Genomic DNA, 144179 nt, shown 5'->3' with positions numbered 1-144179 from the left:
AACAAACATCGTTTCATCCGTTAACATCGTTTCATCTGTTAACAAACATCGTTTCATCCCTGAACAAACATCGTTTCATCTGTTAACAAACATCGTTTCATCCGTTAACATCGTTTCATCCGTTAACATCGTTTCATCTGTTAACAAACATCGTTTCATCTGTTAACAAACATCGTTTCATCCGTTAACATCGTTTCATCCGTTAACATCGTTTCATCTGTTAACAAACATCGTTTCATCTGTTAACAAACATCGTTTCATCCGTTAACAAACATCGTTTCATCCGTTAAACGTCGTTTCATCTGTTAACAAACATCGTTTCATCCGTTAACATCGTTTCATCCGTTAACATCGTTTCATCTGTTAACAAACATCGTTTCATCTGTTAACAAACATCGTTTTATCCGTTAACAAACATCGTTTCATCCGTTAAACGTCGTTTCATCTGTTAACAAACATCGTTTCATCCGTTAACAAACGTTGTTTCATCCGCTAAACGTCGTTTCATCAGTTAAACGTCGTTTCATCCGTTAAACGTCGTTTCACCCGTTAAACGTCGTTTCATCCCTGAACAAACGTCGTTTCATCCCTGAACAAACGTCGTTTCATCCGTTAAACATCGTTTCATCCCTGAACAAACATCGTTTCACCCGTTAAACGTCGTTTCATCCCTGAACAAACATCGTTTCATCTGTTAACAAACATCGTTTCATCCCTGAACAAACATCGTTTCATCTGTTAACAAACATCGTTTCATCTGTTAACAAACATCGTTTCATCTGTTAAACATCGTTTCATCTGTTAAACGTCGTTTCACCCGTTAAACGTCGTTTCACCCGTTAAACGTCGTTTCATCCGTTAAACGTCGTTTCATCCCTGAACAAACGTCGTTTCATCCCTGAACAAACGTCGTTTCATCCGTTAAACATCGTTTCATCTGTTAACAAACATCGTTTCATCCGTTAACATCGTTTCATCTGTTAACAAACATCGTTTCATCCGTTAAACGTCGTTTCATCCGTTAACAAACGTCGTTTCATCCGCTAAACGTCGTTTCATCCGCTAAACGTCGTTTCATCAGTTAAACGTCGTTTCATCCGTTAAACATCGTTTCACCCGTTAAACGTCGTTTCATCCCTGAACAAACGTCGTTTCATCCCTGAACAAACGTCGTTTCATCCGTTAAACATCGTTTCATCCCTGAACAAACATCGTTTCATCCCTGAACAAACATCGTTTCATCCCTGAACAAACATCGTTTCATCCGTTAACATCGTTTCATCTGTTAACAAACATCGTTTCATCCGTTAACAAACATCGTTTCATCTGTTAACAAACATCGTTTCATCCCTGAACAAACATCGTTTCATCCGTTAACATCGTTTCATCTGTTAACAAACATCGTTTCATCCGTTAACATCGTTTCATCTGTTAACAAACATCGTTTCATCCGTTAACAAACATCGTTTCATCTGTTAACAAACATCGTTTCATCCGTTAACAAACATCGTTTCATCCGTTAACATCGTTTCATCTGTTAACAAACATCGTTTCATCCGTTAACATCGTTTCATCTGTTAACAAACATCGTTTCATCCGTTAACAAACATCGTTTCATCCGTTAACATCGTTTCATCTGTTAACAAACATCGTTTCATCCGTTAACATCGTTTCATCTGTTAACAAACATCGTTTCATCCCTGAACAAACATCGTTTCATCTGTTAACAAACATCGTTTCATCCGTTAACATCGTTTCATCCGTTAACATCGTTTCATCTGTTAACAAACATCGTTTCATCTGTTAACAAACATCGTTTCATCCGTTAACATCGTTTCATCCGTTAACATCGTTTCATCTGTTAACAAACATCGTTTCATCTGTTAACAAACATCGTTTCATCCGTTAAACGTCGTTTCATCTGTTAACAAACATCGTTTCATCCGTTAACATCGTTTCATCCGTTAACATCGTTTCATCTGTTAACAAACATCGTTTCATCTGTTAACAAACATCGTTTTATCCGTTAACAAACATCGTTTCATCCGTTAAACGTCGTTTCATCTGTTAACAAACATCGTTTCATCCGTTAACAAACGTTGTTTCATCCGCTAAACGTCGTTTCATCAGTTAAACGTCGTTTCATCCGTTAAACGTCGTTTCACCCGTTAAACGTCGTTTCATCCCTGAACAAACGTCGTTTCATCCCTGAACAAACGTCGTTTCATCCGTTAAACATCGTTTCATCCCTGAACAAACATCGTTTCACCCGTTAAACGTCGTTTCATCCCTGAACAAACATCGTTTCATCTGTTAACAAACATCGTTTCATCCCTGAACAAACATCGTTTCATCTGTTAACAAACATCGTTTCATCTGTTAAACATCGTTTCATCTGTTAAACGTCGTTTCACCCGTTAAACGTCGTTTCATCCGTTAAACGTCGTTTCATCCCTGAACAAACGTCGTTTCATCCCTGAACAAACGTCGTTTCATCCGTTAAACATCGTTTCATCCCTGAACAAACATCGTTTCATCCGTTAAACGTCGTTTCATCCGTTAAACGTCGTTTCATCCCTGAACAAACGTCGTTTCATCCGTTAACAAACATCGTTTCATCCGTTAACATCGTTTCATCCGTTAACAAACATCGTTTCATCTGTTAAACATCGTTTCATCTGTTAAACGTCGTTTCACCCGTTAAACGTCGTTTCATCCGTTAAACGTCGTTTCATCCCTGAACAAACGTCGTTTCATCCCTGAACAAACGTCGTTTCATCCGTTAAACATCGTTTCATCCCTGAACAAACATCGTTTCATCCGTTAAACGTCGTTTCATCCGTTAAACGTCGTTTCATCCCTGAACAAACGTCGTTTCATCCGTTAACAAACATCGTTTCATCCGTTAACATCGTTTCATCTGTTAACAAACATCGTTTCATCTGTTAACAAACATCGTTTCATCTGTTAACAAACATCGTTTCATCCGTTAACAAACATCGTTTCATCCGTTAACAAACATCGTTTCATCCGTTAACAAACATCGTTTCATCTGTTAACAAACATCGTTTCATCTGTTAACAAACATCGTTTCATCCGTTAACATCGTTTCATCTGTTAACAAACATCGTTTCATACGTTAAACGTCGTTTCATCCGTTAACAAACGTCGTTTCATCCGCTAAACGTCGTTTCATCCGCTAAACGTCGTTTCATCAGTTAAACGTCGTTTCATCCGTTAAACATCGTTTCACCCGTTAAACGTCGTTTCATCCCTGAACAAACGTCGTTTCATCCCTGAACAAACGTCGTTTCATCCGTTAAACATCGTTTCATCCCTGAACAAACATCGTTTCATCCCTGAACAAACATCGTTTCATCCGTTAACATCGTTTCATCTGTTAACAAACATCGTTTCATCCGTTAACAAACATCGTTTCATCTGTTAACAAACATCGTTTCATCCCTGAACAAACATCGTTTCATCCGTTAACATCGTTTCATCTGTTAACAAACATCGTTTCATCCGTTAACATCGTTTCATCTGTTAACAAACATCGTTTCATCCGTTAACAAACATCGTTTCATCTGTTAACAAACATCGTTTCATCCGTTAACAAACATCGTTTCATCCGTTAACATCGTTTCATCTGTTAACAAACATCGTTTCATCCGTTAACATCGTTTCATCTGTTAACAAACATCGTTTCATCCGTTAACAAACATCGTTTCATCCGTTAACATCGTTTCATCTGTTAACAAACATCGTTTCATCCGTTAACATCGTTTCATCTGTTAACAAACATCGTTTCATCCCTGAACAAACATCGTTTCATCTGTTAACAAACATCGTTTCATCCGTTAACATCGTTTCATCTGTTAACAAACATCGTTTCATCCCTGAACAAACATCGTTTCATCTGTTAACAAACATCGTTTCATCCGTTAACATCGTTTCATCCGTTAACATCGTTTCATCTGTTAACAAACATCGTTTCATCTGTTAACAAACATCGTTTCATCCGTTAACATCGTTTCATCCGTTAACATCGTTTCATCTGTTAACAAACATCGTTTCATCTGTTAACAAACATCGTTTTATCCGTTAACAAACATCGTTTCATCCGTTAAACGTCGTTTCATCTGTTAACAAACATCGTTTCATCCGTTAACAAACGTTGTTTCATCCGCTAAACGTCGTTTCATCAGTTAAACGTCGTTTCATCCGTTAAACGTCGTTTCACCCGTTAAACGTCGTTTCATCCCTGAACAAACGTCGTTTCATCCCTGAACAAACGTCGTTTCATCCGTTAAACATCGTTTCATCCCTGAACAAACATCGTTTCACCCGTTAAACGTCGTTTCATCCCTGAACAAACATCGTTTCATCTGTTAACAAACATCGTTTCATCTGTTAACAAACATCGTTTCATCCCTGAACAAACATCGTTTCATCTGTTAACAAACATCGTTTCATCTGTTAACAAACATCGTTTCATCTGTTAAACATCGTTTCATCTGTTAAACGTCGTTTCACCCGTTAAACGTCGTTTCATCCCTGAACAAACGTCGTTTCATCCGTTAAACATCGTTTCATCCCTGAACAAACATCGTTTCATCCGTTAAACGTCGTTTCATCCGTTAAACGTCGTTTCATCCGTTAAACGTCGTTTCATCCCTGAACAAACATCGTTTCATCCGTTAAACGTCGTTTCATCCCTGAACAAACATCGTTTCATCCGTTAAACGTCGTTTCATCCGTTAACAAACATCGTTTCACCCGTTAAACATCGTTTCACTCGTTAACAAACATCCTTTCATCCGTTAACATCGTTTCATCCCTGAACAAACATCGTTTCATCCGTTAAACATCGTTTCATCCCTGAACAAACATCGTTTCATCCCTGAACAAACATCGTTACATCTGTTAACAAACATCGTTTCATCCCTGAACAAACATCGTTACATCTGTTAACAAACATCGTTTCATCCGTTAACAAACATCGTTTCATCCGTTAACATCGTTTCATCTGTTAACAAACATCGTTTCATCCGTTAACATCGTTTCATCTGTTAACAAACATCGTTTCATCTGTTAACAAACATCGTTTCATCCGTTAACATCGTTTCATCCGTTAACATCGTTTCATCTGTTAACAAACATCGTTTCATCCGTTAACATCGTTTCATCCGTTAACATCGTTTCATCTGTTAACAAACATCGTTTCATCCGTTAAACGTCGTTTCATCCGTTAAACATCGTTTCACCCGTTAAACGTCGTTTCATCCCTGAACAAACGTCGTTTCATCCCTGAACAAACGTCGTTTCATCCGTTAAACATCGTTTCATCCCTGAACACACATCGTTTCATCCCTGAACAAACATCGTTTCATCCCTGAACAAACGTCGTTTCATCCCTGAACAAACGTCGTTTCATCCGTTAAACATCGTTTCATCCCTGAACAAACATCGTTTCACCCGTTAAACGTCGTTTCATCCCTGAACAAACATCGTTTCATCTGTTAACAAACATCGTTTCATCCCTGAACAAACATCGTTTCATCTGTTAACAAACATCGTTTCATCTGTTAACAAACATCGTTTCATCTGTTAAACATCGTTTCATCTGTTAAACGTCGTTTCACCCGTTAAACGTCGTTTCATCCGTTAAACGTCGTTTCATCCCTGAACAAACGTCGTTTCATCCCTGAACAAACGTCGTTTCATCCGTTAAACATCGTTTCATCCCTGAACAAACATCGTTTCATCCGTTAAACGTCGTTTCATCCGTTAAACGTCGTTTCATCCCTGAACAAACGTCGTTTCATCCGTTAACAAACATCGTTTCATCCGTTAACATCGTTTCATCCGTTAACAAACATCGTTTCATCTGTTAAACATCGTTTCATCTGTTAAACGTCGTTTCACCCGTTAAACGTCGTTTCATCCGTTAAACGTCGTTTCATCCCTGAACAAACGTCGTTTCATCCCTGAACAAACGTCGTTTCATCCGTTAAACATCGTTTCATCCCTGAACAAACATCGTTTCATCCGTTAAACGTCGTTTCATCCGTTAAACGTCGTTTCATCCCTGAACAAACGTCGTTTCATCCGTTAACAAACATCGTTTCATCCGTTAACATCGTTTCATCTGTTAACAAACATCGTTTCATCTGTTAACAAACATCGTTTCATCTGTTAACAAACATCGTTTCATCCGTTAACAAACATCGTTTCATCCGTTAACAAACATCGTTTCATCCGTTAACAAACATCGTTTCATCTGTTAACAAACATCGTTTCATCTGTTAACAAACATCGTTTCATCCGTTAACATCGTTTCATCTGTTAACAAACATCGTTTCATCCGTTAAACGTCGTTTCATCCGTTAACAAACGTCGTTTCATCCGCTAAACGTCGTTTCATCCGCTAAACGTCGTTTCATCAGTTAAACGTCGTTTCATCCGTTAAACATCGTTTCACCCGTTAAACGTCGTTTCATCCCTGAACAAACGTCGTTTCATCCCTGAACAAACGTCGTTTCATCCGTTAAACATCGTTTCATCCCTGAACAAACATCGTTTCATCCCTGAACAAACATCGTTTCATCCGTTAACATCGTTTCATCTGTTAACAAACATCGTTTCATCCGTTAACAAACATCGTTTCATCTGTTAACAAACATCGTTTCATCCCTGAACAAACATCGTTTCATCCGTTAACATCGTTTCATCTGTTAACAAACATCGTTTCATCCGTTAACATCGTTTCATCTGTTAACAAACATCGTTTCATCCGTTAACAAACATCGTTTCATCTGTTAACAAACATCGTTTCATCCGTTAACAAACATCGTTTCATCCGTTAACATCGTTTCATCTGTTAACAAACATCGTTTCATCCGTTAACATCGTTTCATCTGTTAACAAACATCGTTTCATCCGTTAACAAACATCGTTTCATCCGTTAACATCGTTTCATCTGTTAACAAACATCGTTTCATCCGTTAACATCGTTTCATCTGTTAACAAACATCGTTTCATCCGTTAACATCGTTTCATCCGTTAACAAACATCGTTTCATCTGTTAACAAACATCGTTTCATCCGTTAACATCGTTTCATCCGTTAACATCGTTTCATCTGTTAACAAACATCGTTTCATCTGTTAACAAACATCGTTTTATCCGTTAACAAACATCGTTTCATCCGTTAAACGTCGTTTCATCTGTTAACAAACATCGTTTCATCCGTTAACAAACGTTGTTTCATCCGCTAAACGTCGTTTCATCAGTTAAACGTCGTTTCATCCGTTAAACGTCGTTTCATCCCTGAACAAACGTCGTTTCATCCCTGAACAAACGTCGTTTCATCCGTTAAACATCGTTTCATCCCTGAACAAACATCGTTTCACCCGTTAAACGTCGTTTCATCCCTGAACAAACATCGTTTCATCTGTTAACAAACATCGTTTCATCTGTTAACAAACATCGTTTCATCCCTGAACAAACATCGTTTCATCTGTTAACAAACATCGTTTCATCTGTTAACAAACATCGTTTCATCTGTTAAACATCGTTTCATCTGTTAAACGTCGTTTCACCCGTTAAACGTCGTTTCATCCGTTAAACGTCGTTTCATCCCTGAACAAACGTCGTTTCATCCGTTAAACATCGTTTCATCCCTGAACAAACATCGTTTCATCCGTTAAACGTCGTTTCATCCGTTAAACGTCGTTTCATCCCTGAACAAACATCGTTTCATCCGTTAAACGTCGTTTCATCCCTGAACAAACATCGTTTCATCCGTTAACAAACATCGTTTCACCCGTTAAACATCGTTTCACTCGTTAACAAACATCCTTTCATCCGTTAACATCGTTTCATCCCTGAACAAACATCGTTTCATCCGTTAAACATCGTTTCATCCCTGAACAAACATCGTTTCATCCCTGAACAAACATCGTTACATCTGTTAACAAACACCGTTTCATCCCTGAACAAACATCGTTACATCTGTTAACAAACATCGTTTCATCCGTTAACAAACATCGTTTCATCCGTTAACATCGTTTCATCTGTTAACAAACATCGTTTCATCCGTTAACATCGTTTCATCTGTTAACAAACATCGTTTCATCTGTTAACAAACATCGTTTCATCCGTTAACATCGTTTCATCCGTTAACATCGTTTCATCTGTTAACAAACATCGTTTCATCTGTTAACAAACATCGTTTCATCCGTTAACATCGTTTCATCCGTTAACATCGTTTCATCCGTTAACATCGTTTCATCTGTTAACAAACATCGTTTCATCCGTTAAACGTCGTTTCATCCGTTAAACATCGTTTCACCCGTTAAACGTCGTTTCATCCCTGAACAAACGTCGTTTCATCCCTGAACAAACGTCGTTTCATCCGTTAAACATCGTTTCATCCCTGAACAAACATCGTTTCATCCCTGAACAAACATCGTTTCATCCGTTAACATCGTTTCATCTGTTAACAAACATCGTTTCATCCGTTAACATCGTTTCATCTGTTAACAAACATCGTTTCATCCGTTAACAAACATCGTTTCATCTGTTAACAAACATCGTTTCATCCCTGAACAAACATCGTTTCATCCGTTAACATCGTTTCATCTGTTAACAAACATCGTTTCATCCGTTAACATCGTTTCATCTGTTAACAAACATCGTTTCATCCGTTAACATCGTTTCATCTGTTAACAAACATCGTTTCATCTGTTAACAAACATCGTTTCATCCGTTAACATCGTTTCATCCGTTAACATCGTTTCATCTGTTAACAAACATCGTTTCATCTGTTAACAAACATCGTTTCATCCGTTAACATCGTTTCATCCGTTAACATCGTTTCATCTGTTAACAAACATCGTTTCATCCGTTAAACGTCGTTTCATCCATTAACAAACGTCGTTTCATCCGCTAAACGTCGTTTCATCCGCTAAACGTCGTTTCATCAGTTAAACGTCGTTTCATCCGTTAAAAGTCGTTTCATCCCTGAACAAACGTCGTTTCATCCCTGAACAAACGTCGTTTCATCCGTTAAACATCGTTTCATCCCTGAACAAACATCGTTTCATCCCTGAACAAACATCGTTTCATCCGTTAACATCGTTTCATCTGTTAACAAACATCGTTTCATCCGTTAACATCGTTTCATCTGTTAACAAACATCGTTTCATCCGTTAACAAACATCGTTTCATCTGTTAACAAACATCGTTTCATCCCTGAACAAACATCGTTTCATCCGTTAACATCGTTTCATCTGTTAACAAACATCGTTTCATCCGTTAACATCGTTTCATCTGTTAACAAACATCGTTTCATCCCTGAACAAACATCGTTTCATCTGTTAACATCGTTTCATCTGTTAACAAACATCGTTTCATCCGTTAACAAACATCGTTTCATCCGTTAACAAACATCGTTTCATCCGTTAACAAACATCGTTTCATCCGTTAACATCGTTTCATCTGTTAACAAACATCGTTTCATCCGTTAACAAACATCGTTTCATCCGTTAACATCGTTTCATCTGTTAACAAACATCGTTTCATCCGTTAACAAACATCGTTTCATCTGTTAACAAACATCGTTTCATCCGTTAACAAACATCGTTTCATCCGTTAACATCGTTTCATCTGTTAACAAACATCGTTTCATCCGTTAACATCGTTTCATCTGTTAACAAACATCGTTTCATCCGTTAACAAACATCGTTTCATCTGTTAACAAACATCGTTTCATCTGTTAACAAACATCGTTTCATCCGTTAACATCGTTTCATCTGTTAACAAACATCGTTTCATCCGTTAAACGTCGTTTCATCCGTTAACAAACGTCGTTTCATCCGCTAAACGTCGTTTCATCCGCTAAACGTCGTTTCATCAGTTAAACGTCGTTTCATCCGTTAAACATCGTTTCACCCGTTAAACGTCGTTTCATCCCTGAACAAACGTCGTTTCATCCCTGAACAAACGTCGTTTCATCCGTTAAACATCGTTTCATCCCTGAACAAACATCGTTTCATCCCTGAACAAACATCGTTTCATCCGTTAACATCGTTTCATCTGTTAACAAACATCGTTTCATCCGTTAACAAACATCGTTTCATCTGTTAACAAACATCGTTTCATCCCTGAACAAACATCGTTTCATCCGTTAACATCGTTTCATCTGTTAACAAACATCGTTTCATCCGTTAACATCGTTTCATCTGTTAACAAACATCGTTTCATCCGTTAACAAACATCGTTTCATCTGTTAACAAACATCGTTTCATCCGTTAACAAACATCGTTTCATCCGTTAACATCGTTTCATCTGTTAACAAACATCGTTTCATCCGTTAACATCGTTTCATCTGTTAACAAACATCGTTTCATCCGTTAACAAACATCGTTTCATCCGTTAACATCGTTTCATCTGTTAACAAACATCGTTTCATCCGTTAACATCGTTTCATCTGTTAACAAACATCGTTTCATCTGTTAACAAACATCGTTTCATCTGTTAACAAACATCGTTTCATCCGTTAACATCGTTTCATCCGTTAACATCGTTTCATCTGTTAACAAACATCGTTTCATCCGTTAACATCGTTTCATCCGTTAACAAACATCGTTTCATCTGTTAACAAACATCGTTTCATCCGTTAACATCGTTTCATCCGTTAACATCGTTTCATCTGTTAACAAACATCGTTTCATCTGTTAACAAACATCGTTTTATCCGTTAACAAACATCGTTTCATCCGTTAAACGTCGTTTCATCTGTTAACAAACATCGTTTCATCCGTTAACAAACGTTGTTTCATCCGCTAAACGTCGTTTCATCAGTTAAACGTCGTTTCATCCGTTAAACGTCGTTTCACCCGTTAAACGTCGTTTCATCCCTGAACAAACGTCGTTTCATCCCTGAACAAACGTCGTTTCATCCGTTAAACATCGTTTCATCCCTGAACAAACATCGTTTCACCCGTTAAACGTCGTTTCATCCCTGAACAAACATCGTTTCATCTGTTAACAAACATCGTTTCATCTGTTAACAAACATCGTTTCATCCCTGAACAAACATCGTTTCATCTGTTAACAAACATCGTTTCATCTGTTAACAAACATCGTTTCATCTGTTAAACATCGTTTCATCTGTTAAACGTCGTTTCACCCGTTAAACGTCGTTTCATCCGTTAAACGTCGTTTCATCCCTGAACAAACGTCGTTTCATCCGTTAAACATCGTTTCATCCCTGAACAAACATCGTTTCATCCGTTAAACGTCGTTTCATCCGTTAAACGTCGTTTCATCCCTGAACAAACATCGTTTCATCCGTTAAACGTCGTTTCATCCCTGAACAAACATCGTTTCATCCGTTAACAAACATCGTTTCACCCGTTAAACATCGTTTCACTCGTTAACAAACATCCTTTCATCCGTTAACATCGTTTCATCCCTGAACAAACATCGTTTCATCCGTTAAACATCGTTTCATCCCTGAACAAACATCGTTTCATCCCTGAACAAACATCGTTACATCTGTTAACAAACATCGTTTCATCCCTGAACAAACATCGTTACATCTGTTAACAAACATCGTTTCATCCGTTAACAAACATCGTTTCATCCGTTAACATCGTTTCATCTGTTAACAAACATCGTTTCATCCGTTAACATCGTTTCATCTGTTAACAAACATCGTTTCATCTGTTAACAAACATCGTTTCATCCGTTAACATCGTTTCATCCGTTAACATCGTTTCATCTGTTAACAAACATCGTTTCATCTGTTAACAAACATCGTTTCATCCGTTAACATCGTTTCATCCGTTAACATCGTTTCATCTGTTAACAAACATCGTTTCATCCGTTAAACGTCGTTTCATCCGTTAAACATCGTTTCACCCGTTAAACGTCGTTTCATCCCTGAACAAACGTCGTTTCATCCCTGAACAAACGTCGTTTCATCCGTTAAACATCGTTTCATCCCTGAACAAACATCGTTTCATCCCTGAACAAACATCGTTTCATCCGTTAACATCGTTTCATCTGTTAACAAACATCGTTTCATCCGTTAACATCGTTTCATCTGTTAACAAACATCGTTTCATCCGTTAACATCGTTTCATCTGTTAACAAACATCGTTTCATCTGTTAACAAACATCGTTTCATCCGTTAACATCGTTTCATCCGTTAACATCGTTTCATCTGTTAACAAACATCGTTTCATCTGTTAACAAACATCGTTTCATCCGTTAACATCGTTTCATCCGTTAACATCGTTTCATCTGTTAACAAACATCGTTTCATCCGTTAAACGTCGTTTCATCCATTAACAAACGTCGTTTCATCCGCTAAACGTCGTTTCATCCGCTAAACGTCGTTTCATCAGTTAAACGTCGTTTCATCCGTTAAACGTCGTTTCATCCCTGAACAAACGTCGTTTCATCCCTGAACAAACGTCGTTTCATCCGTTAAACATCGTTTCATCCCTGAACAAACATCGTTTCATCCCTGAACAAACATCGTTTCATCCGTTAACATCGTTTCATCTGTTAACAAACATCGTTTCATCCGTTAACATCGTTTCATCTGTTAACAAACATCGTTTCATCCGTTAACAAACATCGTTTCATCTGTTAACAAACATCGTTTCATCCCTGAACAAACATCGTTTCATCCGTTAACATCGTTTCATCTGTTAACAAACATCGTTTCATCCGTTAACATCGTTTCATCTGTTAACAAACATCGTTTCATCCCTGAACAAACATCGTTTCATCTGTTAACATCGTTTCATCTGTTAACAAACATCGTTTCATCCGTTAACAAACATCGTTTCATCCGTTAACAAACATCGTTTCATCCGTTAACAAACATCGTTTCATCCGTTAACATCGTTTCATCTGTTAACAAACATCGTTTCATCCGTTAACAAACATCGTTTCATCCGTTAACATCGTTTCATCTGTTAACAAACATCGTTTCATCCGTTAACAAACATCGTTTCATCTGTTAACAAACATCGTTTCATCCGTTAACAAACATCGTTTCATCCGTTAACATCGTTTCATCTGTTAACAAACATCGTTTCATCCGTTAACATCGTTTCATCTGTTAACAAACATCGTTTCATCCGTTAACAAACATCGTTTCATCCGTTAACATCGTTTCATCTGTTAACAAACATCGTTTCATCCGTTAACATCGTTTCATCTGTTAACAAACATCGTTTCATCCCTGAACAAACATCGTTTCATCTGTTAACAAACATCGTTTAATCCGTTAACATCGTTTCATCCGTTAACATCGTTTCATCTGTTAACAAACATCGTTTCATCCGTTAACATCGTTTCATCTGTTAACAAACATCGTTTCATCTGTTAACAAACATCGTTTCATCCGTTAACAAACATCGTTTCATCTGTTAACAAACATCGTTTCATCCGTTAACAAACATCGTTTCATCCGTTAACATCGTTTCATCTGTTAACAAACATCGTTTCATCCGTTAACATCGTTTCATCTGTTAACAAACATCGTTTCATCCGTTAACAAACATCGTTTCATCCGTTAACATCGTTTCATCTGTTAACAAACATCGTTTCATCCGTTAACATCGTTTCATCTGTTAACAAACATCGTTTCATCCGTTAACATCGTTTCATCCGTTAACAAACATCGTTTCATCTGTTAACAAACATCGTTTCATCCGTTAACATCGTTTCATCCGTTAACATCGTTTCATCTGTTAACAAACATCGTTTCATCTGTTAACAAACATCGTTTTATCCGTTAACAAACATCGTTTCATCCGTTAAACGTCGTTTCATCTGTTAACAAACATCGTTTCATCCGTTAACAAACGTTGTTTCATCCGCTAAACGTCGTTTCATCAGTTAAACGTCGTTTCATCCGTTAAACGTCGTTTCACCCGTTAAACGTCGTTTCATCCCTGAACAAACGTCGTTTCATCCCTGAACAAACGTCGTTTCATCCGTTAAACATCGTTTCATCCCTGAACAAACATCGTTTCACCCGTTAAACGTCGTTTCATCCCTGAACAAACATCGTTTCATCTGTTAACAAACATCGTTTCATCTGTTAACAAACATCGTTTCATCCCTGAACAAACATCGTTTCATCTGTTAACAAACATCGTTTCATCTGTTAACAAACATCGTTTCATCTGTTAAACATCGTTTCATCTGTTAAACGTCGTTTCACCCGTTAAACGTCGTTTCATCCGTTAAACGTCGTTTCATCCCTGAACAAACGTCGTTTCATCCGTTAAACATCGTTTCATCCCTGAACAAACATCGTTTCATCCGTTAAACGTCGTTTCATCCGTTAAACGTCGTTTCATCCCTGAACAAACATCGTTTCATCCGTTAAACGTCGTTTCATCCCTGAACAAACATCGTTTCATCCGTTAACAAACATCGTTTCACCCGTTAAACATCGTTTCACTCGTTAACAAACATCCTTTCATCCGTTAACATCGTTTCATCCCTGAACAAACATCGTTTCATCCGTTAAACATCGTTTCATCCCTGAACAAACATCGTTACATCTGTTAACAAACATCGTTTCATCCCTGAACAAACATCGTTACATCTGTTAACAAACATCGTTTCATCCGTTAACAAACATCGTTTCATCCGTTAACATCGTTTCATCTGTTAACAAACATCGTTTCATCCGTTAACATCGTTTCATCTGTTAACAAACATCGTTTCATCTGTTAACAAACATCGTTTCATCCGTTAACATCGTTTCATCCGTTAACATCGTTTCATCTGTTAACAAACATCGTTTCATCTGTTAACAAACATCGTTTCATCCGTTAACATCGTTTCATCCGTTAACATCGTTTCATCTGTTAACAAACATCGTTTCATCCGTTAAACGTCGTTTCATCCGTTAAACATCGTTTCATCCCTGAACAAACGTCGTTTCATCCCTGAACAAACGTCGTTTCATCCGTTAAACATCGTTTCATCCCTGAACAAACATCGTTTCATCCCTGAACAAACATCGTTTCATCCGTTAACATCGTTTCATCTGTTAACAAACATCGTTTCATCCGTTAACATCGTTTCATCTGTTAACAAACATCGTTTCATCCGTTAACATCGTTTCATCTGTTAACAAACATCGTTTCATCTGTTAACAAACATCGTTTCATCCGTTAACATCGTTTCATCCGTTAACATCGTTTCATCTGTTAACAAACATCGTTTCATCTGTTAACAAACATCGTTTCATCCGTTAACATCGTTTCATCCGTTAACATCGTTTCATCTGTTAACAAACATCGTTTCATCCGTTAAACGTCGTTTCATCCATTAACAAACGTCGTTTCATCCGCTAAACGTCGTTTCATCCGCTAAACGTCGTTTCATCAGTTAAACGTCGTTTCATCCGTTAAACGTCGTTTCATCCCTGAACAAACGTCGTTTCATCCCTGAACAAACGTCGTTTCATCCGTTAAACATCGTTTCATCCCTGAACAAACATCGTTTCATCCCTGAACAAACATCGTTTCATCCGTTAACATCGTTTCATCTGTTAACAAACATCGTTTCATCCGTTAACATCGTTTCATCTGTTAACAAACATCGTTTCATCCGTTAACAAACATCGTTTCATCTGTTAACAAACATCGTTTCATCCCTGAACAAACATCGTTTCATCCGTTAACATCGTTTCATCTGTTAACAAACATCGTTTCATCCGTTAACATCGTTTCATCTGTTAACAAACATCGTTTCATCCCTGAACAAACATCGTTTCATCTGTTAACATCGTTTCATCTGTTAACAAACATCGTTTCATCCGTTAACAAACATCGTTTCATCCGTTAACAAACATCGTTTCATCTGTTAACAAACATCGTTTCATCCGTTAACAAACATCGTTTCATCCGTTAACATCGTTTCATCTGTTAACAAACATCGTTTCATCCGTTAACAAACATCGTTTCATCTGTTAACAAACATCGTTTCATCCGTTAACAAACATCGTTTCATCCGTTAACATCGTTTCATCTGTTAACAAACATCGTTTCATCCGTTAACATCGTTTCATCTGTTAACAAACATCGTTTCATCCGTTAACAAACATCGTTTCATCCGTTAACATCGTTTCATCTGTTAACAAACATCGTTTCATCCGTTAACATCGTTTCATCTGTTAACAAACATCGTTTCATCCCTGAACAAACATCGTTTCATCTGTTAACAAACATCGTTTAATCCGTTAACATCGTTTCATCCGTTAACATCGTTTCATCTGTTAAACATCGTTTCATCTGTTAACAAACATCGTTTCATCCGTTAACATCGTTTCATCCGTTAACATCGTTTCATCTGTTAACAAACATCGTTTCATCTGTTAACAAACATCGTTTCATCTGTTAACAAACATCGTTTCATCTGTTAACAAACATCGTTTCATCCGTTAACAAACATCGTTTCATCCGTTAAACGTCGTTTCATCTGTTAACAAACATCGTTTCATCCGTTAACATCGTTTCATCCGTTAACATCGTTTCATCCGTTAACAAACATCGTTTCATCTGTTAACAAACATCGTTTTATCCGTTAACAAACATCGTTTCATCCGTTAAACGTCGTTTCATCTGTTAACAAACATCGTTTCATCCGTTAACAAACGTTGTTTCATCCGCTAAACGTCGTTTCATCAGTTAAAGGTCGTTTCATCCGTTAAACGTCGTTTCACCCGTTAAACGTCGTTTCATCCCTGAACAAACGTCGTTTCATCCCTGAACAAACGTCGTTTCATCCGTTAAACATCGTTTCATCCGTTAAACATCGTTTCATCCCTGAACAAACATCGTTTCACCCGTTAAACGTCGTTTCATCCCTGAACAAACATCGTTTCATCTGTTAACAAACATCGTTTCATCTGTTAACAAACATCGTTTCATCCCTGAACAAACATCGTTTCATCTGTTAACAAACATCGTTTCATCTGTTAACAAACATCGTTTCATCTGTTAAACATCGTTTCATCTGTTAAACGTCGTTTCACCCGTTAAACGTCGTTTCATCCGTTAAACGTCGTTTCATCTGTTAACAAACATCGTTTCATCTGTTAACAAACATCGTTTCATCTGTTAAACATCGTTTCATCTGTTAAACGTCGTTTCACCCGTTAAACGTCGTTTCATCCGTTAAACGTCGTTTCATCCCTGAACAAACGTCGTTTCATCCCTGAACAAACATCGTTTCATCCGTTAAACATCGTTTCATCCCTGAACAAACATCGTTTCATCCGTTAAACGTCGTTTCATCCCTGAACAAACATCGTTTCATCCGTTAAACGTCGTTTCATCCCTGAACAAACATCGTTTCATCCGTTAAACGTCGTTTCATCCGTTAACAAACATCGTTTCACCCGTTAAACATCGTTTCACCCGTTAACAAACATCCTTTCATCCGTTAAACGTCGTTTCATCCGTTAACAAACATCGTTTCACCCGTTAAACATCGTTTCACCCGTTAACAAACATCGTTTCATCCCTGAACAAACATCGTTTCATCCGTTAAACATCGTTTCATCCCTGAACAAACATCGTTTCATCCCTGAACAAACATCGTTACATCTGTTAACAAACATCGTTAACAAACATCGTTTCATCCGTTAACAAACATTGTTTCATCCATTAACAAACATCGTTTCATCCGTTAAACATTGTTTCATCCCTGAACAAACATCGTTTCATCCGTTAAACATTGTTTCATCCGCTAACAAACATCGTTTCATCCGTTAACAAACATCGTTTCATCCGTTAAACATCGTTTCATCCCTGAACAAACATCGTTTCACCCGTTAAACATCGTTTCATCTGTTAACAAACATCGTTTCATCCCTGAACAAACATCGTTTCATCTGTTAACAAACATCGTTTCATCCCTGAACAAACATCGTTTCATCTGTTAAACATCGTTTCATCTGTTAAACGTCGTTTCACCCGTTAAACGTCGTTTCATCCGTTAAACGTCGTTTCATCCCTGAACAAACGTCGTTTCATCCGTTAAACATCGTTTCATCCCTGAACAAACATCGTTTCATCCGTTAAACGTCGTTTCATCCGTTAAACATCGTTTCATCCCTGAACAAACATCGTTTCATCCGTTAAACGTCGTTTCATCCGTTAAACGTCGTTTCATCCGTTAAACATCGTTTCATCCCTGAACAAACATCGTTTCATCCGTTAAACGTCGTTTCATCCGTTAAACGTCGTTTCATCCGTTAAACGTCGTTTCATCCGTTAAACATCGTTTCATCCCTGAACAAACATCGTTTCATCCGTTAAACGTCGTTTCATCCGTTAAACATCGTTTCATCCCTGAACAAACATCGTTTCATCCGTTAAACGTCGTTTCATCCCTGAACAAACATCGTTTCATCCGTTAAACGTCGTTTCATCCGTTAACAAACATCGTTTCACCCGTTAAACATCGTTTCACTCGTTAACAAACATCCTTTCATCCGTTAACATCGTTTCATCCCTGAACAAACATCGTTTCATCCGTTAAACATCGTTTCATCCCTGAACAAACATCGTTTCATCCCTGAACAAACATCGTTTCATCCCTGAACAAACATCGTTACATCTGTTAACAAACATCGTTAACAAACATCGTTTCATCCGTTAACAAACATCGTTTCATCCGTTAAACATTGTTTCATCCCTGAACAAACATCGTTTCATCCGTTAAACATCGTTTCATCCGTTAACAAACATCGTTAACAAACATCGTTTCATCCCTGAACAAACATCGTTTCATCTGTTAACAAACATCGTTTCATCCGTTAACAAACATCGTTAACAAACATCGTTTCATCCGTTAACAAACATCGTTTCATCCGTTAACAAACATCGTTTCATCCATTAACAAACATCGTTTCATCCGTTAAACATTGTTTCATCCGCTAACAAACATCGTTTCATCCGTTAAACATCGTTTCATCTGTTAACAAACATCGTTTCATCCGTTAAACATCGTTTCATCTGTTAACAAACATCGTTTCATCCGTTAACAAACATCATTTCATCCGTTAACAAACATCGTTTCATCCATTAACAAACATCGTTTCATCCGTTAACAAACATCGTTTCATCCGCTAACAAACATCGTTAACAAACATCGTTTCATCCGTTAACATCGTTTCATCCGTTAACAAACATCGTTTCATCCGTGAAACATCGTTTCATCCGTTAACAAACATCGTTTCATCCGTTAACAAACATCATTTCATCCGTTAAACATTGTTTCATCCGCTAACAAACATCGTTTCATCTGTTAAACATCGTTTCATCCCTGAACAAACATCGTTTCATCTGTTAACAAACATCGTTTCATCTGTTAACAAACATCGTTTCATCTGTTAACAAACATTGTTTCATCCGTTAACAAACATCGTTTCATCCGTTAAACATCGTTTCATCCCTGAACAAACATCGTTTCATCTGTTAACAAACATCGTTTCATCTGTTAACAAACATCGTTTCATCCGTTAACAAACATCGTTTCATCCGTTAAACATCGTTTCATCCCTGAACAAACATCGTTTCATCCGTTAAACATCGTTTCATCCCTGAACAAACATCGTTTCATCTGTTAACAAACATCGTTTCATCTGTTAACAAACATCGTTTCATCTGTTAACAAACATCGTTTCATCTGTTAACAAACATCGTTTCACCCGTTAAACGTCGTTTCATCCGTTAAACGTCGTTTCATCCCTGAACAAACGTCGTTTCATCCCTGAACAAACATCGTTTCATCCGTTAAACATCGTTTCATCCCTGAACAAACATCGTTTCATCCGTTAAACGTCGTTTCATCCGTTAAACGTCGTTTCATCCCTGAACAAACATCGTTTCATCCGTTAAACGTCGTTTCATCCCTGAACAAACATCGTTTCATCCGTTAAACGTCGTTTCATCCCTGAACAAACATCGTTTCATCCGTTAAACGTCGTTTCATCCCTGAACAAACATCGTTTCATCCGTTAAACGTCGTTTCATCCGTTAACAAACATCGTTTCACCCGTTAAACATCGTTTCACCCGTTAACAAACATCGTTTCATCCGTTAACATCGTTTCATCCCTGAACAAACATCGTTTCATCCGTTAAACATCGTTTCATCCCTGAACAAACATCGTTTCATCCCTGAACAAACATCGTTACATCTGTTAACAAACATCGTTACATCTGTTAACAAACATCGTTAACAAACATCGTTTCATCCGTTAACAAACATTGTTTCATCCATTAACAAACATCGTTTCATCCGTTAAACATTGTTTCATCCCTGAACAAACATCGTTTCATCCGCTAACAAACATCGTTTCATCCGTTAACAAACATCGTTAACAAACATCGTTTCATCCGTTAAACATCGTTTCATCCCTGAACAAACATCGTTTCACCCGTTAAACATCGTTTCATCTGTTAACAAACATCGTTTCATCCCTGAACAAACATCGTTTCATCTGTTAACAAACATCGTTTCATCCCTGAACAAACATCGTTTCATCTGTTAAACATCGTTTCATCTGTTAAACGTCGTTTCACCCGTTAAACGTCGTTTCATCCGTTAAACGTCGTTTCATCCGTTAAACGTCGTTTCATCCCTGAACAAACGTCGTTTCATCCGTTAAACATCGTTTCATCCCTGAACAAACATCGTTTCATCCGTTAAACGTCGTTTCATCCGTTAAACATCGTTTCATCCCTGAACAAACATCGTTTCATCCGTTAAACGTCGTTTCATCCGTTAAACGTCGTTTCATCCCTGAACAAACATCGTTTCATCCGTTAAACGTCGTTTCATCCCTGAACAAACATCGTTTCATCCGTTAAACGTCGTTTCATCCGTTAACAAACATCGTTTCACCCGTTAAACATCGTTTCACTCGTTAACAAACATCCTTTCATCCGTTAACATCGTTTCATCCCTGAACAAACATCGTTTCATCCGTTAAACATCGTTTCATCCCTGAACAAACATCGTTTCATCCCTGAACAAACATCGTTAACAAACATCGTTTCATCCGTTAACAAACATTGTTTCATCCATTAACAAACATCGTTTCATCCGTTAAACATTGTTTCATCCCTGAACAAACATCGTTTCATCCGTTAAACATCGTTTCATCCGTTAACAAACATCGTTAACAAACATCGTTTCATCCCTGAACAAACATCGTTTCATCTGTTAACAAACATCGTTTCATCCGTTAACAAACATCGTTAACAAACATCGTTAACAAACATCGTTTCATCCGTTAACAAACATCGTTTCATCCCTGAACAAACATTGTTTCATCCATTAACAAACATCGTTTCATCCGTTAAACATTGTTTCATCTGTTAACAAACATCGTTTCATCCGTTAAACATCGTTTCATCTGTTAACAAACATCGTTTCATCCGTTAAACATCGTTTCATCTGTTAACAAACATCGTTTCATCCGTTAACAAACATCATTTCATCCGTTAACAAACATCGTTTCATCCATTAACAAACATCGTTTCATCTGTTAAACTTTGTTTCATCCCTGAACAAACATCGTTTCATCCGTTAACAAACATCGTTTCATCCGCTAACAAACATCGTTAACAAACATCGTTTCATCCGTTAACAAACATCGTTTCATCCGTTAACAAACATCGTTTCATCCGTTAAACATTGTTTCATCCGCTAACAAACATCGTTAACAAACATCATTTCATCCGTTAACAAACATCGTTAACAAACATCATTTCATCCGTTAACAAACATCGTTTCATCCGTTAACAAACATCGTTTCATCCGTTAACAAACATCGTTAACAAACATCATTTCATCCGTTAACAAACATCGTTTCATCTGTTAAACATCGTTTCATCCCTGAACAAACATCGTTTCATCTGTTAACAAACATCGTTTCATCCGTTAAACATCGTTTCATCCCTGAACAAACATCGTTTCGTTAACACAGTTTTGGATAAACTGGAGATCCTCTGAGCATCTCTTCCTCTCAGACTCTTCTGGACTGAATCACCTGTTGGATAAAGCATCAGCGTTACTCGCCCTAAGTCGCCTCTGTCCCGACCTCTTTTTGGAATAGATTACAGCTGTGAAATGTAAAACTGCTCAAAGCTAAATTTAGAGCCTGAGCATCTGAACTGTTGCAGAATGATTCGGTAATTGAGCTGCAGTTGGTGCCTCTGTGTGAATTAAAAAGCTTTCAGCAGCAGGAATGAGCTGTTGGGGGAGTTGATGAGGAGTAAACAGAAGCTTCTGTGTGTTATTGTGACTGCAGCCAGGAGGAGGAGGAGGAAGAGGAGGAGGACTCATTACAGTCTGTGCAGGCCTGAAATTATCTGTCCTCAGTCTCAGAGGAGCCTTAAAGATGCAGTCATTACGCCGCTGCTGCTTCCTGATGTTAGCACGGCAGATGTTAGTACGGCAGAGTCTTCCTGATGTTAGCACAGCAGATGTTAGCACAGCAGAGTCTTCCTGATGTTAGCACGGCAGATGTTAGCACAGCAGAGTCTTCCTGATGTTAGCACAGCAGATGTTAGCACGGCAGAGTCTTCCTGATGTTAGCACGGCAGATGTTAGCACGGCAGAGTCCTCCTGATGTTAGCACGGCAGAGTCTTCCTGATGTTAGCACAGCAGAGTCTTCCTGATGTTAGCACAGCAGAGTCTTGCTGATGTTAGCACAGCAGAGTCCTCCTGATGTTAGCACAGCAGAGTCTTCCTGATGTTAGCACGGCAGATGTTAGCACGGCAGAGTCTTCCTGATGTTAGCACGGCAGATGTTAGCACGGCAGAGTCCTCCTGATGTTAGCACGGCAGAGTCTTCCTGATGTTAGCACGGCAGATGTTAGCACGGCAGAGTCCTCCTGATGTTAGCACGGCAGAGTCTTCCTGATGTTAGCACAGCAGAGTCTTCCTGATGTTAGCACAGCAGATGTTAGCACAGCAGAGTCTTCCTGATGTTAGCACAGCAGAGTCTTCCTGATGTTAGCACAGCAGATGTTAGCACGGCAGAGTCTTCCTGATGTTAGCACAGCAGATGTTAGCACAGCAGAGTCTTCCTGATGTTAGCACAGCAGATGTTAGCACAGCAGAGTCTTCCTGATGTTAGCACAGCAGATGTTAGCACGGCAGAGTCTTCCTGATGTTAGCACAGCAGAGTCTTCCTGATGTTAGCACAGCAGATGTTAGCACAGCAGATGTTAGCACAGCAGAGTCTTCCTGATGTTAGCACAGCAGATGTTAGCACAGCAGAGTCTTCCTGATGTTAGCACAGCAGATGTTAGCACAGCAGAGTCTTCCTGCTTCCCTCTGATTGGCTGTTCAGACTCTTGTTGGATCCTTTCTGCTGCAGCTTGTTGGCGGTCATCAGTCAGACCTTCTGAATCAGGAAGTGAGTCGGACAGTCGTGCTGACAGCACGAGCTGAAAGCGCTGATTATAGGCTGACTCATTAACCCGGGTGGGCGAGGAGCCGCACAAACACTCATTACAGCTTAAAGAGCTGCAGACTCAGAAGCTCCTGGATCAGCTGTTCCACACCTGAGAGGTCAGAGGTCGCAGGGTTCTTTAAAGGGACAGTTCGCCTCTTTTAACATGAAGCTGTGTAACATCCCATATCAGCAGCATCATTTCTGAACATCTTCTTACCCCCTGCTGCGTCCTGTGAGCAGAGTTCCAGCCTCGTTTTGGTGTTGATGAAGGTAGTCCGGCTAGTTGGCTGGGGTTTAAAAAATAAAGCGTTTTGCTTCTCAGAACAATATGCGTTCAACAGAGTAATACATTTGCATCACAAAATGGTTCTCCAGGAAGTCATGTGACGGCAGCTAAAGGAAACGGGTTTCAGATGTTTGGAGGCAGAGCCATGACCCGAGAAGCACCACACCTGCGACATTTTCAGGTTTCCTGTCCAGAGCTTTTATTTGTTGAGAACAGGGGGCCTCAAAGAGCCTGAGGGGTCCTCAAAGGGCCTCGGAGGGCCTTGGAGGGGGCCTAAAAGGGCTTCAAAGGGCCACAGAGGGCCTCAAAGAGGCAGAGGGGGCCACAGAGGCCCTGAGGGGGCCTAAAAGGGCTTCAAAGGGCCTCAGGGGGCCACAGGGCACCACAGAGGGGGCCACAGAGGCCCTGAGGGGGCCTAAAAGGGCTTCAAAGGGCCTCAGGGGGCCACAGGGCACCACAGAGGGGGCCACAGAGGCCCTGAGGGGGACTCAGAGGGCCTCGTACGGCCTTGGAGGGGGCCTTGGAGGGCCTCAGAGTCTGTTTAATGTGTTGATAATGGGTTACAGATGCAGTCAGAAAACGGTTTCATGGTTATGTTTTGGGTCGGTATTCAGCTGGGACGTTGGGCTCAGGGTAACTGCTGGACGTCGGGGTCAGGGTAACTGCCGGACAGGGTAACTGCTGGACGTTGGGGTCAGGGTAACTGCTGGACGTTGGGCTCAGGGTAACTGCCGGACGTCGGGCTCAGGGTAACTGCCGGACAGGGTAACTGCTGGACGTTGGGGTCAGGGTAACTGCTGGAGGTTGGGCTCAGGGTAACTGCCGGACGTCGGGGTCAGGGTAACTGCCGGACGTCGGGGTCAGGGTAACTGCCGGACGTCGGGGTCAGGGTAACTGCCGGACGTTGGGCTCAGGGTAACTGCTGGATGTTGGGCTCAGGGTAACTGCTGGACGTGATGCTCATAATGAACGTGTGTTTGTCCTGGAAGCTAAACGCTGTTTGCTCTTCTTCTTCAGGTCCATCCTGAACGTGATGAAGACGAGGACGAGGCGAGCGCACGTTGAAGCGTGAATGCTGGGCCGAGGTCGTCTCAACCTGATGAACTCGTCTCAGATTGTCCTTTGGAGCCGTTTTGGGATAAATAAATATTCCTTTTTTTAACTTTTCTCTGGAATGTGGACCTAAAGCTCCTCTGACTCGGAGCTGCTGGAAGGTAAAACCAGAGATTTAAACTCCTGGAGTATTATTGAAAACGTGCACTAAATCAGCCTCAAAGGGCTCTATATCCAGGAGAGGTTCAGCAGCAGGTGTTCCTCAGGGCCTCCTGCTGGGCCCCCCTTCGGGCTTCTCTTTGCGTCCCCTCGGCCGGAGGAAATGGATCCGTCTTCTTGGGTTCCAGAGCGGACGGCGGGAAGCTGATCCCTGCAGGGAGCGCGGCCGAGACACCGACGACCGGAGAGGAGGGATATGTCGTGGAAGAGGAACTACTTTGCGTCGGGCGGAGGCGGCGGCGGGATGCAGGGAATCCTGACGCCTCGCACCATGACGTCCATCGCTCCCAGCAAAGGGCTGAGCAACGAGCCGGGTCAGAACAGCTGCTTCCTGAACAGCGCCCTGCAGGTAAACACCAAGGTTTACGTCCTGTTTTCCTTTTACGGTATAAACCTGTTAAATCAGACACACCTGGTGAGGAGGAAGTGGGTGGGTTTCTGTTTTTACTGATTAAAAGGTCTCATTAACGCTCCAGAACACGCTCAGAGGGTGTAACTTTGGCCTTCACCTGCGTGTTGTTTGGTTTTATAACATATAGCTCCACATCTGTTTGATAACCCGTAAAAAGCACAAAAAGACAGTTTAATCCAGCTGTTATTACAAAGGGAGTGAAATGATGGTGATGGATGACGGCTCCAGCAGCAATGTTTGGCCTCAGTTTGCTTCTCCGTTCTGTCGGGCTGTCGGATACCCGAGGCAGTTCCCCTCCCGATCAGCAGGCGGCGCTACGCTAGACGACCCAATCTCTTACGCCTGTGGTGAAAGTGGTTGATTGGTGGTTCACCTTCCGGCTCCGTTCCTCCTCACAGTGAACGATGGCGACCGACAGAGAAAGACTGTTGTTGGAGTTGGAGCTTGTTGATGTTGAAATGCAAATAATTCTGACCAAATGTTGCCCGGCACGCAGTAAACTCTTTCAGAAATGGCGGCGTTGTTGTTCTGAGAGGAAGGAGCTAAACCGGGAAAGTGATTCAGGAAATGATGCTGTTAGCCGACCAATCACAGCCCTTGCGGTCTCTGCTAGTCTCCGTCTCCTCGACGGATAGACGGAGAGCGTCTCCGGGAGGGTCTCCAGGCGACCATAAATCAGGCTTTAGGGTTTTTTCACCTGATGACTGTTTCAGCTGCATGTGTCGGCTGAGTCGGGGCGAGTTCGGTACCTGGAAAACACAATAAACGGTCTTAGATAAATAAGGGCGAAAGTGGGGGGGCCGCATGGCTGTTTGCCCCAGGCCCCAGAATGACTGGATCCGCCCCCGTTAGTTTAAGACGCCCCGGGCCCCAAAATGACTGGATCCGCCCCCGTTAGTTGAAGACGCCCCGGGCCCCAAAATGCCTGGATCCGCCCCCGTTAGTTGAAGACGCCCCGGGCCCCAAAATGCCTGGATCCGCCCCCGTTAGTTGAAGACGCCCCGGGCCCCAAAATGCCTGGATCCGCCCCCGTCAGTTGAAGACGCCCCGGGCCCCAAAATGCCTGGATCCGCCCCTGTTAGTTGAAGACGCCCTGGGCCCCAGAATAACTGGATCCGCCCCTGTTAGTTGAAGAGAATCATGAGGACTTTCAGGTTTTAAACTTTAAACACAGATCAGAGGTGATGTAGCGGGGATGGAAACCGCTTCTCGTGTGCGTCCATCAGACTGAAGGTCGTTCGGGCCCCCGCCGCCGTCAGCGGTAAACAACGCCATCCGTCACGCCCACGCAGCCACCGGTGTGAGGCTGTAATGAGCGCGTGCAGCCCGGCCTCCCAGACTGCTCGCCGGTGACTCATCGGTGATGAGGGGGTGGAGGACTGTCTGCCTCCGCCCGCCGTCAGAGCGAGCTGAGTTAGAGCGCTGATTAGAGGCTGACTCATTAACCCGGGTGGGCGAGGAGCCGCGCAAACACTCATTACGGCTTAAAGAGCTGCAGACTCAGCAGCTCCTGGATCAGCTGTTCCACACCTGAGAGGTCAGAGGTCGCTGGAGGAACAGGCTGCACACCTTTCCAGCTTAGATCCACGTAGATTAAAGTGCAGCTTCTTAATTATTTCCATCACTCAGTTTGGAGTTCTTTATTTCAAACGTGTGATTAAAAACCAGAAATAAGAGACCACCAGAACAGTTTCTGCTCCTTTAAATACCAGCTGCTGAGCTGCATGAAGAAGTGATGTTAAACTCAACTGAACTAAACAACATATTTAAATCAAATCTATTTATATATAGCACATTTCATTTACAAACAATTCAAAGTGCTTCATATAAAATAAAAGCATTGCAGCAGGGAGTGGAAGAAGCATTAAAATACATAAAAGGATATAAAGAGAAACAAATAAAATCATTTAAAAACAAGCAACAGTCTGGATAAGTTCAGATATCGTGCAGATTTCATGCATAGACACATGAGAACAGAAATGTTTTTAACCTGGATTTAATTTAATTTAAATGTCTCCATTTGGTAAAAGTTTACAGACGCTCGCTGCTTCCACACAGAAACAAACGGCTCCGTAGTTATTATTCAGTTCTTTAACCCAGAAGAATAGGCTCTTTAAAGGGACAGTTCGCCTCTTTAAAGGACAGTTGGCCTCTTCTGACATGAAGCTGTGTAACATCCCATATCAGCAGCATCATTTCTGAACATCTTCTTACCCCCTGCTGCGTCCTGTGAGCAGAGTTCCAGCCTCGTTTTGGTGTTGATGAAGGTAGTCCGGCTAGTTGGCTGGGGTTTAAAAAATAAAGCGTTTTACTTCTCAGAACAATATGCGTTCAACAGAGTAATACATTTGCATCACAAAATGGTTCTCCAGGAAAAAGTCAGAGCTCACAATCGCTTGGCCCTATTTTCTCTCCCTTCGTATCACGGATGCGGGATCAAAAAGGTGTTAAGAAAAACTGAGATTTATTCACAAAAACATGACTATGGAAAAACAAAAGAAAAGATTAAGCATGTCATGGAATAAATACTTAACTTGAACAAGATGTAGCGTGGCATGAGGGGGTGAAAATCAGGAGTCGTGGTAGGTAGGTGTGTAGGGAAGAATATCACAAACTGAAAGGGGAGACTGGAAACTAAATAGGGAACTGGGAGTGATTAGTGAGTGAGTGCAGCTGATGGGGGAAACTCAGGTGAAGTGAGTGCAGCTAACGAACTGAGTGAGTGACAAAAAACAATGGAAAGACCTAACTAAACGTGAACTCAAAAACCAAGACATAAAACAACCGAGAGCACAAAACTAAATGCAGGACATGAACTGAAAACCAAAACATGATGAAACATAAAACTAAAAACATGGGGAAGGTCCCGTGGGCGTGACACTAGGAGCATATATCAGGGCGTCTGAGGTGTAAAACTCCTTCTTCCTGTTCCTGGGAGCATATATCAGGGCGTCTGAAGTGTAAAACTCCTTCTTCCTGTTCCTGGGAGCATATATCAGGGCGTCTGAAGTGTAAAACTCCTTCTTCCTGTTCCTGGGAGCATATATCAGGGCGTCTGAGGTGTAAAACTCCTTCTTCCTGTTCCTGGGAGCATATATCAGGGCGTCTGAGGTGTAAAACTCCTTCTTCCTGTTCCTGGGAGCATATATCAGGGCGTCTGAGGTGTAAAACTCCTTCTTCCTGTTCCTGGGAGCATATATCAGGGCATCTGAGGTGTAAAACTCCTTCTTCCTGTTCCTGGGAGCATATATCAGGGCGTCTGAGGTGTAAAACTCCTTCTTCCTGTTCCTGGGAGCATATATCAGGGCGTCTGAGGTGTAAAACTCCTTCTTCCTGTTCCTGGGAGCATATATCAGGGCGTCTGAGGTGTAAAACTCCTTCTTCCTGTTCCTGGGAGCATATATCAGGGCGTCTGAGGTGTAAAACTCCTTCTTCCTGTTCCTGGGAGCATATATCAGGGCGTCTGAGGTGTAAAACTCCTTCTTCCTGTTCCTGGGAGCATATATCAGGGCGTCTGAGGTGTAAAACTCCTTCTTCCTGTTCCTAGGAGCATATATCAGGGCGTCTGAGGTGTAAAACTCCTCCTTCCTGTTCCTGGGAGCATATATCAGGGCGTCTGAGGTGTAAAACTCCTCCTTCCTGTTCCTGGGAGCATATATCAGGACGTCTGAGGTGTAAAACTCCTTCTTCCTGTTCCTGGGAGCATATATCAGGGCGTCTGAGGTGTAAAACTCCTTCTTCCTGTTCCTGGGAGCATATATCGGGGCGTCTGAGGTGTAAAACTCCTTCTTCCTGTTCCTGGGAGCATATATCAGGGCGTCTGAGGTGTAAAACTCCTTCTTCCTGTTCCTGGGAGCATATATCGGGGCGTCTGAGGTGTAAAACTCCTTCTTCCTGTTCCTGGGAGCATATATCGGGGCGTCTGAGGTGTAAAACTCCTTCTTCCTGTTCCTGGGAGCATATATCAGGGCGTCTGAGGTGTAAAACTCCTTCTTCCTGTTCCTGGGAGCATATATCAGGGCGTCTGAGGTGTAAAACTCCTTCTTCCTGTTCCTGGGAGCATATATCAGGGCGTCTGAGGTGTAAAACTCCTTCTTCCTGTTCCTGGGAGCATATATCAGGGCGTCTGAGGTGTAAAACTCCTTCTTCCTGTTCCTGGGAGCATATATCAGGGCGTCTGAGGTGTAAAACTCCTTCTTCCTGTTCCTGGGAGCATATATCAGGGCGTCTGAGGTGTAAAACTCCTTCTTCCTGTTCCTAGGAGCATATATCAGGGCGTCTGAGGTGTAAAACTCCTTCTTCCTGTTCCTGGGAGCATATATCAGGGCGTCTGAGGTGTAAAACTCCTTCTTCCTGTTCCTGGGAGCATATATCAGGGCGTCTGAGGTGTAAAACTCCTTCTTCCTGTTCCTAGGAGCATATATCGGGGCGTCTGAGGTGTAAAACTCCTTCTTCCTGTTCCTGGGAGCATATATCAGGGCGTCTGAGGTGTAAAACTCCTTCTTCCTGTTCCTGGGAGCATATATCAGGGCGTCTGAGGTGTAAAACTCCTTCCTGTTCCTGGGAGCATATATCAGGGCGTCTGAGGTGTAAAACTCCTTCTTCCTGTTCCTGGGAGCATATATCGGGGCGTCTGAGGTGTAAAACTCCTTCCTGTTCCTGGGAGCATATATCAGGGCGTCTGAGGTGTAAAACTCCTTCTTCCTGTTCCTGGGAGCGTATATCAGGGCGTCTGAGGTGTAAAACTCCTTCTTCCTGTTCCTGGGAGCGTATATCAGGGCGTCTGAGGTGTAAAACTCCTTCCTGTTCCTGGGAGCATATATCAGGGCGTCTGAGGTGTAAAACTCCTTCTTCCTGTTCCTGGGAGCATATATCAGGGCGTCTGAGGTGTAAAACTCCTTCTTCCTGTTCCTGGGAGCGTATATCGGGGCGTCTGAGGTGTAAAACTCCTTCTTCCTGTTCCTGGGAGCATATATCAGGGCGTCTGAGGTGTAAAACTCCTTCTTCCTGTTCCTGGGAGCATATATCAGGGCGTCTGAGGTGTAAAACTCCTTCTTCCTGTTCCTGGGAGCATATATCAGGGCGTCTGAGGTGTAAAACTCCTTCTTCCTGTTCCTGGGAGCATATATCAGGGCGTCTGAGGTGTAAAACTCCTTCTTCCTGTTCCTTTAGAACATTTAAAGACACTTTAGAACATTTAAGGACACATTTAAAGACACTTTAAAGACACTTTAGAACATTTAAGGACACATTTAAAGACACTTTAAAGACACTTTAGAACATTAAAGGACACATTAGAACATTTAAGGACACATTTAAGGACACTTTAGAACATTTAAAGACCCTTTAGAACATTTAAGGACACATTTAAAGACACATTTAAAGACACTTTAAAGACACTTTAGAATATTTAAAGACCCTTTAGAACATTTAAGGACACTTTAGAACATTTAAGGACCCTTTAGAACATTTAAGGACACATTAAAGACCCTTTAGAACATTTAAGGACACATTTAAAGACACTTTAAAGACACTTTAGAACATTTAAGGACACATTAGAACATTTAAGGACACATTAGAACATTTAAGGACACATTTAAGGACACTTTAGAACATTTAAAGACCCTTTAGAACATTTAAGGACACAATAAAGACCCTTTAGAACATTTAAGGACACATTTAAAGACACTTTAAAGACCCTTTAGAACATTTAAGGACACATTTAAAGACACTTTAAAGACACTTTAGAACATTTAAGGACACATTTAAAGACACTTTAAAGACCCTTTAGAACATTTAAGGACACATTAGAACATTTAAGGACACATTTAAGGACACTTTAGAACATTTAAAGACACTTTAGAACTTTTAAAGACCCTTTAGAACATTTAAGGACACATTTAAGGACACTTTAGAACTTTTAAAGACCCTTTAGAACATTTAAGGACACATTTAAGGACACTTTAGAACATTTAAGGACACTTTAGAACATTTAAGGACACTTTAGAACATTTAAGGACACTTTAGAACATTTAAAGACCCTTTAGAACATTTAAGGACACTTTAGAACATTTAAGGACACATTTAAAGACACATTTAAAGACACTTTAAAAACACTTTAGAATATTTAAAGACCCTTTAGAACATTTAAGGACACTTTAGAACATTTAAGGACACATTAAAGACCCTTTAGAACATTTAAGGACACATTTAAAGACACATTAAAGACCCTTTAGAACATTTAAGGACACATTTAAAGACACTTTAAAGACCCTTTAGAACATTTAAGGACACATTTAAAGACACTTTAAAGACACTTTAGAACATTTAAGGACACATTTAAAGACACTTTAAAGACCCTTTAGAACATTTAAGGACACATTAGAACATTTAAGGACACATTTAAGGACACTTTAGAACATTTAAAGACACTTTAGAACTTTTAAAGACCCTTTAGAACATTTAAGGACACTTTAGAACATTTAAGGACACATTTAAAGACACTTTAAAGACCCTTTAGAACATTTAAGGACACATTAGAACATTTAAGGACACATTTAAGGACACTTTAGAACATTTAAAGACACTTTAGAACTTTTAAAGACCCTTTAGAACATTTAAGGACACTTTAGAACATTTAAGGACACATTTAAAGACACTTTAAAGACCCTTTAGAACATTTGAGGACACATTTAAGGACACTTTAGAACTTTTAAAGACACTTTGGAACATTTAAAGATACTTTAGAACATTTAAGGACACATTTAAGGACACATTTAAGGACACTTTAGAACATTTAAAGACACTTTAGAACATTTAAGGACCCTTTAGAACATTTAAGGACACATTTAAGGATACTTTAGAACATTTAAGGACACATTTAAGAACACTTTAGAACATTTAAAGACACTTTAGAACTTTTAAAGACACTTTAGAACATTTAAGGACACATTTAAGGACACTTTAGAACATTTAAGGACACATTAGAACATTTAAGGACACTTTAGAACATTTAAAGACCCTTTAGAACATTTAAGGACACTTTAGAACATTTAAGGACACATTTAAAGACACTTTAAAAACACTTTAGAATATTTAAAGACCCTTTAGGATATTTAAGGACACTTTAGAACATTTAAGGACCCTTTAGAACATTTAAAGACACTTTAGAACATTTAAGGACACATTAAAGACCCTTTAGAACATTTAAGGACACATTTAAAGACACTTTAAAGACACTTTAGAACATTTAAGGACACATTTAAAGACACTTTAAAGACCCTTTAGAACATTTAAGGACACTTTAGAACATTTAAAGACACTTTAGAACTTTTAAAGACCCTTTAGAACATTTAAGGACACTTTAGAACATTTAAGGACACATTTAAAGACACTTTAAAGACCCTTTAGAACATTTAAGGACACTTTAGAACATTTAAAGACACTTTAGAACGTTTAAAGACCCTTTAGAACATTTAAGGACACTTTAGAACATTTAAGGACACATTTAAAGACACTTTAAAGACCCTTTAGAACATTTAAGGACACATTTAAAGACACTTTAAAGACCCTTTAGAACATTTAAGGACACATTTAAAGACACTTTAAAGACCCTTTAGAACATTTAAGGACACATTTAAAGACACTTTAAAGACACTTTAGAACATTTAAGGACACATTTAAAGACACTTTAAAGACCCTTTATAACATTTAAGGACACATTAGAACATTTAAGGACACATTTAAGGACACTTTAGAACATTTAAAGACACTTTAGAACTTTTAAAGACCCTTTAGAACATTTAAGGACACTTTAGAACATTTAAGGACACATTTAAAGACACTTTAAAGACCCTTTATAACATTTAAGGACACATTAGAACATTTAAGGACACATTTAAGGACACTTTAGAACTTTTAAAGACACTTTAGAACATTTAAAGATACTTTAGAACATTTAAGGACACATTTAAGGACACATTTAAGGACACTTTAGAACATTTAAAGACACTTTAGAACATTTAAGGACCCTTTAGAACATTTAAGGACACATTTAAGGATACTTTAGAACATTTAAGGACACATTTAAGAACACTTTAGAACATTTAAAGACACTTTAGAACTTTTAAAGACACTTTAGAACATTTAATGACCCTTTAGAACATTTAAGGACACATTTAAGGACACTTTAGAACATTTAAGGACACTTTAGAACATTTAAGGACACATTAGAACATTTAAGGACACTTTAGAACATTTAAAGACCCTTTAGAACATTCAAGGACACTTTAGAACATTTAAGGACACATTTAAAGACACATTTAAAGACACTTTAAAAACACTTTAGAATATTTAAAGACCCTTTAGAACATTTAAGGACACTTTAGAACATTTAAGGACCCTTTAGAACATTTAAAGACACTTTAGAACATTTAAGGACACATTAAAGACCCTTTAGAACATTTAAGGACACATTTAAAGACACTTTAAAGACACTTTAGAACATTTAAGGACACATTAGAACATTTAAGGACACATTTAAAGACACTTTAAAGACCCTTTAGAACATTTAAGGACACATTTAAGGACACTTTAGAACTTTTAAAGACACTTTAGAACATTTAAAGATACTTTAGAACATTTAAGGACACATTTAAGGACACATTTAAGGACACTTTAGAACATTTAAAGACACTTTAGAACATTTAAGGACCCTTTAGAACATTTAAGGACACATTTAAGGATACTTTAGAACATTTAAGGACACATTTAAGAACACTTTAGAACATTTAAAGACACTTTAGAACTTTTAAAGACACTTTAGAACATTTAAGGACACTTTAGAACTTTTAAAGACACTTTAGAACATTTAAGGACACTTTAGAACATTTAAAGACCCTTTAGAACATATAAGGACACATTAGAACATTTAAGGACACATTTAAAGACACTTTAAAGACCCTTTAGAACATTTAAGGACACTTTAGAACATTTAAGGACACATTTAAAGACACTTTAAAGACCCTTTAGAACATTTAAGGACACTTTAGAACATTTAAGGACACATTTAAAGACACATTAAAGACACTTTAGAATATTTAAAGACCCTTTAGAACATTTAAGGACACTTTAGAACATTTAAGGACCCTTTAGAACATTTAAAGACACTTTAGAACATTTAAGGACACATTAAAGACCCGTTAGAACATTTAAGGACACATTTAAAGACACTTTAAAGACCCTTTAGAACATTTAAGGACACATTAGAACATTTAAGGACACATTTAAGGACACTTTGGAACATTTAAGGACACATTTAAGGACACTTTAGAACTTTTAAAGACACTTTAGAACATTTAAGGACACTTTAAAGACCCTTTAGAACATTTAAGGACACATTTAAAGACACTTTAAAGACCCTTTAGAACATTTAAGGACACATTAGAACATTTAAGGACACATTTAAGGACACTTTGGAACATTTAAGGACACATTTAAGGACACTTTAGAACTTTTAAAGACACTTTAGAACATTTAAGGACACTTTAGAACATTTAAGGACACATTTAAAGACACTTTAAAGACCCTTTAGAACATTTAAGGACACATTTAAGGACACTTTAGAACATTTAAAGACACTTTAGAACTTTTAAAGACACTTTAGAACATTTAAGAACACATTTAAGGACACTTTAGAACATTTAAGGACACATTTAAGGACACTTTAGAACATTTAAAGACACTTTAGAACATTTAAGGACACATTTAAGGATACTTTAGAACATTTAAGGACACATTTAAGAACACTTTAGAACATTTAAGGACACTTTAGAACATTTAAAGACCCTTTAGAACATTTAAGGACACATTAGAACATTTAAAGACACTTTAGAACATTTAAGGACACATTTAAAGACACTTTAAAGACCCTTTAGAACATTTAACGGACACTTTAGAACATTTAAGGACACATTTAAAGACACTTTAAAGACACTTTAGAATATTTAAAGACCCTTTAGAACTTTTAAAGACACTTTAGAACATTTAAGGACACTTTAGAACATTTAAAGACCCTTTAGAACATATAAGGACACATTAGAACATTTAAAGACCCTTTAGAACATTTAAGGACACATTTAAAGACACTTTAAAGACACTTTAGAATATTTAAAGACCCTTTAGAACATTTAAGGACACTTTAGAACATTTAAGGACCCTTTAGAACATTTAAAGACACTTTAGAACATTTAAAGACACTTTAGAACATTTAAGGACACATTTAAGGACACTTTAGAACATTTAAAGACACTTTAGAACATTTAAAGACACTTTAGAACATTTAAGGACACTTTAGAACATTTAAGGACACATTTAAAGACACTTTAAAGAACATTTAAGGACACATTTAAGGACACTTTAGAACATTTAAAGACACTTTAGAACATTTAAAGACACTTTAGAACATTTAAGGACACTTTAGAACATTTAAGGACACATTTAAAGACACTTTAAAGAACATTTAAGGACACATTTAAGGACACTTTAGAACATTTAAAGACACTTTAGAACATTTAAAGACACTTTAGAATATTTAAGGACCCTTTAGAACATTTAAAGACACTTTAGAACATTTAAGGACACTTTAGAACATTTAAAGACACTTTAGAACATTTAAGGACACATTAGAACATTTAAAGACACTTTAGAACATTTAAGGACACATTTAAAGACACTTTAAAGAACATTTAAGGACACATTTAAAGACACTTTAAAGACACTTTAGAATATTTAAAGACCCTTTAGAACGTGTTTAACAGGAGATTTTCCAACTCTTTGTACCTCTGGAGTTCAGACCCAGAGACCAACCCTCGGTGGAGCGGTTCTCTGGATGCAGAACATGACGTTCTGCTTCTGTTACCGCGGCGGAAGCCAAACGCCTCCCGCGGCGTCCTGCGGGATGATTCCTGCTCTGAGCTGAAGCTCTTTACCTGAACATATTGGAGCCGGTGGGGGGGGCAGGAAGGAGGAAGAAGCAGGGCTGACGCTGCAGTTTGTTCAGTTCACTGAGCAGCAGTCACACCTCGCAGCGTCTGTCGCCATCGTTCATGTTTTATCTTATTTATCTTATTTATCTGATTTATCTGATTTATCCGAGGCGGCTGCAGCCCTCAGAGTGTAACTGATGCTGCTGCTGCTCATGTTTTATTCATGCAGCACGAAACACGAATAAAAGAAGCTTCCTGCGACGCAAAGCCAGAACCAGCTGGAAAATCTGTGATTTCTGGAGTCTTTCTTTAACACCAAAAACTTTCAGTGAAGTTTTAAACTTTAACTTTTTAAACTTTAACTTTTAAATGAGGAAAGTTAAGCAGCTCTGCATCACCCCCCCCTCCCCGGCCATCCGTTCTGCCTCGCCGCTCTTCTTTGGCGCCACGGAAACGAGACGTGGACGCGGTGATTCAGAGCGCCGTGGCCTCATAAATAAAGTGATGAGGAAATTCCTCCGTCTGGATTCCTGCTGCTCGGCAGGAGAGGAGACCCCCGCCGAGCAGCAGGAGCCACCTGAGGCCTGAACCGAACGCTTTCTGACCGCCGAGGATGCTGGGAAACCTCCGGTCGCCACGGCAACCCAGCCTCTATCAGGCTCCGGCTGACGATGGAGGGGCGGGTTTATTGTTTTAGATGAATCCCGAAGCAGTTTGAACACAAGTAAACCTGCAGTCTGAGAGCAAAGTGCTCTGCCGGGGAACATCCAGATGTTTTACAGATGTTGGACGTGATGGAGCTCGGTAATCAGAGCTTTAAATGTGAGGAGAACCGACTCTAACAGGGAGCCACTGAAGAGAAGCTGAACTTTATCGACTCTCTGCAGACTTTGGTCCAAAGTTCCTTCCACTTGTAGCATCCAGATGTTTTACAGATGTTAGACGTGATGATGACTAGGGGTGGGAATTGATTTTTACGATTCCAATTCCATTTTTAATTCTGCTTAACGATTCGGTTCTTTGTCGGTTCCCTTATCGATTCTCATTTGGAGAAAAAGCACAACAAACCGGTCGATCAGCATCAACTTTGTTTAGTTTAGAAGTAACACGAGTCATGACCTCACAAACCCAACAACGGTGAGGTCCACATTGGTCTATCCTGGCCTGGGTAATTTAACTCTTCCTGCTCTGGTGAAAGGAGAAGCTGGAGGTAGAGGTGAACTGGGGGTAGTACCACCAGCCTCTGGCTCTGAGCCAGTCAGGCTCTGTCTCTCATGATTTCATCTAAATGTAATGCCTGAGAAGGCATTCATTTAACCTTAACCGTTACTAACAGCAGCTTTTACAATCAGGCAAATGGTGCTAACATGATAGGCAGTGTTTGTTAGTTAGTTACCTGCAGTGTTAGCCGAGGACATGCTAACGTTGCTAACGTTGCTGGGTTCAGATTCACCAACGTTAGTCCGGAGCAGATCGAAAACGCGACATTCATTCATAGTTATTGCATGTTGGTAGTATTTCCTCCCTTTGGTGAAATATTCACTTTGCAAGTTGCCCTGTTGTCGTCTTTTTTAGGGATGTGTAACCAAACTTTCGAGCGTTTGTACCGCTTGGGCGCCATGTTTACTGTTGACTGCTGGCTGCACTGGACTCGCCACGCAACGCTGCGTATGTTAATTATATCAAAGGAAAGATTTCTAAGACAACAGCAATTCTGTACAAATCAAGAAACATATTAAAGGCCTGACTTATTATTTACTAACTTCCTTACACATCATGCTGTGCAGACTCCGCCCATAAAGCTGAACATTGACCGGTTTATGGTCCAGGCATCGACCTTTTAGCATGTTTAAGATCAGCTTCTGATTTATTCGTTTAGCTCTAATTAAACTTCTGAGCTCTCCAATAAAGTCAAAAGAATAATGAAGCAAAAATCATAAATAAACACAAAATCCTTCACAGATTATAAATACTTGTAGCCCTCAAAAATTGCTTCAGAAACCGTCCTTTTGGAAACCAAAAATATTCTACAGTTTCTTCCATTCATATTTACATCCTTCCATAATGAAAGCCCATCAACAGATATACATCAACTTTCATTTCTTTTTTGGCCTTTGGTGCAGTAAATTTGTCATCTTAAATTATACTTTGTTTCTTGAGATGAGAAAAACTTTGATTTAGCTGGATACATTATTTGCATTATTTTGTAATACACCAGATCATTGAATTGTGATGTCATAAACAGTGTGTGGGGGGGGGTGCACAGTAACCGACCTTATTAATAATCCGTACGGCTCGTTTCTGTAAAACTGTTGTTGTTTTATATGTTCGAGCCCCAGACTTCCACACAGCATGATGTGTAAGGAAGTTAGTAAATAATAAGTCAGGCCTTTAATATGTTTCTTGATTTGTACAGAATTGCTGTTTTCTTAGAAATCTTTCCTTTGATATAATTAACATATGGTTTCCATGTTAATTTGTGGCCTTCTGGGGGGCTGATGGAGCATCGTTGGGCACTTTGAGCTGAAATGTTTTGTTTTCCTGCAGCTGCACACAGTAAAGCAGATGTTACAGATGCTAAAGATGTTTAAAGGGTGGAACTCTGGTTTAAACCTGCTTTAAAAGCTGGTTTAAAAGCTGGTTTAAAAGCTGATTTAAACCTGATTTAAACCTGGTTTAAAAGCTGATTTAAACCTGGTTTAAAGCTGGTTTAAAAGCTGTTTCTGCTGTTTCTGCTGTTTCTGAGCAGGATGCCTAAACCTTCTGCCCCCCCTCTCAGGTCCTCTGGCACCTGGACATCTTCCGCCGCAGCTTCAGGCAGCTGACCTCCCATAAGTGCATGGAGGACTCGTGCATCTTCTGCGCCCTAAAGGTGAGAACCGGCTCGGACCGGCTCGGCCCGTCTCAGACCGTCTCGGACCGTCTCGGCCCGGCTCGGCCCGGCTCGGCCCGGCTCGGACCGACTCGGACCGGCTCGGACCGTCTCGGACCGTCTCGGACCGTCTCGGCCCGTCTCGGACCGGCTCGGACCGGCTCGGACCGGCTCGGACCGGCTCGGACCGGCTCGGACCGTCTCAGACCGGCTCGGACCGGCTCGGCCCGGCTCGGACCCCCCTGTTGCCCCCCTGCCGCCCCGGCCTCACTCTGTGTGTCCCTCCTCAGAGCATCTTCGCGCAGTTCCAGTACAGCAGTGAGAAGGTGCTGCCGTCCGACGCCCTGCGCAGCGCCCTCGCCAAAACCTTCCAGGACGAGCAGCGCTTCCAGCTGGGCATCATGGACGACGCCGCCGAGTGCTTCGTAAGGGCGCACAATTCAATTCAATTCATTTCAATTCATTTTTACTTATAAAGCCCCAAATACAACAAATGTCATCTCAAGGCACTTAAATAATAAAGTCCAATTCAAGCCAATTGGAGTTCAATTCATTGTAATTATAATTATTTATAAAATAATCCAATTCATTCTAATTATAATTATTTAAAAAATAATCCAATTCACTGTAATTATAATTATTTATAAAATAATCAATTCATTGTAAATATAATTATTTATAAAATAATCCAATTCATTGTAATTATGATTATTTATAAAATAATCCAATTCATTGTAATTATGATTATTTAAAAAAAATCCAATTCATTGTAATTACAATTATTTATAAAATAATCCAATTCACTGTAATTATAATTATTTATAAAATAATCCAATTCATTGTAATTATAATTATTTATAAAATAATCCAATTAATTCTAATTATAATTATTTATAAAATAATCCAATTCATTCTAATTATAATTATTTATAAAATAATCCAATTCACTGTAATTATAATTATTTATAAAATAATCCAATTCATTCTAATTATAATTATTTAAAAAATAATCCAATTCATTCTAATTATAATTATTTAAAAAATAATCCAATTCACTGTAATTATAATTATTTATAAAATAATCAATTCATTGTAAATATAATTATTTATAAAATAATCCAATTCACTGTAATTATAATTATTTATAAAATAATCCAATTCATTCTAATTATAATTATTTAAAAAATAATCCAATTCATTCTAATTATAATTATTTAAAAAATAATCCAATTCACTGTAATTATAATTATTTATAAAATAATCAATTCATTGTAAATATAATTATTTATAAAATAATCCAATTCATTGTAATTATGATTATTTATAAAATAATCCAATTCATTGTAATTATGATTATTTAAAAAAAATCCAATTCATTGTAATTATGATTATTTATAAAATAATCCAATTCATTGTAATTATAATTATTTATAAAATAATCCAATTCATTGTAATTATAATTATTTATAAAATAATCCAATTCATTGTAATTATAATTATTTAAAAAATAATCCAATTCACTGTAATTATAATTATTTATAAAATAATCAAATTCATTGTAATTATAATTATTTATAAAATAATCCAATTCATTGTAATTATAATTATTTATAAAATAATCCAATTCATTGTAATTATAATTATTTATAAAATAATCCAATTCACTGTAATTATAATTATTTAAAAAATAATCCAATTCATTCTAATTATAATTATTTATAAAATAATCCAATTCATTCTAATTATAATTATTTATAAAATAATCCAATTCATTCTAATTATAATTATTTATAAAATAATCCAATTCATTCATATAGAGCCACTTCAAAAACAGTTTCCCAGCTAAGGAAACCAACAGATTGCAGCGGATGTGGGTCCTCACCTGTGCTCTGTGTCTCTGCAGGAAAACCTGCTGATGAGGATCCACTTCCACATCGCAGACGAGTCCAAAGAGGACGTCTGCACGGCCCGACACTGCATCCCCCACCAGAAGTTCGCCATGACGCTGTACGAGCAGGTGAGGCGCCAAAGATCCCGTCCGCCCCCGAGGTGCCCGAAACTGTGAGAATGTTTCAGTTTGGAGGCTGAAAGCGTGTGATTATACGTCTGTTGGACACTAAATACAGCAGTTATTCCTCATGTTTTATGGTCTTTACCCAGAAGTCTTTACCCAGGACGTGCGTGAGCCCTGCTGTCTCTGATTGGTTGTTGCAGATCCCAGCTGAAGCACCAGGGGGCGCCAGAGGACTCTGATTCCTCTCAGATTCATGAGTAAAGCCCTCAGAAAGCTCTTAGTTCAGCTTTGTTTATCTTTGTGTGTGTCGCAGTGTGTTTGCAGCAGCTGTGGAGCGTCTTCAGACCCGCTGCCCTTCATCCAGATGGTGCACTACATCTCCACCACCTCCCTCTGGTGAGTGTGTGCAGCTCCGTCTGTGGAAGGCCTCTGAGGCTGTGTTCGAAACTGCATACTGCATACTACAGACTGCATACTACATACTACAGACTACATACTGCATACTACATACTGCATAAAACAGACTGCATACTACAGACTGCATACTACATACTACATACTGCATACTACATACTGCATACTACAGACTGCATACTACATACTACATACTGCATACTACATACTGCATACTACATACTACATACTGCATACTACATACTGCATACTACAGACTGCATACTACATACTACATACTGCATACTACAGACTGCATACTACATACTACATACTGCATACTACATACTGCATACTACAGACTGCATACTACATACTGCATACTACATACTGCATACTACAGACTGCATACTACATACTACATACTACATACTGCATACTACATACTACATACTACATACTACAGACTGCATACTACATACTACATACTGCATACTACAGACTGCATACTGCATACTACAGACTGCATACTACAGACTGCATACTGCATACTGCATACTGCATACTACAGACTGCATACTGCATACTACAGACTGCATACTACATACTACAGACTGCATACTACATACTGCATACTGCATACTGCATACTACATACTGCATACTACATACTACATACTGCATACTACATACTACATACTGCATACTACAGACTGCATACTGCATACTACAGACTGCATACTACATACTGCATACTGCATACTACAGACTGCATACTGCATACTACAGACTGCATACTACATACTACAGACTACATACTACAGACTACATACTGCATACTACATACTGCATACTACAGACTACATACTACATACTACATACTGCATACTGCATACTACATACTGCATACTACAGACTGCATACTGCATACTACATACTACATACTGCATACTACATACTACATACTGCATACTACAGACTGCATACTACATACTACATACTGCATACTACAGACTGCATACTGCATACTACAGACTGCATACTACATACTGCATACTGCATACTACAGACTGCATACTGCATACTACAGACTGCATACTACATACTGCATACTGCATACTACAGACTGCATACTGCATACTACAGACTGCATACTACATACTACATACTGCATACTACAGACTGCATACTACATACTACATGCTACAGACTACATACTACAGACTACATACTGCATACTGCATACTACATACTACAGACTGCATACTACATACTACAGACTACATACTACATACTACATACTACAGACTGCATACTACATACTACATACTACAGACTACATACTGCATACTGCATACTACATACTACATACTACATACTGCATACTACAGACTGCATACTACATACTACAGACTGCATACTGCATACTACATACTATATACTACAGACTGCATACTACATACTACATACTACAGACTACATACTACAGACTACATACTGCATACTGCATACTACATACTACATACTACATACTGCATACTACAGACTGCATACTACATACTACATACTACATACTACAGACTGCATACTACATACTACATACTACAGACTGCATACTACATACTACATACTACATACTACAGACTGCATACTGCATACTACATACTACATACTATATACTACAGACTGCATACTACATACTACATACTACAGACTACATACTACAGACTACATACTGCATACTGCATACTACATACTACATACTGCATACTACAGACTGCATACTACATACTACATACTACATACTACATACTGCATACTACATACTACATACTACAGACTACATACTACAGACTACATACTGCATACTGCATACTACATACTACATACTACATACTGCATACTACAGACTGCATACTACATACTACATACTACATACTACATACTACAGACTGAATACTACATACTACATACTGCATACTACAGACTGCATACTACATACTACAGACTGCATACTGCATACTACATACTGCATACTACAGACTGCATACTACATACTACAGACTGCATACTACATACTACATACTACATACTGCATACTACAGACTGCATACTACATACTACAGACTGCATACTACAGACTGCATACTGCATACTACATACTGCATACTACAGACTGCATACTACATACTGCATACTGCATACTACAGACTGCATACTACATACTGCATACTGCATACTACAGACTGCATACTGCATACTACAGACTGCATACTACAGACTGCATACTGCATACTACATACTGCATACTACAGACTGCATACTGCATACTACATACTGCATACTACAGACTGCATACTGCATACTACAGACTGCATACTACATACTGCATACTGCATACTACAGACTGCATACTACAGACTGCATACTACATACTACATACTGCATACTACAGACTGCATACTACATACTGCATACTACAGACTACATACTACAGACTGCATACTGCATACTGCATACTACATACTACATACTACAGACTGCATACTACATACTACAGACTACATACTACATACTACAGACTGCATACTACATACTGCATACTACATACTACAGACTACATACTGCATACTGCATACTACATACTACATACTACATACTGCATACTACAGACTGCATACTACATACTACATACTACATACTACAGACTGCATACTGCATACTACATACTACATACTACAGACTGCATACTGCATACTACATACTACAGACTACATACTACAGACTGCATACTGCATACTGCATACTACATACTACATACTGCATACTACAGACTGCATACTACATACTACATACTACATACTACAGACTGCATACTACATACTACATACTACAGACTGCATACTACATACTACATACTACAGACTGCATACTGCATACTACAGACTGCATACTACATACTACATACTACAGACTACATACTACAGACTACATACTGCATACTGCATACTACATACTACATACTGCATACTACAGACTGCATACTACATACTACATACTACATACTACAGACTGCATACTACATACTACAGACTACATACTGCATACTGCATACTGCATACTACATACTACATACTGCATACTACAGACTGCATACTACATACTACATACTACATACTACATACTACAGACTGAATACTACATACTGCATACTACAGACTGCATACTACATACTACATACTACAGACTGCATACTGCATACTACATACTGCATACTACAGACTGCATACTACATACTACAGACTGCATACTGCATACTACATACTGCATACTACAGACTGCATACTACATACTACAGACTGCATACTGCATACTACATACTGCATACTACAGACTGCATACTACATACTACAGACTGCATACTGCATACTACATACTGCATACTACATACTGCATACTACATACTACAGACTGCATACTACATACTACGTGCTGCATACTACATACTGCATACTGCATACTACGTACTGCATACTGCATACTACAGACTGCATACTGCATACTACATACTACATACTGCATACTACAGACTGCATACTGCATACTACAGACTGCATACTGCATACTACAGACTGCATACTGCATACTACAGACTGCATACTACATACTACATACTGCATACTACATACTACATACTGCATACTACATACTGCATACTACAGACTGCATACTGCATACTACAGACTGCATACTGCATACTACAGACTGCATACTACAGACTGCATACTACATACTGCATACTACAGACTGCATACTGCATACTACAGACTGCATACTACATACTACATACTGCTTACTGCATACTACAGACTGCATACTACATACTGCATACTGCATACTACAGACTGCATACTACATACTGCATACTGCATACTACAGACTGCATACTACATACTGCATACTGCATACTACAGACTGCATACTACATACTACAGACTACATACTACATACTACATACTGCATACTACAGACTGCATACTGCATACTACAGACTGCATACTACAGACTGCATACTGCATACTATATACTACATACTGCATACTGCATACTACATACTGCATACTGCATACTACATACTACATACTGCATACTGCATACTACAGACTGCATACTGCATACTACAGACTGCATACTACATACTGCATACTGCATACTACAGACTGCATACTACAGACTGCATACTGCATACTACAGACTGCATACTGCATACTGCATACTGCATACTACATACTACATACTGCATACTGCATACTACATACTACAGACTTCATACTGCATACTACATACTGCATACTGCATACTACATACTACAGACTGCATACTGCATACTGCATACTGCATACTACAGACTGCATACTACAGACTGCATACTGCATACTACAGACTGCATACTGCATACTGCATACTGCATACTACATACTACAGACTGCATACTACATACTACATACTGCATACTACAGACTGCATACTACGGACTGCATACTACAGACTGCATACTACATACTGCATACTGCATACTATATACTACATACTGCATACTACATACTACAGACTGCATACTGCATACTGCATACTACATACTACAGACTGCATACTACAGACTACATACTGCATACTGCATACTACATACTGCATACTACGGACTGCATACTACAGACTGCATACTACATACTGCATACTGCATACTACAGACTACATACTGCATACTGCATACTGCATACTTCATACTGCATACTACATACTGCATACTGCATACTGCATACTTCATACTGCATACTGCATACTGCATACTTCATACTGCATACTGCATACTGCATACTTACATACTGCATACTGCATACTACATACTGCATACTACATACTACATACTGCATACTACACACTTCATACTGCATACTGCATACTTGCATACTTACATACTGCATACTTCATACTGCATACTTCATACTGCATACTGCATACTTACATACTGCATACTTCATATTGCATACTGCATACTGCATACTACATACTGCATACTACATACTGCATACTGCATACTGCATACTACATACTGCATACTTCATATTGCATACTGCATACTGCATACTTGCATACTGCATACTACATACTGCATACTACATACTATATACTTCATACTGCATACTTCATACTGCATACTGCATACTTACATACTGCATACTGCATACTACATACTGCATACTAAATACTGCATACTGCATACTTACATACTGCATACTTCATACCACATACCGCATACTGCATACTTACATACTTAAATACTGCATACTGCATACTTCATACCGCATACCGCATACTGCATACTACATACTACATACTGCATACTACATACTACATACTGCATACTGCATACTACTCGATCAGACAGTATGCAGAGCGTTTACCCACAATGCATTTCGCTCCTGCCCGAGCCGAAATCAGCCGGCCTGAAGCTGATTTCCCTTAAGCTCTAAACTCTGTAAACTTTAGCAACATTTGAAACATTTTCAGGTGAGAAAGTAGTCGTTTAGATCCCCAACGTGTTGAAAACCTGACAAAATACCGGCTGTTTACAATTTTGTTCCCACGAATTCGGCGCTACTAAAGCTAGCCGCAGTGAGCAACGCACTTCCGGTTATTTTCACAAAATAAAATACCCGTTGCCTTTTATCATAGGGAAAGCCATTACCATACAGTTGGTGCTTTTGTTTTGAAAACAGGAAGTGAACCTACCCTCGTTGCAGCTAGCTTGAAACTGCCGTTTTGACAGGAAATGACGATCGGCGACGTCACGTTACGTTGCATCTTGGGTAGTTTGAGTATGAGTAGTAACCTCATGATGCATACCCAACATTTAGGAGAATCTAGTATGCATCTGGAACCTTCATCAGTTGAGGTCATGAGTTAATGAGGCAGCTGCGTCTGGCCTCACTGTTCACATACTTCCTGTTTACCTCGCCAGTTACCGGATGCTTCCACTAAGGGGCACAGCAGATGACTCAGCCTGAGATATATCCGACCCTGGTTATTAGACTCTACAAGCTTGTCTTTAAAACCTCCCGCCATGGTTGCCACTGCCATTGACCCTGTGACCATGTGACCCTACATGGCCCAACACTGCCCCCTAACGCTCACCTGAATATTGCAGCTCGTAAACGTGCCCCACCTGCCCATGATAAACGTTCTCATCTGTAAATAAGAGCGAGTATTATCCGGGCATGAGGATGAAGCTCAGGCAGCGACTTAAAGAGACAAGAAGATCTGAGCAAAACGCTCAAATACGCCGACTGACCATAAATAAACAACGTTTTAACTCCTGATGAAAGTAAACATTAGTTCTAATCAGTTCTACCAATTCAGCCAGAATCAATTATATTCAAGATTCAGGCTACGGCTACACGAAAACGTTTTTCACTGTAAACGATACTTTTTCTTATCGTTTGGCTGTCGCGGCCACACGGAGCCGGCGTTCCCACTACCCCAAAACGATAGTTTTTGAGAACGGGTTCCAGAGTGGGAAGATCTGAGAACGGCGTTGTTTCGTTTCCATTGTTACAGCCAAAACGGATTCGTTTACATCTGCGTCACAGCCACATGGCCAACGCAGTGACGTATACACATCCGTCAGTGACCAGAACAAAAAGCGGCTTCCACACAGCCCGATCTAGTAGTAATAGAGAATCTGTGGCTTCCATTCAAAATCCGGAAGAAGACGACAACACAACAAAGACAGACAGCGATCATCATGGACCACAACATTGATAGCAGCACTGCTGCAGACACTGCTAACTACAGCGGCGTTGTTGAAGGAACAACGTGAGCTTCGCTGGTAGAAGTAGGGGCGTACACGCATGCGCATTGCTTCTTCTATTGTTCTGGTGTAACCGGTGGGGGTGGCTTACAGCGCACCTAGAGGTGTTTCGTGTGTACTGCATCGTTTCATCGTTTTCATCTGGACCTGAGTCTTTACAGCAGCGTTCCCGTGTGGTTCGTTTCGTTTTCGTGTAGCCGTAGCCTCAATCAACCTGGCAATAAATCCTGAAATGATGAAAGTATAAAGAAGAATTAAGAGATTTATTTACACTCTTCCTCCTCTTCCTCCTCTTCCTCAGCAACCAGGCGGTGAAGATGTTGGAGTCCAGGGAGAAGGCGACTCCCAGCATGTTCGGGGAGCTGCTACGAAACGCCAGCATGGGAGACCTTCGCAGCTGCCCCGTAAGACCGCGTCAGACACCCGATCCAAGCGTTTAACGGCCTCAGGCCTTCTCTGTAACGGCCTCAGGCCTTATCTCTAACTTCTCTGTAACGGCCTCAGGCCTTATCTCTAACTTCTCTGTAACTTCTCTGTAACTTCTCTGTAACAGCTTCTCTGTAACTTCTGCCTCCTCTTCCTCAGAGTCGCTGTGGCCAGCAGCTCCGCATTGCTCGCGTCCTGCTCAACAGCCCGGAGATCATCACCATCGGCCTGGTCTGGGACTCGGATCACTCCGACCTGGCCGAGGACGTCATCCACACGCTGGGAACCTGCCTGCGCCTCGGGGACGTAAGGCCGACGCCCACAGATAAACCCCAGTGTCATCGGCGAAGAGGCGGAGCCTCACCCTGTGTCTGTGTCTGCAGCTGTTTTACAGGGTGACCGAGGAGAAGGCCCGGCAGGCGGAGCTCTACCTGGTCGGCATGGTGTGTTACTACGGGAAACACTACTCCACCTTCTTCTTCCAGACCAAGATCCGGAGGTGGATGTACTTCGATGACGCACACGTGAAGGAGGTGCGTTCATAGCGTGCACCTGTGTGTCCCTGAGCGTTTAACGTTTAACATCGTAACTAATAATGTTTCTCAGTATGAGACCAGTTCTAAAAAACAGAGCCCAGGTCAGAATTTAAATCATTTTGATCCTCGGATGTCTGACTGCAGAACACCTGAAACACCTCAGGAATTAGACTGAAACACCTCAGGAATTAGACTGAAACACCTCAGGAATTAGACTGAAACACCTCAGGAATTAGACTGAAACACCTCAGGAATTAGACTGAAACACCTCAGGAATTAGACTGAAACACCTCAGGAATTAGACTGAAACACCTCAGGAATTAGACTGAAATATCTCAGGAATTAGACTGAAACACCTCAGGAATTAGACTGAAATATCTCAGGAATTAGTCTGAAACACCTCAGGAATTAGACTGAAATATCTCAGGAATTAGTCTGAAACACCTCAGGAATTAGTCTGAAACACCTCAGGAATTAGACTGAAACACCTCAGGAATTAGACTGATCCACAGGAGCTAATGTGGCTGAATTCCGCCTGGTTCCTTTATGAGGTCAGAGTCAGGGTGACCTTAGAGTAACTCTAACTCTAACCTCAGTTCTGTTAATAAACAGATATTTAATCAAATCAGTGAAACTGAAGGTCTGTGTTTTTAGAGATAAAATCATCATCATCAGTAAACTTTATGACAGATTAAGAGTTTAATAAAAAAACGTCTTTAAAACAAGCAGAAATGAATGAAAATAGTTGTTTTATTATTATTAAAGAGTTATTAATTGATTTGAGGCAGATTTCCCTGCGGGACACCCGAGCCCTTCAGTCTCAAGAAGCGTGTCGCTCAACGCCGCGTTCCTATTGGTTGGTTGATAAATGTAGGTCATATTTATTGATCTGATCGGCTCTTCTTCTGCAGCTGTGGTTTGGAGGTTTGGCGCCACCTGCTGTTTATCACTCTGAAACCACAACAATTAAACCGTGTTTCACCCCAAAATAAACATGAATAAAGTTATCCGATGATGCTCTGCGCGATCTGTCCACATCGGATAAACATCTGGATGAGACGTGAAACAGAAGAACAGATCGTCCTCCTCTCCCTGCGTCGCTGCTGCTCTCTAATAACTGCTGGAATGAGATGCGTCGCTCCCTCTGTGCTGGTTGTGAAAACAAGGATTTCCCTCCATTGTTCGACGGTGCAGCTGGACGGCAGCGAGGGCGCGGCCACAGCGCACGCACGCACACACTTTGCCCACGCTGCAGACTTTCCTTCTGTCTCTTTCCCTGTTAAACAAACAGCCGCATTTTTTTCGTGGTGGGACGGTCGGCGTGTCGGGGCGTCCTGTCGGATCCGTTTGGACATCGAAGGAAGGGTCAGCGTAACAAACGGGAGGTTTTCTTACTGAGGCGAAGGGAAAAGACGGACGGCGGACAGGAAGAAACGGGGTGGGACGGGCTGGATGCTTCCCATGAACTGATGATAAAGTTTGGTCTGAGGTTTGTACACGAAGGCTGCGACCAGTCGACCCGACGAAGAGCCGATCCTTCACTCTGCAGCTGAAGGGAACCCTAACCCTACTCTTACCCTAACCCTTACCCTTACCCTGCCCTAACCCTACCCTGACCCTAACCCTAACCCTTACCCTTACCCTTACCCTAACCCTACTCTTACCCTAACCCTACCCTTACCCTAACCCTTACCCTAACCCTACCCTGACCCTAACCCTACTCTTACCCTAACCCTACCCTTACCCTAACCCTACTCTTACCCTAACCCTAACCCTAACCCTACTCTTACCCTAACCCTACCCTGACCCTAACCCTACCCTTACCCTAACCCTAACCCTACTCTTACCCTAACCCTACCCTAACCCTAACCCTACCCTTACCCTAACCCTTACCCTAACCCTACCCTGACCCTAACCCTACTCTTACCCTAACCCTACCCTTACCCTAACCCTACTCTTACCCTAACCCTAACCCTAACCCTACTCTTACCCTAACCCTACCCTGACCCTAACCCTACCCTTACCCTAACCCTAACCCTACTCTTACCCTAACCCTACCCTAACCCTAACCCTACTCTTACCCTAACCCTAACCCTACCCTGACCCCTACCCATCATTCTGCCCTAAACCTAACATCACAGGGAGTGGTGGCCCTAACCCTACTCTTACCCTAACCCTACCCTGACCCTAACCCTACCCTTACCCTAACCCTACTTTTACCCTAACCCTAACCTTACCCTAACCCTTACCCTAACCCTACTCTTACCCTAACCCTACCCTGACCCTAACCCTACCCTTACCCTAACCCTAACCCTACTCTTACCCTAACCCTACCCTAACCCTAACCCTACTCTTACCCTAACCCTAACCCTACCCTGACCCCTACCCATCATTCTGCCCTAAACCTAACATCACAGGGAGTGGTGGCCCTAACCCTACTCTTACCCTAACCCTACCCTGACCCTAACCCTACCCTTACCCTAACCCTACTCTTACCCTAACCCTACCCTGACCCTTACCCTTACCCTAACCCTAACCCTAACCCTACTCTTACCCTAACCCTAACCCTACCCTGACCCCTACCCATCATTCTGCCCTAAACCTAACATCACAGGGAGTGGTGGCCCTAACCCTAACCCTGTCCCTAACCCCACAGGGATTAGTGGCCCTAACCCTAATTGGGACTAAAAACCATTAATAAATTAATAAGTTAAAAATTTATATTTTTACATTAATCAAAAACAGTGCTTAAAACAATTCAATTGAATAAAAATAATAATTGATGGGTTAAACCTCAGTTATTAACTATTAATGGGTTAAAAAACAAAAAAATTAAAAAACAAAACAATTAAATTGATTAAAAACAATAATTGATGGGTTAAACCTCAGTTATTAACAATTAATGGGTTTAAAAACAATTAATGGGTTAAAAAGTGGAATTAAAATACATTATAAATTAAAGGACAGTCTACTGAATACAAATGTATTTAAAATACATTTTTTCTAAAAACCATAAATGGTGCAAAACAGGGGTTTAAAATTCATTTTATTCGTCCCTTTGTGTGTTTGAAGCCTTTTCCCGCCCAAAAAAAAGGGGCAGGGTATAAAAGGAGGAGAACAGGACATCTCCTTCATTCTGCTCTGGTCTTCGAAGGGGAAACATCTCCCAGCCACAACAGAACAAAAACTTTTTTTCGTGCCTTGCCTGAAGAAGATCAAAAAAAGATCGAAACGTCGCGACAGGCACATTTTTATTTTACTTTTCAAAAAATTAAAAAACAAAAACAATAAAAAAATTGAAAACACAAAAAAACAAGAACGTTTAAAAAAACAACACATTTTTGTTGAAAATTAGTTTGTTTCCCAGTTTGGAAACCCTCCCTTGTTTGTAAAGGGTCATTTTATTTTCGTTTAAAAATAATTCATTGTTTCCCAGTTTGGAAACCCTCCCTTAGTTGTTTGTTTAATTTAATTTAAAAACAAAATAAATTATTCAAAAAACAACAACAAAAAAACAAACATGGATAATTGGACAGTAGTCCACTACGGCAGGAGAAGCCAGCGTCCTCATCAACCACCACGGGACCAGGGTTGCGAGAGATTTGATGGGTGGCTGGCCCGTGCACTTCCTTCTTCCTTCGGGAAGGGGGACCATTTTCCTCGCCCTAACCCTACCCTGACCCTAACCCTAACCCTTACACTAACCCTAACCCTGACCCTAACCCTTACCCCCCTAACCCTAACCCTTACCCTGACCATAACCCTACCCTTACACTAACCCTAACCCTTACCCTGACCCTAACCCTTACCCCCCTAACCCTACCCTGACCCTAACCCTAACCCTACCCCTACCCTGACCCTAACCATACCCTTACCCTTACCCTAACCCTACCCTGACCCTAACCCTTACCCTAACCCTACCCTAACCCTAACCCTAACCTGACCCTAACCCTTACCCTAACCCTACCCCTACCCTGACCCTAACCATACCCTTACCCTAACCCTTACCCTAACCCTACCCTGACCCTTACCCTTACCCTAACCCTAACCTGACCCTAACCCTAACCCTTACCCTAACCCTACCCTGACCCTAACCCTAACCCTTACCCTAACCCTAACCCTACCCTGACCCTAACCCTAACCCTACCCTGACCCTAACCCTACCCTGACCCTACCCTGACCCTAACCCTAACCCTAACCCTTACCCTTCAGTCAGAGGCGGTTAGATTGGAAAGGTTGAGGAGATGTGAGTTTACAGCCATGAACAGATGGTTTCTAAGCTGTCAAAGATCCTCTGAGCCCAACATGTCCTTCATTTCATCACTTACTGATAAACGTGAATCATGGCTAGTTTTCCAGTGTTTGAATATGTGAATAATTTATGAATTTTCTGTCTACACAGTGAAAAGTTTGAAAAATGGTCGTTTTCCTGACATTTCATGGAGTAAAAATGAATAAATTGTGACCACATTATGTTGGGATTAGCCACATTTAAACAGGCCTCTGCTGGTTGGTCTGTGCTTGAAGCTCGGAGCCAGAACCCTCTTTGCATTGAAAGCGAGGGCCCCGGGGCCCTGAAGCCCACCCACAATGCATGCTGACTCTGACTGAGCTCGGTTTAATCTGGGTCAGATCTGAAGGTGTAAAAAGGTCTAATAAGGTCTAAGGTCTAAGCTCTAATCTCAGATGTTTAACTTGAAGTCTTTCTCACCGTCTCAGCTGACAGATCAGATCAGGTGGACTTTATGGATCCCAAACAGGGAAAGTTTCAGTGAAGCAGCAGCAGAAAAGGGCAGGAAACCCGGGACAGAACGTCCTTTCTGCAGTTCTCCTGCTGTAACCCGGGACAGAACGTCCTTTCTGCGGTTCTCCTGCTGTAACCCGGGACAGAACGTCCTTTCTGCGGCTCTCCTGCTGTAACCCGGGACAGAACGTCCTTTCTGAGGTTCTCCTGCTGTAACCCGGGACAGAACGTCCTTTCTGCGGTTCTCCTGCTGTAACCCGGGACAGAACGTCCTTTCTGCGGTTCTCCTGCTGTAACCCGGGACAGAACGTCCTTTCTGCGGTTCTCCTGCTGTAACCCGGGACAGAACGTCCTTTCTGCGGTTCTTCTGCTGTAACCCGGGACAGAACGTCCTTTCTGAGGTTCTCCTGCTGTAACCCGGGACAGAACGTCCTTTCTGCGGTTCTTCTGCTGTAACCCGGGACAGAACGTCCTTTCTGCGGTTCTCCTGCTGTAACCCGGGACAGAACGTCCTTTCTGCGGTTCTCCTGCTGTAACCCGGGACAGAACGTCCTTTCTGCGGCTCTCCTGCTGTAACCCGGGACAGAACGTCCTTTCTGAGGTTCTCCTGCTGTAACCCGGGACAGAACGTCCTTTCTGCGGTTCTCCTGCTGTAACCCGGGACAGAACGTCCTTTCTGCGGTTCTCCTGCTGTAACCCGGGACAGAACGTCCTTTCTGCGGTTCTCCTGCTGTAACCCGGGACAGAACGTCCTTTCTGCGGTTCTTCTGCTGTAACCCGGGACAGAACGTCCTTTCTGAGGTTCTCCTGCTGTAACCCGGGACAGAACGTCCTTTCTGAGGTTCTCCTGCTGTAACCCGGGACAGAACGTCCTTTCTGAGGTTCTCCTGCTGTAACCCGGGACAGAACGTCCTTTCTGAGGTTCTCCTGCTGTAACCCGGGACAGAACGTCCTTTCTGCGGCTCTCCTGCTGTAACCCGGGACAGAACGTCCTTTCTGCGGCTCTCCTGCTGTAACCCGGGACAGAACGTCCTTTCTGCGGCTCTCCTGCTGTAACCCGGGACAGAACGTCCTTTCTGAGGTTCTCCTGCTGTAACCCGGGACAGAACGTCCTTTCTGCGGTTCTCCTGCTGTAACCCGGGACAGAACGTCCTTTCTGCGGTTCTCCTGCTGTAACCCGGGACAGAACGTCCTTTCTGCGGTTCTCCTGCTGTAACAAGGGACAGAACGTCCTTTCTGCGGTTCTTCTGCTGTAACCCGGGACAGAACGTCCTTTCTGCGGTTCTCCTGCTGTAACCCGGGACAGAACGTCCTTTCTGAGGTTCTCCTGCTGTAACCCGGGACAGAACGTCCTTTCTGAGGTTCTCCTGCTGTAACCCGGGACAGAACGTCCTTTCTGAGGTTCTCCTGCTGTAACCCGGGACAGAACGTCCTTTCTGCGGTTCTCCTGCTGTAACCCGGGACAGAACGTCCTTTCTGAGGTTCTCCTGCTGTAACCCGGGACAGAACGTCCTTTCTGAGGTTCTCCTGCTGTAACCCGGGACAGAACGTCCTTTCTGCGGTTCTCCTGCTGTAACCCGGGACAGAACGTCCTTTCTGAGGTTCTCCTGCTGTAACCCGGGACAGAACGTCCTTTCTGCGGTTCTCCTGCTGTAACCCGGGACAGAACGTCCTTTCTGCGGTTCTCCTGCTGTAACCCGGGACAGAACGTCCTTTCTGAGGTTCTCCTGCTGTAACCCGGGACAGAACGTCCTTTCTGAGGTTCTCCTGCTGTAACCCGGGACAGAACGTCCTTTCTGCGGTTCTCCTGCTGTAACCGGGGACAGAACGTCCTTTCTGAGGTTCTCCTGCTGTAACCCGGGACAGAACGTCCTTTCTGCGGTTCTCCTGCTGTAACCCGGGACAGAACGTCCTTTCTGAGGTTCTCCTGCTGTAACCCGGGACAGAACGTCCTTTCTGCGGTTCTCCTGCTGTAACCGGGGACAGAACGTCCTTTCTGAGGTTCTCCTGCTGTAACCCGGGACAGAACGTCCTTTCTGCGGTTCTCCTGCTGTAACCCGGGACAGAACGTCCTTTCTGCGGTTCTTCTGCTGTAACCCGGGACAGAACGTCCTTTCTGCGGTTCTGCTGCTGTAACCCGGGACAGAACGTCCTTTCTGCGGTTCTGCTGCTGTAACCCGGGACAGAACGTCCTTTCTGAGGTTCTCCTGCTGTAACCCGGGACAGAACGTCCTTTCTGCGGCTCTCCTGCTGTAACCCGGGACAGAACGTCCTTTCTGCGGTTCTCCTGCTGTAACCCGGGACAGAACGTCCTTTCTGCGGTTCTGCTGCTGTAACCCGGGACAGAACGTCCTTTCTGCGGTTCTTCTGCTGTAACCCGGGACAGAACGTCCTTTCTGCGGTTCTGCTGCTGTAACCCGGGACAGAACGTCCTTTCTGCGGTTCTTCTGCTGTAACCCGGGACAGAACGTCCTTTCTGCGGTTCTGCTGCTGTAACCCGGGACAGAACGTCCTTTCTGCGGTTCTTCTGCTGTAACCCGGGACAGAACGTCCTTTCTGCGGTTCTGCTGCTGTAACCCGGGACAGAACGTCCTTTCTGCGGCTCTCCTGCTGTAACCCGGGACAGAACGTCCTTTCTGAGGTTCTCCTGCTGTAACCCGGGACAGAACGTCCTTTCTGCGGCTCTCCTGCTGTAACCTGGGACAGAACGTCCTTTCTGCGGTTCTTCTGCTGTAACCCGGGACAGAACGTCCTTTCTGCGGTTCTTCTGCTGTAACCCGGGACAGAACGTCCTTTCTGCGGTTCTCCTGCTGTAACCCGGGACAGAACGTCCTTTCTGCGGTTCTGCTGCTGTAACCCGGGACAGAACGTCCTTTCTGCGGTTCTTCTGCTGTAACCCGGGACAGAACGTCCTTTCTGCGGTTCTCCTGCTGTAACCCGGGACAGAACGTCCTTTCTGCGGTTCTGCTGCTGTAACCCGGGACAGAACGTCCTTTCTGCGGTTCTTCTGCTGTAACCCGGGACAGAACGTCCTTTCTGCGGTTCTCCTGCTGTAACCCGGGACAGAACGTCCTTTCTGCGGTTCTCCTGCTGTAACCCGGGACAGAACGTCCTTTCTGCGGTTCTTCTGCTGTAACCCGGGACAGAACGTCCTTTCTGCGGTTCTTCTGCTGTAACCCGGGACAGAACGTCCTTTCTGCGGTTCTTCTGCTGTAACCTGGGACAGAACGTCCTTTCTGCGGTTCTTCTGCTGTAACCCGGGACAGAACGTCCTTTCTGCGGTTCTGCTGCTGTAACCCGGGACAGAACGTCCTTTCTGCGGTTCTTCTGCTGTAACCCGGGACAGAACGTCCTTTCTGCGGTTCTGCTGCTGTAACCCGGGACAGAACGTCCTTTCTGCGGTTCTGCTGCTGTAACCCGGGACAGAACGTCCTTTCTGTGTTTGAACCCGGGGTCAATCAATCAATCTTTATTTATATAGCGCATTTCATACCACAGGGTCCCCCCAAAGATGCAGGAGCTCTCTGAACGCTGTGTTTGTGGTTCTCCTTCTGTAACCCAGGAGTTTGAACCCGGGGTTCCCCCCAAAGATGCAGGAGCTCTCAGTCCGAGGCTGAACGCTGTTCTTGTGGTTCTCCTGCAGATCGGCCCAAAGTGGAAGGACGTGGTGTCCCGCTGCATCAAAGGTCACTACCAGCCTCTGCTGCTGCTGTACGCCGACCCGCGGGGCTCGCCGGTGTCGGTGCAGGACCTGCCGCCGCGCCTCGACCTCCACCACCTGAGCAAGGCGTGCTACGACAGCGAGGACTCGGGTAACTACAACACAGCTAGGAGTCGTAGTAGTAGCACAGCAGCAAACGCTCAGGTAACTCCACCAGGACCAGCGGTTTTAGTTTTACTGACAGACGAGACTGAGGGCGCAGCTAACAGCTGGAGGAGCAGTTCTGTTGTTTCTGTTTGTAGGCGTGCGTCAGCACTGACCACGCCCCCTCCCCCCCCCCCCCACAGGCCGCGAGCCGTCCATCTCCAGCGACACTCGCACTGACTCTTCCACGGAGAGCTACTCGGGCCGGCAGCCCTCCCACCCGCACCATGAGTCCCTGGCCAGTCACTACTCGTCCGACTCCCAGGGAACCGTCATCTGCACCGACCGGCCCGACGGACCCCTGCACGCCTCGCTCTGCAGCCTGGAATCCATAGGTACCAGTTTCTGAATTCCATAGGTACCAGTTTCTGAATTCCATAGGTACCAGTTTCTGAATTCCATAGGTAACAGTTTCTGAATTCCATAGGTAACAGTTTCTGAATTCCATAGGTACCAGTTTCTGAATTCCATAGCTACCAGTTTCTGAGTTCCATAGGTACCAGTTTCTGAATTCCATAGGTAACAGTTTCTGAATTCCATAGGTACCAGTTTCTGAATTCCATAGCTACCAGTTTCTGAGTTCCATAGGTAACATTTTCTGAATTCCATAGGTACCAGTTTCTGAATTCCATAGCTACCAGTTTCTGAGTTCCATAGGTACCAGTTTCTGAATTCCATAGGTACCAGTTTCTGAATTCCATAGCTACCAGTTTCTGAGTTCCATAGGTACCAGTTTCTGAATTCCATAGGTAACAGTTTCTGAATTCCATAGGTACCAGTTTCTGAATTCCATAGCTACCAGTTTCTGAGTTCCATAGGTAACAGTTTCTGAATTCCATAGGTACCAGTTTCTGAATTCCATAGCTACCAGTTTCTGAGTTCCATAGGTACCAGTTTCTTAATTCCATAGGCATCAGTTTCTGAATTCCATAGGTACCAGTTTCTGAATGCCATAGGCATCAGTTTCTGAATTCCATAGGTAACAGTTTCTGAATTCCATAGGTACCAGTTTCTGAATTCCATAGGTACCAGTTTCTGAATTCCATAGGTACCAGTTTCTGAATGCCATAGGCATCAGTTTCTGAATTCCATAGGTACCAGTTTCTGAATTCCATAGGTACCAGTTTCTGAATTCCATAGGTACCAGTTTCTGAATTCCATAGGTGACAGTTTCTGAATTCCATAGGTACCAGTTTCTGAATTCCATAGGCATCAGTTTCTGAATTCCTATAACTACCAGTTTCTGAATTCTATAGGTAACAGTTTCTGAATTCCATAGGTACCAGTTTCTGAATGCCATAGCTACCAGTTTCTGAATTCCATAGGTACCAGTTTCTGAATTCCATAGCTACCAGTTTCTGAGTTCCATAGGTACCAGTTTCTGAATTCCATAGGTAACAGTTTCTGAATTCCATAGGTACCAGTTTCTGAATTCCATAGCTACCAGTTTCTGAGTTCCATAGGTAACAGTTTCTGAGTTCCATAGGTACCAGTTTCTGAATTCCATAGGTAACAGTTTCTGAGTTCCATAGGTAACAGTTTCTGAATTCCATAGCTACCAGTTTCTGAGTTCCATAGGTACCAGTTTCTGAATTCCATAGGTACCAGTTTCTGAATTCCATAGGTACCAGTTTCTGAATTCCATAGCTACCAGTTTCTGAGTTCCATAGGTAACAATTTCTGAATTCCATAGGTACCAGTTTCTGAATTCCATAGCTACCAGTTTCTGAGTTCCATAGGTACCAGTTTCTGAATTCCATAGGTACCAGTTTCTGAATTCCATAGCTACCAGTTTCTGAGTTCCATAGGTACCAGTTTCTGAATTCCATAGGTACCAGTTTCTGAATTCCATAGGTACCAGTTTCTGAATGCCATAGGCATCAGTTTCTGAATTCCATAGGTACCAGTTTCTGAATTCCATAGGTACCAGTTTCTGAATTCCATAGGTACCAGTTTCTGAATTCCATAGGTACCAGTTTCTGAATTCCATAGGTAACAGTTTCTGAATTCCATAGGTACCAGTTTCTGAATTCCATAGGTACCAGTTTCTTAATTCCATAGGCATCAGTTTCTGAATTCCATAGGTACCAGTTTCTGAATGCCATAGGCATCAGTTTCTGAATTCCATAGGTACCAGTTTCTGAATTCCATAGGTACCAGTTTCTGAATTCCATAGGTACCAGTTTCTGAATTCCATAGGTACCAGTTTCTGAATTCCATAGGCATCAGTTTCTGAATTCCATAGGTACCAGTTTCTGAATTCCATAGGCATCAGTTTCTGAATTCCTATAACTACCAGTTTCTGAATTCTATAGGTAACAGTTTCTGAATTCCATAGGTACCAGTTTCTGAATGCCATAGCTACCAGTTTCTGAATTCCATAGGTACCAGTTTCTGAATTCCATAGCTACCAGTTTCTGAGTTCCATAGGTACCAGTTTCTGAATTCCATAGGTAACAGTTTCTGAATTCCATAGGTACCAGTTTCTGAATTCCATAGCTACCAGTTTCTGAGTTCCATAGGTAACAGTTTCTGAATTCCATAGGTACCAGTTTCTGAATTCCATAGCTACCAGTTTCTGAGTTCCATAGGTACCAGTTTCTGAATTCCATAGGTACCAGTTTCTGAATTCCATAGCTACCAGTTTCTGAGTTCCATAGGTACCAGTTTCTGAATTCCATAGGTAACAGTTTCTGAATTCCATAGGTACCAGTTTCTGAATTCCATAGCTACCAGTTTCTGAGTTCCATAGGTAACAGTTTCTGAATTCCATAGGTACCAGTTTCTGAATTCCATAGCTACCAGTTTTTGAGTTCCATAGGTACCAGTTTCTTAATTCCATAGGCATCAGTTTCTGAATTCCATAGGTACCAGTTTCTGAATTCCATAGGTACCAGTTTCTGAATTCCATAGGTACCAGTTTCTGAATTCCATAGGTACCAGTTTCTGAATTCCATAGGCATCAGTTTCTGAATTCCATAGGCATCAGTTTCTGAATTCCTATAACTACCAGTTTCTGAATTCCATAGGTACCAGTTTCTGAATTCCATAGGCATCAGTTTCTGAATTCCTATAACTACCAGTTTCTGAATTCTATAGGTAACAGTTTCTGAATTCCATAGGTACCAGTTTCTGAATGCCATAGCTACCAGTTTCTGAATTCCATAGGTACCAGTTTTATTATTTGGGTTGAATCGGGCTTCCAGTGGAGCTCTGACCACCTGAGAAGCTGAGAAAGTGTTTCTGAACCTGGAGACCAGCAGGTGTGACCCAAAGGAAACACTTCTGCTCACCAGAACTGTTCGAAACCGCATACTATAAAAAAAAAACCTTTCATTCTTTCACATTTGTCACATGTCACTCTGTAGCCAATCACATTCTGCCTCCCCTCATCCTCCTGTCAGCTGCTGTATGACCTCACTGCTAACATCTGCTGCCATGCTTCTCGTTGCTAAGGCCACGTGACGGACATCGAGCAGCACCGGTCTCTGAGGAAGGGAGGCGGGGCCGGGGATAGGAGGCGGAGCTCTAGCCGCCATCGGCGATCTAAACCTGACAACGAAGCCTCGTCGGCTGGTTACCACAGTGAGGGTAGGCGGGGCTTGGGTCGGTTCTGAGGAAAGAATCAGCAGCATTTAGATACTCATTTATTATTTTTATTTTATTAAGTTATTAAAAGCTGATTCATTTTGATAATGACGTTAAAAACAGGAAACTGGTTAGTTGGTTTATACACATAAATATATATTTCAGACATAAACAGGAACATTAAACAAAAGGCGAAAAAGGCGCCGAACAGCGCCACCTGCTGTGTGGACGCTGAACCGCTCTGTGTTTATCTGCCTCGGATGAGTCGGTTAGTTCAGTGTTTCCTCCCCGTGTTGGCGGCGTTCCGCCTCCTGGTGGCGGCAGAAAGGCGTTACAGGTGAGGCTGACGTCTTGGTTATTAAAGAAAACCACCCTAACTGACACATTAACACTATAAAACCAGCTGTTATCTCAATATAATGATGTTATAAAGAAATATTCACTCATATAAACTATTCTGATGCACCAAGAGATTATAAAGATGAAAAACCTAATGAAGCTTGTTTCCCCGTTAAGATCAAAGTGTTATCAGATCATCTCTTATAGCTTCATTAGAGTTAATGACAGAAAATCTTCAGCTCTTCGTCTGAATTATTGCTTTTGACTTCAGTATTTTCCTTTAAAAACGGGATTGTTCGGGTCTCTTTAAGAGATGACATCATCAAACAGGACTGAGCTGGAACCCATGGATGTATTATATTAACGGATACTGGACCACAAAATGGCCGACGTTGATTACAACAGAGTTGCTCGCCTGGCGCACACGCCGAAAACGTTCCTGACTTCCGGGTTTACTTCCACGTTATGGGACCCATAGAGCATGCGCAGTAGAGTCACCACCCATGATGCTTTGGGGCGATGAGGACGTGCACGTACGTACACATCACAGTGCACGTGCACAGCTGTGATGTCACGCTGGGGAAAACAGACTTTTCTGGCCGTGAGAAAACTTTTTGACGGATAAAAAGACTTAAAAATATATAATTCAAAGGTTAGTAAATAACAGTAAATTATTATTACAGCTGTTAACCGTAAAAAACAGCTGGAGGCGTCCTGGCAACGGATTTACAGGCGTCTCTGTTACTGTTGTTTACTTCTGTGGGAAAAAGGCTTTTTGGGCCTTTTGGTTGCAATACCACGAGTGGCCACCAGGGGAAACATGGGCTGAGAGGCGGCGCCGGGACGGAGACACCAGAACAACAGCAGCTGTTATTTTAGCGTGTTGTCATGGAAACGAAGCGTCCAGTCCAGCGTCCACACAGCAGTAAACATCTGTTATTCATCCCTCATCCTGTTTCATCTCATTTCTCTCTCCTGGCCTCCACCTTTGCTCCTCCACCTTTGCTCCTCCACCTTTGCTCCTCCACCCTCTCTCCTGGCCTCCACCTTTGCTCCTCCACCCTCATCCTTCTTGTCCTTCTCCACCCTTGCTCCTCCACCTTTGCTCCACCTCTCATCCTTCTTTATCCTTCTCCACCCTCCCTCTCTCCTGGCCTCCACCTTTGCTCCTCCACCCTCTCTCCTGGCCTCCACCTTTGCTCCTCCACCTTTGCTCCTCCACCCTCATCTTTCTTGTCCTTCTCCACCCTTGCTCATCCACCCTTGCTCCACCTCTCATCCTTCTTGTCCTTCTCCACCCTCTCTCCTGGCCTCCACCCTTGCTCCTCCACCTTTGCTCCTCCACCCTCTCTCCTGGCCTCCACCTTTGCTCCTCCACCATTTGCTCCTCCACCCTCTCTCCTGGCCTCCACCTTTGCTCCTCCACCCTCATCCTTCTTGTCCTTCTCCACCCTTGCTCCTCCACCTTTGCTCCACCTCTCATCCTTCTTTATCCTTCTCCACCCTCCCTCTCTCCTGGCCTCCACCTTTGCTCCTCCACCCTCTCTCCTGGCCTCCACCTTTGCTCCTCCACCATTTGCTCCTCCACCCTCTCTCCTGGCCTCCACCTTTGCTCCTCCACCCTCATCCTTCTTGTCCTTCTCCACCCTTGCTCCTCCACCCTTGCTCCACCTCTCATCCTTCTTTATCCTTCTCCACCCTCCCTCTCTCCTGGCCTCCACCCTTGCTCCACCTCTCATCCTTCTTTATCCTTCTCCACCCTCCCTCTCTCCTGGCCTCCACCCTTGCTCCACCTCTCATCCTTCTTTATCCTTCTCCACCCTCCCTCTCTCCTGGCCTCCACCCTTGCTCCACCTCTCATCCTTCTTTATCCTTCTCCACCCTCCCTCTCTCCTGGGGTCCACCTTTGCTCCTCCACCCTTGCTCCACCTCTCATCCTTCTTGTCCTTCTCCACCCTCTCTCCTGGCCTCCACCCTTGCTCCTCCACCTTTGCTCCACCTCTCATCCTTCTTGTCCTTCTCCACCCAGGAGAGACGCTGAAGGAGCAGCAGGCTCCCCGTCACCTCCCCAAACCTCCATCCTCCTCATCCTCCACCAGTCGCCTCAGAGACCTGAAGGAGACCATGAGCCACATCATCCACAGCCGAGCCCTCTCCTCCACCTCCTCCACCTCCTCCTCCACCCTGCCCGCCGCCGTCCTCTCCTCTGAGACCTCCTCCACCAACGCTGCTCTGTGCTCCTCCTCCTCCGGTAAACCTCAGGACTGGGAGGCCGACAGCACCGGCAGCGAGTCCAAGTCCAGCTCCGCCGGGGCGGCGGCGGGGCGGTACCGTCCGGCCTGGAGGCCGCGCAGAGAGGCGCTCAACATCGACACCATCTTCACCCGCGAACGGCGCCGGCAGGCGGGCTACAGCCCCCTGGGAGGCCCCTGGCCTGACCACGGCGGAGCCTCTGAAGGAGCCCGGGAGGAGGCGGCGTCCGCCGGGCCGGGCTCCGCCTGGACTCTGCCCTCCGCCTCTGGCAGAGGAAACGAGAGCTTGGACCTTCCTCCTCCTCCTCCTCCTCCCAGGCTGATCCAGAGGATGGAGAGCGGCTACGAGAGCAGCGAGAGGAACAGCAGCAGCCCGGTCAGCCTGGACCTGAACCTGGGAGACAGGTGAGCCTCTTAGAGCCTCTTCTCAGTGTCTGTCAAGGCCTCAGTAGGCTTCTCCGTCGCTATCCGTCAATCCGACTCCGTGGATTATGTACTATATATATTATAAGTATTATATACTATATTAGTATATAATTATTAGTATATGTGAGATACCATGATTCCACCTTAAATCCTCCCAATATAATGTGAGATCACATGATTCCGCCTTAAATCCTCCCAATATAATGTGAGATCCCATGATTCCACCTTAAATCCTCCCAATATAATGTGAGATCCCATGATTCCGCCTTAAATCCTCCACTAATAATGTGAGATCCCATGATTCCGCCTTAAATCCTCACAATATAATGTGAGATCCCATGATTCCGCCTTAAATCCTCCCAATATAATGTGAGATCCCATTATTCCGCCTTAAATCCTCCCATAATAATGTGAGATCACATGATTCCACCTTAAATCCTCCCAATATAATGTGAGATCCCATGATTCCACCTTAAATCCTCCCATAATAATGTGAGATCCCATGATTCCACCTTAAATCCTCCCAATATAATGTGAGATCACATGATTCCGCCTTAAATCCTCCCAATATAATGTGAGATCACATGATTCCGCCTTAAATCCTCCCAATATAATGTGAGATCACATGATTCCGCCTTAAATCCTCCCAATATAATGTGAGATCACATGATTCCGCCTTAAATCCTCCACTAATAATGTGAGATCCCATGATTCCGCCTTAAATCCTCACAATATAATGTGAGATCCCATGATTCCGCCTTAAATCCTCCCAATATAATGTGAGATCCCATTATTCCGCCTTAAATCCTCCCATAATAATGTGAGATCACATGATTCCACCTTAAATCCTCCCAATATAATGTGAGATCCCATGATTCCACCTTAAATCCTCCCATAATAATGTGAGATCCCATGATTCCACCTTAAATCCTCCCAATATAATGTGAGATCACATGATTCCACCTTAAATCCTCCCATAATAATGTGAGATCACATGATTCCACCTTAAATCCTCCCAATATAATGTGAGATCACATGATTCCGCCTTAAATCCTCCCAATATAATGTGAGATCACATGATTCCGCCTTAAATCCTCCCAATATAATGTGAGATCACATGATTCCGCCTTAAATCCTGCCAATATAATGTGAGATCCCATGATTCCACCTTCTCACATTAGCCCCGCCCCTGACAGTAAGCTCACATTAGCCCCGCCCCTGACAGTAAGCTCACATTAGCCCCGCCCCCTCTGCCACAGTTCCTCCTTTTCTCTGCACTAACAGCTGATCTGAGCTGGATTTAATCAGCTGTGTGCGCCTCTTCTCCTCAGAGAGTCCATCGTGAAGAAGCCGCCGTCCTCCTCGGGGCCGGCGTGGAGGAACCTCCGGTCCAAGAGCAGCGGATCCCTGCTGCAGGACCTCAGCTCCTCCAGCAGGGGGAGCCTCGGTACGTCCTACTAACTTTCTGAGTTAGTATGCGAGTTTGAGTAAGCAGAAGTTCCCGGATGCATACTAGATTCTCCTAAATGTTGGGTATGCATCATGAGGTTACTACTCATACTCAAACTACCCAAGATGCAACGTAACGTGACGTCGCCGATCGTCATTTCCTGTCAAAACGGCAGTTTCAAGCTAGCTACAACGAGGGTAGGTTCACTTCCTGTTTTCAAAACAAAAGCACCAATTGTATGGTAATGGCTTTCCCTATGATAAAAGGCAACGGGTATTTTATTTTGTGAAAATAACAGGAAGTGCGTTAGCTCACTGCGGCTAGCTTTAGTAGCGCCGAATTCATGGGAACAAAATTGTAAACAGCCGGTATTTTGTCAGGTTTTCAACACGTTGGGGATCTAAACGACTACTTTCTCTCCTGAAAATGTTTCAAATGTTGCTAAAGTTTACAGAGTTTAGAGCTTAAGGGAAATCAGCTTCAGGCCGGCTGATTTCGGCTCGGGCAGGAGCGAAATGCATTGTGGGTAAACGCTCTGCATGCTGTCTGATCGATGAGTATGCAGTATGGATGTATGTAGTATTTAGTATGCAGTACGCAGTACGCGGTATGCGGTACGCAGTACGTAATACGCGGTACGCAGTATGCTGTACGCAGTATGCTGTACGCAGTATGCTGTACGCAGTATGCGGTACGCAGTATGCTGTACGCGGTATGCGGTACGCAGTATGCTGTACGCGGTATGCAGTACGCAGTATGCGGTACGCAGTATGTAGTACGCGGTATGTAGTATGCAGTATGTAGTATGCGGTACGCGGTATGTAGTATGTAGTACGCGGTATGTAGTATGAGGTACGCGATATGTAGTACGCGGTATGTAGTATGCGGTACGCAGTATGCAGTACGCGGTATGTAGTATGCGGTACGCAGTATGCAGTACGCGGTATGTAGTATGCGGTACGCGGTATGCGGTACGCGGTATGCAGTACGCGGTATGCAGTATGCGGTACGCGGTATGTAGTACGCGGTACGCAGTATGCAGTACGCGGTATGCAGTACGCGGTACGCAGTATGTAGTATGCGGTACGCGGTATGTAGTATGCAGTATGCAGTATGTAGTACGCGGTATGCAGTATGCAGTATGCAGTACGCGGTATGCAGTATGCGGTACGCAGTATGTAGTATGCGGTACGCAGTATGTAGTATGCAGTACGCAGTATGTAGTACGCAGTATGCAGTATGCAGTATGTAGTACACAGTATGTAGTATGCAGTACGCGGTATGTAGTACGCAGTATGTAGTACGCAGTACGCGGTATGTAGTACACAGTATGTAGTATGCAGTATGCGGTATGTAGTACGAGGTATGTAGTACGCAGTATGCGGTATGTAGTACACAGTATGTAGTATGCAGTACGCAGTATGTAGTACGCAGTATGTAGTACGCAGTATGCGGTATGTAGTACACAGTATGTAGTATGCAGTACGCAGTATGTAGTACGCAGTATGCGGTATGTAGTACACAGTATGTAGTATGCAGTATGCGGTATGTAGTACGAGGTATGCAGTATGCAGTACGCGGTATGTAGTATGCAGTATGTAGTATGCAGTACGCGGTATGTAGTATGCAGTACGCGGTATGTAGCATGCGGTATGCAGTATGTAGTACGAGGTATGCAGTATGCGGTACGCAGTATGTAATATGCAGTATGTAGTATGTAGTATGCAGTATGCAGTATGTAGTATGAGGTACGCAGTATGTAGTACGCAGTATGTAGTATGTAGTATGCAGTACGCGGTATGTAGTATGTAGTACGCAGTACGCAGTATGTAGTATGCAGTACGCAGTATGTAGTATGCAGTATGCAGTATGTAGTATGAGGTACGCGGTATGTAGTACGCAGTATGTAGTATATAGTATGCGGTACGCGGTATGTAGTATGTAGTATGCGGTACGCAGTATGTAGTATGTAGTATGCAGTACGCAGTATGTAGTATGCAGTATGCAGTATGTAGTATGAGGTACGCGGTATGTAGTACGCAGTATGTAGTATGTAGTATGCAGTACGCGGTATATAGTATGTAGTATGCAGTACGCGGTATGTAGTATGTAGTATGCGGTATGTAGTATGTAGTATGCAGTACGCGGTATGTAGTATGCGGTATGTAGTATGTAGTATGCAGTACGCGGTATGTAGTATGTGGTATGTAGTATGCGGTTTCGAACACAGCCTCTGGCTCATTGAAAACCTGACAAAATACCGGCTATTTACAATTTTTGTTCCCACAAATTCGGCGCTACTAAAGCTAGCCGCAGTGAGCGACGCACTTCCGGTTATTTTCACAAAATAAAATACCCGTTGCCTTTTATCACAGGGAAAGCCATTACCATACAATTGGTGCTTTTGTTTTGAAAACAGGAAGTGAACCTACCCTCGTTGTAGCTAGCTTGAAACTGCCGTTTTGACAGGAAATGACGATATGCGACGTCACGTTACGTTGCATCTTGGGTAGTTTGAGTATGAGTAGTAACCTCATGATGCATACCCAACATTTAGGAGAATCTAGGATGCATCCGGGAACTTAAATAAAGTCAAAGTTAGTAGGAGTAGTGGGAGTAGTAGGCGGTTTCGAACACAGCCAGAGTCTCAAACCTGAATCCCACGGGTCTGAACTTCCTCTTCAGAAGCTTTTTTCTGCTCAGTTTGCTGTTAAACCTTTAACTGCATCATTCCTGCTGTAATTCGTGGTGTTTGGGCCGTGCTGCAGCGCCCCCTGCAGGCCGCAGCGAGCTGGACGAGCTGCAGGAGGAGGTGCTGAAGAGGGCGAGAGAGGAGGAGCAGCAGCGGCGGCAGGAGAAGGAGCGCGAGGCGGCGCTCGGCTTCAACCCGAGACCCAGCAAGTACCTGGACCTGGACCAGCTGCAGATCCAAGGTGAGCACACACACGTGCACACACACACGTGCACACACTCACTCTGCAGCAACAGACACCAAGAGGTGTCGCTGCTACCTGAAGGTTACCGCTACTCTGCAACCAGGAAAGTGGAGAAGAAGACAAAGAGCAGGAACACTGTCATCAATGATGCTGCTGCTTAGTGAAAAAGGCGACAAAAGAGAAAGATTCCTGACATAACAGCTGATGAGCTGCAGAAGTCACCATTATAGTCTGATATATAGTACTTAGAATATAACTGTAGGACTTTTAAGTGTATTGTGTTACCTTCAGAGATGGGAGCAAGTCAAACATGTACAAGTCTCAAGTAATTTTTTCTTGGTCAAGTCAAAGTCAGCTCACCTTGTTATTGCAATTTTACCTGCAGAATCTGATCTTAATAAAGTGAAAACACAAAGATATAAGTAACTGTCAGTAAACATCATTGGCCAATGTGTCCAACCTGTCCACCCCATATCATATCAAGCTAACGTTAGCTAACTACAGACTAATTTGACGAGCACTTACTGGTCAGAACGGATCTTCTAATGACGAACAAAGTTGGAAGTTATGCTAGATGCTTAACACTCAAGTCATTCAAGTCATCGTGTCTCAAGTCAAGTGCCGAGTCTTTAACTTCCAAGTCCGAGTCGAGTCTCAAGTCTTTTATTTTTTTGTCAAGTCACAAGTCATCAAAACAGCGACTCGAGTCCAAGTCACAGCGACTTGAGTCCCCATCTCTGGTTACCTTTTCTTTGTTTGGTATGAAATAATGTGCTTCAATGGACACACTTATTATCGTCACCTTTCAGGATGCAACAACAATAATAATAATAATAATAATAGATCGGTTTTTATGTAACGCTAATTCTCAACGCCGCTTCCAGTGAGTGAAACAACAGCAAATTCCTGACGACGTCATTTATTTATAAATAATTGCACAAAGTGTGAGCCTGTTTTCCAGTTGGTCCGTCCGGTTTGTCGTTGTCAGCGCGCGCAGAGTTACAAAAATCGCCTGATGCACGACAACGCGCTGCGCCGCCTTTCCAAGGCAAAGCGCCAATTCTTCTCGGGTCGGCTGTAAATCCAGCTTAAATCTGCAGATTGTTTCTGTCCACCTTTAGTTCTGAGAGACTCTGCCTCTCTAAGGTGCTCTTTTTACACCCAGTTATGCCGCTGACCTGCTGCTAATTAACCTGACTGATTCCAAAATGTTCATAAATTATGTTGCTAATATGGGATGTCAAACAGCTTCATGTCAAAAGGCGAACTGTCCCTTTAACCTGACTGTTTCCAGCTTTTTCCTTTTGATAACATTTACTTTTCCAACGTTTTGTTGCCAACTTTTATGAGACGTGTTGATTCCTGAGAGCTGATTTAAATGTGTGTGTGTGTGTGTGTGTGTGTGTGTTCTTACACTTACTGTTGAGTGGGGACCAGGTCCAGTTTTTAACCAACAGAGTGAGGACATTTTACATAGTGAGGACATATGGGCCGGTCCTCACTTTGTTTATAGGTTATATAATTTTAACCTCCTCTAATTTTCTCAGTAGGACCTCAGAATGTCGTGAGTGTCAATTTTTCACCCCTAAAGTTTAACACAGATTAAAATATTTTTCTGAATCTCAAAATCTGAAGCAGTGTATCGGAACACTACGCCACCGAGTGTCTGGAATGAGACTTTGTTTGTTTCTAAGTGAGCTAGAAATACTGGTCCTCACTTTGTGAGTGGTTTCACCCGGTCCTTACTCAGCACATAGTGCGAGTGTGTGTGTGTGTGTGTGTGTGTGTGTGTGTGTGTGTGTGTGTGTGTGTGTGTGTGTGTGTTGAACAGCAGGAATGTTTTTCATTGATCTGCTGAAAAGGCTCAAACCATCACACAAAAGAAAGAATGAATCCGCAGAAACGCAGCTGCTGTCGAGTTTAAGAGTTTAATGTGTGTGTGTGTGTGTGTGTGTGTGTGTGTGTGTGTGTGCGCACGTGCGTGTCTAACCTGCAGGTAAAGGCGACAGCTTCGACAGGTGTGTGTCGGAGGCGGAGCTCCTGCTGGATCAGTCGGTGCGTCTGGAGCAGGCGGGCGAAGTCGCTGCTGCTCTGTCGGCCGTCAACGAAGCCGTCTGTAAGCTCCTCCCACTGCCTCTGGCCCCGCCCCTGCCGCTGTGTGGTCACACATCAAGCCGGCGTCGTGGAACTCGCCTCTCTGAACACGGCGCCGGCTTGATGTGTGAAACGACACGCTGATGCAGCACCGAACCACCTGTTTCCTTTGGTGCCTGTAAGGCGAAACTCGGGTGAAAGAAGCTCCAAACACCCGAGCTGCTGATTGGCTGCTGATGGAAACTGAGTTTTATTCTAACTTATTGATCATCGTTCACCTGATGAGCCCCGAAATAAGTCTGGAGCTGAATTTCATTCAAACTCGCTTTAACTCGTCTCCGCGGCCTTATAAACTTTATCCTTTGGACCAGAAGCAGCACCTTTAACTTTCAGTTTTTGTTTGAATTGTGTTGATTTCCCATTATTTCAGAATATAATTTGACCATTTGTCCCACACGGCGCCTCATGTCATCATGTGATGAAGTTTGATTTCCTGTTTGCATGAAATCATCATAACAAGTTATTTTTCTGCATCTTTCTTTTCATTTGTGTCCGTTCATTCTTTCCTTTGTTTTCTTTTTCCTTTCTGTTGTTTTTTTGTTGTTGACACGGGACCCCCCCCCCCCCCTCACCCACGCTGCAGCCAAACTGCGGCCGGTGGCGGCTGAGGGCGGAGCTAATAATCACAGCCGACAGCAGCGCTGCATGAGGAGAGCTCGCAGCCTGCAGCAACGCATGCAGCAGCAGCAGCGGGAGGAGGAACAGCTGCAGGAACAGCTGCAGGAACAGCCCAGGTACCTGCAGGCCAATCACAAGTCAGGGAGCTGCAGTCTTCTCAGCCAATCAGGGAGCTGCAGGTGCAGCGCACATCTGATGATGCTGAGTGAACGTGTATGAAATGCACTTAAACAGTCAGCTAACAGGAAGTGTTTGTCCATTAGCTCATGCAGCTAACAGGAAGTGTTTGTCCATTAGCTCATGCAGCTAACGGGAAGCGTTTGTCCGTTAGCTCATGCAGCTAACGGGAAGCGTTTGTCCGTTAGCTCATGCAGCTAACGGGAAGCGTTTGGCCGTTAGCTCATGCAGCTAACGGGAAGCGTTTGGCCGTTAGCTCATGCAGCTAACGGGAAGCGTTTGGCCGTTAGCGCATGCAGCTAACGGGAAGCGTTTGGCCGTTAGCTCATGCAGCTAACGGGAAGCGTTTGTCCATTAGCTCATGCAGCTAACGGGAAGCGTTTGGCCGTTAGCGCATGCAGCTAACGGGAAGCGTTTGTCCATTAGCTCATGCAGCTAACGGGAAGCGTTTGTCCGTTAGCTCATGCAGCTAACGGGAAGCGTTTGTCCGTTAGCTCATGCAGCTAACGGGAAGCGTTTGTCCGTTAGCTCATGCAGCTAACGGGAAGCGTTTGGCCGTTAGCTCATGCAGCTAACGGGAAGCGTTTGGCCGTTAGCGCATGCAGCTAACGGGAAGCGTTTGGCCGTTAGCGCATGCAGCTAACGGGAAGCGTTTGGCCGTTAGCGCATGCAGCTAACGGGAAGCGTTTGGCCGTTAGCGCATGCAGCTAACGGGAAGCGTTTGGCCGTTAGCGCATGCAGCTAACGGGAAGCGTTTGGCCGTTAGCGCATGCAGCTAACGGGAAGCGTTTGGCCGTTAGCGCATGCAGCTAACGGGAAGCGTTTGGCCGTTAGCTCATGCAGCTAACAGGAAGCGTTTGGCCGTTAGCTCGTGATAAATTTAGTTTCCTTTAATAAATGTTTAGTTTCCTTTACCTTTAATAAATGTTTAGTTTCCTTTAATAAATGTTTAGTTTTCTTTAATAAATGTTTAGTTTCCTTTAATAAATGAAGTTCTGATGGCGAGTGGAACCCTGCGAAGCGAAGCGATGCTCCATGGCGCCATGACGCTGCAGACTGAAAACATGTTTGAACCTCTCCGTCTCCGTCTCTCCGCAGTGAAAAGCCTCTCCCGCTCAGAGTACTTCTGACACACATTCAGGACGACCAATCGGCTGACGGTCAGGATCAACAGGCCCCGCCTCCCGCCCCCTGCCTTGTTAAGCCCCTCCCTCCCAAAGCGAGCTTGGCGTCTGACCCCGCCCCCAGCGCTGCGACCTCCTCGGCTTCTCTCGGGGAGGACGGCAGGAAACCCCTTTGTAACTCCGTGTCCCTCCCTGCTCTGTGCGTGGACGTCTCCCCGGGAGATTTGGCTCCGCCCCCTCCACCCGAGGAGGCGGAGCTCTCTGTCCAGTGGACCAGAACGCCGCCCGTCTCCATCCCAGCCGCGCCGCGTTCCCGAAGCCCCTCACCGTGTCACCTGATGGTCGAACAGGAGCCATTTTACACCGGACACCCCCAGGCCACGCCCCCTGCGCATAGCCCCGCCCCGCGACTAGCCCCGCCCCCTCCCACCTACCCAATCAGGAGCTGGTCCTGCTTAAACCCAGACCAGCCGGATGTGGACTCCCCCGATCCGTCTCTCTGCTCGCCCTTTTACTCGCCCCCAGACTCCCCCTCCGGCGCTCCTGTGGCGAGCCGACCCGCTCAGACCGCCCCGGCGCCGCCCGGCCGAGACTACAGGGCGGCGCTGCCGGTGGAGCGCTGGGCAGAAAACGTCAACAGATACTACGGCTCCCAGAGTGCAACGGGAGGGGGGGCGGCGCCGGGGGAGGAGCTGTCCGAGCTGGAGACGCTGTACCAGGCCAGTCTGCTGGCTCCCAGCATGCACCGGGGCAACCGTGGAGTCAGTCCGCAGCCAGCTGGCGGCAAACCAGGTGAGAACAGCCGGTTCAGAGACTCCGCCCACTTCAGTACGGAGCACCGAAACTGCCAAAATCTGAAATGAATACACAAACTCATAAACAGCCAAAAACACAAGTTTATATGATGATAAATAAATAAAAATAAATAAATGTTTCTGCTTTGATTTTAAAATGTCACAATTTTATTTCTTATTTTAACTGGAATACATTTAATTTCTTTCTTTGTGTTTATTTCTACCTCAAAATTATTTATTTTCTTTATTTCAATTCATGCATTTAGTTTAATTTTTAGTTTTTTTTACTAATCTGTCATTTCCCTTTTTATCATGATCAAATAAATACGTGAGAACGCAACTGAAGTAAATTAATTTATTTTATTTATAAAGTTAACTAAAAATTGTTTTGTGAAATCAAAATAAAAAGAAGAAAATGTTAAAAAAGATAAAATGTTTCCATTATATTCAATTAATTTGTGTTTATTTTTAGTCACATTTAGGCACTTTCAGTCCTCCGTACTTATTGTACTTCTTTTCGCTGTGTTCAAACCTCTGAAACTGAAACACTTACTATGATTCTGTCTGTTTGAGGGGAAAGTTCAGATTCCAGAACCAAACTCTGAGTCCGTTTGGTTCTGGTTCTCAGTTTACTTTGGATGAGACATTGATGGGAGTTTTAGGAACATCTGGAGATCCTTCTTTACTTTCCGTGTTCGCCTCTTTAAATGTGACATAGGGCCGAACACAGAACCCTGTGGAACACCTACGATACAAACTTTAATCCGCTTTGTGTCGTCGGTTATAAAAGTGAACGATATCATCGCTGTGTGCAGGTGTGAGGAGGATGCCTGCAGGACCCGGACGGTCCAAAACACCGACCGCAGAGATCGAGAGATTTGCCTACAGAGCTGCGGTCACACCTGAGCAGAAGGTACGAGCTGTAAAGTTAGCTGTTGTTGCTCCAACATGAGAGTTCTGACATCACCTGAGGACGAGCAGAACATGATGAAGAAAAGAAAAACGTGACCTTCTCTTTCTCCGCAGCCGCCGCCGCCCGCTGAGGACGAGAGCTACAGCGCCGAAAACCTGCGACGCCTCGCTCGCAGTCTGAGTGGAACCAGCATCGGGTCGCGACCGCCCAACCCGGCACACAGCTGCGTAAGTTTAAAACGTTTAATGAGAGTCGATGAGGACAGAAATCATGAAAATCCTCAGATTTGGAGCACATTCACCTTTTTCCCTGTTACCTTCGTCTTGAATTCGAGTTGGAGTCCGTCACTGCTGATGAGAAAGCATTGTTTGGTAGCATCTGCTTCTAGCTTACAGCGACATGCTAAACTGTTTCCCTCAGCTGTTGATGGCAGCTAACGGAGGTAAACGCGGCTAACGCAGGTAAACGCAGCTAATGCAGGTAAACAGCTAACGCAGGTAAAGGCAGCTAACGCAGGTAAAGGCAGCTAACGCCGGTAAACGCAGCTAACGGAGGTAAACAGCTAACGCAGGTAAACAGCTAACGCATGTAAACGCAGCTAACGGAGCTAAACGCAGCTAACGGCGGTAAACGCAGCTAACGGAGGTAAACGCAGCTAACGGCGGTAAACGCAGCTAACGGAGGTAAACAGCTAACGGAGGTAAACAGCTAACGGAGGTAAATGCAGCTAACGGAGGTAAATGCAGCTAACGGAGGTAAACGCAGCTAACGGAGGTAAACCCAGCTAACGGAGGTAAACGCAGCTAACAGAGGTAAACCCAGCTAAAGGAGGTAAACGCAGCTAACGGAGGTAAACAGCTAACGGAGGTAAATGCAGCTAACGGAGGTAAATGCAGCTAACGGAGGTAAACGCAGCTAACAGAGGTAAACCCAGCTAACGGAGGTAAACGCAGCTAACGGAGGTAAACCCAGCTAAAGGAGGTAAACGCAGCTAACGGAGGTAAACGCAGCTAACGGAGGTAAACGCAGCTAACGGAAGTAAACGCAGCTAACGCAGGTAAACGCAGCTAACGGAGGTAAACGCAGCTAACGCAGGTAAACGCAGCTAACGGAAGTAAACGCAGCTAACGCAGGTAAACGCAGCTAACGGAGGTAAACGCAGCTAACGGAAGTAAACGCAGCTAACGGAAGTAAACGCAGCTAACGCAGGTAAACGCAGCTAACGGAGGTAAACGCAGCTAACGCAGGTAAACGCAGCTAACGGAGGTAAACGCAGGTAAACGCAGCTAACGGCGGTAAACGCAGCTAACGGAGGTAAACGCAGCTAACGGAGGTAAACGGAGGTAAACGCAGGTAAACGCAGCTAACGGCGGTAAACGCAGCTAACGGAGGTAAACGCAGCTAACGGAGGTAAACGCAGCTAACAGAGGTAAACGCAGCTAACGGAGGTAAACGCAGCTAACGGAGGTAAACGCAGCTAACGGAGGTAAACGCAGCTAACGGAGGTAAACGCAGCTAACGCAGCTAACGGAGCTAACGGAGCAGTTCATCGCCCTGTTCGCTCGCCGCTGATCTGAACAGCTGAGCTGATGTTTTACCTGTCTGAGTTCAGGAAGCTACGGTGGCCCAGAGGCTTTAAAGGGGCTCATTTAGAAACACAACCAGCATGTTTCCACCACATCTTTCTGTGATTTTGTTGTTTTCAGTTTGCCTTCATCATGCTAACTGGTTTTACTCTTTTACTCCATTCTTTGTCATCTTTCCATCACTCCATCCTGAAGGACCCCCCCGTGTCCAGGCCCCCCCTCAGACACTCGGACCTCCACTCCTCCTCCTCCTCCCTTCTCCTCCGTCGCCCCAGCACCTCCTCCCTGCACCTCCCGTCCTCCTTCACCGCAGATCACTCCTCCCACCGACACCACGGCCCCCCCATGCAGACATCACGGCCCCCGGGCTCAGGCCCCGCCTCCTGGGGACACTCAGGTAACCTGCTGGCCCCTCACCTCACCTCACCTCCACCTTCACCCTCACCTCCGCTCCTTCGGGGTGTCGGGGAGTCCTTCATTAGCCTCACATCACTTTTACTTTGGTTTCACATCAGAAAGATTCAGAGTTCTTTGGTCCCAGGTGTTTATTTATTTACTCTTTATTTACTCTTTATTTATTCTTTATTTACTCTTTATTTAAGCTGACGGGAAAATAGCTTTTTCTGAGCTTTAGAGCTAATAGTTGGGTGTCTTAAGTCCAGCCTCCTCCACCTGTAGCTCCACCTAACTTCAGCTTCAGATGATGCTGCGTCCACTGAACCTCAGAAATGGGAAGTTGGAACTCTTCTGCTCATGTTTTTTTTACTTTATTTCAACATCAAATCAAATTTATGTATAAAAGCACTTTGAAAACAACCACAGCTGAGATCCAAACCTTCTAAAAGTAGAAAGCCAAGGTAAAGTCCATTTCAGCTGGTGGAAATATGATGCTGTTCAGTACGATGGACTTCAGAGTCAAACAGTGGGCAGGACCAGGAGCTAAAATACATGATGTAACAAACCAGGACCAGGTGTCTACAAACAGGAAACTACACACAGAAAACTGCATGTGAAAGACCAAATTCTGCTAAAGATTCTCCTTCTTTTCTAAGAAGCACAAACCTACAAACAAGAGTAAGAGCAAAAAAACATTAAAAAGTCCAAAGTAAAAGAATAAAAACCGGCCGTAAAGGCTCCATTTCCCTCATTAAGCTCCACCGGCTGAAAGCAGGTTCAGTAATAATGAAGGATGGTGAATAATAAATGAGCTGATGCAGCTCTGTGATTAATGCTGAACATCCAGACAGCAGGATTTATTCATCCCAATATAACTCCGGTTATATTAGCAGGGATGGAATGATTAATTATGGAACAGGCGGGGAAAAAAAGGGAATAAAAGTTCAGCACATACGACCTCCGACAGCCTGGGACTCCCAGGAGGTTCCAGGAGGTTCCAGGAGGTTCCAGGAAGGTTCCAGGAGGTTCCAGGAGGTTCCAGGAAGGTTCCAGGAGGTTCCAGGAGGTTCCAGATAAACGCTGTAAGAGACGTTAAAGTCTACGAGAGGAAGCAGAAGAACGAGTCGAGCTGAAAACGTCTTTGGAAGACGAGCTGTTCAGGTTTTATTTAAAAAGAAAAGGAAAAATGATCCATTAAAAGATCAATAAATTCAGAATAAATTCAGTTCAGCATGTTTTAATGTTCTTCGGTTTGTAACATCAGTTCTTACTGTAACTCTGAGCTCTCAGCTTAGTTACTGCCTGCTCTGTTGACCTGACCTCTGACCTCTGCTCCCCCCCCAGGAGTGCCCCCCCACCACCCGTTCCTGCTGGCGTCCGACAGGACTCCGCCCCTCTCGGGCCTTCACAGCGTGGCGCTGAGCTACGGAACTCTTCCTCGGGCTCCTCGCCGCCCCCCGGCTCCCTCTGACTCCTCCCTCTGGGGCGGCGCCGCCCCCCCGCCGGGGCCTCAGAGTCTCTACGCCACCCTGCTCCACCCTCGCCGCCCCGCCCGCACCAACGGCCACGCCCGGCCGGCTGATGTCGGCGGGAGCCTCGGCTACGCTCCGCCCCCCGTCAGGGCGCCGGCCGACGCCCGCCCGCGGCGCCTGGACGTCCCCCCCGAGAGCGACTGGCGCCGTGAGGCCGACTACAGGACGCTGCGCTCCGCTCGCCACCCGCCGCCCCCCCAGCGGAGCCGGCGCGGCCCCCCGCTGTGCCAGCTGTGCCAGCAGCGTCCCGCCGAGCCGCCGCGCCCCTACTGCCCGTCCTGCACCGCCTACGTGGCGCGCTTCCGCCCGGCGCCGTGAACCATCCGGGGGCTCAGAGCCGCCGTCACGTGCAGCGAGGGAAGGTTCTGGTTCTGGTTCTGGTTCTGGTTCTAGTCCTGGTTCTAGTTCTAGTCCTGGTTCTGATCCTGGTTCTGGAACCTTCCTTTAACTTCACAGTGATGATGACGGAGGATGATGTCACGCTACTGCGGCGGAGACGGATGACATCATAAGATCAGCTGATTCCAACGCGTTTGGACACGAAACGAACAGACGAAAAACACCAGAGCAGCAGAAGAAGAAGAAGAAGAAGAAGAAGACGAGCTGTGTTTTCATCAGTTTTCATCATTCATGAGTCAGAAATCTTTGAGGAATTAGTTCAGATTCAGATAATTAAAACTATTCCTCGTTAATTATTCCTTATTTTCATCATCAGAGGTCAAAGAAAACGTTCAAATTTCTTCACTTTTCTGTGAAAATTTACGTTTTGAACGTTAAATAAATCCAGAAACTGAAGCACACGGGACATTTTCAGGCTGTTTATGAGCTTTGGTGTTGAATCAGGACGGAATAATCAGCTGTATTCAGTGTAAACTGAAGCTGGAACTACTTTAATTTAGAGAATACTTTCATTTAACTGGCTGATTATTGTTCAGTTTTATCTAAAGAATCTGATCCGATTGGCTGTAAAAGTGTGAGAAACGCATCCAGTTTGGCTCGTTTCTGCTGCGATAAACAAACTGCAGCCGGTTTTAATTTGTTTCAGACGTTAGAGGAACTTTAAAGAAGCTAAATTCAGCAGATTTACAGGTTGATGATTTTATTTACAACGTTTCTACATGTTAATGTTCACAAACTGCTTTCCTCCTGTTTTACATTCCTGCTGCGGTCTCCGTCTGAAACGCTGCGTTGTAGTTCCTGTCTCTTTAAGAGAATGGAAGAATCTGGCATCTTTAAGCGATTCTTTGAGCTAACGTCGGCATTTTCATGGGATTCTCATTAAAACGGCTCGATTCTCACAGCTTTGTTCCTCATAATAATGAATCTGTTCTTGTTTTGCATCACCAGTACGTAGCCAATCAGTGAAGAGTAAAACGGGGCTAAATGCACCTGGTGTTACAGTCTTTGATCTTTTGGAAACTTATTTCAATCCAATCGATAAACTTTCAGCTGGAAGTCGATGTTAAACCAGCAGTTTTGCTGCCCTCTGGTGGGGAGGTTTGGGATGGCAGCCTCTAAAAGTCCATTTATTCACATTAATATCAGCAGGTTTAAAACTTAATTTATCCTGAAACACCTTTTTCTTCTTCGACAGTCGATGCAGGCGCAGTTTTTAATGCAGGTTCTGGTTTCAGGCTCTCTGATTGGTTACAGAAACGTACATTTTGTTTTGCCCCGGTTGACCTCTGACCTGAACATACGCGCCTCTTGTTTGGGACGTGCAGCCTTTAGACCCAAACCGAAGCTTTTCCAGAGTTGCAGCTAACATTTAGCATGTTCCTTTAGCCTCGGTGTCGTGTTTTTACCGTAAAGACGACATCTCGTAGCGCGGCGCCGCCGCTGACGTAGTGTTGAAGGTAGCTTTTCCTTTGCCGCTCGCCGACCCGTCCCGGTCTGTGGATGTGGGCGGAGCTTCAGCGTTTGGGCTTTTTTTGCTTTGCCAGACTTATTTTTTGTTGATTTTGGGTAAATTTTTTATGCTTATTTTTCTACACTGTAGACTTAACAGAGACGATGATTAAAATGTTTGATGGAAAAGTTTCGAGTCTCAGATTTTTCTGTGATTTTTGTCTAAATTTCTGATTTTTCTACACATGAAAAGATGTGAAAAGTTTCAGGATCAGCAGATGGCCCCTAGCTGCCAAGGGCCAAGCCACTTAGTCTCTCACACACTGCTGCATCAGGGGTTCACTTAGTTTCTCACACACTGCTGCATCAGGGGTTCACTTAGTTTCTTACATGAATGAAAAGGCGAATGACGAAGAACATGGGGAGCACAGGCATCATGGGAGGTCAGGTAGGTGAGAGAAAGATCCGGCAAAGTGAGAGGGGAGACTGGAAACTAAATAGAGGGCTGGGAGTGATTGGAGAGTGAGTGCAGCTGAGGGGAAAAACAGGTGGAGTGAGTGAATGAAGGGAAACTAAAAACTAAACATGGACTAGAAACCAAAACGTGACCTGAAACTTAAAACATGAGTCCCGTGGGCGTGACGCCACATAGCTGAGCGTAGTTTCCTCACAGCGCGGTATGCCGGCTGCTCGGCTGCTTCAGACTGTTTTTATGTGTCGAACAGGTTTGAAGGAAAGTTAAAGATTATTCACCAACCTCTGCTGACTTATCGAGTATCTCACAAGAGCACGTAGAGACTAAGAAACACAACCTGCTCCGGTCTCTGACAGTTTAAGTCAGGGGTCAGGGACCCCCCTACTATTTATATGGCATACAATTGTGTTTTATATTTAACGGGGCCTAGTGCCGTGTATAAACATAGCCAGGGCCGCTGACAGGTTTGGCTGGGCCCGGGACAAAATTCTCTGAATGGGCCCCCCCCCCCCGTAGCAACCCACCCACACCCACCTCTACTTTCCTTTCATTTATTGCGGGTAAACCTAAAGGATTATTTACCACTTTGCCTGGATGTGGATATGGACTGAGTGGAGTTATGGCTTTCAGAATCCTACCACAATAAAACTCACGCTATTTTATTCATTTAGAGCTCATAAACTGCACATTTCATCAACCATTTTTCACTTGACCAAGGGAATCATGTTAAGGGTACTTTTATTTATCGCATGTATGTCCGCTGAACTTTCTGAATGTTCGGGGAACGAGGCGGCCCATTCATCTGGCGAGTGTCAAGTTAAATCAGTCTAAACGAAAGCTACAGGCTACCCCAAAACGTCACGTTTATAACCCATTCGTTACATTCAACTCTATCTAAATGGCAATTTCACACGTTGCCGTGTCTATACTGGCTTATTTTAAACAAAATAAGGTTAAACCAGAGCCGCGTTACACTGGCTGTCATTCAGCTGACCGGGGATGATTCTCAAATCAATTCAGCCTGATTGGCCTGAAACATTTGGACATATTTTCGGACTAATGCGAATATTCCTTTTTTTTTTGGGCCCCTCCCCATTCCTGGGCCCGGGACAAAATACCCGTTAGTCCCCCCCTTATCGGCGGGCCTGAACATAGCCACGCTGTTATTGTACATTCAATACTAAGCTATTCAAATAATACACAGGTTAATATATTCATGTTTTTATTTTAAACATGTGCAAGGTACAGGGTGGCCGTGCCATTTATAAACAAACATCTTGCATACAACACTGAGTTATTCAAACAATCCACAGATTTTAACTTTAAACATGCATGTAGATGGGACAATGAATCCTCAAAGCATCTGTGGATGGCACACGTTTGCACACAATTAGTGAGAAAAAACTGTAATAAAAAAAAGAAAAGAAAAGAAATGTTGAAAATTGTCTAATCAACCAAAGATTTTGCGACCCCCCCCCTGTTGAAGACCTCTGGTTTAAAGGGGAACTCCGGTATTTTCAACATTAAGCCTCTTTTCTGAGTCGTCTGCAGTGTTTTAGAACCCCCCTCACCGCTTTTTTGATGTTTACTGCTGTCTCCGGTATTTGCCTAATTTTGATTCATCTCAACCTGCTTCAGAACGGCAAGTCATATGCATGTCCAAAAAGGTCCGTAAAAGCACCATAAACGTCCGTTTTCAAAATAATCAACTCACCGGAGTGGTTACTGGTGTGCACTGGTAATCCATATCAAATTTCGTGGCGAAAAGTTGCTTCTGTCGTGTTTTATTTGACATTTTGTACTGGATGTTCGTTGATATCACTCCGCCACCGCTAAGAAAATAGTGCGAGCATGAGCGAGCTGCCAAATAAAACACATGTGACTGACATCAAGGCTCGCTGAAACAAGACGAACAGGAACAAGAACACCTGCCAGGTATCAGTCTGTAGGTCGGGCACCGAGAGTTAAGTTGTTCACTATCCTCTCTGAGCTTTCTGAATCAAAGGCAAGTCTTATTATTAATTTTATAATTATTATTCTTAATATTTCTGCTGACAGAGAGGAATGGAGGCAGTTTTTATGATGAACAGAGTGTTTTTCTGCACTCGGGTGAACATTTACTTCCTTTTCCTCATATTGTCTTTAACAATGAATCAGTTTTCAGCGGGATTCATCTTTTAAATTAATTCAAGGCTTTTCAGGTGTGTGAGGACTTTATTTAACAGAACAGGGAGCAGAGAGAATGAAGGAAGAATCACAGCAAAAAGCCTCAGACTGGGCCAGCTGCGTAATGACTTTCAGCCTCTGAGTTAAACTGCGCAGCACCGACTGAATGCATCGTAGATGAATGTGACGATTTCAGGATGAAAACACACTTTAGTGGTTAAGACGACGTACAGGTGCAGGTGTCAGCAGTTATTGGTGGATGACTGTGTCAGAATATAAAGTTATTTAGTTTAATATAAGATTTAATTCAGATTGGAGCTGATATTTGATTATGTTTGGTGACTTGATGGTTGAGTTATTGATGATTCTTCTGATTTAATGACATGTTTTATTATTGAGAGAAGGTGGTTAAAGCGACCTGTAACCGTCCAAAAGGTTCGGAAGAACAAATGTCCTCAGATCTGCGTCAGAAACAGGAAAGTTAGCTTCAGCATCACGTGACGTTGTTTCAGGAAATGACGCAGTTACATAGTTACGCAGTTACGCAGTTTCGCAGTTATGCAGTTACGTAGTTACGTAGTTACGCAGTTACGCAGTTATGCAGTTACGTAGTTACGTAGTTACGCAGTTACGCAGTTACGTAGTTATGCAGTTACGTAGTTATGCAGTTACGTATTTACGTAGTTACGCAGTTTCGCAGTTATGCAGTTACGCAGTTACGTAGTTATGTAGTTACGTAGTTATGCAGTTACGCAGTTATGCAGTTATGCAGTTACGCAGTTACGTAGTTATGTAGTTACGTAGTTATGCAGTTACGTAGTTATGCAGTTACGTATTTACGTAGTTACGCAGTTTCGCAGTTATGCAGTTATGCAGTTACGCAGTTACGTAGTTATGTAGTTACGTAGTTACGCAGTTTCGCAGTTATGCAGTTACGTAGTTACGCAGTTACGTAGTTATGTAGTTTCGCAGTTACGTAGTTATGCAGTTACGTAGTTATGCAGTTACGTATTTACGCAGTTACGCAGTTACGTAGTTACACAGTTATGCGGTTACGTAGTTTCGCAGTTACGTAGTTACGCAGTTACGCAGGTACGTAGTTACGCAGTTACGTAGTTTCGCAGTTACGTAGTTATGCAGTTACGTAGTTTCGTGGTTACGCAGTTACGCAGTTATGTAGTTTCGCAGTTACGTAGTTACGTATTTACGTAGTTACGCAGTTACGCAGTTACGTAGTTACGCAGTTAAGCAGTTAAGCGGTTACGTAGTTTCGCAGTTACGTAGTTACGTAGTTACGCAGTTACGCGGTTACGTAGTTACGCAGTTAAGCAGTTATGCGGTTACGTAATTTCGCAGTTACGTAGTTATGCAGTTATGCAGTTACGCAGTTACGTAGTTACGTAGTTACGCAGTTACGTAGTTATGCAGTTATGCAGTTACGTAGTTATGCAGTTATGCAGTTACGCAGTTACGTAGTTATGCAGTTATGCAGTTACGTAGTTACGTAGTTACGCAGTTATGCGGTTACGTAGTTTCGCAGTTACGTAGTTACGTAGTTACGTATTTACGTAGTTACGCAATTACGTAGTTATGCAGTTATGCAGTTATGCAGTTACGCAGTTACGTAGTTACGTAGTTATGCAGTTATGCAGTTACGCAGTTACGTATTTACGTAGTTACGCAGTTACGTAGTTATGCAGTTATGCAGTTATGCAGTTACGCAGTTACGTATTTACGTAGTTACGCAGTTACGTAGTTACGCAGTTATGCGGTTACGTAGTTTCGCAGTTACGTAGTTACGCAGTTACGCAGACGCATGCGCACCTCTTTGCCGGCATTTTGCTAATTTATCGCCGCTCTCATGCTCAAGTTTTTGGGGAAATTATTCATTAAATGTTTCCTGTAATATCTGAACTACGGGGTCTGGTTCCAGAAGGCTCCAGGTTCAACTCCCGGCTGGGGCCTTTCTGTGTGGAGTTAGCATGTTCTCCCCGTGTATGCGTGGGTTCTCTCCGGGTTCTCCGGGTTCCTCCCACCATCCAAAAACATGCATGTTAGGTTAACTGGTGTCTCTAAAATTGTCCTTAGGAGTGAGTGTTTATCTGTCTGGTTTGTCTCTGTGTGGCCCTGTGATGGACTGGCTTCCTGTCCAGGGTGAACCCGCCTCTCGCCCAGTGACCGCTGGGATAGGCTGCAGCCCCCCGCGACCCGACCGACAGATCCAGCGGGCATAGAAAATGGATGGATGGGGTCTGGTTCCGACTTTGCTGACTCTGCTGGCTGTCGGCCTCGTGTCGGCTCCACCAGGTGAGCTTCAGCTGTGAAGCTACCAAACTTTTTGTATCTGTGATGTGAAGAAGGAAAAGTAGAATTCTGATTTACATAGTGAGAATACCAACGTGTACAAAGCTTCTGTTTATGCCGGTGTCTTTTTAAGTTGGCAACACGCTGCAGGGTGAAGCCTCTGTGTGTTTTAGCAGCGTCTCTGAGACTCAGCTTTACTCACTTTTTTAGTCTAAATGAAACTTGTTTATTCATTAACTTTTAATATTTAAGTGTTTGTTAAAATTCTGTCAGTCTTCATGTTGAGCGGCAGCCTGTGAGCTTCTTTTTTATGTCAGACACCTGAACCCTCTCAGTGGGGGTGGGTGTAATCATCGTCTTATTTCTGACTTCCATCACAGATTCTGTGTGGAGCCACTTTCTGCTGATTATTGGCAGTTTTTACAGAATAATCAGATCATTGTTCTCACTCTAAAAGCAGAAAACTGTTCCAGCTTTGTAATGTCCCTTTAATCCTCTGATAAAAGCTGACCCTGTCGGGTTTTAGAGTCAGAGCAGGTTCTGAGGTCCAGCTCAGAGCAGCGTGGTCTCTCTGGTGCTGCTGTGGAAGTTCAGAGTTCCACTTTGACCTCTTTAACCTCTTTAACCACTTTGACCTCTTTAACCTCTCTGCTCTGTGTTGTTTCCTCTCCTGCAGATCAGGAAATCACCACTAAACCTGGACAGGATGTGATTCTGACATTTGGAGCTCCCAACAACAGCATCCCCATCGAAATTATAGAGTGGAGCAGAGCTGATCTGGAGCCAGAATATGTTCTTTACTACAAAGAGGAGAAGCTAGTTTATGATGACCAGCATCCATCTTTTAAGGACCGGGTGTATCTGCAGGACAGACAGATGACGGATGGAAACATGTCTCTGATTCTGAAGAATGTGACGACTAACGACAGCGGAACTTATGAGTGTCGAGTCCAGAGAGAAAATATCTGGGACAAAATCGGCACCATCAGTCTGAAAGTTCCTCCAGCAGGTGAGTTTGTGTTTGTCTCTGGATCAGAGCTGAAGCAGCTTCCTGGTTGTTGATGTGAAACATCTCAGATCAGATGTTTCAGGTGTTTTCTAAAGATGTTGCTGCTGAGACTCTGCAGAAAGCAGCTGGTCAGAGTGCAGTGAGATGATGTGGGACAGCAGTTAGAAGAGGAAATGTTCTTCAGTCATCACCTGATACTCACACCTGTTTCTGACCTGCAGGGAAAAAGGATGGAAGAAGAGATGGAGGAGGAGCCGAGGATGGAGGAGCCAAGGGTGGAGGAAACAAGGGTGGAGGAGCCGAGGGTGACTCTCTTGGACTGATCGTTGGTCTTCCAGTTGGACTGCCAGTCATAGCCACAGTCCTTATTGTTGGTGTTTAGATCTACAAAAGAAGACGTGCCGGTTTGAGGTGTAATCCATGTTCGCCTCCAGCAGAAGAAGCAGCTGAGCCAGATGTTGAAATGTCTCCTCTGAGGCCAGCTGTGTAGCATCACACACCACAGTGAGGTACAACAACAACAAGCCTCGGCTCACAGCTAAACTCAGACAGCTAAGGCGTTCAGGAGTGGGGCCAGAGGCAGATTCAAAGAGGCCAAGCACAGGTTTAGCTAAACGTCTCAGCCAACGACTCTGCTTCTGTCTGAACAGGACTCAGGCACCTGACCAGCTACAGGCCGACCCCCCCCCCCCCCCCTCATGTTCAGATCCTGCTGTTTTTAAGCAATAAAACTGTTTGTTGATCAAATGTGTCTTTATTTCAGTTTCAGTCTGAATGTAAAGGATGAGCAGGATTCACGGGGGTTTGAGAGGAATATAAAAGCTGTTTCATCAGAAACTGTTGAAGCAGCTGTGGAGTCTGGACCTCCAACCAGAACAACATCATTAACTGTCTCTGACTGCAACTCTGATAGAGAAATGAGGTTAAAGGGGAACTCCGGGGCATTTGAAGCGTGTTTCCATTGCTAGAGGTTGTCAAATACTGACAGTAGGACACAGACAGGTGCAAATCTGCGCTCCCTGTGTGGAGATGGTGCTGTTCGCACAGTGTGTCATGCGAGGCTAATACGTGGTGGCTAAGGGGCAAATGCTAACCTTTCCACGTAAAACAACAACTTGCACACTGCAGAAACGTCACACCACTTTATAAACCATCCGACAATAAAGTCACAAGCCTTACCATCAAAACCATATGCATGGTTCTCACATTACTGGCATGGGGACGTTACAAAACAACTTTATAAACAGCATGTCACTCACCGGCTGGTTGTAGGCTCGCGCATGTGAAAGCCCAAAAGAGTCGATGGACGATAATCCCATATACAAAACAATTATCTTCTCTAGAAAAACTGCGTTCAAGTATTTAAAACATTACAAGAATATTACTGGGCATGTATTGTTGTAATGTTTTAAATTACATGTTACAAATTACATTAAATGAAAAAGCATTTCTGCATTTGAATTTGAATTTTGATCACGATTTGCTTCCACAGATGCGAGCCGGCTCTTCTGATTCACTACAAAGAGCTGATGCTTGTGTGCATGACCCATCACTAATATGTTCATCCTGAAGAGAGCCCCAAAGAACTTTATGTGCGGCTGAAAGAGCTGCATGGGAAATGGATTCTACCCACAGATAAAATGGTGCCAGAAATTGGTGAAATCTTGATCCTGGAACAGTATTTAAGGATGTTGTCCCCTGAGCTCCAGGTGTGGACAACAGAGCATGATCCCAAATCTGCTGCAGAAGCCTCCACCCTCGCTGATGTGTTTGTGGCTGCTCGGAGGAACGGCCAGCTGGAGTAATACTTCCTTTAAAGATGAGGACACCTGCAGGCCAGCACCAACAGGGTTCAGCAACAGGTGTGAGGAAAATCTCAGCAAGAAATGAACTCTCTGCGAATACTCATAACAAACTTAATAAAATAATTCCAGTTTGCTACCTTTGTGGGCTGAAAGCCTTGATGGATACTGGCAGTACTCAGACCTTCGTTCACAGACAATTTGTGCCAAATATTATGTGTACTTTTGAAACCATCCCAATCTGTTGTGTGCATGGTGATGAGAAGCCTTATCCCAGTGGTTTTCAAAGTGGGGGCCGCCAGGGGGCGCTAGGGGGGGCCTCAGAAAATTGGAGTGAAGATAAGAAAAAAATGCAAAAATAAAAAAAATGTAATTTAATTTTTTTTAAAACATTATAAAAAAATTGTCAATTTTTTTTAATCAGTATTGTAAAATAAAATTTATAATAATATATCATATGGAAATGTTATTTACCATGCTCGTCTTTCTGATTGGCTGCCAGTCAAAACATGGTAGATCTGGCGGTTTGCGCCTGTTCTCAAGCTGCTCTGCTCCTCAAGCTAGCACGTAGCTAGCTTAGCCAAAATGGACAGATTTTAGACTAGGAAGTAGTGCTGGGCGGTATACCGGTTCACACCGAATACCGGTTTATATTTCATTATGATATGAATTTTTAATATACCGCCATACCGGTGTATTTGATTACACAACGGGGGGAACACTGCGTCGCGCAACATTGTTTGAGACGGGACCCTTTTCAGTGTTGCGCTTCTAAACACGCATGTTTACTGTCTATTTTTAACGCTATTTAAAAAATACTCGTATTCGTTAAGCTGCATTTCCTTTCCCTGCTCTCCCTCCGTCTCTATCAGCCTACACACACACACACACACAGCCCATCCCCTCCGTGCACACCGTGTGTCTCCATCAGCGAAATCATCTCTGGAAACGTGGAAGCTTGCTAGCTTCAGCGTCACGTCATTAGCTCAACCGAAAGAAGACGGCTGGCGAAATTCACGAAAGGTTGGTATCACGTGCACCTTTATAAAATCACACATTAAAAAGTCCTATAAAAATATTTTATATTTTTAATACGTTGTCCCGTCCCGACCCGTCCCATAGCAAACAAGCGATTACGCCTTCTTTATAAAGTTAACTAGTCACAAGTTTGCCGTAAAAAAAAAAAATGGAGTTGGGTTGTCGAGGTCAAAACACTAGCAGCTGTGAATCAAATAAATTAGGTTTTTTAAACTCTTACACTGAATGTTTGCTGCTTCAATCCAGATGAGCATTGAAAAATATTTTCCGCGATTGAAAAAGAGACGTGCGTGTTGAGGATGAGGAGCAGCCTGAACCGGAGGTATCAGTCTGAAACAGCTGAACAGTCCCACCAGTGTAATTAATGTTATTCATTTGTTTACAATGAAGATGTGAATATTAATACAATAAAGTTCTGTGTGACCAATTAGTAACGAAGGAATTATTTTGAAGAATTTTTATTTTTATTTTCAATTCTGTTCTCAATCTGTAGAAAATGCTGTGAACACCTAATTATGCATGAAAAAAAAATACCGTGATATGTATTTTTGGTCATACCGCCCAGCACTACTAGGAAGAGACCGAAAGAACTGGCCGACTAAAATCAGAAAGTATGAGGCAGCATACATTAAGTTTGGCTTTACAGACCCTCTCAGATGAGGGTTCAAAACCTTCGAAACTTCAGCGTCACCTGATACAAAAACATCCGTCAGACTTCTTCAGACGTAAAGAAGAGCATTTAGTCAGGCTGCATTCACACAGCGAGCTGCTGTCCGGGAAGAAAAGAAAGAAAATACCTTCTAAAAGTTGTTTCTTTATATATTTTTGTAGCATTGTCTGGTTTGCAAAGGGGGCCAGAAGCTAACACTGTTTGGGGGGCCTCGGCATGGACAAGTTTGGTCTATCCTACCGCTGATATATTTATTGAAGTACAAGGACAAACATATCTATTGGATGTAGGTGTGGCTGATAACTTGCCATTTCCAGTAGTTTTGGGTGAAGATCTACCAGTGCTCTATGATTTTTTTAAAACCAAAAAAAAGGTGTAATGTGGCTGTTACCTGGGCCAAAGCCAAAGAACTACGTGAGCATCTTCCAACTTTGAGTACCTTACCTTTCTATGATGCTGACTAAACCCGGGAGATCTAAGAAACCTCGCAGTCAAAGAAAGCAAGAAGTTCAGAGGTACTGTGGGAAAGTTGCCTGCTGAAGCTACTCCTGATGAACCGTTGGGATTTCAAATGCAACAAAATGACCCAGCAATAGCCGCTTTCGGACAGACCGTTCTAAGAAAGTAGTTATCAGAACTGTCCTCCTCGAATTTCGTTCTGATAACTATCCTTCCCCAGCGGAACTGTTTCAGTCTGCATTCGCACATGAGTCGGGACCTGATAGGGACTGATGCGCCGCGCGCAGCCGTCTGCTTCAGTGACGTGTTAGCCGTTAGCCGTTTAGCGCTACATTCAAACACAAAACAAAACGGTAAAAGTTAGGAGAGTAGAAAAAACACCACCAAGAAGCTAATATGGAGAGCGGGGAGGCCACTGTGTTTATGGTCTGCATGATGGTGATATTAATCATGGACAATCACATCAGGCGTCTAATATCGAGGCTGGAAGAGCTCACAGAGAGTCAGGAGATACTTTATTTCATGAAGGAAGAAAGGAGAGCAGAGCTCTGCAGACAAATGAGACCAGTGTAAGTTTAACTTATTAAACACCCGCCGGTTCTGTCTGTGTGGTATGAGGAAACATTTCAGCCGTGATAGCATGACATGGGGCGTAGCTACCGACCACCACACACCTCCGTTAGATTCGTTCTATAGAACCATGAAAAGACCCGACCTCAGAGAAGGAGCTAAATAGTTATAGGAACTAAGGGAGATGGCCCCGAGTTCCTGTATGTCCGAACACGGGAGAAAACGGCCCCGCGGATTAAAAGGTTATTAGAACTGCCAAAGGTTCCTGCAGTCCGAAAGCGGCTATTGTCAGCCATTTTGTTGAGAGCTAAGCAGAAGGATTCTGAGGGTGAGCTTGGCAACAACAAAGAGGTTTTTTTACAGAACGGCATACTTTACCATCAGTGCGGCCAGGCTAAACAGCTAGTGGTCCCTCAAGAGGCCCGAGATGTTGTACTTAATCTGGGCCCCTCCATTCCTTGGGCTGGCCACCTGAAACATAAGACCACTGGTCGTATTAGGCGTTACTTCTGTAGCGTTACTTGATCAAATATAAGGATTTATCAGAAGTTCTCACTGTCTTAATAAACCTTAAACCTCGAATGTAGGAGCACCGCCTTAAATAAGGGAAAAAAAAAAAAACACAGAATCATAGGATTCCGGTGTGTTAAAGGGACAGTTTGCCTCTTTAAAGGGACAGTTCGCCTCTTAAAGGGACAGTTCGCCTCTTAAAGGGACAGTTCGCCTCTTAAAGGGACAGTTCTCCTCTTTAAAGGGACAGTTCGCCTCTTCTGACATGAAGCTTTATAACATCCCATATCAGCAACATCATTTATGAACATCTTCTTACCCCCTGCTGCGTCCTGTGAGCAGAGTTCCAGCCTCGTTTTGGTGTTGATGAAGGTAGTCCGGCTAGTTGGCTGGGGTTTATAAAATAAAGCGTTTTGCTTCTCAGAACAATATGCGTTCAACAGAGTAATACATTTGCATCACAAAATGGTTCTCCAGGAAAAAGTCAGACCTCACAATCTCTTGGCCCTATTTTCTCTCCCTTCGTATCACTGCCTGCTGCCGCCTGCCGACAGCCGCGCCTGTTACGGTGTTTGCTGCTCGGTCTGCACAGCAGGCAGTGATACGAAGGGAGAGAAAATAGGGCCAAGCTGAATCGGGGGTTCACTTAGTTTCTCACACGCTGCTGCATCGGGGGTTCACTAAGTTTCTCACACGCTGCTGCATCGGGGGTTCACTTAGTTTCTCACACGCTGCTGCATCGGGGGTTCACTTAGTTTCTCACACGCTGCTGCATCGGGGGTTCACTTAGTTTCTCACACGCTGCTGGATCAGGGGTTCACTTAGTTTCTCACACGCTGCTGCATCGGGGGTTCACTTAGTTTCTCACACGCTGCTGCATCGGGGGTTCACTTAGTTTCTCACACGCTGCTGCATCGGGGGTTCACTTAGTTTCTCACACGCTGCTGCATCGGGGGTTCACTAAGTTTCTCACACGCTGCTGCATCGGGGGTTCACTTAGTTTCTCACACGCTGCTGCATCGGGGGTTCACTTAGTTTCTCACACGCTGCTGCATCGGGGGTTCACTTAGTTTCTCACACGCTGCTGCATCGGGGGTTCACTAAGTTTCTCACACGCTGCTGCATCGGGGGTTCACTTAGTTTCTCACACGCTGCTGCATCGGGGGTTCACTTAGTTTCTCACACGCTGCTGCATCGGGGGTTCACTTAGTTTCTCACACGCTGCTGGATCGGGGGTTCACTTAGTTTCTCACACGCTGCTGCATCGGGGGTTCACTAAGTTTCTCACACGCTGCTGCATCGGGGGTTCACTTAGTTTCTCACACGCTGCTGCATCGGGGGTTCACTAAGTTTCTCACACGCTGCTGCATCGGGGGTTCACTTAGTTTCTCACACGCTGCTGCATCGGGGGTTCACTTAGTTTCTCACACGCTGCTGCATCGGGGGTTCACTTAGTTTCTCACACACTGCTGGATCAGGGGTTCACTTAGTTTCTCACACGCTGCTGCATCGGGGGTTCACTTAGTTTCTCACACGCTGCTGCATCGGGGGTTCACTTAGTTTCTCACACGCTGCTGCATCGGGGGTTCACTTAGTTTCTCACACGCTGCTGCATCGGGGGTTCACTAAGTTTCTCACACGCTGCTGCATCGGGGGTTCACTTAGTTTCTCACACGCTGCTGCATCGGGGGTTCACTTAGTTTCTCACACGCTGCTGCATCGGGGGTTCACTTAGTTTCTCACACGCTGCTGCATCGGGGGTTCACTAAGTTTCTCACACGCTGCTGCATCGGGGGTTCACTTAGTTTCTCACACGCTGCTGCATCGGGGGTTCACTTAGTTTCTCACACGCTGCTGCATCGGGGGTTCACTTAGTTTCTCACACGCTGCTGGATCGGGGGTTCACTTAGTTTCTCACACGCTGCTGCATCGGGGGTTCACTAAGTTTCTCACACGCTGCTGCATCGGGGGTTCACTTAGTTTCTCACACGCTGCTGCATCGGGGGTTCACTTAGTTTCTCACACGCTGCTGGATCGGGGGTTCACTTAGTTTCTCACACGCTGCTGCATCGGGGGTTCACTAAGTTTCTCACACGCTGCTGCATCGGGGGTTCACTTAGTTTCTCACACGCTGCTGCATCGGGGGTTCACTAAGTTTCTCACACACTGCTGCATCGGGGGTTCACTTAGTTTCTCACACGCTGCTGCATCGGGGGTTCACTTAGTTTCTCACACACTGCTGCATCGGGGGTTCACTTAGTTTCTCACACACTGCTGCATCGGGGGTTCACTTAGTTTCTCACACGCTGCTGCATCGGGGGTTCACTTAGTTTCTCACACGCTGCTGGATCGGGGGTTCACTTAGTTTCTCACACGCTGCTGGATCGGGGGTTCACTAAGTTTCTCACACACTGCTGCATCGGGGGTTCACTTAGTTTCTCACACGCTGCTGCATCGGGGGTTCACTTAGTTTCTCACACGCTGCTGCATCGGGGGTTCACTTAGTTTCTCACACGCTGCTGGATCGGGGGTTCACTAAGTTTCTCACACACTGCTGCATCGGGGGTTCACTTAGTTTCTCACACGCTGCTGCATCGGGGGTTCACTTAGTTTCTCACACGCTGCTGGATCGGGGGTTCACTTAGTTTCTCACACGCTGCTGCATCGGGGGTTCACTAAGTTTCTCACACGCTGCTGCATCGGGGGTTCACTAAGTTTCTCACACACTGCTGCATCGGGGGTTCACTTAGTTTCTCACACACTGCTGCATCGGGGGTTCACTTAGTTTCTCACACGCTGCTGGATCGGGGGTTCACTTAGTTTCTCACACGCTGCTGCATCGGGGGTTCACTTAGTTTCTCACACACTGCTGCATCGGGGGTTCACTTAGTTTCTCACACGCTGCTGCATCGGGGGTTCACTAAGTTTCTCACACACTGCTGCATCGGGGGTTCACTAAGTTTCTCACACACTGCTGCATCGGGGGTTCACTTAGTTTCTCACACGCTGCTGCATCGGGGGTTCACTTAGTTTCTCACACGCTGCTGGATCGGGGGTTCACTTAGTTTCTCACACGCTGCTGCATCGGGGGTTCACTAAGTTTCTCACACGCTGCTGCATCGGGGGTTCACTAAGTTTCTCACACACTGCTGCATCGGGGGTTCACTAAGTTTCTCACACACTGCTGCATCGGGGGTTCACTTAGTTTCTCACACGCTGCTGCATCGGGGGTTCACTTAGTTTCTCACACGCTGCTGGATCGGGGGTTCACTTAGTTTCTCACACGCTGCTGCATCGGGGGTTCACTAAGTTTCTCACACGCTGCTGCATCGGGGGTTCACTAAGTTTCTCACACACTGCTGCATCGGGGGTTCACTTAGTTTCTCACACACTGCTGCATCGGGGGTTCACTTAGTTTCTCACACGCTGCTGGATCGGGGGTTCACTTAGTTTCTCACACGCTGCTGCATCGGGGGTTCACTTAGTTTCTCACACGCTGCTGCATCGGGGGTTCACTTAGTTTCTCACACGCTGCTGCATCGGGGGTTCACTTAGTTTCTCACGCTGCTGTAAATCATGAGTTGGATATTGTGTGAAAGGATTTAATAAATATCTCCAAACGTTACAATAATTCATCTTTAAACAGATTTCTTTACATTTCTTTAACAAACTGGAATTAGTTCAAAACCTCAGTGACTGAACGCCGTGTTCCAGATGTTCCCAGATGTTCCCAGATGTGACTTCATATCTGTATCATGTGACCAAAGCAGGTAACAGATTTATATTCATTAACTGATCAAATCTTTGTGAAAAAATGAATAAATAAACCTCTGGGAACATCTGGGAATATTACATCATATCTGGAAGACGCTGGTCAGTCTCTGAGTTTATTTGTCGGCTCGGACTTAAATCACCTCCTCTGATAATCGAAGTTTCGACTCTCAGCTGTTTTTGCAAACTGTGCAGCTTCCAGTTTCTGTAACTTGTTGAATGCTGAGAAAAAAAGTGTTTCCAGACATGTTTTACGACCAATTAAAACCCAAAAGGCAGAAACAGTGTTTACAAAATCATCAGAAAAGTTCAAAAGGAAAAGCTTTGCTTATTTATACAACTCATCTCACGTAAAAAGGAGCTTCCTGTTCAGCTTCCTGTTCAGCTTCCTGTTCCTCATTCAATCAGTGGCGACACCTGCTGGTCAGGAGGAGGACTGCAGTGAGTGGCTGTGATGTCATGATGATGTCATGCTGATGTCACAGTTTGCTCACAGAAGGACTCTGAGGTGAACAGAATCAGTCCAGGTGTGCTGCTAACATTAACTTTAGCTGTTAATCTTTAAAGAATCGGTAGTTAAACTGGTTGAAATTATTTGTCTGAATCACTTCTCGGTTTCCAGCTGAAAGTCGTTCGGTTTCTCGCCGCTTTTCTTCGGTCCTTCGCAGGAAAACCTCCTGATTAAGCAAACGTCTGTCCTGCAGCTGGCAGCTGATTGGTCCACAGCGCCATCAGGTGGTCCGATGCAGCAGCAGCCCTGCGAACACATTGTCCTCTGACTCCGCCCACTCGCCCCCCCGCAGTTCCAGCCGCAGCTCCTCCCCCTCCCTCAGCGGCAGGAGGCCCACGCCGGTGACAGGCCCCGCCTCCGTCACCTCCCGCCGCTGCAGGGACACCGGAGCTCCGCCCCCGCCCCTCCTCAGGACCAGGTGGGCGGAGCCTGGCCTCAGGTCCAAGGTGAGCACGAAGACGTAGATCCCGCCCACCGGAGCCGTGAAGGCAGCGCCGTCAAAGCGACCTCGGTTCAGAAGCGGCTGGAACGCGACGCCGCCACCTGGGACGCTGCGCGGGGATCCGGCCACGAACAGCAGCGAGGCGTCCGATTGGTCGAACGGGACGGGCCCACCTGGAGGGAGAATTAAATGTACTTTATTTATACAGAACTTACGGTGTAGCAAAGTGCTTTACAGCAGGTAATAAATAAAGAGAAGAAGAAGTAAAAACAAATAAAAACAATAAAAGAACAGTGAAAGCAATAAAATCCAACAACATCAAATAAAATAAAATAAGATAAAAGTGTCCTCATACTGCTGGGTATTAAAGCCATCCTAAATAAGCAGCTTTTCAGCCTAGATTTTGTCGTGGGTGGCTTTCTCAAGGTCATAACAACTTAAAAACATTTTAACTTTGGCCAGGAGACGCAGCTGGAAAAAACTAGTCCTGACGACATTGTTGATTTGTTTGTCCGACCTCAGATCAAAGGTCAAAGGTCACTCCCAGATTTCTGACAGTTGAACTAAGCTTTGAAGACGAGGTGCCAAAGCCGGCCGTCACAGTGTCCCCAAACACAATGAATTCAGTTTATTAATTTAAATCAGAGATACTCATTGCGCGGCTCCTCAAGCTTTAATTGGCGGCTCGCACAGTAGCTTATAACAATATGGTAACAATAACAATACATTTTTTCAAATAACATACAGCGAATACTGCACAGTGTTAAGTATTTGTATTAAGTGTTAATTAAAGCTTACTGCTGTTTCCTAAAGGGGGCTCTGTTAAACCTGGCAACGCAGCCCGCTTAAACCACCGTCACACTTGACCGCAGAGCACGCTAGCTCCTTTAGCCAGTGCACGCTAGCTCCTTTAGCCAGTGCACGCTAGCTCCTTTAGCCAGTGCACGCTAGCTCCTTTAGCCAGCGCACGCTAGCTCCTTTAGCCAGAGCACGCTAGCTCCTTTAGCCAGAGCACGCTAGCTCCTTTAGCCAGCGCACGCTAGCTCCTTTAGCCAGCGCACGCTAGCTCCTTTAGCCAGCGCACGCTAGCTCCTTTAGCCAGAGCACGCTAGCTCCTTTAGCCAGAGCACGCTAGCTCCTTTAGCCAGAGCACGCTAGCTCCTTTAGCCAGCGCACGCTAGCTCCTTTAGCCAGAGCACGCTAGCTCCTTTAGCCAGCGCACGCTAGCTCCTTTAGCCAGAGCACGCTAGCTCCTTTAGCCAGCGCACGCTAGCTCCTTTAGCCAGCGCACGCTAGCTCCTTTAGCCAGCGCGAGATGCAGGCACCATGGATAGGTTTTTAATTAAAAAAGGGCAAAAACCAGCACAGAAACCAGCACAAAAACCATGCTCATCCTGAATGTCTCACTATGATTACAACAACAAACTACAAATACAACATGAAGAAAGTTGAGGACTCATCCCAGTATTAAGGTAAATGTGGTCTGAATAGAAAATGTATTGGCTGTGTTGTTTCTTTTTTTGTGGGATGTTTTATATGTAGAAATGCATATTTGCTAAAGGGGACTTTAGTATGTTGTAGTAAAAGTGTCTCTTCCCTTGATTTGGCTGCCAATGTGGCTCTGGTGAAATAAAATGTGAGAATCACTGATTTAAATGAAGAAAATTTTGGGCCAACCACTGCTTAATATCAGCAATTAAAACAAAAAACATTAAGAAGCTCAGAATCTGCAGCTGGTGTTTCACCTGCTGACTCCCTCCTGCGGCGGTGGCTCCTCCCCCCTCTTCCTCTTCCTCCTCTCTTCTTCTCCTTCTTCTCCATCAGCTGCCACAGCTTATCCAGCTCCAGCGTGGCGTTGGACGCCGCCAACACGTCGGCGTTACCGAACACGTTCTTGAACACCCTCAGATGCTCCTCCAGCCCTCTCCTCAGCCTCGTCACCTCCTTCTGCAGTTTGGCCTCCAGGCCTGCGGGGGGCGCCCCCCGGGTGGCGTTACAGGAGCAGGGTCTCTCCTCCAGCCGGCCCAGCCTCTGCTCCTGCTCCTCCACCATCTTCTCCAGGTTCCAGAGGTCGCTGCCGTCTCCGGCGTGCTGCCTGCCGTCCGGCTGGAGGAGGAGCAGCTGGTGCTCCCTGGCTGCCGGGGCTCCGCCCCCAGTCCTCCTCACGCCACCGGGCAGCCAATCGGGGAATGGGTGGAAGGAGGGCTGGTCGGCCGACGGCACCTCCTCTCGGCCTCCTGAGAAAAGGAAGTGAGACCAGAACTGATGCAGAAACAGGAAGTAGCTGAATATTCTGATCTCATCCTGATCCGCGCTCCAACAAATATGCGTTCAACAGAGTAAAACATTTAAATCACAAAATGGTTCTCCAGGAAAAAGTCAGACCTCACAATCTCTTGGCCCTATTTTCTCTCCCTTCGTATCACTGCCTGCTGCCGCCTGCCGACAGCCGCGTCTGTTACGGTGTTTGCTGCTCGGTCTGCTCGGTCAACACATACGCTGCATGTTGTTCCCCCTCTCTCTGCCCCCTGCTTCCTGTCTCTCTTGAACTGCCCTGTCCATTAAAGGCTTAAAAGCCCCAAAAAATGATTAATTAAAAAAAAAAAAAGACTCTAAACATGGGGCAGCTGCACTGGGGCAGCTGCACTACGCCACCGCCCCCCCCCAAAAAAAATGAGGAACGCTTCATGAATTTCCCTGCTGTGTGGTTGTAGTTTCTCACAGCCGCCACCAGGTGCTGCTAAAAACCATCAGAAAGTGACCTGAGGAGCTGTCATTAAATCCTGATTACCTGGGGTAATTCCTACCTGGGGTGGTTCCTACCTGGGGTGGTTCCTAACTCGGGTGGTTCCTAACTCGGGTGGTTCCTACCTGGGGTGGTTCCTAACTCGGGTAGTTCCTACCTGGGGTGGTTCCTAACTCGGGTGGTTCCTAACTCGGGTGGTTCCTACCTGGGGTGGTTCCTACCTGGGGTAGTTCCTACGTGAGGTAGTTCCTACCTGGGGTGGTTCCTACCTCGGGTGGTTCCTACCTCGGGTGGTTCCTACCTCGGGTGGTTCCTACCTGAGGTAGTTCCTACCTGGGGTAGTTCCTACTTGGAGTAGTTCCTACCTGTCCCACTGCCCAGCTGTGACATCACGCCCCGGTCGTGGCCCCCCAGCTGCCGGATCTGCTCCTTCAGGGTGGTGATGGAGTAGGCCTCCTGGTCCTGCTGGGGCCACTCCCTGAACTCCATCACCTCCTCCCCCAGCAGCAGCTGCAGCACCTCGCTGTGCCGGATGGTGTCTTCGAACAGCGAGGGAAAGCTGGAGAACAGCGGCTTCAGCTGCTCCTCCTGCTTCGAGCTCGTCTTCTGCAGACCGGAGACCGAATCGCCCAGATGGGTCACATTGAGCTCCAGAGTCCTGGTCCTGCTCCGCTCCGAGACCAGAGACTCCCTGACCTGCAGGACGACAGGGAACCTGTTTTTAATGTTCTGCTGTCAGCTGCACTGAGGAGCATGCATCTTCCATCCAGCAGCAGCCTCAGAGGATATCAGAGCCCAGTGGTTGAACTCTGAGGCTAATGTTCCAGCAGAGTTAGCTAAACACTGTGGATAAACTCTGAGGCTAATGTTCCAGCAGAGTTAGCTAAAGACTGTGGATAAACTCCATCTGAGGCTAATGTTCCAGCAGAGTTAGCTAAAGACTGTGGATAAACTCCATCTGAGGCTAATGTTCCAGCAGAGTTAGCTAAAGACTGTGGATGAACTCCATCTGAGGCTAATGTTCCAGCAGAGTTAGCTACAGACTGTGGATGAACTCCATCTGAGGCTAATGTTCCAGCAGAGTTAGCTAAAGACTGTGGATAAACTCCATCTGAGGCTAATGTTCCAGCAGAGTTAGCTAAACACTGTGGATAAACTCCATCTGAGGCTAATGTTCCAGCAGAGTTAGCTAAAGACTGTGGATAAACTCCATCTGAGGCTAATGTTCCAGCAGAGTTAGCTAAACACTGTGGATGAAATCTATCTGAGGCTAATGTTCCAGCAGAGTTAGCTAAAGACTGTGGATAAACTCCATCTGAGGCTAATGTTCCAGCAGAGTTAGCTAAAGACTGTGGATAAACTCCATCTGAGGCTAATGTTCCAGCAGAGTTAGCTAAACACTGTGGATGAAATCTATCTGAGGCTAATGTTCCAGCAGAGTTAGCTAAAGACTGTGGATAAACTCTGAGGCTAATGTTCCAGCAGAGTTAGCTACAGACTGTGGATAAACTCCATCTGAGGCTAATGTTCCAGCAGAGTTAGCTAAAGACTGTGGATAAACTCCATCTGAGGCTAATGTTCCAGCAGAGTTAGCTTTGACGTTTATTTAACTGAAAACAGACCCAAGATATTTCATATTTTGTTTCTTAACTCGATTTTAAATCAAATTAAATTTCCCAGAATTCACAACAAATGAATATAAAATAATCTTAAGGTTCCACCGAGTCAAACAGCTTTGAATAGACGTGTTCACGCAGTCATACCTGCTGGAGGCCACGTTGCAGCGCCTCCACCGCCGGCTCCCAGTCGCCGGCTCCGCCCCATGGCCCCGCCCCTCCCAAGCTGTTCTCATCCAAGGCCATTTTGTTCTCGTTGGCCAGCTCCGTCACGTTGGCCACGCCCCTCTCCAGCTCGGCCACGGCGGCCTTCAGGGCCTTGCAGTCGCAGTCTGTGGAGGAGTTGTGTTTGTAGAGGACGGTGTACAGGTAGTCCACGTCCACGTCCATCTCCTGCAGCCGCAGCTCGTGCTGCGCCAGGACCGCCGCCACCTCCTCCACCCGCCGCTGCACCGACACCTTGGCGTCCTCCACCTCCAGCCCCGTCTCCATGAACAGGATCTGGCTGTTCCGGGCCGTCTGGTTGATCTGCTTCTCCAGCTCCTTCAGGTGCAGCTTCAGCTGCTGGACACCACCCGAGGTCACCTCCGAGTCCTCCGTCAGCCCCCCCACCTGCAAAGAAACGCACCTGGAACCTCACTGGAAAAATCTAAATCTTACCAAGTATATTTGTCTCATTGAGTATCTCATTACACTTAATATCAGACACAACTGCCTAACAAGCACCATTTCAGCCAGATATAGGGACTTGTTTTAATACAATACATCATGAATATCTTGTTAAGTGAAAAAGTCTTGAAAACAAATTGTTTTGAGGGTAACATAATCGGCATGCATTGTGGGAAACGTAGTTTTTGGTCACTGCACGTATTTGACTTATTTAGCTCTCACATTTGGCCCGCGGGCCTCGAGTTTGACACACATCTTCCGTGGTTCAGCTCCTTTATCTCTCAGCTTCTTCTCCACCCCCCACCTGATGGGGTTAGAGTGACTGTGAGTGTTCTGGGTTTGGAGAATCAGCCGAATGTTTTCCATCTAAACCAACTCAAACTTTAAAACTGTCCTTTACATGGCGTCGCTTCTGCATCAGACAGTTAGAGGAAGCTCATCCTCAAGGTCTGAGTGAGGACTTTATCATCCTCACCAGAGCACCGGGTAACACCTGAGTCAACTTACACTAAAACAAATCGATAAAGAAGTCGAGGAGCGGAAGAACAGTCATGAAAACCTTTCCAAGTCCTTCCAAAATCCCTTCATGAAGCATTTGTTCAAACTCATGTGATATTTTTTAGGTTTGAGGTGATTCAGATGGAGGAAAATTCCTTTTTTGTGGCCCCATTCCGAGTCGTTTCCATCAGAAATCAGCGCTCTGACTGCTCAGATGTTCCAAATCCAACTTTTAAAAACCACTTTAGTGGTGAAACAGCCCTGATTCTTTTCTAACTTCGAACATATGGAGGTCAGGGGTCGGGGGAGATTGGCGAAACGTGGGATTATCTTTGCTTTATTCTTTGTTTTGGTTTGATTAAATTGTCTGGATTTAATGTAAACAGTCTTTTTTTAGTGAGTGTAAACACTGGTCCTCGTCTTTATAAGCCGGGTATTTGTGTTGGGGAAGGCTGGCTGTTGGTTTCCTTGATAATATTTGATCTTCCTTTGGTTCTACATCTCACTCTCATCCTCCCTTCAGTGAGCTATGGTTATATCCAGTTATATTTTGTTTTATGTGGTTATCTTTGGGTTTTATGTGGTTATCTTTGGGTTATATGCGGTTATCTTTGGGTTATGTGTGGTTATCTTTGGGTTATATGCGGTTATCTTTGGGTTATATGCGGTTATCTTTGGGTTATATGCGGTTATCTTTGGGTTATATGCGGTTATCTTTGGGTTATATGCGGTTATCTTTGGGTTATACGTGGCTATTTTTGGGTTTTATGTGGTTATCTTTGGGCTTTACGTGGTTATCTTTGGGTTATGCGTGGCTATTTTTGGGTTTTATGTGGTTATCTTTGGGTTTTACGTGGTTATCTTTGGGTTTTATGTGGTTATCTTTGGGTTATATGTGGTTATCTTTGAGTTTTAAGTGGTTATCTTTGGGTTATACGTGGTTATCTTTGGGCTTTACGTGGTTATCTTTGGGTTTTACGTGGTTATCTTTGGGTTTTACGTGGTTATCTTTGGGCTTTACGTGGTTATCTTTGGGTTTTACGTGGTTATCTTTGGGTTATACGTGGTTATCTTTGGGCTTTACGTGGTTATCTTTGGGTTTTACGTGGTTATCTTTGGGCTTTACGTGGTTATCTTTGGGTTTTACGTGGTTATCTTTGGGTTTTATGTGGTTATCTTTGGGCTTTACGTGGTTATCTTTGGGTTTTACGTGGTTATCTTTGGGCTTTACGTGGTTATCTTTGGGTTTTATGTGGTTATCTTTGGGTTTTATGTGGTTATCTTTGGGTTTTATGTGGTTATCTTTGGGCTTTACGTGGTTATCTTTGGGTTTTACGTGGTTATCTTTGGGTTTTATGTGGTTATCTTTGGGCTATACGTGGTTATCTTTGGGTTTTATGTGGTTATCTTTGGGCTATACGTGGTTATCTTTGGGCTATATGTGGTTGTGAGGGTCAGTTTGAAACGGCTCTGGGAACAGTTTGTTTTATGTTTATAATCTGAAGACATTTCTGGGTCTGAACTTGAATCAGTCGGCAGGACGGCCAGGCGTAACGATGTGTTCTGATTGGACGCACCTTCACCGTGTTGTTGACCACCGTGTTGTCGAGTCGTGCGATGGCGTCCCAGACCGCCGCCATGTCTGCTGGCGGCTGGGGTGGAAGCAGGGAGGCAGGGTCCAGGTCTTCATCGGGGACCTGATCCTGGTTCAGCCTCACCTCGGCCAGCGTGGCGTTCATGGCCTGCAGGCTGACCTGGGACCAGAGGGAGAACTGTGTACTGATCCAGTCTGTGGGACTACATCCTGGTACTTTAGACTGGATAAAGTTACTGACGCATATCTGACCTGCATCATCTTCTGGTGATGCTTCAGCTTCATGTCGACGTCCATCTTGAAGGTGGTGAGGTTGTAGTGCAGTGTTGCATGCTGGGATTGCAGCCTGTTCTCAACGTAGGTGCGCTGGACCTCCATCTGCCTCTGGACTTCCCCGATCTGCTGAAACACCACATCCAGTTTGGTATCCAGGCGCTCCTCCAGGGGCTCCTCCAGGGGCTCATCCAGGGGCTCATCCAGGGGCTCCTCCAGGGGCCCCGCCTGCCGCTCCGCCCCCAGCCGGCTGCTCCTCAGCTGGGCCACGTCACCTGCCAGCTGCCCCACCTGCTGGTTCAGGTGCTCCAGTGAGCGGTTGAAGCCGTCCAGCAGCGGCTTCAGCTGGGCCATGACCAGCTCCATCATGGCCCTGAGGGTGGGGCTGTTTGTGGCTGTGGGGGCGGTGGCGTCCACCTCATCTACAACGAGGAAAGATCACAGGTGAGCGTTCAGGTGGAATTTACAACATGAACACATCACTTCCATGCACGGGCGTAAAATTGCGTATGGACGCTATGAACGTGTCCATACCAATATTTGGATACGTTTAAAATGTCCATACCAATTTTGAATGGGAAATTGCACAGCGTTCGGGAAACAAAGGGTTAATTTCCCCTTCCGCAGTTCCTTCTCTCATAGACGACGTGTCATTGGTGGGGACAGCCTCGCTATCTGTGATTGGCTCACCTTCTGTAGCGCTATGCCTGGCTTGTTGTTGCTAGGTTGGTTGCTAAGCGGTGATAGCGGGAAAACAGCTGACGAGGTGACCGGTCTTTTGTTCGCTGGCTCAGAGTCATCATGTCTGACTCGGGCAAATAACAAACAAATATGCCAGCAGTTTGTCTGCGTCAGTGACTGGCGGCGCCATGCATTTGGCTAGTTAATAGGCTCAAAGCGACAAACTTAATAGTTTTGTAGTTTTGCAGCATCCAAACTCATCAACTTACAGATCCTGAAATTTCAGAAAAAACATGTAATAATAAAACATATTACTGGGCCTGTGATGATGTTGAAGTCACCAGAAACTTGAGTGACTTGCATAAAAAAAAAAAAAATCAATTCTCAATCTTGCCATTATGGTTTACATTAATGACAAATCCCATCTGATTCACAGCCCTCTGATTTTTTTTTATTCACCCCAGAATTGGTTAAAATGCAGGAAATTGCATCTAAGAAATACAAAATTTTCTGGGGGAAGACCCCCAGACCACCCACACAAATGAGGTGTCCCTCAACCTTAGGCGGTGGTGGAGTGGCAAATTATGTCCCCACCAATGTCAACACCATTATTACGCCCTTGCTTCCACGTGCTGTTCCCCCCCCCCCCCCCCCCGACTGAAACCGTTTGCCTGTTACTGTTCAGGAGAAAGCCTCGCTCAGCAGGGAGCCGCTGAGCTCAAACCAACGGATATTTAAAACCAAATCCCGTCAAACATCTCAATCAGACCTCAGAAAAGGGTGTTAGAGGGAAAAATCTGTCACCTTTAACCCCTTCAGACCCTGCGTCCATGGACATATTTCTGTCTCTAAACCAATAAATACTCAGTAATTGAATGACGCCAGCAGGGCATGTTACCATACCAATCACCATCATTTCATGGCTTTGAGCTCTGAGAGTGACGGACATCAGACTGCAGAGAGGGAAGAGCCCATTTTCAATCAAAAATATCAATTTATCTTCATGCTGGCCAAACTATTCTGCTCTCAGTTTAACTTTAACAGTTACAAGTGATAATATTTGAAGTTATTTTGAATATATATCATATCATTCATTCATAGGATTTTTTCAAAGTCGTTGGGCGAGTTCAGCTAACACTCACATTTAGTGTCAGTATATAAAGAAACAACATACCTGTAAGCTTTTCATTTTCACACAGTTTACTGAAGGAGAAACTGATTTTTCAGGTAATCTTACAGTCACACATCTATCAGATTGCATCATTTCTGTATCTTCTTGCAGGTTTCACTGCTGTTCCCTGCGCACGCTGTGACACACCATCAAGTTCACATGCACGTTTAAAACCGTGCACAGACCCAACACCATGCAAACATCCAGTTCCAGATGTTTAGGTCATACCTGATTAGTTACTGTGTGGAAAAACTCAGCGTTATTTTCCTTATGTTTTTATGACATTTTACGCCCATTGGAATGGACGTAAAAAAAAATACTATTAAAAACAAAAGTTACCAAAAAATTTGTTTTTTGCACTTTGTTTTTATGTTGGAGAAGAATCAGTTTTATTTGCTCAGCCAAAAAAAAATTCAGGTCTGAAGGGTTTAAGGAAAAGGGGTAAATCCTTCCCTCTGAGAATAATCTGCAAAGAATCTGAATCTCTGGAATGAAGTCCAGATTCTGGACAAATTTGTGGTTAAAGTAGTAAAAACAGTTTTCTGGATTTAAAGTCCAACCTTATGGGGACATTTTGAGTTAAACTAATGGGTGATGAAGAGCATTTAGACCTGAGAGGTGGAAGCTCAGTGAATAATCCACAGAGTGAGAACTTTCCATCTTCCTCTGGGAAGGCAACAGGAGGCCCTGCTGAGTCCGAACTCTGAATCCTGGATGAACAAACTTCTCTGTCGCTACTTCTTTAACACATTGCTTCAGTTTGATGTAATTTGATCTGAAAGTTAAGCAGCAGTTTATGAAGTGGTTGATCTTGGTCTGGTTCCACGCCTCGCATGTCGGAGTCGGCACATCCAGGCCATCGGGGGGGTTGAACACGCTCCTGGTGGCGGCCTGCTGAGCTGCAGTTTGACCCGTTGGTGGCGCTGACAGAAGCTCCTCAGCAGCTCCTTCTTCAGGAGAATCAGACCCAGAGGGTTAAGGTTTGTTTCAGAAGAGAAATAACATCTGGAGAAGCTTCTCACACCCACACAGCTGCATCATGACCCTCAGGGGACCTGCAGCTCTGAAACAGAAACGTTTTCCAGCTTTAAACACCACAGCAGGGAAACAAACACCTAAAAAAAGCTGCTGGGGGGCCAGAGTTGCTCAGATTAGTGCTGTTGGTTCAGACCGGGTCCGTCTGATCCTGTGTTTTGGTTTAATTTCTGGGCTTTGGAACATTTCCTGCATCATCTTCATCATCAGTTAAACATGTTGAATCTTCTGTGAGGAACGAGCTGCGTTTAAACCAGAGTTCTGGGTACTGATCAGTGGATCTGTTATAAACGATGAAGAGGATGATGTCCGTCATCTCCCCAGAGTTCAGGTCAGGTGATCCTCAGAGCTGAATCAGGTCAGCTGGACTTCTTCTTGGTTCTTCCAGATGTTTCACCTCTCATCTGTTGGTGGGAAGTAAGCAGCAGAGGAACCACCTGCCTAGGGATGGGAATTGATAAGATTTTTACGATTCCAATTCCATTTTGGATTCTGCTTAACGATTCGGTTCTTTGTCGGTTCCCTTATCGATTCTCACTTGGAGAAAAAGGACAACAAACCGCTCGATTAGCATCAACTTTGTTTAGTTTAGAAGTAACACGAGTCGTGACCTCACAAACCCAACAACGGTGAGGTCCACATTGGTCTATCCTGGCCTGGGTAATTTAACTCTTCCTGCTCTGGTGAAAGGAGAAGCTGGAGGTAGAGGTGAACTGGGGGTAGTACCACCAGCCTCTGGCTCTGAGCCAGTCAGGCTCTGTCTCTCATGATTTCATCTAAATGTAATGCCTGAGAAGGCATTCATTTAACCTTAACCGTTACTAACAGCAGCTTTTACAATCAGGCAAATGGTGCTAACATGATAGGCAGTGTTTGTTAGTTAGTTACCTGCAGTGTTAGCCGAGGACATGCTAACGTTGCTAACGTTGCTGGGTTCAGATTCACCAACGTTAGTCCGGAGCAGATCGAAAACGCGACATTCATTCATAGTTATTGCATGTTGGTAGTATTTCCTCCCTTTGGTGAAATATTCACTTTGCAAGTTGCCCTGTTGTGGTCTTTTTTAGGGATGTGTAACCAAACTTTTGAAAGTTTGTACCGCTTGGGCGCCATGTTTACTGTTGGCTGTTGGCTGTGCTGGACTCGCCACGCAGCGTTGCGTGGTGACGTCATTCGCGCCCACTGGAATCGATAAGGGAATCGTTTGCAAAATCACCAAAACGATTCCAAGGAATTGAAATACTGGGAACCGGTTCTCAATAAGAACCGAGATTCCCATCCCTAACCAAGACCTGACCAAGGATCTGGTTGGTGTAATTCATCCTCACCTGTTTACCTGTCTGAAGGAGCATCATTTTCATTATTTTCCTAACTGCAGTTTGTTCCCGTTTCAACGTTTGTGCTTCTGCTTCATGAAACCTCAGAATCGGCCTGTTGCTCAGAGAGTTAAACATCTGCTCTCCAAAAGCACAGAATCTCTATAAGGTTGTGTATGGATGAGGTGCAGAAACATCTGGAGTCCGAACACAAACCCCTGAAGCTCCGCTCTCTGCCTCCTTCATCCCGACCTGCTTCCTCCACATGCTGCAGAGGTCAGAGGTCACAGTGAGGCAGGAAGCTCCGGCCGCCTCCTCCTGCAGCTGCAGGGCTTTCAGAGGAAGAAATCAAACACCCCCCCACCGGCCGGCGGCGTTTCTGTCCAATGACTCAGCCTGAGTTACGGAGCTCGGCCTCGGCGACTTCCTGCTCGGACCAAAGCGGCGTCTGCTGCCTCTGTTCGCCGCTTCGCCGTAAATGTCACGAAAAAAGAGCGAGGCGGGACGTCCGAGGTCCCAACGAGCAGGAAAAACAGCAGAATGCTCCTTTAACGATGAGGTAATGCTGTCCCGTCAGTGAGGTCAGAGGTCACAGAGCGCCGTGGGAAAAGGAAGCCTGGAGGTGATGTCATGCACACGCTGGTCAGGTGACACGAAGCGTTAAAATAGTGTCGACGGTCACAATGTAAGAAAGAGAGGAAGTCCTGAGGAGGAAGTGTGTTCCATTTGTAGCTCCAGTTATACAACCAGTTATAGAACCAGTACAACCAGTTAAAGAACCAGTACAACCAGTTATAGAACCAGTTATAGAACCAGTGGAACCAGTACAACCAGTTATAGAACCAGTACAACCAGTTATAGAACCAGTACAACCAGTTATAGAACCAGTGGAACTGGTTATAGAACCAGTGGAACCAGTTATAGAACCAGTACAACCAGTTATAGAACCAGTGGAACCAGTTATAGAACCAGTGGAACCAGTTATAGAACCAGTACAACCAGTTATAGAACCAGTAGAACCAGTTATAGAACCAGTGGAACCAGTTATAGAACCAGTGGAACCAGTTATAGAACCAGTGGAACCAGTTATAGAACCAGTAAAACCAGTTATAGAACCAGTAGAACCAGTTATACAACCAGTACAACCAGTACAGCGAGTACAACCAGTTATACAACCAGTACAACCAGTGGAACCAGTTATAGAACCAGTACAACCAGTACAGCGAGTAAAACCAGTTATAGAACCAGTAAGACCAGTTATAGAACCAGTACAACCAGTGGAACTAGTTATAGAACCAGTACAACCAGTACAGCGAGTAAAACCAGTTATAGAACCAGTAAGACCAGTACAGCGAGTACAACCAGTACCAGATCAACTTTTAATGTTTATTAGTTCAAATTCATCTATTTTCACATTTAAGGCTGAAACACTGAACTCCAGCTATAGGCCGGTTCCCGGCGTGCCCCCCCTCTGACCCAATCACAGCTGGGATGGACTCCGGGGCTGTGTTAGAAACCGCATACTTCTCCTACTACTCCTACTAACTTTAACTTTATTTAAGTTCCCGGATGCATACTAGATTCTCCGAAATGTTGGGTATGCATCATGAGGTTACTACTCATACTCAAACTACCCAAGATGCAACGTAACGTGACGTCGCCGATCGTCATTTCCTGTCAAAACGGCAGTTTCAAGCTAGCTACAACGAGGGTAGGTTCACTTCCTGTTTTCAAAACAAAAGCACCAATTGTATGGTAATGGCTTTCCCTATGATAAAAGGCAACGGGTATTTTATTTTGTGAAAATAACCGGAAGTGCGTTAGCTCACTGCGGCTAGCTTTAGTAGCGCCGAATTCGTGGGAACAAAATTGTAAACAGCCGGTATTTTGTCAGATTTTCAACACGTTGGGGATCTAAACGACTACTTTCTCACCTGAAAATGTTTCAAATGTTGCTAAAGTTTACAGAGTTTAGAGCTTAAGAGAAATCAGCTTCAGTCCGGCTGATTTCAGCTCGGGCAGGAGCGAAATGCATTGTGGGTAAACGCTCTGCATACTGTCTGATCGATGAGTATGCAGTATGCAGTATGTAGTATGCAGTATGTAGTATGCAGTATGTAGTATGCAGTATGCAGTATGTAGTATGTAGTATGTAGTATGCAGTATGTAGTATGCAGTATGTAGTATGTAGTATGTAGTATGCAGTATGTAGTATGCAGTATGTAGTATGCAGTATGCAGTATGTAGTATGCAGTATGTAGTATGCAGTATGTAGTATGTAGTATGTAGTATGCAGTATGTAGTATGCAGTATGCAGTATGCAGTATGCAGTATGTAGTATGCAGTATGCAGTATCTAGTATGCAGTATGTAGTATGCAGTATGTAGTATGCAGTATGTAGTATGCAGTATGCAGTATGTAGTATGCAGTATGTAGTATGCAGTATGCAGTATGTAGTATGCAGTATGTAGTATGCAGTATGTAGTATGCAGTATGTAGTATGCAGTATGCAGTATGTAGTATGCAGTATGTAGTATGCAGTATGTAGTATGCAGTATGCAGTATGCAGTATGTAGTAGGCGGTTTCGAACACAGCCCAGCTATAGGCCGGTTCCAGGTGTGCCCCGCCTCTTACCCAATCACATATATCCGTCTCTAAGTGTTTGGATTCTTCAGGTTAATGTCTGATCCAAACTCACCAGGATAGACTCGATCTCGGTGGTCCATCTTGGGCGTGGTGTGTGGTGGGTGATGGGCAGCGCTGGCGTACACATCTGGCTGTACCTGGTAGGTGTCGACGGGCCCCTGGTGGTCGTTCTGTTCTCGATGTGGGTCCACATGCTGCTGCCTCTGGGGCCGAGCCCGGACATCTGAAACACACACATTCAAAGGTTTGTATTTTCAGAGGACTTTTCAGCTGCACTTTCAGCCATGATTAGGGATGGGAATTGATAAGATTTTTACGATTCCAATTCCATTTTCGATTCGGTTCTTTGTCGGTTCCATTATCGATTCTCACTTGGAGAAAAAGGACAACAAACCGGTCGATTAGCATCAACTTTGTTTAGTTTAGAAGCAACACGAGTCATGACCACACAAACCCAACAACGGTGAGGTCCACATTGGTCTATCCTGGCCTGGGTAATTTAACTCTTCCTGCTCTGGTGAAAGGAGAAGCTGGAGGTAGAGGTGAACTGGGGGTAGTACCACCAGCCTCTGGCTCTGAGCCAGTCAGGCTCTGTCTCTCATGATTTCATCTAAATGTAATGCCTGAGAAGGCATTCATTTAACCTTAACCGTTACTAACAGCAGCTTTTACAATGAGGCAAATGGCGCTAACATGATAGGCAGTGTTTGTTAGTTAGTTACCTGCAGTGTTAGCCGAGGACATGCTAACGTTGCTAACATTGCTGGGTTCAGATTCACCAACGTTAGTCCGGAGCAGATCGAAAACGCGACATTCATTCATAGTTATTGCATGTTGGTAGTATTTCCTCCCTTTGGTGAAATATTCACTTTGCAAGTTGCCCTGTTGTCGTCTTTTTTAGGGATGTGGAACCAAACTTTCGAGCGTTTGTACCGCTTGGGCGCCATGTTTACTGTTGGCTGCGCTGGACTCGCCACGCAACGCTGCGTGGCGACGTCATTCGCGCCCACTGGGATCGATAAGGGAATTGTTTGCAAAATCGCCAAACGAGTCCAAGGAATTGAAACACTGGGTTTTCGATTCCCATCCCAAGCCATGATGTCTTCATTTCACGTGCTGAGTTACTTCCTGTCAGGAAGCCCCAGTTGGATGGAACATACCAAACATGGAGGCAGCGTCCTGTTGGATGGAACATACCAAACATGGAGGCAGCGTCCTGTTGGGTTGGGCATACCAAACATGGAGGCAGCGTCCTGTTGGGTTGACCCACAGTAAACCACCTGCTGGATCTGATCTCCGGTTCTTTCTATACGTCAGCACACGTTCTTTAACCTTACGGAGATCAACAGGAAGTCAGGCAGACCAGCTGAGACACAATGGCTGATGGGAAACGGGCTGATGCATGTGGGGATTTCTAAACTGAGCTTTCTCAGCATTTGTTTAATGTTGAGTTCATTGTTAAATTCCAGCAGCAGAATCACAAGAAGCTCAGAGTCTGAGACCTGTGGGCAGAAAATACATCGGTGCTGCCTGAAACACCCTGCTGGGTCCCTGCTGGGCCCCCCCACTGTTTTTTTTTTCTTACTTTTTACCAAGCTAGAGAAGCTATTGGTTTGTTCAGATGCTTCTGTAATAGATGTTTAATTCCCATTTGCACTAAACTACATAAAGAGCTGATTGCTATTTATTTTGGGTACATTTAGATCTGTCTATTTCTTTTTTTAAAAATAGGAAAGAAATGTTTAAATCAAGTCTGATGTTGCCTTGAACAAAAGAATGATCCCAGTCTTTTCCACACGATAAAACTTACAGTTTGGCACCATAATTCTGTGCTGTTTTTCTGGATCGTATGGGATCGGAATCAGATCGGTATCGGCCAATACTAAACCTCAGATATCGATATCAGAGGTTAAAAAATTAGATCGGTGCATCCCTAGTGAAAATGTTTCTTACATAGCAGATGGGACCAAAGTAAGAAGACAGGAAATCTTCGGAAGGGACAGAATTTAAACCCACAAACTCGTGAGTGAAGGCCAGAGGTTTAACGCCTCCCACCATGATCCCTTCGTCCCTGTGCTGAGACCCACCTGTCGTCACATTGAAGTGTTAACGGGAGCCGATTCACAGGACCGATGTGCTTATTCTGCGATGTGCCGTGTGTAGGAGTAGTTCTGTAAAACGCTTTAAAGACCAAAGCAGTGTGCGCAGCGTAGACTGATGTAAGCAAAGTAATCAGAGTTTCAGAGGGTCACAGCTCAGCTGCTCAGAAATAAGACCCGAGCTGACGTAGTAACGATGGAAACGACTGAAAACAGGCGGCAGACATCCATGAACTACAGTTATCTGAAGCTCCGCCGGTAGAGAAGAGGCAGAACTTCCTTCAGCGGTTTACAAGAAGTTTAAAAAGCTCGCCCAGACCAAAGTAGACCGGTAATAGATAGATTCCTGAGCTTCATAAAAGAAATAACTAATAATAAAAACGGCTCCCAAGTGTTCCTGTGATTGTCTCCAGTGGGTTTCAGCCGTGTTGATGATCTAATCACATGACCTTCAGCTCGCAGGAAGCCGCTTCAATCGGAGGCGTGGTGGGAGCGGACTGTACCATGTGGAGGTGAGCGGGGGCCCGCCTCCGTGTTTTCTTTGTTGAGTCGAGCCTCTAAAGGCCAAAGGTCTATTTTAGTCTGATGAAACATCCAGTGTTTTGGTTCTCAGCGCTCCGGGTGACCCGAGTGGGACGAATGTTCCAAACGAGCACGTTTCCACTAATAGAGTTCACCTTTTGGTTTATCCTGTCTGGGACTAAATAACAACCCAGAGTCCTGAATAAGTTCCGGATATTTTCTCATATTTGACATCTGAATGTTTCCTTCTGTCTGAATAAAACTGTTTCTCTGACTCTGACCACTAAATTCACCTGTTTTAATTCATTTTAATGAACTGATATCTGAAACGATGACATCATCATCGTCACTAATCTGTGTTCAATAACCGGATCATGTTCTCATTTAAATTCATTTTTCACCCTTTAAAAAAAGAAAAGCCCATAATCCAGCTCTGGGTGCTGATCGATCACTAACTGATGGATGTTTGTCGGGTTATTGATCCGGTCACAGCACCAGCCTCACAGAGTCGGTGGTCCTACCTGCAGCCTGGACCTGGGTTCTCTTTGGTTCAGATCCGGCAGATTCTGGCTGATGTTCAGACACTGTTAGAGACAAAAAAACAAGGAAGAAGAGACACATTAAATATAAATCATCTAAATTGTGAGCCCGTAACATCCCATAGTTCTGCTGCTATAGGCCCAGCCTGAGGAGGATGGAAGTTTACCTCCACAAACAGACCAGAACCAGAATCCACGAGGACACAAACTGGGTGTACCGTAGGGGTGTGGCTACGGGGGGGCTGGGGGGGCACTGCCCCCCTGAGAAATGCCCTGTCCATCCAAAGAAAACTGGCCAGAAAAAAGGCCACGATTTATTATCTCTGTTTGTGTCTTGTATTGATAGAATAAATGCGGGTGGTGATTTTAAAAAAAGCATAAATCTGCAAAGTTTATAGCTTTATTTATTTTTTGTTATCGTGTCCCCCCCCCCATAAGCTTAACCCCTTGCTGCTGAAAAAAAAAGGGCGATTTTCACATTTTGGGATGTTTTTGTTGTATATAATGATCTGAAATATAGACTTAATTAAGGTAATAAATAGCTGGAGTTGGCTGGATGTCTCGCCCCGAGTATCTACTTGAATTCAAACCCTCAATGGAGAATGTGGAACATGTTAATTAAAATTTAAAATTTAAATTTAAAATTGACGGTCATGATTTATGCTAGTGTGACCATATTTTCATTACCGAATTGAATTATTATTATAATAATACTTGAAGTTGTAGTAGTGGTTTTCCACCGATTTTTTTCAGGTATTGTTTTTTGCCCCCCCAGATGAGCTAACTGCCCCCCCACACATGCCATGCTGCTCACACCTCTGGTGTACCGTCGACTTTACACAAACAAATGCTGAAATATCTTGACATTTTGGATCCCCGTTTTCCTCCTGACTCAGTTAATGAGTCAGTGGTTCTCAGAGGAACGTCCTGCTGACAGATGCTGCCGACCCACCTGCGTCCTCACAGTGTTTCCCCAGGTGTCCCGGGCAGCAGCGCCACAGCAGGCAGGACAGGATGTTCTGGTCGTGGCCGTAGACCGACCGCGTGGACAGCTTGGACCTGCAAACACACGGAGCCGTCACCGTCTTCCTCAGACACTTTTCTCCACAAGCCTGTTCAGATCCCACAGATTGTTTCACAGTAGGACCACACCGTCCGTCCCCCTCAGTAGGGATGGGAATGGAAAACCGGTTCTTGTTGAGAACCGGTTCCCAGTGTTTCAATTCCTTGGACTCGTTTGTCGATTTTGCAAACGATTCCCTTATCGATTCCAGTGGGCGCAAATGACGTCACCACGCAGCGTTGCGTGGCGAGTCCAGTGCAGCCAGCAGCCAACAGTAAACATGGCGCCCAAGCGGTACAAACGCTCGAAAGTTTGGTTACACATCCCTAAAAAGGACGACAACAGGGCAACTTGCAAAGTGAATGTTTCACCAAAGGGAGGAAATACTACCAACATGCAATAACTATGAATGAATGTTGCGTTTCGATCTGCTCCGGACTAACGTTGGTGAATCTGAACCCAGCAGCAACGTTAGCAACGTTAGCATGTCCTCGGCTAACACTGCAGGTAACTAACTAACAAACACTGCCTATCATGTTAGCTCCATTTGCCTCATTGTAAAAGCTGCTGTTAGTAACGGTTAAGGTTAAATGAATGCCTTCTCAGGCATTACATTTAGATGAAATCATGAGAGACAGAGCCTGACTGGCTCAGAGCCAGAGGCTGGTGGTACTACCCCCAGTTCACCTCTACCTCCAGCTTCTCCTTTCACCAGAGCAGGAAGAGTTAAATTACCCAGGCCAGGATAGACCAATGTGGACCTCACCGTTGTTGGGTTTGTGTGGTCATGACTCGTGTTACTTCTAAACTAAACAAAGTTGATGCTAATCGACCGGTTTGTTGTCCTTTTTATCCAAATGAGAATCGATAAGGGAACCGACAAAGAACCGAATCGTTAAGCAGAATCGAAAATGGAATTGGAATCGTAAAAATCTTATCAATTCCCATCCCTACTCCTCAGACACACTTTTCTCCACAAACCGGTTCAGATCCCACAGATTTTTTCACAGATTGTTTCGCAGTCAGACCACCGGAGGGAACGATGATTCACTCGCTGAGCTAATGACACAGATAAAACTCCTGATGAGACAGAAAACAGAGTCTCGGGTTTCGTTTCAAAGACCCTCCAGCTGAGGCTCACACGGGAAAAAGAGGAGAATTTAATCTAAAGATGATGTTTTCAGAGAGAGCAGCGGAATAAACTGCTGCTGGATCAGTTCTGGGCTCTGAACTCAGCAGCTTTTGGTCTTTTTCAGCTGAATTCATTCCTGCGTTTCAGACTTTCGGCTTTCTTTGGAAACTGTGACAGTTTGATGGTTGGATTGCACCCGAGGTCATTTATTCTGCAGGCTGTTCCTTTAGTCATTTATCATGTTCTTTAAAAGGAAAATGTAATTATTAGGGCGAGTTAACTCGTTAATCATTTAACGCCGATAAATATTTTATTGCGCATTAATTCTGTTTTTTTGGGGGGCTTTTGTGCCTTTAATGGAAAGTTCAGAGAGACAGGAAGCAGGGGGCAGAGAGAGGGGGAACAACACGCAGAACAGGATGCCGTCCGATGCGGGACTCGAACCGGGGCCAGCTGCAGCGAGGACTATAGCCTCTGTACATGGGGCGTGTTCTCATACTTCTCCTACTACTCCTACTAACTTTCTGAGTTAGTAAGCGAGTTTGAGTAAGCGAGAAGTTCCCGGATGCATACTAGATTCTCCGAAATGTTGGGTATGCATCATGAGGTCACTACTCATACTCAAACTACCCAAGATGCAACGTAACGTCGCCGATCGTCATTTCCTGTCAAAACAGCAGTTTCAAGCTAGCTACAACGAGGGTAGGTTCACTTCCTGTTTTCAAAACAAAAGCACCAATTGTATGGTAATGGCTTTCCCTATGATAAAAGGCAACGGGTATTTTATTTTGTGAAAATAACAGGAAGTGCGTTAGCTCACTGCGGCTAGCTTGTGTAGCGCCGAATTCGTGGGAACAAAATTGTAAACAGCCGGTATTTTGTCAGGTTTTCAACACGTTGGGGATCTAAACGACTACTTTCTCACCTGAAAATGTTTCAAATGTTGCTAAAGTTTACAGAGTTTAGAGCTTAAGGGAAATCAGCTTCAGGCCGGCTGATTTCAGCTCGGGCAGGAGCCAAATGCATTGTGGGTAAACGCTCTGCATTCTGTCTGATCCATGAGTATGTAGTATGTAGTATGCGGTTTGGAACACAGCCAGAGACTTCCGCCAAAGGCTCTACCACCTGACTGTGTTCCACCAATCAGACGCAGCCGTGCAGTCTGGTCACGTGACTATACTCAATCTCAGCGGCGGGACGGGTTAGCTTTAGCATTAGCAGTCGTAGCAAACAAAGAAAGAAACAGATGAAAAATGTCAGAACCAACGGTGGGAAATGAAGACGCAGACGAGGCCTCATACTGAAAGCATGTTTACCTTACAAAGAGTGAGAAACAGCAGCTACATTATGTGTCTTCTGTGTCAACCAAAACAAACGCACATTTCAGCAGAAACTCAACATCTAACTTGAGGAAACATGTAGCGCTAAGTTTCCTAAACTCGTTTTCCCCCCATGGATAGGTGAATGTTTGTTTTTTAGGTTACATATGGGTTACATATGTTTTACACATTTCCTAAGTCTCCCTTATTTTTTATTGAAGTCCTTGAATTTACCTGGATTATTTTAATTTAAGCTATTTTGTAATTAACGATGTGTAACGGGTGGAATGCTCTCTCCGGGTCGGGAATGAGATCCTTCCCCAAGTGGAGGAGTTCAAGTATCTCGGGGTCTTGTTCACGAGTGAGGGACGAATGGAACAGGAGATTGACAGACGGATCGGTGCGGCGTCTGCAGTGATGCGGGCTCTGCACCGGCCCGTCGTGGTGAAGAAGGAGCTGAGCCAGAAGGCCAAGCTCTCAATTTACCGGTTAATCTATGTTCCTACCCTCACCTATGGTCACGAGCTGTGGGTAGTGACCGAAAGAACGAGATCGCGAATACAAGCGGCCGAAATGAGTTTCCTCCGCAGGGTGTCTGGGCTCTCCCTTAGAGATAGGGTGAGAAGCTCGGTCATCTGGTTAGGATGCCTCCTGGGGCACCTGGTTGGGAGGCCTCCTGGGGCACCTGGTTAGGATGCCTCCTGGGGCACCTGGTTAGGATGCCTCCTGGGGCACCTGGTTGGGAGGCCTCCTGGGGCACCTGGTTAGGATGCCTCCTGGGGCATCTGGTTAGGATGCCTCCTGGGGCATCTGGTTGGGATGCCTCCTGGGGCACCTGGTTAGGATGCCTCCTGGGGCACCTGGTTAGGATGCCTCCTGGGGCACCTGGTTAGGATGCCTCCTGGGGCACCTGGTTAGGATGCCTCCTGGGGCATCTGGTTAGGATGCCTCCTGGGGCACCTGGTTAGGATGCCTCCTGGGGCATCTGGTTGGGATGCCTCCTGGGGCATCTGGTTAGGATGCCTCCTGGGGCACCTGGTTAGGATGCCTCCTGGGGCACCTGGTTAGGATGCCTCCTGGGGCATCTGGTTGGGATGCCTCCTGGGGCATCTGGTTAGGATGCCTCCTCGGGCATCTGGTTAGGATGCCTCCTGGACGCCTCCCCGGTGAGGTGTTCCGGGCCCGTCCCACTGGGAGGAGGCCCCGGGGAAGACCCAGGACACGTTGGAGAGACTCTGTCTCTCGGCTGGCCTGGGAACGCCTCGGGGTCCCCCCAGAAGAGCTGGAGGAAGTGGCCGGGGACAGGGACGTCTGGTCTCTTTGCTCAAGCTGCTGCCCCCGCGACCCGATCCCCGGACCAGCGGAAGATAATGGATGGATGGATGGTAATTAACGAATTCATTTTATCAATTGGATGAACTCTAATTTGCCTAAAGATGATTATTTAGTATTTTTGTCTGTCTGATTAATAACTAAATCATTGTTTCTCTCTATGACTGCTGCCTTATTTCACTTGACTTGTTTGAATAAATAAAAGAATAAATTTAAGACTCAAAGTGACCTAAAAAAAATGCAGTAAAAAACCACAACTGATGTCTAACACAGAAAATGACCACAGAGGGGTGCAACAACCACAAAGAACAGAGACATAAAGCAACAACAGCTTGGCAAAAAAACAGCCACCAAGAGTCACAAAAAGAAACACAAAAATAAAAGAAAAAGATGATTATTTAGTATTTTTGTCTGTCTGATTGAATGCTTGTGTTAACAAATAAATCAGACGTTACTCAACAGTTACTCAGTACTTGAGTAGTTTTTTCACCGAGCACTTTTTTACTCTTACTCAAGTAATTATTTGGATGAATACTTTTTACTTTTACTGGAGTCATATTATTCTGAAGTAACAGTACTTTTACTTTAGTACAGTTTTTGGCTGCTCTGCCCACCTCTGGCTCCGACTCATTCGGTCTTTACTCAGCCGGGAGCTGCTGTGTGACGGGAATGTTGTGTTTGTTTACTTTGTGTTTATTGGTCGACCTCTCTGCCTGCACATTGTTCCCTCTGATGCTGATGTGTGACTGTTTATCTCAGCACTTCCTGTCAGCTGACCTCTGGCACCAGCCGAGTTCAACTCCACGTTTCCCCAATCGGCTCCTTGGTGCCGTTTGGCTGCTCGTTCCTCAGATTGTTTCTCCTTTAGAAACAGTTTGCTGTCCTTTATTGTCTTAATGGTCATTTTTAATAAACATTTTTTTCTTGTTTCCATCTCTCAGAGGGCAGGAAGACTGAAAAAGTGTCCAAATCAATGTGCTGAAGAGGATAATTAGACTCCTGGCAGATCCGCAGTACAATGCATCCAGCTGGTGGTCATTTCCCAATTCTGCTGATAACCTGCATTTCCCAGAATGCACTGAGAAACTGGAGTCCATTTGGTCAGAGATGAGAGAACGAGGAGAGAGGATCTTTGTTCATTTAATCTCTGCCTTGTTTTGACTTCTGATGACGCCTGAATCTCTTTGTGGTCATTTTATACGTCTCGGTGGCCGGCTGTCATACGTTTTAGTCATTTTCTGTCCTTTTTAATTCATTATTTGCCATTTTTGCATTATTTTGTAGTTCACAGTGAGGTCATTTAGAGTCGATATAAAACGTTCTGGGCTTTTCTGCGTCGACTTTTTTTGCAGCTTTATATTTATGTAGTTTGTTTTGTTCTGTCACTTTTTGGTCATTTTGCTTCCTCTTGTACACGCTTAATTTGCATCTCTGAATGTTTTTGCATCCTTTTGCAGTGACTTTGTATTCCTACGCAGTGATTTTGCATCCTTTTGCAGTGATTTTGCATCCTTTTGCAGTGATTTTGCATTCCTTCGCAGTGACTTTGCATCCTTTTGCAGTGACTTTGCATCCTTTTGCAGTGATTTTGTATCCTTTTGCAGTGATTTTGTATTCCTACGCAGTGACTTTGCATCCTTTTGCAGTGATTTTGCATCCTTTCGCAGTGATTTTGCATCCTTTTGCAGTGATTTTGTATTCCTACGCAGTGACTTTGCATCCTTTTGCAGTGATTTTGTATTCCTTCAGTGACTTTGCATCCTTTCGCAGTGACTTTGCATCCTTTTGCAGTGATTTTGTATTCCTTCACAGTGACTTTGCATCCTTTCACAGTGATTTTGCATCCTTTCGCAGTGATTTTGTATTCCTACGCAGTGACTTTGCATCCTTTTGCAGTGATTTTGTATTCCTTCACAGTGACTTTGCATCCTTTTGCAGTGATTTTGCATCCTTTCGCAGTGATTTTGCATCCTTTTGCAGTGATTTTGCATCCTTTCGCAGTGATTTTGCATCCTTTTGCAGTGACTTTGAATCCTTTTGCAGTGATTTTGCATTCCTTCGCAGTGACTTTGCATCCTTTTGCAGTGATTTTGCATCCTTTCGCAGTGATTTTGCATCCTTTTGCAGTGATTTTGCATCCTTTCGCAGTGATTTTGCATCCTTTTGCAGTGATTTTGCATCCTTTCGCAGTGATTTTGCATCCTTTTGCAGTGATTTTGCATCCTTTCGCAGTGATTTTGCATCCTTTTGCAGTGACTTTGAATCCTTTTGCAGTGATTTTGCATTCCTTCGCAGTGATTTTGTATCCTTTTGCAGTGATTTTGCATTCCTTCGCAGTGATTTTGCATCCTTTCGGGGTCATCCTCCTTCAATAGTAACAAACTGAAAGCATTTAGAACGACCGCAGTTCAGATTCAGACGGAGGGAGTTTCCCCTTCTCTTCCCTCCTGTCCAACACAAACAGCTGCTCATGTGGTTTAATTTAGTTCTGTCAGTCATTTCAGTCGGAGGAGGCATCAGGTTGTTCAAACAGGACGTCTCACTTTGGGCCAAACATCCTGAAATCTTTGTGTTTTGTAAATCTGATGCAGCTGTGCTGCGTCAAACCGTCACTGTTAGCTGCTCTTTGTGTTTCAGGCTGAAACCTCGACTCATCCTGGGAGAACCAGAAGAAAACAAGCCGAGGTCTGTGGGTTCAGAGTCTGAATAATGAGGCTGCAGGAGGTCAGAAACTGGAGGAAGCTGTCACAACACAGAGCGACCGGCCGGTTCGGTTCTGACAGGAAGCTCAGAATCATCTGCAGAAAACTTCCTGGAAACGTGCGCTGAGACATTCTGTTCAGACTTTCTCTCCTCCAATCGTCACATTGAACTCTGCCTTACAGACACAACCCTGTAATCCTTTTTGATATCATTTTTACTAATCAGTGCAACTCTTATTTATCTTATAAATGTGTTATCAACACAACCATGTGACTGATAACGTCACAGAAAACCATGACTTCAAATCACTGCTGCTGGATCAGAGGGTTCACTTAGTTTTTCACACACTGCTTCTGGGTTTTGTCTCAGTTTTTGTTCCATAAATAATGAGACAGTGTGATATGTCACATATCAGGTTAGATTCCTTGACTTTTAACACCTGCTGATGATTTTAATATGTCCTGATACTGAAAAAAAGTTATGAAACTCAGAGAAAAGTGAACAAAATAGCCGTAAAGAGATAAAAAAAACGGACACAAAATTAGTTAAAAGTTCTCAAAGTCGCAAAAAGTTATTCAATTTGAATAAAATGTGACAAAAATATATATTTAAAAGATTAAAAATGTAAAACAAGATAAAGGAATAAAATTACAAAGAAATTAGAATTATATATAAAATATAAAAAGTATTTTTCATTTTGATTTCACAGAATCATGCAGAGGTGCAGAATGCCATAAAGGAAGCACAAAACTCACTAAATTACAAAGAAGAGAAGTAAATATATAACAATAATGCAAATCAGAAGAAATTAACTCAGAATTATCTGCAGAAAACTTCCTGGAAACGTGAGCTGAGACATTCTGTTCAGACTTTCTCTCCTGTAGTTTTTAGATGCATCAGGATGCTTCTTCCTCAGGCTCCTCCTCCATCATCATCATGGCGGCCTTTCTCCTGATAAACATTTGTGCCTCTTCGTGGTTGTTTGAGCTTCTCCGGGTTCACTCCTGAGTTCCTGCTGTTTTCTTTGGCCTCCAGCTGCTCAGATTCAGCAGAATTCATCCACCCGCACCATCAGCCCTCTGATAACAGAACCTAACGTCTTTATTTTGGAGGCCGTGTGTCGTTCTTTCATCCGCCAGCTGTTAGCGGCTGAATGAGCAGATGTTTTCTCTGTTATCTGCACGTTATTTAGCTTAAACACTCCTCTTCCTCACACCTGCAGCTCAAACTGGAGGTGAACCGGTCTCACCAAGCTTTTAAAAAAAAAAAAACCTCAGAATTAGACATTTAATTCATTTTTAACTGAAAACAGCAAAAAATAAATCAATAAATCTCCGTTTCATCATTTCTACTTTCAGTAAAACAAACTTTTCCACTTGTAATCCATCAGTGCTTAACTACCTGCTGACCTCTGAAGCATGTAAATAACCCCCCCCCCCCCCCCCCCCAGCCTCCAATCAGCCCTCAGCCTCTGGAGATAAAACTGCAGCTACAGAAACCAAAGAAACTCTGGAAACCTGCTTCCCATTAAGCACAAAGAGCCCGGTTAGTGACGCTGTCATTAAAGCAGCGTTTAAAGTGTGTGTGGGGGGGGGGCGCTAATGGAGAGTTGTTTTGCTAAGAGCCCTCAGGACTCATTTTTAATCAGGGAATCTGTAGCATAAAGTATGGATGAGGGTAAAAATATCACCCACCGAGACATTTAATCTTCTTATTTAGTCTGTTCGTCACAGAAGGTGAAACATTTAAAAAGTGCTCTGAGAACATCGTCCACATCTGCAACGTCAGATCTGATGAGATGTGACTGATACCAGAAGGGAAACATCAGCATCATCAGCCTGAACTTAAGTTACCCCAGAGGGGAGGGAACGTTGCATCAAACCCGGCTGTAACGTTACGATAAAACAAACTATGGCTGTGTTCCAAACCGCATACTTCTTCTACTACTCATTCTAACTTTTTGAGTTTGAGTAAGCAGAAGTTCCCGGATGCATACTAGATTCTCCTAAATGTTGGGTATGCATCATGAGGTTACTACTCATACTCAAACTACCCAAGATGCAACGTAACGTGACGTCGCCGATCGTCATTTCCTGTCAAAACGGCAGTTTCAAGCTAGCTACAACGAGGGTAGGTTCACTTCCTGTTTTCAAAACAAAAGCACCAATTGTATGCTAATGGCTTTCCCTATGATAAAAGGCAACGGGTATTTTATTTTGTGAAAATAACAGGAAGTGTGTTGCTCACTGCGGCTAGCTTTAGTAGCGCCGAATTCGTGGGAACAAAATTGTAAACAGCCGGTATTTTGTCAGGTTTTCAACACGTTGGGGATCTAAACGACTACTTTCTCTCCTGAAAATGTTTCAAATGTTGCTAAAGTTTACAGAGTTTAGAGCTTAAGAGAAATCAGCTTCAGGCCGGCTGATTTCAGCTCGGGCAGGAGCGAAATGCATTGTGGGTAAACGCTCTGCATACTGTCTGATCGATGAGTATGTAGTATGGAAGTATGTAGTATGTAAGTATGTAGTATGAAAGTATGTAGTTTTGAACACAGCCACAGTCCCAAAGTGATAAAATTACAACCAAGACATGAAGAACATCACCTGACAGGATGTAAAATATCCATTCAGGGCAAAACAACTGAAAAAAATATGCTGAACAACCAATAAATTTAGCCGGAAAGTCACAAAAAGAAACCACAGATGTACAAATATGATAAACAGAGATGTAGCGTCAGCACAAAACAACTGTTTGTCACATGTTTGGCCCAGATGTGGCTGTTGTGCAATCTGAAAAGGTCCCAACACAACCCTGTGGGAAGGTGTCATAGTGCCAAAGTTTTTCAGTTCTCCGGGTTTTCCTGCACACGACTGCTCCTCAGCAGACTCATTTCCCTAATCCGGCTGCTATTTAAGACCACGGTGCTCATATTTACAGTCTGGAGGAATCTTTTTTAGGTCCTTAAAAAAAAATAGCTTAAATAACTTTTGCTCAAAATGCAGATTACACTGGAACATGTATCATCTTCCACAAGCAGCTGAAGTCTGTCCATTCACCTGACATTAAGCTGATCACCGAGCCAGCGTGTGCTTAAAGCTCAGAGCCAAAAACCTCTTTGCCTTTTCTACGGTGGGGTGGCAGGCCACACCAACTACAAAGAGACGCGGAACGTCTAAATAGAGACACGAAACGACTACAAAGAGACACGAAACAACTACGAAGAGACACGGAACGGCTACAAAGAGACGCGGAACAAACTTTTTCTGTGGAGTACTGCCCTAAAAGCCCAACTGTCAGTCAGTCAGAAACACCTCCAACAGGGATGTGAAATAACCACAAACATGGGATTAAAACGACTAAAAATCTATTTAAAAATACAGCCAATAAATAACAACTGAACAGGAAAGTAACTGCAGAGATTAAAATGATGAAAAATAGGCAAAAATAAAATCTTAAGAAATGCAAAAAGAAAGAAAAACATTTCAAATTAAATCACTGCAGATGGTTCAAAACGGTGATAAATGCAGCTTATTAAATCTACAACAACGTGGCCCTGAACACACAAAAAACTAAAGAAAGAACTGATTATGGGCTCCAGGAGGAGGACCTTCGGTACACAAACAACCAGAAAGAGGAGCTTCAGTAGCTTCAGCTCACATGGACGACGCAGGAGCACAACATGAGCCTTTACTCCCTGAGAACCCTCAGGAGCTGAAATCTATCCGAACACCACCTGACGTCCTCTTACCGCAGAGAGTCCCGACTCGTGGGAATCCGGTGGTTTGGGAACGGCTGCAGCTGAGAAAAAAGGCTCTGCCAAGTGTCTTAAAAGCCTCAGAGAAGGTCTGCCAGGAGCTGCCAGGGCAGCCACATGGTCCACCAAACAAATGTTTGACCTCTGACCCTCAGACCCATCGTCACACTCTGCCTTACAGACATAACCCTGTAATTCTTTTTCATATAATTTTTACTAATCAGTGCAACTCTTATTCATCTTGTCTTCAACACAACCATTACTTCAACTAACTGCTGCTGGATCAGAGGGTTCACTTAGTTTTTCACAGGTTGGATTCACTGACTTTTAACACCTGCTGGTGATTTTATTATGTCCTGATACTGTGTGGAAAAAAGTTATGAAACTCAGAAAAGTGAACAAAATAGCCGTAAAGACAAAAAAAAGAAATATTCAAAACCACTAAAATGTGCAAAATCTTCACAAAAAGACCCATAAAAGTTAAGAGTGAGTGACACAAAACTACAAAAGAGATAAAAACGGACACAAAATGAGTTAAAAGTTCTCGTAAATTGACAAAAAGTTATTCAATTTGAATGAAATGTGACAAAAGAAATATTTTTCAAAGATTAAAAATGTAAAACATAATGGAATAAAATTACAATTATATATAAAATATAAAAAGTATTTTTCATTTTGATTTCACAGAATCATGTAGAGGTGCAGAATGCCTTAAAGGAAGCACAAAACTCAAAATTACAACGAAGAGAAGTAAATCTATAACAATTATGCAAATTAGAAGAAGAAAATGAACTAGAAAATTTCTGAAGAAATTTTAATGGGTGCCAATCTGCTGCTCGCCCTATCGACAAATCGTTTAGTTCAGTTAAAGCCGAGAGTCGCCTGTCACATAAACTTTGAATGAGGTCTGTGTGATGTCGTATAAGGCCTCCAAGATAGGGCAGTTTTGGGCATTTTTTGGCCTCTGTGAGGCCCAAAATTCCTAAGGCAGGTCTGATGAAGACAGTTATGTCATTTTTATCAAGGTCCTGTTTCAATGCATTTTCCCATTGGATTGTGGGTATTTTCAAACTTCCCCTCACTGTCACTTTAAAAAGGAGTAAAGCAGATCAGATTTATAACATGAAGCTGTTATAACAGGGCAGCCATCTTGGCTCGGCCCTCATAAGCAGTCTCAGAACAGAATAGGCCAACAAGGCGTTGCCCCGGTAACAGGAGCAGGTGCGGCTCGTCTGTGTCTGACATGTACGCTCACTATGGCTTCTTAAAATTGCACTATAATTTTGACTGCACTCGACTGTCTCGAACAAACGGTCGCTGTTCGGAAAGTAAAAGTCGTATCTGAATAATTCTTGAACCGTCAGCGCCCCAAGAGACGGCAGAAGCCAGCGGTGTAATTTCCATTCGGCTACTATGTCTGGCTCGTTTTTTATGGCAGTTTTAAAATAATTTTTCACCTGAATTTTATGACTTTAGGCGTTTATAATGGGCAGAATGTCAGCCGGAGGGTCGACTCTCTGCGCTTAGAGGTGATTTGTGATAAATCTGTGTGTCAGAGCTCAATGAGGATGACTTTGGGTGAAAGAGGACAAAAATGCCTACGTTTTGAAGTAAATTTTGTCCAGATCGGGTAGATATTTTGGACATGAGAGACATTCGTTCGAGGAATTGGTGCAGTACTGAATTTAGAGTGAGAAACAGAGTGAGCGAGACACCTCGGCTGAGATGTAGTCTTCCTAAAACTGAATCTGCCGTTGTGTCAAAGCTGTATAATGTATCAACAAACCCTTTGGTTCAGTTAAAGCTGAGAGTCTCCTGTCACATAAACTTTGAATGAGGTCTGTGTTATGGTTTATGGCTGAGTTATAAGGCCTCTAAAATAGGGCAGTTTTTGGCATTTTTGGCTCGTTAAGTGTTTTTCCAATGCATTTTCCCATCCACATTTTTCCCACTTTGCCAGAATTCCTTTCGTCTAATGAGAGCCAAACGGAACAGCACATCATTCCCGATCGATGCGCACGCAGCGGTGTGCTTTTTATGTCAGTCGGACCATCGGTGTTAGACTAGTTAGCCGTCAAAATATAGGGCGGAAACGGAAAAATAATATTAACTATACACAAGAGTAATATGTGTGTCTAATGCAGTCGGCATTGGCACCAATAAATATGACAACGGAAATGCAAAATAAACACAGAGTGACAGAAAATGCCTGAAAGTGGCTCAAAACAAACACAAAGTGGATAAAAAGTGACTAAAAAATTATAACAAAGAAACACAAAATCCCTTCAGAGGGATGTAACATTATCAAAGAGATGAAAAATAATTAAAAAAGGGCTGAAAATGATAAACTTAGCTCAATAAACGCAGATGTTGGAGGCTGAGTGTTACATTAAAGAAGGATAATGTGTCATTTTTACCTCAGTAAAACAATAAAGAATAATTAATTGACTCATTTATTGTCATATCATTTAAAAAGTGGTGGATGTTCAGGTTCAGGCTGCTCGAGGTGTTTCTATACGTTTTATTGATTAATGATTGATTGATTGCTGGAGCTCTCCTCAGAGGAGCCCGGCTGATAAAAGGCAGAAAGTGAAGCCTGAGCTGTCTGGACTCACCCACTCCGGGCTGGGTAGTTCCCCTTCTGCCCCTCCAGGGGGGTCTCCGTCACCCCGGGGTGGTGTTGGATCCCTCTGGCCTCTGCTCCTCCTCCCAGCTCCCCCTCCTCCTCCACCTCAGGGTCTCGTGCCCTCACCTCACAGTGAGCGCTCACCAGTAAGCCCAGCACCAGCACCAGTTCCCCCACCGCTCTCATGTCTGCTCTGTGGTCCTCTGGAGGTCCTGCCCGACCCCCAGCTGCCTTTAAAGGGGGAGGCGCAGGGTGGGAGGGCGGAGACGGAGGAGGTCCTGCCCCCGTTTCCTCTGCTGGGCTCAGGCCCATCCTAGGCTCCTGCTGCCCCTCCTCTGACGGATCTAAATCACCTCCAGGATCAGCTCCCCCAAATGTTTATCTGTTGATTCAGAACCAGCAGTTTTCCTCTGAGGATCCGTTTCACGCTGACGGGTCACAGCACAAAAAAAAAACAAAAAACACTAAACTGCAGCCACTGATGTGTAAAGAGGGGAGGGTGCGAGGCGTAGAAGTAAAAGCAAACAGATTCATTTTCAAAAACAAGGTTAACATGAAGCGAAACTAGACTGTGGTGAAGAAAACATGGCCATGAAAAAACAAAACAAAGAACATGACTTGGTAATGCATGAGAGAACTTAACTTAGCTTGGCGTCGTGAAGGTGCAGGATCTGAACAAAGTGCACGGGGAAACCTGGAAACTAAACACTGAGGAGGTGATTGGTGAGTGAGTGCAGCTGAGGACAAACTAAAGGTGAAGTGAATGAAGGTGGATGAGCAAACAGAAACTGTGGGGGAGACAACGGCAAAACTAAATATAATACCTGGACTAGAAAACTAAAACTAAACATGAGCTAGAAAACTAAGACATGAAATAAATTAAAACATGATAAAACTCAAAACATGGGGAAACCCCATGGACATGACATAATGTTCGGATAACACCATGAAAGTTAAACATGTTCCCAAATGCATTGTGGTTCTTTATTTGGTCCCTTTGTCTCTTTTTTCTATTTCTGTCTCTTTTTTCTATTTCTGTCTCTTTTTTGCAGCCATTAGTCTCTTTGTAGATGTTCCGTGTCTCTTTGTAGTCGTTCCGCGTCTCTTTGTAGTTGTTCCGTGTCTCTTTGTAGTCGTTCCGCGTCTCTTTGTAGTCGTTCCGTGTCTCTTTGTAGTTGTTCTGTGTCTTTGTAGTTGTTCCGTGTCTCTTTGTAGTCGTTCCGCGTCTCTTTGTAGTTGTTCTGTGTCTCTTTCGTAGTTGTTCCGTGTCTCTTTGTAGTTGTTCCGCGTCTCTTTGTAGTTGTTCTGTGTCTCTTTTGTAGTTGTTCTGTGTCTTTGTAGTTGTTCCGTGTCTCTTTGTAGTCGTTCCGTGTCTCTTTGCAGCTGTTTCTTGTCCCTTTGTAGTTGTTTGAAATGTTTAAAGTGGGTCTGTTGTCATTTATTTCTCTTTGTGGACATTTGCATCTTAATACTTTTGTCATTTTGACTTATTTGTTTTGCATCTTGTGCATTTTTTTGTTTCTATAAATCTATCTCGAGTCCTTCTGTGGTCATTTTGCATCTTTGCAGTTGACTCTTGTCTCCTTTGAATCTTTTGATGTACTTCTGTAGTCATTTTGCATCTTTGCAGTTGACTCTTGTCTCCTTTGAATCTTTTGATGTACTTCTGGGGTCATTTTGCATCTTTGCAGTTGACTCTTGTCTCCTTTGAATCTTTTGATGTCCTTCTGTAGTCATTTTGCATCTTTGCAGTTGACTCTTGTCTCCTTTGAATCTTTTGATGTACTTCTGTGGTCATTTTGCATCTTTGCAGTTGACTCTTGTCTCCTTTGAATCTTTTGATGTACTTCTGGGGTCATTTTGCATCTTTGCAGTTGACTCTTGTCTCCTTTGAATCTTTTGATGTCCTTCTGTAGTCATTTTGCATCTTTGCAGTTGACTCTTGTCTCCTTTGAATCTTTTGATGTACTTCTGTGGTCATTTTGCATCTTTGCAGTTGACTCTTGTCTCCTTTGAATCTTTTGATGTACTTCTGTGGTCATTTTGCATCTTTGCAGTTGACTCTTGTCTCCTTTGAATCTTTTGATGTACTTCTGTGGTCATTTTGCATCTTTGCAGTTGACTCTTGTCTCCTTTGAATCTTTTGATGTACTTCTGGGGTCATTTTGCATCTTTGCAGTTGACTCTTGTCTCCTTTGAATCTTTTGATGTACTTCTGTGGTCATTTTGCATCTTTGCAGTTGACTCTTGTCTCCTTTGAATCTTTTGATGTCCTTCTGTGGTCATTTCTTCGCTGGTTTTCGCTCTTTTCCTTTGCCGTACACACTTTGTGTCTCCTGATTGTCTGATTCTGTTGCCTTTCCAACATTTTTCAGCTTTTTCAGAGTCGACTCTTACAGATAACAGCAAAGATTTCACCGTAATGTAAACACGGTGTTATATAACAGTCTGTTTCCTCTCTGACAGAACCGTCTGACAGATGCACCCCGGGTGCATTTCCATCGATGTTTTTAATTCCTCGTTGATTGATTCTGGCTGGAATTATAATTTCGGCTGTTTGAGAACAGGTAACAACAGTTTCTGTCAACTCTTTACGCTCCACTTCACTCTCACTAAACACTTTTCCTGCCCAAGTGATAAGACGACAGGAAGTCCACCGACGTGCACCAGAAACAACCGCCTTCCTCCGTGTGTTTATCCTGCCTTTGTTTTCCATCCTTGTGGGGTCAGTTCAGAATTATGGGGACATTTACTCACCTTTATTTTTTACCTTTAAAGATGTTTTTCCTTTTATTTATAGTCTGTCGCTCTTCAGTGTTTCCTCGTCTTTTCCACTTGAGGTCACTGTTGCTGCTTGTCTACAGAAGTCAGTGTTTAAAAAGTAAGAAAATGGGTCAAATTGTGAGGAAAAGACATAAAATAAGTCGCAGAATGTTTGAATGTTTCTTACAAGTTGGTGTTTTGAGAAGGTTTTTAGACACTAAGAATGTGTCTTAGTCACTCTAACTTCACATTAAAGTGAATCACAGCGAAGCAGGATGGAGGGAGGTGAAGAGTTCCTGTTCAGGCTGATAGAGCCGAGGGATTTTCCACTGGGATCGGTCGACTGGGGGGGTCATTTCCGAGGATTGTCTCAGAGTATCGAGGAGGAGGAGGAGGATTCCAGTGGAACAGACTGAAAGTGTGGAGAAATTTTTAACATTTATGAATGTCGACAGAAACAAAAAGCAGCAGCAAAAGCAGAAAAAAAGCGGAAAAATAAACTATTTATCTGATTTATAGTCTGGTTATTTGGGTTTATTCTCATTAAGGCGAGACACTCCAGGTGAATAGGGTAATATTTTAAAATAATAGATATCACCATGAAACTTCCTCAGTTGATTACTTATACAAGTATGAAAAAAAAATGTATTACAAGTTTTAGAAATGTGTATGTTTAATTATGCAAATTAGGCATTATCTGATTAAATATGCGCACATTTGCATATATTTCCGGAAGATAGATCTGAACATATGATAAAGCCAGGTGCAAAATAATTTTTTCATTTTGTTAAAACACAAAATGAAAAGAAAATTACAGAGGGATTTCAGGATATCTGCTTTCATTTCCTAGAAAATCAAAATATACTATCCATAGCCTAAAAAACATAAATTTTCGCCATATTTTTTTCATTATAATGTCACTTAAATCAGGCCAGGAATGATTTATCAACAAATTCTTCTGCAAATATCTTCAGAATACTGCTGAGTGTATAACTGTAAAGTTTGGTGTTAGTAGGTGCTCCATAGGCTGAGATATTGATACTGGAAAAATACAAAAAACTGATTTTAAGAAAACAGCATTTAAAGATTTAAATAGGGGAATTCATTTTGGTAAACTTGGCCGAAACGTACTGCCGTGATTAAACAAAATGTGATGAAATAAACATTTTAATTTATGTTTTGAAATAACACATATTGAAGGAGCAGACTGGCCCAAAATCTAAAAATTGACCACTGCATGAAAAATGAAACATGAAAAATTTGCCCGCCGTGTCTCGCCTTAAACCCGTTAAATTAAGACAAATCCCCCCGAACTCAAACAAAGAAAGATCTTGTGATGTTGGTTCTATCTGAAGTAAATGAGACCAGCTGCAGAATTTATGTTGAACTTAATGTTAACATTTAATCAGAGAACTTTCCTGATACTTTATTCTATTTTCCCTCAGTGAAACAGTTGGAGACACAGCTGTTTGTTGATGGAAATCTATCAATCTTTTTATTTCTGATGGATAAAAAAAGTCCTCAGAAAGCAGAAGTCACTCTGAACCCTCCGTCTGGGCGTCCTGTTGGAACCATCATCAACTGTTAGATTGTAAACCGGACGCAGTGGTACAGGTGCATGAGACGAAATGAGGAGTTCTGAATGTGTCCAGTAGGTGGCAGCAGCTTCGCACTATTTAACTCATTTAACTGCACAAAGCTGCTAAATGTGCACAAAGCTGCCCCTGAGGTGCCGGCACAGTTATACTGAAATGCCTCAAACACATGAACAAAATTAAATTTAAAATCAAAACTTAAGCCACTAAAAAACAACATGAGTTCAACACATTTCCATTGTTTGAAGTAAATAAACAGCTTTGTAGCTTTGCTATAAATCTTAACTGGAAGGAACTGGACCTGACAACAAAGGAGTTTTGCTTTATATCGTAAATATTTCAGGACTTCCAAAGACTACGACGTCGTCTTATTTTTATATAGTTTTAGGAAGTTTGAGCTCATCCGTGACTTCATGTCATTCAGATTCACAAGCAGTTAATAAGGTTGAATTAAGTAAATAATAAATAAATAAAATAATTAATCAAATGAACCACTTTATTAACCTTATTAATTAATTAATACGGTTTAATTAAGGTTGCATTTAACTCTCTTTTGGGGGTTTAAGGGCAAAAAGAGTTGTACATCATCTGCGAAACAGTGAAAGGAAATCTTGTGTTTCTCCAAAATTAATGTAAGAGGGTCTCATTTATCTCTTTATGTCCCTGTCCAGGGTGGATGGATGGATGATGCCAGGGGCAGACACAAAGAAAAAGATCATGGAGCCCAACACAGAACCTTGAGGGACACCACAGGTGAGTGGGGCCTTTTCAGAGGAATAACCATTTAGGTGGACTGAGAAACTCCTGTCGGATAAGAAACCAAATCATCAAAAACTCGTTAAAGAACGGATCCGGTGCTGTTTGTATCTGAGTAAAAACTACTTTCTCAAACATTTTAAAAAAAAAAGGCAAATTAGAGATGAGCCTAAAGTTAGAACTCACCGCACAACGTTAGCTACATTAGCCGTTTGGGTCGACTTATGATAGTTAGCTCGCAATTAACATCATGTTAGCCAATGTTGGTTCAGACTATTTCAATAGAATTAATCAAAGAAAGAAAATAAAAGAGTTAAAATAACCTGATGAGATAAAAATCTGCTTAAGTGAAAACAGTGAAAACCATAACTCACGATCCCACAACATAAACGCTAGCTAAGCTAACAGCGAGTAAAAACTATGTTACTCGGCTTTTAATCATTTGAAGTCATTTTTCCTCCTTTTTAGTTATTTTGCAAATCTTTGTCATCATTTCAGGTTCATGTATTTCCTTTGTCACTGTTTTGTTGTGTTGTTTGTTTTTACTTCAACGAAGTATTGATCAGTTTGACCTCCAGCGGTTTGTTAGCCTGTTCACTTCTTTGTTGGTCCAACTCTGAAACAAAACTAAGCAAAGTTAGAGGTCAGAGGATCCCAAAGGAAAAGATTTGAGGTTGAAAAGCAAACCAACATGCTTAGAAGGACACAATAACGATGAAAATCTGAAATAAAGCCATGCTTCTTACATGACCAAAGCACTTAAAGTAAATAAATGCCTTTGTTTGAGGAAATAAGGAAACCATCGTCTCCATTTCGAGTCTCTACAACCATTTTACACGTTGATCCTATTTCATGTATCTTTCTCTTCCTTTTGTGCATCTATAAATATTTTTGCCTAATTTTTCAATGAGCTTTTTGAGGTCTCATGCATATCTGAACGTAACACTGCTGGATCCAGATTGTAGGGTCTGATTTCCACCAAGACGAGGCTGATCGGTGGGCACCACAGCTTCGGTAGGCTGTGTAAAACTGTAAATGTGCATTTGTGTAACCTGTGGAAGCTAAAGATATGAAGGATGTGTCGATGTTTGTTGAGTGCCGAGTTCTCTCTGGTCCAAATCAGGTCTGTGAGGAATGTAACGCCGTCCTGCTAATTGATAGCCGCGCTGCCTTAATGAGTGTGTGTGTGTGTTTAGAGTTGGTTTCCCACATGCCTGTCTGTATTAATTATGTTCTTATAACAGCAGTGACACGAGCTTCTGCAAAGCCAGCAGAAACGATGAGAGAACATAAACATGCCGCCTTCAGCTGGAGCTGAGCGACAAGCTCTGAATGTAGCTTCTGTCTTCAGCGCCTAAAGCGCTAAGCTACACTGTAAAAAAAAAAAAACGGTAAATGACTGGCAGCTACGGCTGCCAAACAAACACCATAAAATGAAAGTAAAAAAACTGTAATTTCAAATAATGTGCAAAAACATTACACTTAAAGAAAATTTCAATAAAACATTTACAGAAAAATAACATTATTTTACAGATTTTTCCCAAATAATTATGATCCATTTCTTTCAATAAAGGAGGTTTCTGAAGGTTTCTTCCTGTTAAAAGGAGTTTTTTCTCTCCACCATCACCTCATGCTTTCTGTGGAGGAACCAAAGAAATATCCTCCAAAGATTTGATCTAATCCTGTTTTTGTAATGCCCCTTTTCCACCGAACATTTTTGTAGCAGTACAGCTCTACACAGTCCCACTCTACCCTGATTGGGAGCTTTTCCACCGCGGGTTGAAGGTGGGACGCGTTACAATTTTTAGCCCCGGCTAGCACCTGCTTCAGAGGTGGGTCTAGTCGGTGCTAAAACGTCACGTGATCAGTGCTGTCCACTGATTGGTCAAGTGAAATTACGTCATACACGCAACGAAGCTCGGGGAGCTTTAAATAATCACCCGCCGTATGAAAACACACCTGCGAGAGCAACAGAGAGTAAACAGAATTGCGAAGATGGAAGACCAGAGAAGGACAGCCAACCCATGGACAGTGAGCGAGGTGCAGACCTTTCTGTGTGTGGTGGCTGAGGACCGCATACAGAAGGAACTGGACGGAGCGACACGAAATGAGAAGGTGTTCCAGGAACAAGAGTGCCGAGACAAGCTGAAGAGTGATTACCGGCAGGTAAAGGACCACAACAGCCTGAGTGGGTTAAACCGAAAGACATGGAAGTGGTTCGACCAAATGGACGGCATTTACGGTCACCGCCCGGCGAACGGCGTGGATACGGCGACATCTTTGTTGGAGGCGATGGAAAATGGTAAGTGTTGTTCTTATCCCCTTGATGCAACGCTTATATCTTAACAAATGCATGTTTTATATCGTAACAAATACATGTTCAGTCTTTAACTTGTGTAAAAAGTTACACAGGTGTCTCGTGTAAGTTGTTCTGAGTGAGCTAGCAAACAACGCTGTTTTGGAAGGCTAGCACAGTGTCTCACCTATGCAGTTACGTGTATGCGTTTCGTATGTTCACACTTTTTATTTTTTTCCCCTCAAGACTCGGTTTGTGCAACCGATGAGTGTTCGGTTGCTGAGGTCAGCGAAGATCCTCCAATCCCGCAGGCTTCAGAACCGACACAGAACCGAATCTGCAGCTGAGGCAACAGCTGCTATCTGCATTCCACCGGCACCAACACAGACGCCTGTATCTGAGACAACTCCTGCTGTTTACTTTTGTACTGTCTTTTTTAATAAAGAGCTTGGTTTAACTAAACAATATGGATTGCCAACTGCATTACACATTACACTCCATCATTGTGTTTACTTTTGACTAACCGCGGCGTGACACTTTGTAGTCACCTGAAACCGACGTCACGTTAGTGGTGAACGGGCCGACTCCGCCCACTTCCAGGCCACAGTTTGGGTGGAAAAGGAAATGTTACTGGTGCCGTGTTGTGTGGTGTAGTCGGGCTATATCGAACCGAGTAGAGTAGGGCTAGCTTGGCGATGGAAAAGGGGCATAAGTAATGCACTGGAAAAAATAAAACTAAATCTTACCAAGTATATTTGTCTCAGTTCTAGTTAAAATATCTCATTACACTTAATATAAGACACATCTGCCTAACAAGTACCATTTCAGCCAGATATAGGGACGAAAAAGTCTTGAAAACAAATTGTTTTGAGTCGTATTTCATATGAAACAAGCTTTTTTTTTTTCATTTGAAGAGGTTTTTAAGCTAATCTCAAGATCAATTTTAACTCAAAAGTCCTAAATATCACATCTTATTTCAAGAAATCTTGACAAGCCGTTTTTCACTAGTTCCATTGGCCGATTTTTTTGCTTATTTCAAGCAAAAACGTCTTTTATTTGTATTTAATTTGTATTTTTTTATTTATTTTTGGAGGGGCATTTTTTCCAGTGTATTAACTGTTGTGTTTCAGCTGTAATAATATTAATGATACCTTCCACGGCTGCATGAGTGCGTAATGCTGTGAGACTGATGGTCAGCATTGATCTCTGCTGTTAGGCGGACGGCCCTCATCTCCAGAAATGAAATAAAAAGCATCTAAAAATAGGCCGGCGCCGGCTGCTGGCCAATCAGAGGAAGAGTGCTGGAGTGTTTGCGCTGAGTCACATTCAGGTTCCTGACAGGACGAAGAGGAAGGGCGTCCAGTCCTGCCTCATCATCCTCCCTCTGCAGCACCGGCCGGGCTGATGGTGACGAAACACCTGAAATTATTTCATCTGCACTCTTCACTTTTAAATTAATTAATTAATGATTATTTTTTAATGTTTTTTTTAATTTTTAATTTATTTATTTTTATTTATTTTTAATAATTTTATTGCCTTCTTGTGATTTTATGTAGCAGTAAAGCACTTTGAATTACCTTGTGTACGAATTGTGCTCTATAAATAAAATTGCTTGCCTAAAAGCATCTTTTCCCAAATCCAGCGAATAGGAAACAAGCTGTTGATATTTTTCAGTCTGAAAACTTTCCCAAAGTCCTGCTTCCTCCTCAGGTTACGTGAGTTAAACTCATCCTGAAGGCGGATAAACGAGCCGCATGTAGCAAAGAGCCGAGGACTGGGTGGGCCATGACACATACGTGAGTTCAGGGACCGAAGGTGCTAATGAGCCGGAGGTTAAAGGCCCTGAACTCAGCACCAATCAGAGCCCAGATGTGAAACATCTTCAGTATCCATTAAAAAAAAAAAAAGCTCTTCCAACCCACAAAAAGACTTCTTACAGTAACAGGAAGGATCTCAGGCTTTGTTTGTTTGTGTTTTTTTTATTTTAAAATGCTTTATGGAGCTGGTAATGTAGATCTAAAGCCTAAAGATCTTTGTTTTAATGGTTCCAAGTTGGTTTATAATTGGACTGAATTGGATTGCATCTAATAAGAGTTTTATTGAACATGTTTAATAGAAATAGAAATAGAAAAATACTTTATTCATCCCCCAATGGGGGAAATTCAAATTAGTCAAGTAGCTCAACATTTTTTTTTAAATATTAACAATGATTGTATTAACAACAACAATAATAATACCAATTCTAGTAAAAAAAAAAAAATACTACTACCAACTAATAATAATAATAAATGACTAAATAAACAAATAAATTTTTTAAAAAAATCAATCAATTTGAGAAGAACTCAGCAGGCAGTTAGTTTAATTCGCCAGTTTAAGATCACTTTTGTTGTAAAAGTGCACTAAATAAACTGAATTTAAATGAGTTTTTGGGAATAAATCCGGCATCCAGTTTTTATACAGCATCTATGATCAATAAGTTCAAACATTCAACTTCAAAACAGCAGAAATCACACGTGCTGGAACTTTACTCTCTTAATGAGACAATAAACCTGCAGTCTTTATTCTTATGTGGCTAACAGAAGCTAAAATTAGCATTTTAAATAGATCATCTTAAAAAGGCTTGTTGCTAGCTCCTCTTTACACATCTAGCTAACGAAATATGTTGTGTGGCTGTTTTCAACCAGTTCAACTAACTAACAAAATGCTAACAAGGCTAAAGGATTGATACCACATCAAAATAAATGTAAATAAATAAATGTATGCTAATAGAAGCTAAAATTAGCATTTTAAATAGATCATCTTAAAAAGACTTGTTGCTAGCTCCTCTTTACACATCCAGCTGACAAAGCTAGTCTACGTTTTTAGCATTAGCATGTTGATGTCATTCACAAATCATCTATAAATACAAAATAGAAGATTAAATTCATACCAATTCACGTATGACACCGAAATATGTTGTGTGGCTGTTTTAAACCAGTTCAACTAACTAACAAAATGCTAACGAGGCTAAAGGATTGATACCACATCAAAATAAATGTAAATAAATAAATGTGTGCTAACAGAAGCTAGCTAATCGCATCTGTTAGCCCGTTTTTTCTTGCTGAATGAGGCTTCTGGATACTTGATCATAATTGTTCAGTCTTTATACTTTATATAGTAGAAAGTATTTTACTTTATAAACTACTGAACAAAGATGCTAACAGTTTAACCCAAAGGATGTTTCATCAGTGGTGAAACTTGACACCAATGTTGAAGAAATTGAGCCGATAGCCAGAACAGATTGTTTTTGTTCTTTTCTTTAAATCACTTCAACATTCAGACATAAATTATGATTTAAAATAACCTTTCACACGAACTTTAATGAGTTCGATTGGATTATGATTGTATCACAATGAATTGGATTGAATTGGACTGTATCTTTGAAGTGCCCTGAGATGACATCTGTTATGATTTATGAATAAAACTGAAACTAACTGGATATGAGCTGCTGATCCTGTCGGTTTTAAAGTCAACGAAACGTCAGATAAACGTCGGCTTCTGTCATCGGTTCTTCTTCTTCTTCTGGCTGATGAACCGATTATCGGCCGATAACGATGTTGGGCTTAATTAAGTCGCCTGAATTTGTAAATCTAAACGTTTTTTTTTTCCTTTGAACAATAAATAAACAGCTAATTAACGGTTCTAGGAGGAGAAATGTATGTTTAGTGATAGATTTGTCAGAAAGGTGGATGGCAGGATGCAGACTCCAAAGGTGTGAACCAAAACTTTATTAAAAAATTAACAAAAGCTTTAACAAAAGGCCGAAAGACAAAACTAAACTGTAGGCACAAAAACATAAATGCAACTATGACAAGAAACAACAACAGACTTGAAAAAGCACTTATCTTACACGTGGTGTGGCGTAGCATAGCATAGCATAGCATAGCATAGCATAGCATAGCATAGCATGAAGGGGTGAAAATGAGAAAAAGGTTCACAACATAACAGGGGAACTAAATAGTGAACTGGCTGATTGTGAATGAGTGCAGCAGCTGGGGACAATGAACAGGTGATGTGAGTGAAACTAATGAGGGAAAAACATGGCAAAACCTAAAAAAACACCAAGACATGACACAACCTAAAGCATGATAAAACATAAAACTAAAAACATGAATGTGACGAGATTAAAGTATTCTGGGATGTTCTGATGTTGCATTTCATGATTAAACAGGTGGAAAACATGCTGAACTCATCCAGATGCATTCTGGGTTTAACCTCCTTCTCCTCAGTTCTATCCGTTTATTTCCCTTCTCCACCTCTCCTCATCACTCATATCCATCCCGAGTTGCTTCTCCACGTTTCTCTCCCTCCCTCCCTTTCTCCCTCCCTCCCTTTCTCTCTCCCTCCTTCCCTCCCTCCCTCCCTTTCTCCACCCCTTTTCTCGCTCTCATCCATTAGCAGGACGAACAGATTTCTGGCAGACGAGAAGAGACGACTGAGCCGGACGGAGCAGAAGGAGAAGAACAAGGAGAGCAAAACGAGTAAAAAACAAGGAAAGAAGAAGAAGAAGAAGAAGAAGAAGAAGAAGAAGTATCATGGACGCTCTGAAGAAGGGATTTTCATTCGCAAAGGACGGAGTGGTGGCCGCCGCCGAGAAGACGAAGGCCGGAGTGGGAGAGGCCGCCACCAAGACCAAGGAGGGGGTCTTCTATGTTGGTGAGGTGGAGGGACGGGTGGAGGACGGGTGGAGGACGGGTGGAGGACGGGTGGAGGACGGGTGGAGGGACGGGTGGAGGACGGGTGGAGGACGGGTGGAGGACGGGTGGAGGACGGGTGGAGGGACGGGTGGAGGACGGGTGGAGGACGGGTGGAGGACGGGTGGAGGGACGGGTGGAGGACGGGTGGAGGACGGGTGGAGGGACGGGTGGAGGACGGGTGGAGGACGGGTGGAGGGACGGGTGGAGGGACGGGTGGAGGACGGGTGTTGGTGTTGGTTCTTTAGGTTCTGAAAGAAAGAAATAAGTGAAAAGTCAGACTTTGGTGAAGAGAAACTGGAAAATGGAAGAAAAGTTTTCAGAATTTATCATCAAATTGTGAAAAAGTTCTTTTAAAAACAGGTTGTAATTCTCATATTTATGTATGTTCATAAAGAATAAATGGGTGGAGGGGTGGAGATCCTGAAATATGAAAGTCCAGCTCGTCATGATGATAATTAAAATGGAAAAGCTGGAAACATGAAAGAAGGGATGATGGAAGAGAGGTGAAGCTTGTTTACTGCAAAGGAAAGATGGAGGAAAGATGGAGGAAAGATGGAGAATAAATAAAACAGAAGAGAATACATTTAGCAGGTAGTTCTACATGAAGAAGAAACCAGTGAAGAATAGATGGAGGAGGAGAGAAATGCAGCAGCAGGGATGGAGGACAAGAAGGTTAAAATATTAAATGAATAAGGGCGAGACATAAAGAGGGTGGGGAGTCTGTTTGCATCAGGAAGGAGGGATGAGGGAGGTAGAGAAGAAAAAAACATTAAATCTCACCGCATCCTGAGAGGATATGAACGAAGGATGAAGAGAGGGATGGAGGGGCGGTAGGTGGAGGAGAAGAAGCTAAACAGAATAATAAAAAGCAATAATGAAGAGAATGATGGAACATAATGAGGCTGATTTAAACCGGAGAAAAGGATGATAAAGTTTGTTACATCAACTTTATTCATTTTTTAAGTATTTTTGAGCCTTCATTGGACAGTTTTAGAGAGACAGGAAGCAGGGGGCAGAGAGAGGGGGAACAACATGCAGCACAGGACTGGAACCGGGGCCAGCTGCAGCGAGGACTACACTGGAAAAATAAGTTAAAAAAACAACAAATAAAAGACGTTTTTGCTTGAAATAAGCAAAAAAATCTGCTTATTAGCCTAAAAACCTCTTCAAATGTAAAAAAAAAAAGCTTGTTTCATATGATATGTGACTCAAAACAATTTGTTTTCAAGACTTTTTCACTTAACAAGATATTCCAGATGTATTGTATTAAAACAAGTCCCTATATCTGGCTGAAATAGAACTTGTTAGGCAGTTGTGTCTGATATTAAGTGTAATGAGATACTCAATGAGACAAATATACTTGGTAAGATTTACCAAGATACTTGGCCTGCTCAACCCACGGACCATCAACTTTATTCCTACAGAACCTTTAAAAACACAAAAGGCTTCACAAAGTGCTCATTAATTACATTTAATAAAAGCAAGAAGTTCCCAGTAAAACGGGTTCAAAGATCAACAGAAAGGTCATTAAAATAAGAAGCTCTCTGGAGTATCAACCACCTGGAAACAGGCTCAGTTTTAACAGTTAAGTTTTAAAAGCAGAGAAGAAGTCAGGAAGCTGAAGACTCCGCTGTTTTAGTTACAACACGAGCAGCAGAGTTCAGAGGGAAGGATTCAGGTTCTGCTCTGACCTCTGACCTTTGGACCAGCTGAAAGACTTTTAGGGAACTACATGTCATCAACATTAAGATGGCGTTCAAGCCTTGGTGAACCAAAGCTCGCAGCAGTTCTGATGTTGGGCGGATTAAAGACGCCTCCTGGTGGTACGATGTGTGGAAGGACACCAACTTTCAAAAAACAAACCGATTTATTGGTTAAAAACAAGGTTAACACAAACCGGGTCCCAGACGGATAACAAGACCAGACTGTGGAAAAAATAACCATAAGACCAAACAGAGAACATGATATTTCATGAAAACATTTAACTTGGTTCAACGTGGCGTGGCGTGGCGTGGCGTGGCGTGGCGAGGCGTGGCGTGGCGTGGCGTGGCGTGGCGAGGCGTGGCGTGGCGTGGCGTGGCGTGGCGAGGCGTGGCGTGGCGTGGCGTGGCGAGGCGTGGCGTGAAAGGTGAAAGGATCACAAGGTGGGGAAACTTGGAAACTAAATACTGGACTGAACTAAGAAACTGAGGCATGAGAAAAAACTAAAACATGGCAAAACTAAAACTAAACAGGAACTAAACACCAAGTTATGAGAAACTAAAACCTGATAAAACACCAAACTAAGAACTAAAAACATGGCGCAAAACCCCATGTTCGTGATGGATCCCAGACATCCCAAATCCTGGGTGGGAGGGAGGGGCTCCAAGCTGTGAGTCTCTATGGGCGCTAGCTCTCTGGACTCTATGGGTGCTAGCTCTGTGGACTCTATGGGCGCTAGCTCTGTGGACTCTATGGGCGCTAGCTCTCTGGACTCTATGGGCGCTAGCTCTCTGGACTCTATGGGCGCTAGCTCTGTGGACTCTATGGGCGCTAGCTCTCTGGACTCTATGGGCGCTAGCTCTCTGGACTCTATGGGCGCTAGCTCTGTGGACTCTATGGGCGCTAGCTCTCTGGACTCTATGGGCACTAGCTCTGTGGACTCTATGGGCGCTAGCTCTCTGGACTCTATGGGCACTAGCTCTGTGGACTCTATGGGCGCTAGCTCTCTGGACTCTATGGGCGCTAGCTCTGTGGACTCTATGGGCGCTAGCTCTCTGGACTCTATGGGCGCTAGCTCTGTGGACTCTATGGGCGCTAGCTCTCTGGACTCTATGGGCGCTAGCTCTGTGGACTCTATGGGCGCTAGCTCTCTGGACTCTATGGGCGCTAGCTCTCTGGACTCTATGGGCGCTAGCTCTGTGGACTCTATGGGCGCTAGCTCTCTGGACTCTATGGGCGCTAGCTCTCTGGACTCTATGGGCGCTAGCTCTGTGGACTCTATGGGCGCTAGCTCTCTGGACTCTATGGGCGCTAGCTCTCTGGACTCTATGGGCGCTGGCTCTGTGGACTCTATGGGCGCTAGCTCTCTGGACTCTATGGGCGCTAGCTCTCTGGACTCTATGGGCGCTAGCTCTGTGGACTCTATGGGTGCTAGCTCTGTGGACTCTATGGGCGCTAGCTCTCTGGACTCTATGGGCGCTAGCTCTCTGGACTCTATGGGCGCTAGCTCTCTGGACTCTATGGGCGCTAGCTCTCTGGACTCTATGGGCGCTAGCTCTCTGGACTCTATGGGCGCTAGCTCTCTGGACTCTATGGGCGCTAGCTCTGTGGACTCTATGGGCGCTAGCTCTCTGGACTCTATGGGCGCTAGCTCTCTGGACTCTATGGGCGCTAGCTCTGTGGACTCTATGGGCGCTAGCTCTCTGGACTCTATGGGCGCTAGCTCTGTGGACTCTATGGGCGCTAGCTCTCTGGACTCTATGGGCGCTAGCTCTTTGGACTCTATGGGCGCTAGCTCTCTGGACTCTATGGGCGCTAGCTCTCTGGACTCTATGGGCGCTAGCTCTCTGGACTCTATGGGCGCTAGCTCTCTGGACTCTATGGGTGCTAGCTCTGTGGACTCTATGGGTGCTAGCTCTGTGGACTCTATGGGCGCTAGCTCTTTGGACTCTATGGGCGCTGGCTCTCTGGACTCTATGGGCGCTGGCTCTGTGGACTCTATGGGCGCTAGCTCTCTGGACTCTATGGGCGCTAGCTCTGTGGACTCTATGGGCGCTAGCTCTCTGGACTCTATGGGCGCTAGCTCTCTGGACTCTATGGGCGCTGGCTCTGTGGACTCTATGGGCGCTAGCTCTCTGGACTCTATGGGCGCTAGCTCTCTGGACTCTATGGGCGCTAGCTCTCTGGACTCTATGGGCGCTGGCTCTGTGGACTCTATGGGCGCTTGCTCTGTGGACTCTATGGGCACTAGCTCTGTGGGCTCTATGGGCGCTGGCTCTCTGGGCTCTATGGGCGCTGGCTCTGTGGACTCTATGGGGGCTAGCTCTCTGGACTCTATGGGCGCTAGCTCTGTGGACTCTATGGGCGCTAGCTCTCTGGACTCTATGGGCGCTAGCTCTGTGGACTCTATGGGCGCTAGCTCTGTGGACTCTATGGGTGCTAGCTCTGTGGACTCTATGGACGCTAGCTCTCTGGGCTCTATGGGCGCTAGCTCTGTGGACTCTATGGGTGCTAGCTCTGTGGACTCTATGGGCACTAGCTCTCTGGACTCTATGGGTGCTAGCTCTGTGGACTCTATGGGCGCTAGCTCTCTGGACTCTATGGGCGCTAGCTCTCTGGACTCTATGGGCGCTAGCTCTCTGGACTCTATGGGCGCTAGCTCTCTGGACTCTATGGGCGCTGGCTCTGTGGACTCTATGGGCGCTAGCTCTGTGGACTCTATGGGCACTAGCTCTGTGGGCTCTATGGGCGCTGGCTCTCTGGGCTCTATGGGCGCTGGCTCTGTGGACTCTATGGGCGCTAGCTCTGTGGACTCTATGGGCACTAGCTCTGTGGGCTCTATGGGCGCTGGCTCTCTGGGCTCTATGGGCGCTGGCTCTGTGGACTCTATGGGCACTAGCTCTCTGGGCTCTATGGGCGCTGGCTCTGTGGACTCTAT

The 144179-nt window shown here is 43.7% G+C and overlaps 3 protein-coding genes across 4 annotated transcripts; 2 read left to right on the top strand and 1 right to left on the bottom strand.

The window, feature by feature from the left end:
• The first annotated feature begins 25060 nt into the window (after nucleotides 1-25060).
• Nucleotides 25061-80510, top strand: usp54a (ubiquitin specific peptidase 54a). 2 transcript variants are annotated; one of them, XM_075473983.1, is made up of 21 exons: nucleotides 25061-25431; nucleotides 39259-39351; nucleotides 39642-39776; nucleotides 41255-41368; nucleotides 41679-41761; nucleotides 48930-49032; nucleotides 49214-49360; nucleotides 49438-49587; nucleotides 57978-58146; nucleotides 58343-58534; nucleotides 61656-61790; nucleotides 64156-64783; nucleotides 66136-66251; nucleotides 69023-69187; nucleotides 71187-71306; nucleotides 71928-72078; nucleotides 73238-74055; nucleotides 74873-74970; nucleotides 75084-75197; nucleotides 76752-76953; nucleotides 78297-80510. In XM_075473983.1, the coding sequence occupies exons 1-21, from the start codon at nucleotides 25279-25281 to the stop codon at nucleotides 78800-78802; spliced, it is 4392 nt and encodes a 1463-aa protein (XP_075330098.1). In that variant the 5' UTR covers nucleotides 25061-25278; the 3' UTR covers nucleotides 78803-80510. The 2 variants fall into 2 exon arrangements, with proteins under 2 accessions (XP_075330098.1, XP_075330106.1); XM_075473991.1 differs by lacking the exon at nucleotides 61656-61790.
• A 2200-nt stretch (nucleotides 80511-82710) lies between these two features.
• On the top strand, nucleotides 82711-86992 carry LOC142399029 (coxsackievirus and adenovirus receptor homolog). The gene is made up of 4 exons (XM_075483383.1): nucleotides 82711-82812; nucleotides 85127-85280; nucleotides 85954-86286; nucleotides 86508-86992. The coding sequence occupies exons 2-4, from the start codon at nucleotides 85211-85213 to the stop codon at nucleotides 86666-86668; spliced, it is 564 nt and encodes a 187-aa protein (XP_075339498.1). The 5' UTR covers nucleotides 82711-82812; nucleotides 85127-85210; the 3' UTR covers nucleotides 86669-86992.
• Nucleotides 86993-95145: 8153 nt separating this feature from the next.
• LOC142388561 (multimerin-2-like) lies at nucleotides 95146-127721 on the bottom strand. Its single transcript, XM_075473970.1, has 10 exons — nucleotides 127384-127721; nucleotides 114418-114524; nucleotides 113448-113510; nucleotides 110358-110528; nucleotides 103435-103877; nucleotides 103166-103342; nucleotides 100569-101033; nucleotides 99171-99501; nucleotides 97805-98296; nucleotides 95146-96232 (listed from the first exon to the last, which is right to left on the bottom strand). Exons 1-10 carry the CDS (start codon nucleotides 127704-127706, stop codon nucleotides 95838-95840), a joined length of 2967 nt encoding a protein of 988 aa, XP_075330085.1. The 5' UTR covers nucleotides 127707-127721; the 3' UTR covers nucleotides 95146-95837.
• Between the last annotated feature and the right edge of the window lie 16458 nt (nucleotides 127722-144179).

Source organism: Odontesthes bonariensis, chromosome 2, assembly GCF_027942865.1.
Source record: "Odontesthes bonariensis isolate fOdoBon6 chromosome 2, fOdoBon6.hap1, whole genome shotgun sequence".
Classification (NCBI taxonomy): domain Eukaryota; kingdom Metazoa; phylum Chordata; class Actinopteri; order Atheriniformes; family Atherinopsidae; genus Odontesthes; species Odontesthes bonariensis.
The sequence above is the reverse complement of the archived record's forward strand: the minus strand, read 5'-3'. Positions and strand labels throughout refer to the sequence as shown.

Excerpts from the sequence above, each read along its gene's own strand:
- usp54a (XM_075473983.1), top strand. The coding sequence starts at position 25,279 with ATGTCGTGGAAGAGGAACTACTTTGCGTCGGGCGGAGGCGGCGGCGGG. Across the intron at positions 39,352-39,641 it reads GCATCTTCTGCGCCCTAAAG|AGCATCTTCGCGCAGTTCCA; the intron begins GTGAGAACCGGC and ends GTCCCTCCTCAG. Across the intron at positions 71,307-71,927 it reads GGCCGTCAACGAAGCCGTCT|CCAAACTGCGGCCGGTGGCG; the intron begins GTAAGCTCCTCC and ends CCCACGCTGCAG.
- LOC142399029 (XM_075483383.1), top strand. The coding sequence starts at position 85,211 with ATGGATGGATGGGGTCTGGTTCCGACTTTGCTGACTCTGCTGGCTGTC. Across the intron at positions 85,281-85,953 it reads CCTCGTGTCGGCTCCACCAG|ATCAGGAAATCACCACTAAA; the intron begins GTGAGCTTCAGC and ends CCTCTCCTGCAG. Across the intron at positions 86,287-86,507 it reads TCTGAAAGTTCCTCCAGCAG|GGAAAAAGGATGGAAGAAGA; the intron begins GTGAGTTTGTGT and ends TCTGACCTGCAG.
- LOC142388561 (XM_075473970.1), bottom strand. The coding sequence starts at position 127,706 with ATGGGCCTGAGCCCAGCAGAGGAAACGGGGGCAGGACCTCCTCCGTCT. Across the intron at positions 103,878-110,357 it reads CCGAGATCGAGTCTATCCTG|ATGAGGTGGACGCCACCGCC; the intron begins GTGAGTTTGGAT and ends TCCTCGTTGTAG. Across the intron at positions 98,297-99,170 it reads ACAGCTGGGCAGTGGGACAG|GAGGCCGAGAGGAGGTGCCG; the intron begins GTAGGAACTACT and ends TCCTTTTCTCAG.